Here is a 108,702-nt window from a genome sequence, read left to right as displayed (position 1 = left end):
AAAGATAAATACTGTAAAATCTCTAACCTCAAAGTTCCTCATTTTCTTTTCACAGTCAGCGAGTGTGTGCTTCAACTAAGAGATGTAGGGACGCCAGCCTTCTGAGGGCAAATTCAACCCTGTGCTTTTTCTACAGAGTAGAATACAAGGACTCCATTTATGAATGCCCCTAAGACTCGATGGAAACGATCGGAGGAAGCTCCTCATTAAAATGGATATTAATTTGAGCTTGTTTTATTCTCCACCACCAAGGCTTTCATCTCATTTGGCGACAGAAACATCTTGCTGAAGTTGACAGTAAAGAAGTTTTCACTTAAAAGTCAGTGGCATGCTATCTTCTGTCAGTATGTATCACAAGGGGATGAGGAAACCAAGGTTAGGCTTTTTTCAAGTCAGTTTTGAATTAACTTTGGTACGCTTTGAAGGGCATTAGTACACATTTGATCAGATAAGGGGGTTATTGAAATGACTAATTTGGTCCAGTACCCTATGATTGCTTGTTCTTGGATGCAAAACGTTCCTTACAAGACTCCCTTAGTGCATTTAGTCAAGATAGCTTAAAATCATAATTAATCATGTTCCTCTTTGATAAGAATACTATTTATTATTTGTTTGAGAAGAAGAGGGACTCATCCTCAAATATCTTGTTTTGGTCTTGTACTTGAGTATGTGCAATAGATCCTCTCAGAATGGTTTTCCCTCTGAAAAATGAAAACATTTATTGACCAGATCATTGCTAAGCTCTGTAGAAGCTATACTCAGTGAAATAAAAATGGATGCCAGAACGATGGAAGAGCTTACAGACATATAAGCCAAAAAACTCTCTATCCACAGAACTAGTGTCCGTAACTCAAACTCCTCACTATTTCTGCAGTATTTGTTTTTACAGTAGGCCCAGTTTGGCCTCACTCCCAGAGAAGAGTTGGGAAGGTTTAGTAGGCCACAAACCACAGTGCATTTGGAGCCTTTTAAATGGCCCATTAACACTGGTGGAGAAACACAAGGCTTCAACAGCACAGAGACAAGCAGCCTCTAGTCTCTTTCCTACTAGGGTGAAAACCATTTAATTTTCCTGAAAATTGCAGTATGAAAAATATGAAATTTCTCTTTCATGCTCTCCTTCTTCCTTTATTGCCTTTTCATGAAAGACCCTTTCATGCTGAAAATAATGTGGGAGGAATGTGCTGTAATAGTATTTCATCTACACCACATAGATACTATAGGATCCATTCTCTGTTCAAAATTCATTATCACCAACACAAACGTGTCGTGCGAGGGTAATTGACAGGCATACCTATTATGAATTAAGGGTGAAATCCTATCAGCTAGGCTATAGGTCTCATGGGGTGAGGCTTTTTACACTAATACACTAATACTAACCAACTTGTACTTCCGCCGACAGAGATGGCCGCCTCGCTTCGCGTTCCTAGGAAACTATGCAGTTTTTTGTTTTTTTACGTGTTATTTCTTACACTAGTACCCCAGGTCATCTTAGGTTTCTTTACATACAGCCGAGAAGAACTACTGAATATAAGATCAGCGTCAACTCACCATCAGTACAACCAAGAATATGTTTTTCGCGATGCGGATCCTGTGTTCTGCCTTACAACCAGTGTAACCGAGTGGATCACATGCAGCGACCAAAAAAAAAAACGACTCAGAAAAAGAGGGAAACGAAGCGGTCTTCTGGTCAGACTCCGGAGACGGGCACATCGTGCACCACTCCCTAGCATTCTTCTTGCCAATGTCCAGTCTCTTGACAACAAGGTTGATGAAATCCGAGCAAGGGTAGCATTCCAGAGGGACATCAGAGACTGTAACGTTCTTTGCTTCACGGAAACATGGCTAACTGGAGAGACGCAATCCGAAGCGGTGCAACCAGCGGGTTTCTCCACGCATCGCGCCGACAGAAACAAACATCTTTCTGGTAAGAAGACGGGCGGGGGCGTATGTCTTATGGCCAACGTGACATGGTGTGATGAAAGAAACATACAGGAACTCAAATCCTTCTGTTCACCTGATTTAGAATTCCTCACAATCAAATGTAGACCGCATTATCTACCAAGAGAATTCTCTTCGATTATAATCACAGCCGTATATATCCCCCCAAGCAGACACATCGATGGCTCTGAACGAACTTTATTTAACTCTCTGCAAACTGGAAACGATTTATCCGGAGGCTGCATTCATTGTAGCTGGGGATTTTAACAAGGCTAATCTGAAAACAAGACTCCCTAAATTTTATCAGCATATCGATTGCGCAACCAGGGGTGGAAAGACCCTGGATCATTGTTACTCTAACTTCCGCGACGCATATAAGGCCCTGCCCCGCCCCCTTTCGGAAAAGCTGACCACGACTCCATTTTGTTGATCCCTGCCTACAGACAGAAACTAAAACAAGAAGCTCCCACGCTGAGGTCTGTCCAACGCTGGTCCGACCAAGCTGACTCCACACTCCAAGACTGCTTCCATCACGTGGACTGGGAGATGTTTCGTATTGCGTCAGACAACAACATTGACGAATACGCTGATACGGTGTGCGAGTTCATTAGAACGTGCTTTGAAGATGTCGTTCCCATAGCAACGATTAAAACATTCCCTAACCAGAAACCGTGGATTGATGGCAGCATTCGTGTGAAACTGAAGGCGCGAACCACTGCTTTTAATCAGGGCAAGGTGTCTGGTAACATGACTGAATACAAACAGTGCAGCTATTCCCTCCGCAAGGCTATCAAACAAGCTAAGCGCCAGTACAGAGACAAAGTAGAATCTCAATTCAACGGCTCAGACACAAGAGGTATGTGGCAGGGTCTACAGTCAATCACGGACTACAGGAAGAAACCCAGCCCAGTCACGGACCAGGATGTCTTGCTCCCAGGCAGACTAAATAACTTTTTTGCCCGCTTTGAGGACAATACAGTGCCACTGACACGGCCTGCAACGGAAACATGCGGTCTCTCCTTCACTGCAGCCGAAGTGAGTAAGACATTTAAACGTGTTAACCCTCGCAAGGCTGCAGGCCCAGACGGCATCCCCAGCCGCGCCCTCAGAGCATGCGCAGACCAGCTGGCCGGTGTGTTTACGGACATATTCAATCAATCCCTATACCAGTCTGCTGTTCCCACATGCTTCAAGAGGGCCACCATTGTTCCTGTTCCCAAGAAAGCTAAGGTAACTGAGCTAAACGACTACCGCCCCGTAGCACTCACATCCGTCATCATGAAGTGCTTTGAGAGACTAGTCAAGGACCATATCACCTCCACCCTACCTGACACCCTTTACCCACTCCAATTTGCTTACCGCCCAAATAGGTCCACAGACGATGCAATCTCAACCACACTGCACACTGCCCTAACCCATCTGGACAAGAGGAATACCTATGTGAGAATGCTGTTCATCGACTACAGCTCGGCATTCAACACCATAGTACCCTCCAAGCTCGTCATCAAGCTCGAGACCCTGGGTCTCGACCCCGCCCTGTGCAACTGGGTACTGGACTTCCTGACGGGCCGCCCCAGGTGGTGAGGGTAGGCAACAACATCTCCTCCCCGCTGATCCTCAACACTGGGGCCCCACAAGGGTGCGTTCTGAGCCCTCTCCTGTACTCCCTGTTCACCCACGACTGCGTGGCCATGCACGCCTCCAACTCAATCATCAAGTTTGCGGACGACACAACAGTGGTAGGCTTGATTACCAACAACGACGAGACGGCCTACAGGGAGGAGGTGAGGGCCCTCGGAGTGTGGTGTCAGGAAAATAACCTCACACTCAACGTCAACAAAACTAAGGAGATGATTGTGGACTTCAGGAAACAGCAGAGGGAACACCCCCATCCACATCGATGGAACAGTAGTGGAGAGGGTAGCAAGTTTTAAGTTCCTCGGCATACACATCACAGACAAACTGAATTGGTCCACTCACACAGACAGCATCGTGAGGAAGGCGCAGCAGCGCCTCTTCAACCTCAGGAGGCTGAAGAAATTCGGCTTGTCACCAAAAGCACTCACAAACTTCTACAGATGCACAATCGAGAGCATCCTGGCGGGCTGTATCACCGCCTGGTATGGCAACTGCACCGCCCTCAACCGTAAGGCTCTCCAGAGGGTAGTGAGGTCTGCACAACGCATCACCGGGGGCAAACTACCTGCCCTCCAGGACACCTACACCACCCGATGCTACAGGAAGGCCATAAAGATCATCAAGGACATCAACCACCCGAGCCACTGCCTGTTCACCCCGCTGCCATCCAGAAGGCGAGGTCAGTACAGGTGCATCAAAGCTGGGACCGAGAGACTGAAAAACAGCTTCTATCTCAAGGCCATCAGACTGTTAAACAGCCACCACTAACATTGAGTGGCTACTGCCAACACACTGTCAATGACACTGACTCTACTCCAGCCACTTTAATCATGGGAATCGATGGGAAATGATGTAAATATATCACTAGCCACTTTAAACAATGCTACCTTATATAATGTTACTTACCCTACATTGTTCATCTCATATGCATACGTTGATACTGTACTCTATATCATCGACTGCATCCTTATGTAATACATGTATCACTAGCCACTTTAACTATGCCACTTGGTTTACATACTTATCTCATATGTATATACTGTACTCGATATCATCTACTGTATCTTGCCTATGCTGCTCTGTACCATCACTCATTCATATATCCTTATGTACATATTCTTTATCCCCTTACACTGTGTATGACAGTAGTTTTTTTTTTGGAATTGTTAGTTAGATTACTTGCTCGTTATTACTGCATTGTCGGAACTAGAAGCACAAGCATTTCGCTACACTCGCATTAACATCTGCTAACCATGTGTATGTGACAAATAAAATTTGATTTGATTTGATTTATAGTGTCTTCTTATGGCCCCTGTTCAACATTGATCTGACTCTGGACCCATGCAGGTCTTACAGTAGCTTGCCCAACACGATCACACTGACCTTGTCCTCTCTTACCCTCTGGCCTCCTACCACTGCAAAGCAGTCAACCACGTACCATCAAGTCTCCCTCTGAAATGTATTGGTTAACCAGACAGATTCTCTGTTTCTCTTCTGCATGTTTTGTGATTGATTGGATAATTCTCTTCAGGGCTTTCTAAATTGCTTTCCTTTTTTTCTGCCCACAAATCTGACCTCAAGGGTTATTTCAACGTTTTCAACTATTGCCTAAAACAAGATCCTATTTCCTGGACCTAGAACATACAATATATACAGTACATTTAAAATGGGCTTGGATAAAATGAGCTTACAGGAAAGTTATTATGTTTAACTAAATTCACTGGCTTATTCATTAATCCTTTGTGAGCTAGGCATTGTGAAAGCCCCAGACTGTGTGTATGTTGTTCAATGGGGAATGTGAAACATATGCCCATATCCACAGTGCTACACTCTCTGTTCCAGCTACGTGGCCTTTACACTGTGGGGTGAGGAGGCTTGTCGCGCTGGGCTCAGCCACAATAAGGGCTTAGGTCAGTAGAGAGCTATGCTGTATGGTTGGCACGCCCGGCACGTCCGGCACCCGCGGACCGTAGCACACCCCCAGTTGGCAGAGGGCGGAGGGGAAGGGTGCTGGTTCAATCCGGCCCGTTCCGACACAGTAGAGGTCTCGACTCAGCACTTCTGACACTTTCACCCGGAGACAAGAAGCCACCTGTGCTTGTCCGTTTCTGACGAGCCCCTTTGCCCCTCCCCTCCTTCACCACCCACTCCTCGCCCTTCGTGCCCCCTCCCATTTCTTCCCATGTTCCCTGCCTGTCTCAACCTGTTCACCCTGCACCTGTCCAGACCAGGACATCCCGTCACAGTTACAACCCCCAACACACAACACTTGCTGGCCTCAGACCTGCCAGACAACTGGAAGTCCCCTAGCACAACCAGTCTAAACAGCCTTCAGCCAGTCCAGTCCACACTGATACCTATCATAACACTTAACCCCAACCACAGCTGCCCTGGAAGCTACACCTATATTTAGACTGTGTCCTCAGACAAACCCAAGGCTTTCTGTTGCAGTTGAGAGCGGACCAAAATCGATTATCCCGACAGCAACACCACGACATCAACTATCGATGTCTTTAGGGAAGGTAAGTTGAGTGTCTTGCCTTGTGATGTGGTGAACACCTCCGGGTTTTAACACCTGACAGGGTGATTATTGTTTGTTTGGTTGGTTCTGTGTTGCCCCATTAAAGCCTCTGTGATGGAACAGCCAGGGAGCATAAACAGAGAGGTGATCAGAGCCAGAGGAAACAGGAAGTGACAGGTTGAGTGTTCTCATCATGGGCCATTAGTGGTGGTCACAGCGCGTCCCGTTATCCTAGTGTTAAACAGAGGCCGTTCTCAACTTGGCTCTGAAGAGGATAGGCGCAATAAAATAGGCCCCCCCTCTGCACTGAAATCCTGAAAGCAGAGATATATGTCCTGCCCAGTTGTGGATGATGAAGTGGAATGGAATATGAAACTGGTTTCCAATTCCAGCTCAGTGGGTAGCTCATCTAGCAGCTATGTGGTTATAGCTCTTGAGGAATACCATCATTTCTAAATTCTTGACGTAAAAAAAGAGTGGGTATATAAACTTCATGTGAAGTTCACTGAGTCATGTAAATGGCTTATGTGACTTGCAGGATGTGAAGCAAGGGAATGATATCATTATTATCCTAAAAGTTAAGATCTACAAGTGATGAAGCTGAAGGCTCCTCCACCCATGTGTGGTGATTCTGCAAGACTAGGCTGCAAGGAGTGAAGAACGATAAGATCCTGCTAAAGCATTCAACCACTGTTCACTTTGTTCCAGTGTCTGAGGAAGGCGGTGTGACCTGGATTCTAAAGTCATTGTTGAAATGAGCAAGATCAAACAGAACGGGGAGTGTACTGTGACAATAGACCATTTTTCCACTTCCTTACACATCTTCGGGTGTTTGTACATTCTAATTAAATTGCTTAACTCAGCAGTACGTGTACCTAACCTCACTTAACACGCCATACACTCCCTCGCTCTGCCTTTCATGACCTTTCATGCCGCCCACCGCTCGAATCGGCTCAAAGTCGCCCCTATTAAAATGCACTCCTGCCTGGAAGTGGGGCTTCATTTTCCTAGCTTTACAGCCGCCCACCTGGTTATGCTGACGCCGGCGCTTTGAGGCCGACCCAACGATGGCTCACCCGGACACTCAATTAGTCCTGTAACAGCGGCACTTCCACAGAGCTAATGATTCGGAACCTCTTCCCATCCTTCCCCGAGACATCATTCCTTCTTTCTTTTTTTCCCCCTCCCAAACTAATTTTTCCCTTAAATTGCACAGCCTAAGGATCATTACTGTCTTTGGGAGATTGAGGAGATGACAGTTTGGAGAAATGCTGATTTTCTTTTCAGGGAGTAACATTTTAGTCTTTGTCATTTTAAACGAGTTGGGCTATTTCCGGATTCTCTACAGTTCCATCAGGTAAAAAGCCAGAGAATGAGAGAGAGGAACGTGAAGACCAGAAGCACTGCCTAAGAATTGATCATGAAGCCTTAGCTCATAGATTTTTCAACTTGTTTTTGTGAAGAATGAATGTATATTGTCCATTGTGCATAGTGCGAGGCTGCTGATAACACAGAGGTGTGTATTATGTAATTACACATTTCTCACTTTCACAAAGAAATCTGTCATTCATCTGCTAATGGATATTACATACAGTAGATTGCCCCCAAAGTACAAGAACACAAAATAAAGATGGGCCACAGAACAGAGGAATCTTTGAGTGATGAAGAATACTCGCCAATAGGGATTCTGCAGTCTGAGAAGTACAGTGCCTTGCGAAAGTATTCGGCCCCTTTGAACTTTGCGACCTTTTGCCACATTTCAGGCTTCAAACATAAAGATATAAAACTGTATTTTTTTGTGAAGAATCAACAACAAATGGGACACAATCATGAAGTGGAACGACATTTATTGGATATTTCAAACTTTTTTAACAAATCAAAAACTGAAAAATTGGGCGTGCAAAATTATTCAGCCCCCTTAAGTTAATACTTTGTAGCGCCACCTTTTGCTGCGATTACAGCTGTAAGTCGCTTGGGGTATGTCTCTATCAGTTTTGCACATCGAGAGACTGAAATCTTTTTCCCATTCCTCCTTGCAAAACAGCTCGAGCTCAGTGAGGTTGGATGGAGAGCATTTGTGAACAGCAGTTTTCAGTTCTTTCCACAGATTCTCAATTGGATTCAGGTCTGGACTTTGACTTGGCCATTCTAACACCTGGATATGTTTATTTTTGAACCATTCCATTGTAGATTTTGCTTTATGTTTTGGATCATTGTCTTGTTGGAAGACAAATCTCCGTCCCAGTCTCAGGTCTTTTGCAGACTCCATCAGGTTTTCTTCCAGAATGGTCCTGTATTTGGCTCCATCCATCTTCCCATCAATTTTAACCATCTTCCCTTCCCTGCTGAAGGAAAGCAGGCCCAAACCATGATGCTGCCACCACCATGTTTGACAGTGGGGATGGTGTGTTCAGGGTGATGAGCTGTGTTGCTTTTACGCCAAACATAACGTTTTGCATTGTTGACAAAAAGTTCCATTTTGGTTTCATCTGACCAGAGCACCTTCTTCCACATGTTTGGTGTGTCTCCCAGGTGGCTTGTGGCAAACTTTAAACAACACTTTTTATGGATATCTTTAAGAAATGGCTTTCTTCTTGCCACTCTTCCATAAAGGCCAGATTTGTGCAATATACGACTGATTGTTGTCCTATGGACAGAGTCTCCCACCTCAGCTGTAGATCTCTGCAGTTCATCCAGAGTGATCATGGGCCTCTTGGCTGCATCTCTGATCAGTCTTCTCCTTGTATGAGCTGAAAGTTTAGAGGGACGGCCAGGTCTTGGTAGATTTGCAGTGGTCTGATACTCCTTCCTTTTCAATATTATCGCTTGCACAGTGCTCCTTGGGATGTTTAAAGCTTGGGAAATCTTTTTGTATCCAAATCCGGCTTTAAACTTCTTCACAACAGTATCTCGGACCTGCCTGGTGTGTTCCTTGTTCTTCATGATGCTCTCTGCGCTTTTAACGGACCTCTGAGACTATCACAGTGCAGGTGCATTTATACGGAGACTTGATTACACACAGGTGGATTGTATTTATCATCATTAGTCATTTAGGTCAACATTGGATCATTCAGAGATCCTCACTGAACTTCTGGAGAGAGTTTGCTGCACTGAAAGTAAATTTTGCACGCCCAATTTTTCAGTTTTTGATTTGTTAAAAAAGTTTGAAATATCCAATAAATGTCGTTCCACTTCATGATTGTGTCCCACTTGTTGTTGATTCTTCACAAAAAAATACAGTTTTATATCTTTATGTTTGAAGCCTGAAATGTGGCAAAAGGTCGCAAAGTTCAAGGGGGCCGAATACTTTCGCAAGGCTCTGTAGATAGTTCATGTTGTATTTCATTTCTGTTTTCACACCAAATGTATCTGCTCTCTGCCTCGTTAATTCAAATTATGTGATTGTGTGACATCATAGAATCCTGTTGTGGCAATCAAAAGGTTGATTACTCAGGGTAATTAACAGCAAAGTATACGTTTTAAAAACGCTTGTGATCCCCTTAATTTACATTGTAAACAGAGCAGAATCAAGTCAAAAGCATCCAGACATTACTAGCTCCACATCACCACTAAAGATGAGAATACAGTGATTTCTACATGGATTTTTATGGAAGAGAAGCAAACATGCTGTAATAACTTAGAGAGTGTGCGAGCGATTGGGACTCTGATATTTTTAGTGGTCTGCTCTACAGTTGTATACAGTGGGCCTGCTCTGCTGCAGAGTTCCCAAGAGCATAGAGGCCACAACTCTCCCAGACAGTCACTTCAGGAAATTAAACACTTGTCAAACTTCCTGTACAGTACATGGAGGATATTTTCCAGGCACAAAAGCCACTTTCAGGGCTGCTGTTGTGAATCAAATTTACAGAGCAGCAAAATCCATGTTCGACAGGATCTAGGCAATGGTCAATAAACATTTGAGATGTTTATTTACTGCTTTTTACATGAATGGCGTCTGGCTACAGGTCGTTTTTGGATATGTACATGAGATTTATAATATTATACTGCCCTCTTGTGGATAGAAACGTAGCAACTGTTAATCCATTTGCGACGTCCTCCACTGCCCTTATATGAGCTATCTGATGGACAAATGTCATGTTAACTGTTGCATGAACTGTCAATAATGAATTGTCTTTATTTAATTTTCTTTATTTTGTTCAAGATTCAAGGGTTTACTTACATTTTTTTCACTACACATTCAATAGACCACATGTTTTACTGACAGTTCAACACCATCCAACAACATAGCATATTACTACAATATACACATGAAATCAGTCAGACTACTGAGACGTGGAGTTAGGTATGTTTTCAAATAGAATATATGTTCGTCACACCGAGTTCATTCAGGCCCCAAAGCCACTAAACGTCATTCTAGTAAATAGACCTTTCATTAATACATTTAAATGTCATCAACACATTTCTCCTTGTCAAACTTGAAAATATGTCTCAAGAGTGTTGCTAAGTGGGAAACGTGCATTGTAGGTATTATTCTTGGTTCAAAGTCAAAGTAATACTTAATGATGTCTGAGCAGACTTTGACTATTACACTCCTTTCCAAATTAGATTATTGAGGTTATTCCTACTGGGATTTTTGTCTAAGAAACACAGGGAATAGATTTGTTGAAGTGAGCACAAAGCTATTAATTAATTGAGGCTGGGGAGAACACACAGACGAGTCTACATGGAATGGAGAGGAACTATTGGTGTCAGACAAAATATGTCAGCTGGAAATGCCTAAAGAAAAGCAGGGATTTGATTGATTGTATTACTATAGTGTCACATCTTCAGGATACCCAGCCCACATGGGCTTATAAAACACTGCATCTGCAGTAGCAAAGAAAATAATAATATACTGTATATGCACGCATACGTACACATTATATATTATACATACACATTATACACATTATATATATATATATATTACATATATACAAAATTATTGCGGACCCCTTCAAATTAGTGTATTTGGACCTTTCAGCAACAACCCGTTGATGTCAGGTGTATAAAACTGAACACAGCTGAACGGGACAGAACGGAACCGCCAAGTGCTGAAGCACATAGAGCATTAAAATGGACTGTCCTCGGTTGCAACACTCACTGCCGAGTTCCAAACTGCCTCTGGAAGCGACGTCAGCACAAGAACTGTTCATCGGGAGCTTCATGAAATGGGTTTCCATGGCCGAGCAGCGGACACAAGCCTAACACATGCTCAATGCCAAGCGTAGACATGAGGGGTGTAAAGCTCGCTGCCATTGGACTCTGGAGCAGTGGAAACACGTTCTCTGGAGTGATGAATCAAGCTTCACCATCTGGCAGTCTGACAGACGAATCTGGGTTTGGCAGATGCAGAGAGAATGCTACCCGCCCGAATGTATACTACCAAATGTAAAGTTTGGTGGAGGAGGAATAATGGTCTGGGCTGTTTTTTATGGTTCCAGGGAAGGGAAATCTTAATGCTACAGCATACAATGACATTCTAGATGATTCTGTGCTTCCAAGTTTGTGGAAACAGTTTGGAGAAGGCCCTTTGCTGTTTCAGCATGACAATTCCCCTGTGCACAAAGTGAGGTCCATACAGAAATGGTTTGTCAAGATCGGTGTGGAAAAATTTGACTGGCCTGCACAGAGCCGTGACCTCAACCCCACCAAACAACTTTGGTATGAATTGGACCGCCAACTGCGAGCCAGGCCTAATTGCCCAACATCAGTGCACGACCTCACTAATGCTCTTGCTGAATGGAAGTAAGTCCCTGCAGCAGTGTTCCAACATCTAGTGGGCAAGCCTTCCCAGAAGAGTGGAGACTGTTATAGCTGCAAAGAGGGGATCAACTCCATATTAATGCCCATGATTTTGGAATGAGATGTATAAATGCATTCATACAAAAATAATGAAAGGAAATCAATTTCAGCCCACTAGTCAAAAAATATATATACACTGCTCAAAAAATGAAAGGGAACACTAAAATAACACATCCTAGATCCGAATGAATGAAATATTCTCATTAAATACTTTTTTCTTTACATAGTTGAATGCGCTGACAACAAAATCACACAAATATTATCAATGGAAATCAAATTTATCAACCCATGGAGGTCTGGATTTGGAGTCACACTCAAAATTAAAGTGGAAAACCACACTACAGGCTGATCCAACTTTGATGTAATGTCCTTAAAACAAGTCAAAATGAGGCTCAGTAGTGCGTGTGGCCTCCACGTGCCTGTATGACCTCCCTACAATGCCTGGGCATGCTCTTGATGAGGTGGCGGATGGTCTCCTGAGGGATCTCCTCCCAGACCTGGACTAAAGCATCCGCCAACTCCTGGACAGTCTGTTTGTGCAATGTGGCGTTGGTGGATGGAGCGTGTGACGTAGAAGTCCGTCACTGGCCGCGGGCAGCATTTGGTTCTTTAACGCACACACATATTCATCACTCCTCCCTGCGCCATTTTACCATTAGTTAACAATGTGGGTCGACACACAATTTAACTTCTGTCTTGGTGCATGCATTTCACACTTGTCAATGTTCATATTTGAGAGATACAATAATTATTATACTTATCAATGTTGTGGATGAGCGCATTGTTTGTTTGTTCTGTTCCTCTCTCTCCATCTCTGTAGCTTCTGGGTATGCTGGAAAAGGACCCGAGCTAAGGGAATTGGGTTGACTTTATAGTGCCTGTCCCAAATGGCTCATTAATGCATATGGGCATATTGAAAGATATTGTCAGTAATGATGTAATGTTGTAAATGTTATGTTGTGATATTGTTTAAAACCGTGTTGCAATGTATATCCTTTAGTATGTTTAGTTCATGGAAAATGTAGGTTTGTATTGTTAATTGATTAATTAATTAGGGTTAATTGTTCTGAGGGGAGGGGCTAGCCCTACAAAAGGAGCCTCTCTCCAGTCTCTAAGGGGGATTTTTTGGATTGAGCTGTGGATGGGGCAGCATTGTTGTTAAGCTGTCCCATAAGGTAGACGTTGATGGCAGTACTGTTATTTTCTGTTCCGGAATCACTTGTAAATAAACACCTTTGCACAGAAGAACTTTTGCAGTTCCGCCATCTTTTTATTTTTATAGAGGTTAGGTTATCCAGTTTAGCCATCTGGCCTACTCTACGTGACAGAGCGAGACATGATGTGCTCAATTGGATTCAGGTCTGGGGAACGGGCGGGACAGTCCATAGCATCAATGCCTTCCTCTTGCAGGAACTGCTGACACACTCCAGCCACATGAGGTCTAGCATTGACTTGCATTAGGAGGAACCCAGGGCCAACCGCACCAGCATATGGTCTCACAAGGGGTCTGAGGATCTCATCTCGGTACCTAATGGCAGTCAGGCTACCTCTGGCGAGCACATGGAGGGCTGTCCGGCCCCCCAAAGAAATGCCACCCCACACCATGACTGACCCATCACCAAACCGGTCATGCTGGAGGATGTTGCAGGCAGCAGAACGTTCTCCACGGCATCTCCAGACACTGTCACGTCTGTCACATGTGCTCAGTGTGTACCTGCTTTCATCTGTGAAGAGCACAGGGCGCCAGCGGCAAATTTGCCAATCTTGGTGTTCTCTGGCAAATGCCAAACATCCTGCACGGTGTTGGGCTGTAAGCAGAACCCACACCTGTGGACATCGGGCCCTCATACCACCCTCATGGAGTCTGTGTCTGAACGTTTGAGCAGACACATGCACATTTGTGGCCTGCTGGAGGTCATTTTGCAGGGCTCTGTCAGTGCTCCTCCTGCTCCTCCTTGCACAAAGGCGGAGGTAGTGGTCCTGCTGCTGGGTTGTTGCCCTCCTACGGCCTCCTCCACGTCTTCTGATGTACTGGCCTGTCTCCTGGTAGCGCCTCCATGCTCTGGACACTACGCTGACAGACACAGCAAACCTTCTTGCCGCAGCTCGCATTGATGCGCCATCCTGGATGAGCTGCACTACCTGAGCCACTTGTGTGGGTCGTAGACTCCGTCTCATGCTACGGCTAGAGTGAAAGCACCGCCAGCATTCAAAAGTGACCAAAACATCAGCCAGGAAGCATAGGAACTAAGAAGTGATCTGTGGTTACCAACTGCAGAACCACTCCTTTATTGGGGGTGTCTTGCTAATTGCCTATAATTTCCACCTGTTGTCTATTCCATTTGCACAACAGCATGTGAAATGTATTGTCAATCAGTGTTGCTTCCTAAGTGGACAGTTTAATTTCACAGAAGAGTGATTGACTTGGAGTTACATTGTGTTGTTTGTGTTCCCTTTATTTTTTTGAGCAGTGTATAATAATTTTAATGTTATTCTGAGGCTGTGCCTGGTGAATAGTTTAGGAAAATCGGGATTTGACATGAGAGGATATGTGTGTTTTTGTCGAGTGGGCATTTATGTGTGTGGACGTGTTTTACTATACAAAAATAGTAAATAAGCAAACATTTGACCAACTGGGGGACATTTTGTTAGTCCCCACAACGTCAAAGGCTACTTCTAGGGGGTTTTGGGTTAAGGTTAGAATTAGGGTTAGGGCTAGGAACTAGGGTTAGTTTTAGGGTTAAGTTTAGGAGCTAGGGTTAGGTTTAGGGTTAAGGTTAGGTTTTTGGGTTAAGGTTACAGTTACAGTTAAGGTTAGGGTACGGGTTAGGTTTGGGGTTAGGGAAAGTAGGATTTTGATTGGGACTGAATTGTGTGTCCCAACAAGATTAGTTGTACAAGAGTGTGTGTGTGTGTGTGTGTGGTGTGTGTGTGTGTGTGTGTGTGTGTGGATGTGTTTAATTATATAAAAATAGTTTAAAAAACTAAAATTTGACCAACTGGGGACATTTTGTTAGTCCCTACAAGGTCAAATGTTGGAATTAGGGTTAAGGTTAGGTTTTTGGGTTAAGGTTACGGTTAGGGTTAGGGGTTAGGGAAAATAGGATTTAGAATGGGACTAAATTGTGTGTCCCCACAAGGTTAATTGTGTGTCTCACAGGAGGTTGGTGTCACTTTTTTTGTTGTTGCTTTGGTACTGTTTTCACATGTACAGTGCCTTGCAAAAGTATTCACCCCCCTCTGCGTTTTCCCTATTTTGTTGCATTACAACCTGTAATTTTAAATGTATTTTTATTTGGATTTCATGTAATGGACATACACAAAATTGTCCAAATTGGTGAAGTGAAATGAAAAAAAAACTTGTTTCAAAAGAATTGAAATAATTTAAAACGGAACAGTGGTGCGTGCATATGTATTCACCCCTTTCCTATGAAGCCCCTAAATAAGATCTGGTGCAACCAATTACCTTCAGAAGTCACATAATTAGTTAAATAAAGTCCACATGTGTGCAATCTAAGTGTCACATGATCTGTCACATGATCTCAGTATATATACAACTGTTCTGAAAGGCCCCCGATTCTGCAACACCACTAAGCAAGGGACACCACCAAGCAAGCGGCGCTATGAAGACCAAGGAGCTCTCCAAACAGGTCAGGGACAAAGTTGTGGAGAAGTACAGATCAGGGTTGGGTTATAAAAAAATATCAGAAACTTTGAACATCCCACAGAGCACCATTATATCCATTATAAAAAAATGGAAAGAATATGGCGCCACAGAAAACTTGCCAAGAGAGGGCTGTCCACCAAAACTCACGGACCAGGCAAGGAGGGCATTAATCAGAGAGGCAACAAAGAGACCAAAGATAACCCTGAAGGAGCTGCAAAGCTCCACAGACGAGATTGGAGTATCAAATCAAATCAAATCAAATTTATTTATATAGCCCTTCGTACATCAGCTGATATCTCAAAGTGCTGTACAGAAACCCAGCCTAAAACCCCAAACAGCAAGCAATGCAGGTGTAGAAGCACGGTGACTAGGAAAAACTCCCTAGAAAGGCCAAAACCTAGGAAGAAACCTAGAGAGGAACCAGGCTATGTGGGGTGGCCAGTCCTCTTCTGGCTGTGCCGGGTGGAGATTATAACAGAACATGGCCAAGACGTTCAAATGTTCATAAATGACCAGCATGGTCCAATAATAATAAGGCAGAACAGTTGAAACTGGAGCAGCAGCACGGCCAGGTGGACTGGGGACAGCAAGGAGTCATCATGTTAGGTAGTCCTGAGGCATGGTCCTAGGGCTCAGGTCCTCCGAGAGAGAGAAAGAAAGAGAGAAAGAGAGAATTGGAGAGAGCACACTTAAATTCACACAGGACACCGAATAGGCCAGGAGAAGTACTCCAGATATAACAAACTGACCCTAGCCCCCCGACACATAAACTACTGCAGCATAAATACTGGAGGCTGAGACAGGAGGGGTCAGGAGACACTGTGGCCCCATCCGAGGACACCCCCGGACAGGGCCAAACAGGAAGGATATAACCCCACCCACTTTGCCAAAGCACAGCCCCACACCACTAGAGGGATATCTTCAACCACCAACTTACCATCCTGAGACAAGGCTGAGTATAGCCCACAAAGATCTCCGCCATAGCACAACCCAAGGGGGGGGCGCCAACCCAGACAGGATGATCACATCAGTGACTCAACCCACTCAGGTGACGCACCCCTCCCAGGGACGGTATGAGTATCTGTCCATAGGACCACTTTAAGCCATGCACTCCACAGAGCTGGGCTTTACGGAAGAGTGGCCAGAAAAAAAGCAATTTCTTCGAGAAATAAATAAGCAAACATGTTTGGTGTTTTCCAAAAGGCATGTGGGAGACTCCCCAAACATAAGGAAGAAGGTACTCTGGTCAGATGAGACTAACATTTAGCTTTTTGGCCATCAAGAAAAACGCTGTGTCTGATGCAAACCCAACACCTCTCATCACCCCGAGAACACAATCCCCACAGTGAAGCATGGTGGTGGCAGCATCATGCTGTGGGGATGTTTTTCATCGACAGGGACTGGGAAACTGGTCAGAATTGAAGGATTGATGGATGGTGCTAAATACAGGGAAATTCTTGAGGGAAACCTGTTTCAGTCTTCAAGAGATTTGAGACTGGGATGGAGGTTCACCTTCCAGCAGGACAATAACCATAAGCATACTGCTAAAGCAACACTCAAGTGGTTTAATGGGAAACATTTATGTCTTGGAATGGCCTAGTCAAAGCCCAGACCTCAATCCAATTGAGAATCTGTGGTATGACTTAAAGATTGCTGTACACCAGCGAACCCATCCAACTTGAAGGAGCTGGAGCAGTTTGCCTTGAAGAATGGGCAAAAATCCCAGTGATTTGTGCCAAGCTTATAGAGACATACCCCAAGATACTTGCAGCTATAATTGCTGCAAAAGGTGGCTCTACAAAGTATTGACTTTGGGGGCGGGGTGAATAGTTAGGCAATATTTTGCATCTTCAAGGTAGGCATGTTGTGTAAATCAAATGATACAAACCCCCCAAAAATCCATTTCAATTCCATGTTGTAAGGCAACAAAATAGATAAAGGGGGGTGAATACTTTCGCAAGCCACTGTACGTGGTGAATTTTCTAAACTCCACACCTGTAACACTTGTTACGCAGCCAGTCTTACATTCAAAACCTTTCATTGTGCATCCATTTAGTTTGTATACATCTTTCACCACACAACCATTGAACCAGAATATAAGATTATTGTGAAATATAATGAGGTCATTGGTTTAATCACCAAAACATATTGATATCTTCGCTTTTTTGTTGATTAAAGTACATGACTATCACGTTTCAGGTAAGACCCAGATGCAGACAACGTCAAAGTAACAACAGTTAATTAACAGAACAGGGGCAGGCAAAAGATGGGTCAAAGGCAGGCAGAGGTCAGTAATACAGATAGGTGGGGCAAAGGTACAGGACGGCCGGCAGGCTGATTGGTCAACACCCGGAAACCTAGGAATCAGGAACAATCGAGAGACAGGAGCAGAGGGAAAAACGCTGGTAGGCTTGACGAAACAAAAGAAACTGGCAACAGACAAACGGAGAACACAGGTGTAAATACACAGGATAATGGGGAAGATGGTTGACACCTGGAGGGGTGTGGAGACAATCACAAAGACAGGTAAAACAGATTAGGGTGTGACAATGACCGTTTTTCAATACACTTGCACTACCCATTAAACTGGACTGAACATCAAATTTACAAAATGTCTATCCCATGTGTGATCAAAGGTGTCATCACTCAAGACATCTTTCACAATGTTATCAAATTAAAGAAGCAATGTTTGGCAGGCACCATTGCATCAAGCATGTCTTGAGCATTTGGCCATAGGTTCTCATCAACATCACAGTAAAAGTAGTTGGGGAAAAGCCTTTTGGCATGGCTAATCCAAGCCTGACTGGTCTGGATTGAAATCATTGTGTCCTCCTCATCCATGGCCTGAAGGAGAGTGGTACGCTCATGGGGATGGAAGTCCTACATCTTCCACCTGAATTGTAATCGTGTGTTGTATTTTACAGCATTGTACGTATGTATTGTTGTGGTCCTGTACGTGTCTCAGTTCATAACAGCATGGCATTAGCAACACCTGAGCTGTGGGTTCGATTCCCACTGGGGTCAAATACCAAAATGTGTGGACTGTTGTCACTTTGGATGAAAGTTACTGCTACTTAAATGGCTTACATTACGGTATACCGTACTGTATTGCGTATTGACATTCTATTAATGCACTGTAGGAACACAAACATTTTGCTGCACCTGCTGTAACATCTGCTAATCTGTGTAACCAAAACACTTTTAATTTGATTGGATTTGTTATGTACATCTCTGATCTTTTCAATATACTTTTTTGAAAACTTACTCTGAAGTAAAATCATAACAGTCACCCTTTAGCCTATTATAGTTAATTGGAGTATATATCACACTTTTTATGTTGCTACTTTATAGACATACATTTTCATTGTTGTTCTCAAAATCTGTAGTAGACAAACCAGTTTACATGTCAAATCTATAGGTTCACCAAACATTTAAGTGATCATCATTAAAGAACATTCAGATTGAGTAATATCATATCAAAAGTAATGTGAGCATTGCATTGTAAAAGGCAATGACTTTATATGAACATGTATTGCAATGTGAAACATGTATTTCTGAAACACTGATTAAGTTTGGTGAAAAAGTGACTGTATGATTTTGTGTGTTGTTCAATCAGATGTCAGCCGGGAGGGGTAGGCCTATGGCTTTGTGACGATGATCAACAGCAGCTGCTTACAGATTTTGACAGGTCCAATGCAGTTACACCTCCGACACAGCCAAAATATCAGCTATGCGGGTGTCGGCTATCGCCGGTTAATGCTTGATCTGATGAAATCTAGGCCTTAGTCAATTGAAAATGTGCTTAGAGTTTTGAACAACTGCTTTATAGATTTTGTACTAAGAGTTGTAAAAATGTACCACATACTTGTGAAAATTGCACCAAAGGGATTTTTAAAAATCTGTAATTGGGGAGGATGGGCTCATAGTAACGGCTGGAATGGAATACATGGAATGGTATTGAACTCATCAAAAATATGGTTTCCATGTGCATGATACAATTCCATTCACTCAATTCCAGCCATTATGAACCGTCCTCCCCTCAGCAGCCTCTTGTTTGTGTGTGTGTGTGTGTGTGTGTGTGTGTGTGTGTGTGTGTGTGTGTGTGTGTGTGTGTGTGTGTGTGTGTGTGTGTGTGTGTGTGTGTGTGTGTGTGTGTGTGTGTGTGTGTGTGTGTGTGTGTGTGTGCTCCTCTTTCAAATGTAAATTCATATGGGTTTGTTTTTGGCGTGTGAACTAAAGTGTTTACGGTCAAATGTAGCCAGCTTCTTGAGTATATAGCTTCTTGAATTAACTATGCAAATGGTGTTTGATATGAGCGGTGTTCATTTCAATTCATTTCCAGAAAAGAACATGAAGTGAGAATGTCTACTAATTGGAGGGTAGGTAATCCAAGACTGTTTTCAGTTCTCTTTTGGAAAGAAAGCAAGACACAGTCAGCGGCTACAAATCCCCAAAGTGTTAACAGTGGAACTTCCATAGGGATCAACGAATGAGTACATCTTTGATTCTTACTTAAACATAAAAAAATATTGTTTACCTATACATGTATTGTTTTTGCATAATAATAGCCTGCATGCAGTGAGGGTGTAGATTTATTGAGATTCATCTTCCCTTTGAGCCAATGGCAGCACTGGTATCGGCCCATCGCTGTCCGGTAACTAAACACCTGAGGCTCAATACCAGGTTATACAGTATATTCTTATACACTGAGTGTACAAAAACATGAGGAACACCTTAGTAATATTGAGTTGCACCCCCTTTTGCAGTCAGAACAGCCTCAATTCATCGGCGCATGAATTGAGGCTGTTTCCCACAGTTGTGTCAAGTTGGCTGGATGTCCTTTAGGTGGTAGACCATTCTTGATACACAAGGGAAACTGTTGCAGTGTTGCAGTTCTTGACACAATCAAATCAGTTCGCCTGGAACCTACTACCACACCCCGTTCAAAGGCACTTAAATCTTTTGTCTTGCCCATTCACCCTCTGAATTGCACACATCTCAATCCATGTCTCAATTGTCTCAAGGCTTAAAAATCCTTCTTTGTCCTGTCTCCTTCCCTTCCTCTACACTGATTGAAATATATTTAATAGCTGACATCAATAGGGGATCATAGCTTTCACCTGGATTCACCTGGTCAGTATATGTCATGTAAAGAGCAAAGGTTCCTGTTTTGTACATTGAGTGTCTCCATTGTGTGCTTTGAACTGCAATGCATAAAATAACCACCAGAGAGCTCTGTGGTGCTTTGTATGCCAGGCCCATCAGTGAGTTTTAGATTAGTGAACAACAATGGTGATTTGGTTTTTGCAAGCAGTCTGACCCGTCATTCTTAAATGTGGAAGACTAACTGCTTGATGTCTGGCTCAGAGCAAATCATGTTCATCGAACACTGAGGTCAAATAACCCACTCTCTGTGACCCAAAACAGTATTGGTCGGCTTATTTTATGAATCAAGTAATTCAGTCACATTTTACCACTGAGGTATGTCTATTGTAGCCTATTACTCACAGACCATTAGGAAACTGACTTGCATGGTCATCATTGTTTTTTATGAAAAATAATTCGGATATTAGGCAATAGTTTGGTAGCCTGGACTATCTGTGGGACTCAGGGAATGGGATATGAGTCAAAACCAAGATACTAGTCTGTGCAAGGTTTCTCTACATGTTTCTTCCAGCGAAGTAAAAAAAATGTTTTAAATCAAAGGCCAGAATTGAGTCTTTTCGATGTGTTATCTCTATCTATTGCGATATTCTGCACATTTTGCAATAATTATCTAACAATGAGGTTGTGGAAGAACCAGTTATTTGTATATGTCTCAAACAGAAGCTTATCAATTTGCTATGTCATGAAACACACAGACAGAACCACACCTTGCTTTCTCTCGTGCACTTACACCTGTACGGATGGATTACTATGGCAACAGGTTGCCACTGGCGACGAGATAGCCTACTACATCGCTTTGGTGGGAGTGAGTGAGGGGGACGACAAAAGCTCTGGGTGGATGAGCAGGCAGAAATATTAACAGCTTGAAAGAAAGATAATGAAAATGGGTATGTTTAGATAAAATGCTTGTTATTGTTTTTCTCGCAAAATACTGAAAAATATTACGCTATTCATAAATGTATTGCCTTTGGTGCGCGCGCTGACGGAATTTCCCGCGCTCTTCTGATACAACAGGTAAGCGTCACTCCATCTTCTCACTAGTCTAAAGTAGGCCTAATACATAAATTATTTTGAGTGATGCTTTGGTAATTTATTTTAGCATGTTAATGCCATGCTGCTCATTGAGTGACATTAAAGAGACAAACTTGCCTATTTTTGTGTATTATCATTTTGGCACCTGCGCGCAGGCGAGAGAATGCCTTGAATTTTCCTTTTAATTTCCCAATGTCGCACTGATAGAATATGTTCTGATATCGATTGTTATTGTAATAGTCTATAAACTCTTACAAAACATCTGAAAATAAACATGTATTTAAGGGTGTGTCCTGTTTTCTAAATATAGCTGTTTTCTATTATCAAAATGGTGTGGCTTGTCAATGCGCAACACGTGCCATTCTGTTACATTATTTCAGAAGTCAGTAGATCCCAGGCAAGTATGTGTTTGTTATGAGATATATTCTCGACACTGTAGAATCAGTAACAAAACGTATGGAACCCCTCATATAAAAGCATTATTCTCTCCAGTTTGACTAATAAAAACATATTTAATTAATGCTGTTCACAGCCCACCCTACAAAATGACACTAGAAGTCAGCTGTAGAATAAAATCATAAATCAAAACAAAACTCATTCTCTTGGCACTTTGATAGTCAACTCTGTCCATGTCTACACAGGCATGAACAATCATATTCTTTAATGTGTCAACTGCCTCCTTGATTCTTTGTGTAACTGAGGCTTCCATAATGCAATGACAATGCAAAAGGGTCAAGTAAATGCGAGGAGACTTGATTTTATATTGCCTAACAACAATCAGCAGAGTCAAATGTGGTTGCTAGACTTAATTGCTCAACAATAGTACCTTGAAGGGACATAATTAAAGAACTGGAGGAGGTAGCCTATATCAAAAGCACTGCTTAAACATGTTCTCTTTTTTTGTAGTCTAAATTATTAATTTCATCGTGGTAAGACATTGATATTAGCTTACATTCATCAACAAGTATATTGTATTAACTAATATCGATTTACATCAGACAGATTTTTTTTTTTTTACCGTAAACCAGACAAAAAATCATTTTGGTTCCTTTTCCTTCAGCTGTGCTTACTGCCACATCACCTGTCACTTTCCTCTGGCAACACTATAAGTCAGCAGGGTGAAATATCATTCTTGAGCCCTAAGTGTGATGGATTACAGGATGTTCATCCTCTGCCCATCACAGAGAAGCAGGGTTGAAGGCTTCTCTCCCGAGAGTCACTGGCAGAGATATGTCTAGAACAAAGGGCTCTTTCGTCTTCCTCCTCACCATAAGCCATCACATAACACTACCGGCTTTGCCTGTCATCCCCTCCCAGGTGACGTTCTCAATCTCTGTGACAACGCATACCGCTTACAGAACCAAGAGGCCTAAATCCAGCCCAAAAGAGCCTCTTAAAGCTCACAGTCGAGAGAGCAAAACACTCTTACACAATGCTGCTGCTCGGAGCCTGAACCATTCAAAGCAACAGGGAGCCACCCTGCTCCAGTTTAAGAGTGTTACCACACACTCTGCTGGCATTGTGTTTGCTGCCCCCGCTTGGCTTGTCCTATTACATGGCCATGTTGCAGTGTTCTGATGTAGGCAAGCCAGTAGTTAGAATACTTTTTACCCTTGCAAGTATTTACTATTCTTCCCTAGCCTCTACATTAGTAGACCAAGAAAGAATCTAAAATACATTTTTATTTCCACTGTAAAGCATTGTGGTGATTTTAGCATGTAAATCTTGGTGGGGCAAAAAAAAGAAAGTGGGATGCATGCCAGCAAAGCCACTACACAACACTAAAATATACATTAATTGCACTATACCACTGCTACACCTGGCTATCAGCGGAGCCTTGTCTGGCAGCGAAACAGTTCATTCAGCATTATTTGCTGCCTTTTAAAAAAACATAGCTGATATGGCTGATTTTCTTAAACAAATGTGGTTTCTACTGACAATTGAGATGTACAATCTATGGCATAAGGGGGTCGACAAGCGGATCAGAGGCAATCCGTAATTTCGATTAAGACTAATGAGCGAGCTAGGACGGACGTAGTCGATATAACTATTTGTTCAGCACTTTTGAAATGTACAGAGACCGAATTCAGAACATGGGCCGTTCTTACAGTGTTCTCCCTGTACACCAAGTCAGAACCGTAGGATAAATGAAGGGGGCATATAAACAGACAATGAAAGCTCTTACAATATTCAAGGATTACATTTCTCAAAAACAAGTTATAGGCTACCACCAAGTCAGAACAGTAGGCAAAATTATTAGGGTGAGGCACATGGGCTACTAACAGCTTACTACACAACATACACTTAGTTTATTACTTTATTACTTTCTTAGCTACAGTAAAAATATCTTCCTGGCATATTAAATCATTTATGCAGCAGCATACAAGACATTTTAGGACTCACCTTGTTGTGCTGTGCTCACTTGAACAGGAACATGGCGATCCTTCATGGGAAAATTTTGTCATCAAACTTTGTCATAAAAGTCAGGCAAGTCAGGATTTAGGATGCTTTCAAGACAACTGGAAACTGGAAGAAAAAAAAGTTTGAATCATGATGACGTCAGTGATCTTCAGGTCGTAGCTCTAGAAAGAGGCCCGAGTTCCGGATTTACAATTCCGAGTTGGGTGAAAGTTCCAAACGTATTTTCCCTGTCGTAACTAATTTTTCCCGAGTTCCCAGTTGTCTTGAACTCACTAAAGTCAGATTTTGCAGTTACGAGTTAACAGTTGTTTTGAGCGCGGCACAAATCTTGCTTCATTGACAGCATGGCCAATGTGTATAATTTTAAACTAATCTTAGACTTGGAACCACACAGCCTCTCCACTGAATAGCAGGCGAATGATTGCTTTGCAATGCTTGCAGTTAGCTAGTGATTCCTTCCAAACCACTCATTGTTGAATTTGCGATTTCCAGCTTGTTGTGTAATGTTTATGTCCAATGGCCGATGAGCACCGATGCGTTTTATCTATAATTTATCTTCATTATTTAGGATTAGCCAGTAGATTGTCAACTTGATTCATTTATTTATTTAATTAGGCAAGTCAGTTATGAACAAATTCTTATTTTCAATGACGGCCTAGGAACAGTTCAGGGGCAGAACGACAGATTTTTACCTTGTCAGCTCGGGGATTTGATCTTGCATCCTTTAATTTACTAGTTCAACGCTCTAACCACTAGACTACCTGCTGTCCCGTTCATCATGATGACTGCTAGTGAAGATTTGTAAAGTATGATGTTGACATGATCAGTCCAATCAAAGCTACTGTATAACATGATTTGACATCATTTATCTGTGGCCAATGACCTTGAGCCTTCTTGGATGGGCACTTCAACTCTATGGCAGCACCCAAGGGGCTAGAATATCCGATATCTACCCTTAGACTTGGCAGTAACGTTGTGTCCCCATGAGTGACCGAACACTGAGCCAATCATGGCGCAACACTCCGTATTTTCAGCTGGCTTGCCCCACCACCACAGAAAGCACTAAGCTAGGCTGAAACACCTGCATTTTGGAGCTGCCTTACTCAAGAAAACAAACTCAAATATATATATTTTACATTGTTTGCAAACTGATATGTGACACGTATTAATACCAAAATAACATGCAAAACAGGCAAACCCCACCTGCCCTGAATGACGGCTCGCCACTGATTATATACAATGCATTTACTCATATTTGATTGGTTTGGCTTTCACTACAGGAGCCACCAGTGCTCCAGTATCTTCCCACATCTGTAAGTGATTGTCTGAGGAAGGCAGGAGGAGCAGTGACGAGATGGATGAGGGGTCCAGGATGGCTGAGGGGAAGGCTGCCTTTGTCTTCGTCCTCCTCCTCTTCATCGCCCTGGCCTTGCTCATCGTGCGCTGCTTCCGCATCCTGCTGGACCCATACCGCAGCATGCCCTCCTCCAACTGGACAGACCACACAGAGAAGGACACGTTTGACTACCGCATTGTCTAAGGAGGACCTAAGGAGCTCCCTCGACACTGTTTTTCAGTTGAAGCACTGTCAACTATTGCAATGCTCGAGGAGCAACTTTGTTAATCCATTTTGCCCAAGGACCACATGCTGTATGACTGCCGGTGCCAAACCACCAGGGACCCCTTTGTATTAGATGCAGCCTTCGAGCATGCTTCACCTAAGGCCTTTGTCTGCTCTATTGTAACATGTTATATCAATTCCTTCACCAATTACTGCAGTCATGAGCAGTAATAGCCAGCCCTTATTACCCTAATGACAACACATACGAGTGATTCCAAAAGAAACCAGGGGGGAAAAAGGCCATAACTTTGCTGATTTAAAAAAAATAAGATTTAATCCATAGAATGGTCCTTTGGAAGAATGATTGTTGACATATATTTGACATTTGTATCTAAACGCATAATTGAGAAATAATTTATCAAAGTTGTCATATTTATGACATTTTGGCCTTACTCAGGCCTCCTAAAATACGCCATAATGTTTAATCTGTATGGGCTGCAAAGATGAAAATTGGTGTAATATTAAGCTTTACCGCTTGCTCTGTAATATGAGTAGCATTTTTATTTTTTATTTTTTATGAATGTTGAAAAATAAAAACCTGAATATTGAAAAAACAACATTTTTGATTTGGCACATTTCTTTTGATATTGTTGAACATAATACTCTACGGCCCTCCCACATAAGGAACTCCCTTAATTGAAAGGAAAAACCAAAAACCTGCAGACACTCGGCCCTCGGTGGTATGAGTTTGGCACAACTGCTCTACGGGCATATCAAAGTTCCAGAGTGGGATCTATGCTACTTTTATAGTTATGATCCAGTTTGTTAACAATACAAAAATGGATTCAAAATGGTCGGCCTCTGCTGGTGATTTGCATGAGGTGCAATGATGCAAGTAAAAGGAGGGCTGGGATTGGTTACATTGTCTGCTGTGCCAATTTCTCTATATAAAATGGGCCATAAAGTTAAACTAGCAGAGATCCCACTTTGGAACTTTGATATGCCCCTAGAGTATATTATGTTCAACAATATATTGAAACATTTGCCAAATACATATTTGTTTCTATATTCATGTTTATATTTGTCAATATTCATGTTTATATTTTTCAATATTCATAAATGAATGTACAAAAATGTTATTGAAATCATAATACTACTCATATTACAGAGCAAGCGTTACATATGACACCAATTTTTGCTTTTTAGCATCTACAGATGAAACATTATGGAGTCTTAAAGGAGGCCTGGGTATGGCAAAAATGCCATAATATGGCAACTTTGATTCAGTATTTCTCAATTATGCTTTTAGATACAACTGTCAAATATATGTCAACAACCCTTCCTCCAAAGGATCATTCTATGGATGAAATGTTTCAAAAATCCACAAATCATCGTATTTTGTTTGTTCTGGTTTCGTATGGAATCACTTATAAGGAACATCTTCTACCAAATGGTCTAACACTATAGGCATCACCTAAGGTACCTGCTGTAACACCTATCAAATCTATCTCCTGAAGACACTCTCCAGGCTACCTTGTTGCCACTACTATTGCATCATTTCACTACCCCATCCCCTTAACCTTTCTTGGTAGTCTTAAACAAATCGACTTAGAAAAAAAAGTGAACACACATACATGGTAATGGGTTTTAAAAAATAAGACACTTTTACCATGTCAGATATAGAGTTGAAATGTATTCAATTTTGAGTTTTCATCTCAATATTACATTTTATAGACATCACAAAGTACTGAAATATAACACAACCGTTTGACATAGCAACGCTGAATTTTTATTAATTATGAGAAATATGAATAACATTCCACCCATGAGACCACTTTTGGTCATTCGACTGCAGGAAAGGGCTACAGGTGCTCTATACAACAGTTCCTCCTGCAAATAGGCCTACATTTAAATTGTGTACTTATAGTAGTAAAGGAATTAAACTCCATGTAAGAACAAGAAAAACATTTGAATGCCGTTTGAAGCTATAAAGTTGCTTGTTTGCTGCAAGGTCCTAAGTATATACACAGTGTATCCTGTGGATTTTTTAAAACTTCAATTGTCTACTTTGGCCAAGGTACAAAATGCACAAACAATCAATCAAGCATCGCTCAAACAAAAATACACTTACACAGAAAAAACAAATGTAGTTACATTTATGCCAACCAGCGCCTTGTGCACTCACAAAGACCCTCACCCTCATTGAGCTGGTTGATACTTTTTGAAATTGGAAGACAGATATTTCCTTTAACATCAGCCAGCCTATAACATACCATTGATATCTAGATCCATTTCTTTGTCACCCAAGTTCTTTGTTTTCTTGCCATCATGGAAAGAAAGGTAGACAATGTTTCAAAGTATCCTTTAAAGAGACTTCATTGTTTTTTGGGTGGCTTCAATGGGCCTTAGATGTTTGATGTCAGCAATGGGATAAATGTTAACTATTCAATGTCTGCAATCAAAATAAATTACAAATAGACAACTTTGTCACTTTTTATGGAAAGGATGCAGAGTCATAAATCTGAATGACCAAATAAGGTTTATTGAAATGTTTACTGTGCCGTAACTTGTGCCTAATTATGAACATCTAGATGAGCATTTTAGGGAAATGAGTCAAAAAGATTCATACCAGTAGTTCTGTTGTAGATAGCATCTTGCTATAGTTCTATGTAATATCATTTTCATATCTGAAATAAAATAAAGCATATCACTGCCTACAGATGGCATGTTAGCAGTGTGCTACATCTGAACAGATTATCACACCTTGGACTATCCCTTTATGGACAATGTCTGTGTCTCTTTATTTTTGGCAAATCCTTAACTGTACGCCTTATAGAGTAGCATGTTTACAGGTAGTCAATAGCTGACAGAAAAATATGTTATGCACTTCAAGCAGATGTCATACACCTACCAAATGAGTGTGCTTTCACACTTTGACATGTGATGTTCTTGTGATAAACTGTGGTCTTTTGCTATCACAATGTATCAGTTTAGTGGTACTTTTCTGTGCACAAGTGTCTTTGCATGTTTTTGCAAAATTTCCCCTCCAAGCATGTTGAGTGCTTTACACATGTTGATGCTGCTGTTATTTATCTGGTACAGTACAGTATTCCCTGTCAACGATTGAGTCTTCTTTTGAATGTGTATTACGCTTGCCTTGAGCCTCTTTCCTTTCATAATAAAAGTAATTACGATGCATCACCTTTTTTGTTTTTTGTTTTAATACGTCAAACATCAGACAAAAAGTTAAGGGAAAAAAAACATTATTATTATTTTTTAATTATGCCCTTTCCAAGCTCATGATATGGGTAAAAACGTGAACACTTTCTCTTTAACACATTTTCAGCTTGTGGCAGGGGTGGCTCGCAGCCGTCTGTGTCATTTGTGTGAACCCAGGCACTTTGTCTGGCTCTCATCAGGCCAATAGACACACCTGCTATTGCTCCAGCCGCAGGCAAGGGCTGCTCTTTCGACCGAGACGGATCCAATACCATGCAGAATAACAATTCACTGTGACACACAAATGGTGTGCCTTGATATATATAATTATCGCATAGACAGACAGGGATGGGGAACCTATTTAATATTACATCTAAAAACATTTATGTACAATCATTTTGTGAAATATTAAAATGCTTGTGTAAAGCAATAAGCAATTGTTATTATGCCATTTAGTACAATGCTCTTACATATCTTTAAAATAAGCTGTAGAGGTCTTCAGTAATTCATATTATCTACCTTAAATGTTTTCCAAAGATATTTATTGATATTTTCAACACTTCTCTTTGTCTGTTTTTTAAAGATACACATACACTAACATTGGAACATGGAATACAAAGCCTTTGTGTGTCTTCCTGCTAGAAGCAGGAATTCCATTTCCATATCCACACACTCTACTACAGTAATTTGGAGTTCTCTGCTAATGGTAAGGCCATAAACCTGCGGGATCAATAACTATCAATTATCAATAACTGATAATGACTCTTGTAAATGAAATGCACCCATTAATTACATGAGTATTTTAAAGGCACAGTGCAGTCAAAAACTTCACTTTCCTGTGTTTTATATAGAGGGGGATCTGAAATTATTGACACACTTGATAAAGATTAGCAAAAATGAATGTATAAAATAAACCATTCAAATAGTTATAGTTATATTGTATGCTACATTTTTGGGGGGAAGGATTTTATTGTATACTAATACAATTGCTCAGAGAAAAGATTTTGTTTAACAAGTAGTGCTTAACTTGGGTAGGAGCTCACTGGAGCTTAGTACCTGCACCTCAAATGTTCCTGTTCCTCTTATAGAATATTAGCTCAAAAGTATTGTGGCGCTCCTGCACCTAAATACAAACTGTACCGTCACCCAAAATGACTACCGGAACCAATTTCAATCCAAGTCAAGCACTGTTAAGAAGTCATATATTTTCTTCTCAAAAGGGTAGGGGTCAAAATTATTCACACCCCTATTTTCAATACCTTTCGATACCTCACCTTGCGAGGATAACGAGACTGAGCCTTTTTCTAAAATGTTTTATGAGTTAGAGAACACATTGGGAGGGATCTTAGACCATTCCTCCATACAGAATCCTTTGACGGTGCTGCAGTGGATCAGGTCGAGAGCTTCAAGTTCCTCAGTGTCCAAATCAGTAAAGACTTAAAATGGTCCAAACACAGTCGTGGAGAAGGTGTGACACCGCCTCTTACCTCCTCAAGAGGTTGAAAAAGTTTGGCATGGGCCCTCAAATCCTCCAAAAAGTTCTACAGCTGTACCATTGAGAGCATTTTGACTGGCTGCTTCACAGCCTGGTATATAGCAATAGCACCGCCCTCGATCTCATGGCGCTACAGAGGGTGGTGCGGACAGCCCAGTACATCACTGGGGCCGAGCTCCCTGCCATCCAGGACATCTACAAAATTGTTAAAGACTCCAAGCCATAGACTATTCTCTCTACTTCCGCATAGCAAGCAGTACCGGTGCATCAAGTTTGGCACCAACAGGCTCTTGAAAAGCTTCTATCCCCAAGCAATAAGACTGATAAATAGCTAACAAAATAGCAACACTGAGTATCTGTGTTAACCTTGTATGTTAATTGTATTTTTATTTTTGCATTGTTTCTTTGTACACTCACAGGTCCTACACACACTTACACACCCACTCACATACAAGCTGATGCTACTCTGTTTATCTTATATCCTGTTGCCTAGTCACCTTACCCCTGTACATATCTACCTCCATCACTCCTGTATCCCTTCACATTGTAAATATGGTATTGGAACTGACTGTGTACAGTGAATTTGGAAAGTATTCAGACCCCTTGACTTTTTCCATATTTTGTTACGTTACAGCCTTATTCAAAAATTTATTAAATCGTTCCCCCCCCTCATCAATCTACACACATAACGTAACAAAATGTGGAAAAAGTCAAGGGGTCTGAATATTTTCTGAAAGCAAGTATGCTTAATTACTTACTTATTGTGTTCTTCATAATTCTTCTTATTTCTCATGTGTTTTTTCCCCCTCCTGGTATTACATTGTTATTGATTATTGCATTGTTGGGTTTAGAGTTGAAACTTCCAGATCCTTGATATCCTTAGTCTGCACTTATGGACTGCCGTCTACATTTCAAACCACAAGTCCGGAGACTGAAATGACCATTGCAAATTGTTGATTTTGGGGCCAATTATCAATTTCTTTGTGGATTTTGATGTGTGCTTGGGGTTATTGTCTTGCTGGAAGATCCGCTTGCTGCAAGGTTTCAGCCTCCAGGCTGAGGCAACCAGGTTTTTGGCTAAAATATCCTGGTACTGGGTAAAGTTCATGATGACATTGGCCTTAACAAGGACCCCAGAACCAGTGGAAGCATAATAGCCTCATAACATCAAAGATCCACCACCATATTTTACAGTAGTATGGAATTGTTTTCTGCTCATGCATTCTCATTTTGACGCCAAACCCACCACTGGTGTGCGTGACCAAATTTCGCAATGGCCATCTGTCTCCGGACTTGAAACCCAATGATAACCTGTGAATCGAATTGAAGAGGGCAGTCCATAAGTCCACAAAGGATATCAATGATCTGGAAGGATTCTGTATGGAGGAATGGTCTAAGATCCCTCCCAATGTGTTCTCAAATTTTTTTTTAAAGGCTCAGTGCCGTTATCCTTGCAAGGTGAGGTATTGAAAACGGGTGTCAATAATTTTGACCCCTACCTTTTTGAGAAAAAAAAAGATTACTTGTTCAACACAATCTCTTTCTTTGAGCAATTGTATTAGTATAAAATAATATAATTCCCCTCCCTTTTTTTGGCATTCAATACCTCAGTATTTGAATTATTTATTTTATACATTCATTTTTGCTCATCTTTATCAAGGGTGTCAATAATTTCAGACCCCACTGTATATTTCCACACTATAAGATTGGAATAATATTATGAAATTGTGAAAATTGTTACATTTTCAGCTTCCCCCTCCCGACACATACCAATCTGTGTGTTTAGTGGCTCTTTAAGGTCTACTACACACACTCAGCCACCTTACATATACTGTATGTACTGACTATATTTCATTCCCAAAGGGGCTGTTTTAGTTTTTATGCTGTAATCTATGCAAGTTTATTTAATGGTCCGTAAACAGTTTTCTTGGGAATGTTCCCCTGTGAGTGGGAATGGCCATGAGTAGGACTTAAAGAGGATATTGGAATTGCACAATCAATTTTGCAGTGCAGGGGAATGATTCCTCCATTGGGGTACAACATTTATCTTACCTCCATTTACTGACAAGAGGAAGAAATGGGCGTAGAGAAAACTAGCTACAGGATACATGTCCAGTAGGTAAAAAGGGAAAATGAATCTAATCAATATCATTTGAAAGGGCTCCTGGGCCTTTAAGGTACATGCACTTTATACTACTTCTTTCTTCTAAGCTTCTTGGGTTGAAACATGGCGCACAGCTCATACCATGACCACATAGAGAGACTGATGTACTATGGTACATTGCTGAAACCATCACAGCTGTATAAAAGAACAGAATAGACAACGTACATGTACAGCTAAGCACTTGAAAAAATTGCTTGTAATTTTCCTGATTGGTCACCAGGGACATTGTGAAATGAATGCTATAAATAGAGGTGAGGTTGGACGAGCTTATTAAGCAGTCCTCCAGAGAAAATATGAGATAAAAAAAACCTCTCAGGCTCAACGAGACAAAAAATAAATGCCCCATTGTGCCAATTACTTACAGAAGCTGTATGATGAACATTATGCAACCAAAAAAAAATAATTTAAACTAGTCAGCCAGGACTAATTCAAAACACAAGATTGTATATGCCTGCAGGTATACACAGTGTACAAAACATTAGGAACACCTTCCTAATATTGAGTTGCACCCCCCCATCGGGGAATGGACTCCACAAGCTGTCAAAAGCATTCCACAGGGATGCTGGCCCATGTTGACCCCAATGTTTCCTACAGTTGTGTCAAGTTGGCTGGATGTTCTTTGGGTGGTGGACTATTCTTGATACACACAGGAAACCTATTACCATACCCGGTTCAAAGGCACTTAAATATTTTATCTTGCCCAGTCACCCTCTGAATTGGACACATACACAATCCATGTCTCAAGGCATTAAAAAAAATCATTATTTAACCTGTTTCCTCCCCTTCACCTACACTGATTGAAGTGGATTTAACAAGTGGCATCAAATCTTTCACCTGGGTTCACCTGGTCAGTCTGTCATGGAAAGAGCAAGTGTTCCTAATGTTAGGTACACTGTATGTAGATGCAGTTTGTCGATGAGCAATAGTCATATAATAAATAAATCAAGTAGCATGCATGGATAGAATAACAATAAATACTTATTTATTGAATTCTAAAAATACATTTAAGAAAGGGGTATTCAACATAGAAAACAATTTCCCATATTTTCTCACTAACATTATTTTGTAGCAAAATGTTTATTTTTTTTCTACTAACCAACTGGAAGATAAACCCCGATTGTGCTTTTAGAATGTTCATAAAGAAACACTTAGTGTCAAATTAACCAGCCATATAAAGAGAGCATATGTAAACAATATTTTTCTGAGAGTATTAGTTTAAACTGAGTTGCGATGACAGATCAATGTCTATTGACAGATGCTGGTCTATACAGAGTGTAATGCTTTAAAATGACAAAAGGAAAAAAATAAGAGAATAAGAATAACAGTGACTTACACATTAACTCTAAAATCTAACACTACTTGGAACAAAAAAGGAAAACCTACAGTATCTTAGTGTCTGAGTGGTCTGCAGCTAAAATAGCACTAGAATAGGATATTCAAGACAGATTTAAGAAAGCTGGCCATCTAGCAAAGAAAAACCGATATCCCACACCTCGACCTCACCCACAGATGCCCAAACACTCACACATACAGGTACGCAAATAACTAGAACTTAACCAGCCTTAGAGAACATTTTCTGAAGAATCAGATGCATTCTCAGTTAGCACTATACACTTGAGCTAACTTGATTCTATTTTAAACATGACGCTGAAGACATGAACCAGAAATGCTGGGGATTGAATATCCTATATTAGAATGTGTTGCAAACCTTATTCTTAGGAGAATGAATGCACAGTGCAATCAAACCCACATTGCAGTATTTACACTCCTATGCAAACATAGCTTTTCTTACTTTCTCTTACTTTCTCTAAATTCACAGAAATGTTTGTACACTGTGGAGCCATCTGCATCCTTAACTCCTCCTACAGGGCTCAGCGTTAGCTTACAAGTGCTCGCCAATGGCTTCTTCATCAAAAGTATTGCAAGTAAATAAAATAATCTCAAAACCTAGTTAAATACAATGTTATCGTTCTAAAATAAACAAGTAATAACCGTTAATATTAATATAAAATCATAAAACAAGACATATCATGAGAGAACACCAAGAGAACAGAGGGATGCTTGACTACCGCCTCCTTCCACGTCCTCGTCCCCTCCCTCTCCCCCGTTTGGGGGTCGTTGTGACCTTAGTTGAAGCCTTCTCCGTTTCCTCTGTATCATCCACTGTTATCTGTTCTCCCTCCCCTGAATCCAGCTCCTCCTCCACTTTAACCAGAATGGTGTCTTCCGGAAATGGGACGTCCTCCTCCCCTTCCACTTTGTCCTCCTCCACAACTCTCTCCTCGGTCTCGTGTTGTTTTTCCATTTGGACCACCTCCTCTTCTGCCTCCTGGACAACTGTGCAGGTAGAACCAGTAGCATTGCTGGTATTGTTGTTCTGTTGTTGCTCTATGGCCTCCTCTAGTCGGAGGCGGTACTGCTCAGCCTCCTGCTCCTTCTGTAGGAGCTGTGTGCGGTACTCCTGGGCCTTCCGGTTGGCCTCCTGCAACTGCTTCTGGAGCTGCTCCCGACTGCTGTCCCCCGACTTCGCTTTCTGAGAACAATGGACACACACAGTAAGAGGAGAGAAACTATTTCAGAATATTATGCAAAGCCACAAAAATGGGGACCTTTGCTGACCTTGTCTTTGGGTCTGGTTAGGATGGCTGCAGGCTCTATTCTCCTCTTGCGTGCAGGAGAGGGATAAGGCTCCTGTTCCACCACCTCCTCTGTGATCTGACCAGCCGGGACTGCCACCACTACAGAAACAAAACACAAACTCATGAATGCATTCATTTTAATGTCTTGAAAAAGGCTGACATGAGCACAAGTAAAATCTATATAAACATACACTCATTGGCAGTTTATTAGGTACACATATCTAGTACCGGGTTGACACCCCTCTGCCTCCAGAACAGTCTGAATTCTTCAGGGCATGGATTCTACTAAGTTGTGGCGTTCAAATGTTGCTCAATTGGTATCAAGGGACCTATCAATAAGCTTTTTCTTGTTTTTAAGCTGATAGGAGTGGAACCCGGTGTGGTCGTCTTCTGCAATAGTCCATCCGTGACAAGGATCGACAAGTTGGGCATTCCGAGAAGCTGTTCTGCACTGTTATTTGCCTGTTTGAGGCCTGCCTGTTAGCTTGCACGATTCTTGCCATTCTCCTTCAACCTCTCTCATCAACAAGTTTTTTTCCACAGGACTGCAGCTAACTGGATGTTTTGTTTGTTGCACTTATTCTCTGTAAACCCTAGATACTGTCATGCGTGAAAAGCCCAGGAAAAGCCATTTCTGAAATACTGGAACTGGTGAGCCTGGCACCGACAATCATACCATGCTCAAAGTAGCATAGGTCACTCATTTTACCCATTCTAACAGTCAAACAGTAACTGAATGCCCCGATGCCTGTCGACCTGCTTTTCATAGCAAGTTACAGCGACCTGACTTACTGTTTGTAGGAGCGAACCATTTTCGTGAACGGGTGATATGCCTAATAAACTGGCCACTGAGTGTATATATAGATGTGGTTTCCTACTTACTTTGCTGCCCCTGCATAGTGACAAAAAACTGCTGCCCAAGTCCCGCTGGCTGCAAGTTGCCGTGTTGGTCCGTCACTATGGTGATGACCCTCTGACCTCCATCACCCACTACATGCTGAATGGCCGAATCCACAGAATCTGCAGCGATTGCATCCTCAGATTTGCCTGTGGGAAAGATAGAGTTACTTACCATTGCAGTCTAAGAACTATAATACAGATCTGAGTTAACCCTAACGCACAGAGTTATCATTTTATAGAATATGATATAGATCAAAGTACTATTAATTGTAACATGAGTAGCTCAGAATAATTTGTAATGTTATCCTCATGGTTATGCATAGACATCACTTACCTGCATTTTTACCCATGGGACCTGAGGCTTCTGCCAGGGCTGCCAGTGTTGCCAGGACTGAGGTGGTAGAGACAGATTCTCCTGGAATAATAAGACAATGAAAAACCTCAATCAAGTCATCCCATTTAAAAGTGTCTTGGGTGACGTCAGGTGGTAACTAAGGTTCCCCATTTATATAAATGATAAATGTCAGCGTGTTATATTTGATATACCTCTAGTTAATTTGTACCCAACTTACTGTAACCTGTGCTCCAGTTGCCCATACCTGACTTGGCGGTGGTGTTGACGAGGTCAGAGAGGTTCACAACCCCAGCAGAGGAGATGATGAACTGGGGCTCGGGGTTCATGTTCACTTGGTTCTGCATACCATCCTGTGTACATACACAAAACACACCTTGAAGGTGTTATCTAACACAAAAACACAGATACAGTTCCTCCCACATACTGGGCAACAGTTTAACCTTCAGGGCCTCAACACGTGTTACATAAACCAGTGATAAGAACACATACTTGCACGTGTTTAGATAAAAAAATAATAATAATCTGTGTTCACTTCCCTTCTTATACAGACATAAGGGCATTTTTGTGAAAACAAATGATCAGAGCCATATAAAAACACCACACACAGTCCCTTCACCTGTAACAGTATCATGAGCTCAGTGTTGCTGGTATCCATGGCGATGTCAAAGGGCGTCTTGTCAAACTTGCTGAGGGAGTGGACGTCTGCTCCATATTTGAGCAGCAGCTCTGCCACCTCTCTGTGACCGTGCTGGGCCGCCCAATGCAGGGCTGTCATCTTCAGCATGTCCTTAGCGTTGATGTCCGCTCCGCTCTGCTAGGGAGCACAGCACGCCCCCCCCAGTGGTGGGAAAGAGATAGGAAGGTGAGACGGGTAGCCTAGATTCCAAAATGTGGGTGGTGAACAGTCAACATGAAAAAAATAACATTTGTTTGTCAGTCACTTTAATAAAAATATAACGACTATGTTTTTCATATAAACAGCTGAATACTGTCAGCTTTACATTTGGTTGCCCTTACACTGACTAGCAGCTCCACTATATTAGAGTGGCCCTCTGTGGCCGCCATGTGGAGGGGGGTCCTGTCCACTTTGGTCCGGGCATCCCTGCTAACGCCTGCTCGGAGAAGCACCTCAGCCGTGGAGTGGTGTCCATACTGAGCAGCTAGATGGAGCGGGGAAGTCCCCAGCTAGAACACACGGTTTGGTTTATGAGGACGCAGTCCCTACAACACTGTGTCTGGATTGTGTGAAAGAAGCCAGCACTGCAACATAGGTAGATTTGTGATGTACCGCAAGAGATCTGAGGAACAATATCTCTGTGTTAGGCTACATGCAGTGTGAAATCATAAATTGTGTAGATGGGAGTATCCCTACAGTGAGACCCTTACCCAATCAGTGGTGAAGGGAGCTCCATTGACCATGAGGGTCCTGACATCATCATCCAGCCCTGCCCGTGCAGCCTCCAGCAGCCGCTTTCCCAGGTCCACCAGTGACATCTACTGGGAGAGAGAAAGAGTGCTTTTGCATAAGAATGTCAAAACAATAAGACAAACCCCTTGAGTGAATAGAAGCCAGGCACTGCTAAAAGAAAGTCGCTAGAGAAAGGTTTTTGCTGCCAAAATAGAATTGTTTATGCTCTGCGAAACATGTCGCATCAATGTGTGTTATTGGTGTAATGTTGATGGTTGTATTGAAGGAAAAATTGCAGTACTAGGAAATATTCCGTTTGTGTAAATTTGAAGCAATCGTAGTCAGAACCCATGTGAAATGATTTATTTAGCTAAAATACAGTGTCAAATCACAGGCTAGCTGAAGAAACACTGACTGAATTATCGCACAGTTCAATTAGCTGGGCTTGAACTTTTCTCGTTAGCTAGTAATACGTATAATAATGTAACAATCAACAATATAAGCTTTGATACTTGGTTGGTGGTATGTTCCGGTGGAAGTCGAATATGAAACTACGGATGGCAAAGTGGGCACTAAATCTGTCTACTTCCACATCCGCACTATTATTGCTAGCTAGTTACTAGCATTCAGAACTGAAGATGGCTTTGATTTTCACAAAACTTCAAAGAGCATATCCCCGACACATAATCAATAACATCTTAATAGTATTTCGCGTTGGCGTTTTGGGTATTTAGCTACAGTGTAAGATAGCTAATAATGTTAATGGCTTAGTTTTAAAAGTAGCTAGCTCGTTAGCTAGCTATCTAACGTTAAGCTATGTTTGCAGAGTTAAATTTTTTTTTTTTTACACGGTTTGTTGATATTTAGCTACAGCTAACAATGGATTAGGTTTTCAAGTGTTGCTTACCTTAGCTAGTCGTTCGCTAAAAGTGCAACTCTTCTAATTTCTGCCGCCGAATGTGTGTTTATTACACTTTCGTAACTTCTACACAGCTAAACAAACATAATATTTATATTTTTTGCAGAATCAAATATGGCGGCCAGGCACACCGGACGTGGTAATAGTATGTAGTGTGCAGCAAAAAATGTTCCACAAATGTTCCCACGCTCAAACATGATAAGAGACACGAGTATATCTTATGTCAAGTGATACTAATATGTAATGTAGTTATTGCCCAACCAAAGACACTATATATAGCTAGATGTTTCAAATTCAAACCTCTGGTGAAACAACCAGTCTGATCTAATATAGTGAACTACATTTCCCATAAACATTTGCGCACTGGAACATTCCTTCTGGCGTCACGTCCCTTAGCATCCATCGTTTCCTGTTGAAGTGTAAATGGAGACATGACACAGTTGTTTGGGAATTATAAGAAACAATATAGTACAAATCCACTGAATTCAAAACTGCTGAAGTGATATTTAAATAGTCACTTGAACTCAGGCTCGGTGCAGTCGCTGGCAGCGATGGAGGCGGTCCCCCGTATGCCAATGATCTGGCTGGATCTGAAAGAGGCAGGGGAGTTTGAGTTCAGCCCGTCCGTGAGGCAGGTGAGATGGGTGAGGGAGTGGGATAACCGGGCACTGTCGGGTGGTTGAGATCGGAAGTCAAGCAGGCGAGGATTAAGATAATCATACGTATCGAGCACATCTAGACTGTTATTAGCCTGACGCATCAAGTAAAGGTAGTTAGCTAGCTATAGTATCGGGTTAGCTGTGTCAGCCATGACAATCGCCTTTGTTTACAGTTAGCTAGCTAAGTTGATAATTAGTTAGCTATTTATGTCAACATGTAGTTTATGTGCAGATACCCCAGTCACAACAAATAAATAGTCTTTAAAATAATGATGTCATTGTCACATGCACCCTGAACCAGTTTGCTTTGATATAGAGACAAGTCTGGCAGGTTGGAATCCTGTATGTTCACACCCCTGTCAGTTGTCATTAAGGGGAGGGGGTGAAAAATAGCCAAGACATTCAGAAATTAGTGCTGGAATGAGTTCAAATTAGAGAACAGCAGAGTAACGTTAGGTGAAGGGTCATAGTAGAGCCAGGGAAAACTGCCCTAGTCATCATAACATATGTCTGAGGAAATTCTCCCTCACAATATGTATTGAGAAATATTGCAAAGTAACACACCCACCACAATTACGTTTTATGCCTTACTATCCAGTCTCCTTTCTTCCATCTCTGCCTCGTGCGCCAGAGGACTTTTGCCCTCTTTGGTCCTTGTTTTTTTGATGCCTTTGTACCATATACATTTTCTAGCAACGTTTGTCAATGACATTCAATGACGGTTACGATTTTTATTATAGCAGCGACAGATTTTATCTGGAAATTAAATTAAGCATACCAGTCTATGGAAAAGTAATGGAAAGAAGGAGAAAGACAGCCCAGAGAATAATGGAGAGAGAATAAGAGTTCCATTGTTTAGGCTAGTGTAACAGATGTGAAATGGCTAGCTAGTTAGCGGGGTGTGCGCTAATAGTGTTTCAATTCGATTTTGTGGAGCGATGGGTAATGATGCTTCGTGGGAGGAAGTTGTTGATGTGTGCAGAGGGTCCCTGGCACAAGCCCAGGTAGGGGCGAGGAGAGGGACGGGAGCTATACTGTTACACTAGCAGTGCAGCTCGAGTACAATACATATAGACAACCATGTGTGATTTATTTGGCTACGGCTGACAAATATATTTTGTTGAAGACGGATATTATGTTGGAGGCATTTGTGTGCGTGGCTTGTAATAAGGACAAATAATGGTCTTGTTTACCTCCAGACTGTGGCTCCAGTGAGTCTGACTATAAGTAGCTCCTTATTAGAGAGGCTCATCACTGACTGGAGAATACTTACCACAGCAGGGCATGATGGGATTGCTCCAGAGCCATTTGGAGGCCAACTCCTCCCAGTCCAGCCAACAGGGTCATAGACAACCGTGACAAGGGAATGTTGATAAGATTCGGTTCAATGTTAAAACAGATTGACCATGTATTTGTCATCCAGGTTAAAATTTAGCAGATTACATGTGATGCATGTACATTGCATTCGGAAAGTTTTCAGACCCCTTGACTTTTTCCACGTTTTGTTAAGTTACAGCCTTATTCTAAAATGGATGATAGTTTTGTCACTCATTTGACACACAATACCCCAAAATTACAAAGCAAAAACAGGTTTAGATATTTTTGCAAATGTATGAAAACCCTTAAATATCACATTTCCATAAGTATTCAGACCCTTCACTCACTACTTTGTTGAAGCACCTTTGGCAGTGATTACAGCCTCGGGTTTTCTTAGGTATGATGCTACAAGCTTGGCACACCTGTATTTGGGGAGTTTCCCTTATTCTTCTCTGCAGATTCAGGTCTCTCCAGAGATCTTCGATCGTGTTCAAGTCCAGGCTCTGGCTGGGCCAGTCAAGGAAATTGCACAGCCACTCCTGTGTTGTCTTGGCTGTGTGCTTAGGGTCGTTGTTCTGTTGGAAGGTGAACCTTTGCCCCCAGTCTGAGATCCTGAGCGCTCTGGAGCAGGTTTTCATCAAGGATCTGTGTACTTTGCTCCGTTCATCTTTCCCTCGATCCTGGCTAGTTTCCCTGTCCCTGCCGCTGAAAAACATCCCCAAAGCATGATGCTGCCACCACCATGCTTCACTGTAGGGATGGTGCCAGGATTCCTCCAGACATGACTCTTGGCAATCAGGCCAGTGTTCATGCTTGGTTTCATCAGACCAGAGAATCTTGTTTCTCATGGTCGGAGAGTCCTTTAGGTGGCTTTTGGCAAACTTCAAGCGGGCTGTCATGTGCCTCTTACTGAGGAGTGGCTTCCGTCTGGCTGCAGAGATGGTTGTCCTCTGGAAGGTTCTCCCATCTACACAGAGGAACTCTGGAGCTCTGTTAGAGTAACCACCGGGTTCTTGGTTACCTCCCTGACCAAGGTCCTTCTCCCCCGATTGCTCAGTTTGGCTAGGTGGACAGCTTTAGGAAGAGTCTTGGTGGTTCCAAACTTCTTCCATTTAAGAATTAAGGAAACAACTGTGTTCTTGGGGGACCTTCAATGCTGCAGAAATGTTTTGGTACCCTTCCCCAGATCTCCGACTCGACACAATCTTGTCTCCGGGCTCTACGGACAATTCCTTTGACCTCATTGCTTGGTTTTTGCTCTAACATGCACTGTCAACTTTGGCACCTTTATATAGACAGATGTGTGACTTTCCAAATCATGTCCAATCACTTGAAATTAACACAGGGGGATTCCAATCAAGTTGTAGAAACATCTCAAGGATGATCAATGGAAACAGGATGCACCTGAGCTCAATTTCAAGTCTCATAGCAAAGAGTTTGAATACTTATGTAAATAAAGTGTTTGTTTTTATTTGGATAAATTAGCAAAAAATTCTAAACCTGTTTTTGCTTTGTCATTATGGGGTATTGTGTGTCGATTGAAAAAGTGTTTTATTTGATCAATTTTAGAATAAGGTTGTAATGTAACAAAATGTGGAAAAAGTTAAGGGGTTTGAATACGTTCCGAATGCACGCGCACACACACGTGTGTGTGTGTGTGTGTGTGCATTCAGAATTAATGAATGGATTTGACTATTTCAGCCACACCTGTTGCTGACAGGTGTATAAAATCAAGCACACAGCCATGCAATCTCCATAGCCTAACATTGGCAATAGAATGGCCTTACTGAAGAGCTCAGTGACTTTCAACGTCATAGGATGCCACCTTTCCAACAAGTAATTTCATCAAATGTCTGCCCTGCTAGAGCTGCCCTGGTCAACTGTAATTGCTGTTATGAAGGGAAAATGTCTAGGAGCAACAATGGCTCAGCCGCGAAGTGGTAGGCCACACAAGCTCACAGAATGGGACCGCCGAGTGCTGAAGCGTGTAAAAATCGTCTGTCCTCGGTTGCATCACTCACTACCGAGTTCGAAACTGCCTCTGTAAGCAACGTCAGCACACGAATGCTCTTGTGGCTGAATGTAAGCAAGTCCCCGCAGCAATGTTACAACATCTAGTGGAAAGCCTTCCCATATGTGGAAGATGTTATAGCAACAAAGGGGGGACCAACTCCATATTAATGCCCTTGATTTTGAAATTAGATGTTCGACGAGCAGGTTTCCACATACATTTGGTCATGTAGTCATGTCAATACTATTCAAATTTTGTCCACCACTTACCAGATTTGAATAACTGTACAATAATCCGTCTGACAAAATCAAAAAATGAATCAACTAAGACATCTTTCCAAAACTACACATCATTGATTATTAAACATGTATTTCTTAACAAAAATAGTTACCTACAGTACTGTGTGTATCATGGCGTTGGTCACCTTTGACATCAATGCAAATAGAAACCATTGTAGGGTAAATCCATTTAAGTTCAATCACCTTTTGGTTTAAACAAAACACTTTCCATACATGTTTGTCCATGAAAGAAGTGGTCAGAAATGCCAAAACATTCAGAAGATAAAACTGCTCAAAGTTGACCCATTTGTCATACCCCACCATACCATGAGACAGCCATGTCTTCATCACTGGGAAATATAAACTGTTGAGTTTGATCAAATTTAAAAGCTTACAAACGGGGTTGTCAAATTATTTCATAATTTCTAGATATGAAAACTGATTTGAACCTTTAACATCAATTATCTAAATGCTTAAACTCATTTTTTTCCCTCATATTCACATATGTTGTAGCTTAGACCCTACTTTACATCTGAGGTTTTTGTGTTTCCTGTTATAGCTCCTCCCACCATCCTCCTCTGGCCTATAGGAGGACGGGCTCATTGTAATAGCTGGAATGGAATTTTTGGAACAGAGTCAAACATAAGGTTTCATATGTCTGATACTGTTCCAGTCATACCATTCCGGACATTACAATGAGCTCGTCCTCCTATACCTCCTCCCACCAGCCTCCACTGATATGCCTACCTGGTCCTTGTCTGTTGGCTTTTTTGCATATAGCTACATTTTTTTTAATACAGTTCCTATTTCGACGCACAAAACCATTCAAACGAAGTATTCGCATACCGTCACCATAATTTGAATGGATAAATAAAATAAATAAAGGTCTTTGTTGACTTACTGTGTGAGGTGAAGAAAATACTTTCCTACGTTTGACATTAGCGAGAAGCAGGCCAGGTACTTCTATCGTAGGGTTTTCACCACTTCCAAAAGTTACGCCCCCATTCATTTTCAACTGGAACACACAGAGAAATGCGCAGGGGATTGTGAAAAGGTGAGCGGCGCGAACCCTGCTAGCGGAGCGATATAAAAAGTTCAGCTCTTCTCTACTTTATGCAAATTGCACGCTGCCACTGACCAATTAAGCGAGGAGCAGATATTTGCTTGATAATCTTTCATTCATGAAACGTAGTTCCGCCTGTCATTAGTTCCGAGCAAGCGCAACCAAAAAAGTTGTAGTGAAGCCAATCCTCGCTGCGTCTGGTTTTCCAATTATATTAATGATTTTGCTATGCTAGAATACAGAGACAAAATCATAAGGTAAATGGCATGGAGGAGGATTGCAGAGATTGTTGATGTTATTCATGGAGGGTGAAGAGAGATTTACACAACAATGAACGTGTGCTCTTAAACCTTGAAACTGTGATCAAAGCCACCATTTGTGAATGTGTTGAGTAAATTAAATTGTGAAATGTGCCCACTAAAGGATAGAAAACACCAGTAACACGCATTATAAGATTCTAAATGATCCACTAAGCATGACCTTTCCATGTAAAATGCTTCCAATTTGGATTATGGTATCTTAACACGATTCTCATATATTATAGTTTATGGCACTTTCATTATACTTGTGTCATGAAATTGATGATTATAGCTCACTTCCTGTAAAATACATAGGCGTACATGTACATGAATGGGTACTTTGGGTAAAGGAATTGGGGCATTGACTTGTAAATGTTGTTGTGCAAATTTCTCTTTACCCACCATCAACACCAACATTTCTGCAATTGACCATCTGATTTAGTCTCTATTCTAAAATGATTCTCAGCAAATAAACAAGATAGAAGTACAACACTCCCCACGCCACATTATTTTCCTTTTTTACATTTTTATTAGCCTACAAATTGCTAGCTCCTTATTTTCATGTACAGTACTGGACCTAGAATACAAGGGTTGGATTTGCACTAAACAATTTCAGGTCAGAAAAATCATGTAAATAATCTGGCTCATGGTTAGCCTCATATACATTATCTGCTGGTATCACATTCAATTGGAGAACTCACAACTGGACAAAAAGTTCATGTTCATTTAAGAAAGCAACACAGAAACACAGATAAATTAGAGACAGATCCTGTTCACACCTTTATTGCAGAATTGTGATCTGTGATGAATGAACATGGGCACTACTGTGGTTCATCTTGAATAATGTTTTTAAGTTAACAATTAAAACACGTTTAAACACTTCACTTCAATGAATCAACATGGAATGAATCAGAAAATAATTTCAAAAGTACAAACAATCTAACTTGTTTGTAAATGTTACACATCTTAGTAATTAGCCTATTATTACTAAAGCATAATTTCAGGTGTACAAAAAAGTCCATACCAGAGGTGGCCAACCTTGCTCCACTCTCTGATCTACAGGGTGAGCATGCTTCTATTCCAGCCCAGCAATAATACATGTTATTATCAACTCATTAGGTTTGGTAAGTTAAATCAGGTGTGTTTGTGCTGGGCTTGAACAGAAGCCTGCACACCCAGTAAGGATTGGATTACTACAGTTGTAATCAGGCCTTTATGGTAGAGTGGCAAGACGGAAGCCACTCCTCATTTAAAGGCACATGACAGCCCGCTTGGAGTTTGCCAAAAGGCACCTAAAGGACTCTCAGACCATGAGAAACAAGATTCTCTGGTCTGATGAAACCAAGATTGAACACTTTGGCCTGAATGCCAAGTGTCACTTCTGGAGGAAACCTGTCACCATCCCTACGTTGAAGCATGGTGGTGGCAGCATTGTGCTGTGGGGATGTTTTTCAGCGGCAGGGACAGGGAGACTAGTCAGGATCGAGGGAAAGATGAGCGGAGTACAGAGAGATCCTTGATGAAAACCTGCTCCAGAGCGCTCAGGACCTCAGACTGGGGCGAAGGTTAACCTTCCAACAGGACAACGACCCTAAGCATACAGCCAAGACAACACAGGAGTGGCTTCGGGACAAGTTTCTGAATATCCTTGAGGGGCCCAGCCAGAGCCTGGACTTGAACCCTATCGAACATATCTGGAGAGACCTGAAAATAGCTGTGCAGGGACGCTCCCCATCCAACCTGACAGAGCTTGAGAGGATCTACAGAGAAGAATGGGAAAACTCCCCAAATACAGGTGTGCCAAGCTTGTAGCTTCATACCCAAGAAGACTCGAGTCTGTAATCACTGCCAAAGGTGCTTCAACAAAGTACTGTAAAGGGTCTGAATACTTATGTAAACATGATATTTCCGTTTTTTTATACATTTGCTACAATTTCAAAAAACCTGTTTTAGTTTTGTCATAATGCTGCATTGTGTGTAGGGTCTGAATACTTTCCAAATGCACTGTATGTATGGAAGGTTTCAAATCAAATGGGGTGGTGTCAAATAGTATTCAAATGGATTTACCCTGTAGTCCCAGAAATCTTGCAGACACCATTAGATGCGTTGAACCCTTGACTGGTGTTATAGTGTATTTAGCAGAGTGAACAGGGCAGCTAGAGTGGAAAGTTGGAGGAATGGAGCAAGCGTGAATAGAGTTGGTCCTGAAAGTCACCAATGGCCTGAGTGTGACACTTAGACACAGGATGATCAAACAGACTTTCCCTAACTGACTCCTGGTTTGGTGCAGGTCAGCCACCGGATCTGTATGAGCATGTGTCCCAATCAACAATCATGATGATAATACAACATTGATAACAACAACCGTCATTATGATTCTTACAAAGATCCTCATCATCCCTGTCACAATCAAAACATTGACAGGAATTTTATCAGTGATGCGATGAACAATTAGGCAGGGAAAATCAAGACACATGGGCATTCAATCGGCTTAATCCATGTGGTCCACTGTCCCCTAAACAACCATCTCCAGATATCTCCATCATTACGTGTCGGCTGTGGGAACCTCCACATCCTGATCAGTTTGTGGTGCTGAACGGGAGTCTCTCTCATCTCTCCGCTGTCAGAAGATCCAGGCTCGGATCCAGACGTCACTGCTGCTCTTCTTCTCAACATCTACAGGAGAATACTGCAGTGTCTCTTGATGACCAAGTAAAACAAGAGACTAGATTTAGGCCGGGATTCTATTCATAGAGCAGTGCGCTGGGAAGCTGACAATGTGGCTTTTAAAGGCATTTGGCCAGACGTTCGCCAGATCTCATTCACTGTAAAAGCTGTGCATGTTGGCTCAATCGGGAATAACCTTTATGTCAAGCGTGCTATAACCAGAGGAGGCTGGTGGGAGGAGCTATAGGAGGACAGGCTCATTGTAATGGCTGTAATGGAATAAATGGAACGGTATCAAACACATAAAATATATGGAAACCACATATTGGACTCTGTTCCACTATTCCATTTCAGCCAATACAATGAGCCCTTCCTCCTATATCTCCTCCCACCAGCCTCCTCTGGCTATAACGTAGATCTAACGTGGATTGGAATGAATTCTGGCTTTAGGCCAACGAAGACCAACAAAAAATAAAACACTGATTGTCTGGGAGATTTAGATTCATTTCCTTTGTCCACACAAATAGGCGCAGACCTAGTCTTTTTTTTATTGCTTGGATTATGGATTCATTATGAATGTTAGTGCTAAACTTGTGCTGGATCCCGCTGGAACAATGAGATGGTAGCGATGCAGGGCAGCATATTGAAGTTACTTAGGAACTGTGCACACTTTGGAGAGTTGTGTGGCCACTTGGAGACACCAGTTTGCCCTCTCATTCAAACCCTTGTAATGATTTTGTTTTATATTGCATCAATCTCAAATATGCATTATTATTATGTTACTGAATGTATCCAGAGTATTTCCAGATTTCGTTAACAAATGCTGTGAAAAGTACAGCAAATGTAAAATGCACTTAAAATCAACAGTGTAATGTTTGAATTCAGTCTTGTCAGGTGAAGTGGTGTGTCGTCACCTTCTGATAATGGCCTCATCTCCACCCTGAAACCTTTGATCCAAATGACAAATATGAACTTACTATAGTCTTTCTATCTGTTGCGATGTTGTGTCTTGTGTGAATTCCAGTGACGATCTGTTGTAGCCTATGCACACATAGTATGTTCCACCTTTTATTATTGTAAAACCAATATGATTGGCAGCAACTGTGGGACAGCCTTTTATCTCAGACGTTGATGCAAAAAACAGTTTAACATGGTCTGACTGATTTGATAGTCAATTGGTTGCCAAAAAGGTACCAGAAAAAAAAAAAGTTTTTTAGAATTTCCCCGACCCTTGCAGTAGAACAAACATGCTTTAAACTCTGGAATCGTTCAACAATTATGCCTAATAAAACCATCAACCATCTATGCAGGTGCTATGTACTATAGGTTTTCTATATGAATGGTGTCTGGGTAAACATAGAATCACCATTGCTTAAATGCACTATAGTCAGACTCTCTCAGGCCATGAGCGATGTGGACAACTAAATATTTATGTACAAGCCTGCAGGGTTCTCCCCAGGATTATTTTGACAATGTGAGGGCCATTCAGTTTGCTGTGCTTCTTATAGGCCTACATTTTCCTCTAATCAACTCTCTAGGCCTAATTGAATGTTCTAGTGTTGGGACAACAAAGTTCCTCCAAATCTACAATACCAGTCAAAAGTTTGGACACCTACTCATTCCAGGATTTTTCTTTATGTTTATTATTTTCTACATTGTAGAATAATACTGAAGACATCACAACTATAAAATAACACATGTGGAATCATGTAGTAACCAAAAAAGTGTTAAACAAATCTAAATATATTTCAGATTCTTCAAATTAGCCACCCTTTGCCTTGATGACAGCTTTGCACACTTGGCATTCTCTCGACCAGTTTCATGAGGTAGTCACCTGGAACGCTTGTCTAACAGTCTTAAAGGAGTTCCCACATATGCTGAGCACTTGTTGACTGCTTGTCCTTCACTCTGCGGTCAAACTCATCCCAAACCATCTCAATTGGGTTGAGGTCTGGTGATTGTGGAGGCCAGGTCATCTGATGCAGCACTTCATCCCTTTCCTTGGTCAAATAGCCCTAACATAGCCTGGAGGTGTGTTTTGGTTCATGGGAGCCACACATGCGGAGATCATCTGTTCAAGAAGAAGTTTGTTGTGCTTCTTGTAGGCATACATTTTCCTCTAATCAACTCTCTAGGCCTACTCTGCGTCTCACAAAGACCATGGTTGGAACCAAAAATCTCAAATTTGGACTCATCAGACTAAAGGACAGATTTCCACCGGTATAATGTCTATTGCTCATGTTTCTTGGCCCAAGCAAGTCTCTTCTTCTTATTGGTGTCCTTTTAATAGTGGTTTCTTTGTGGCAATTTGACCACAAAGGCCTGATTTCATACAGTCTCCTCTGAACAGTTGATGTTGAGATGTGTCTGTTACTTGAACTCTGTGAAGCATTTATTTGGGCTGCAATTTCTGAGGCTGGTAACTCTAATGAACTTATCCTCTGCAGCAGAGGTAACTCTGGGTCTTCCTTTCCTGTGGCGGTCCTCATGAGAGCCAGTTTCATCATAGCCCTTGATGGTTTTTGCGACTGCACTTGAAGAAACTTTCAAAGTTCTTGAAAGTTCCGTATTGACTGGCCTTCATGTCTTAAAGTAATGATGGACTGTTGTTTCTCTTTGCTTACTTTAGTTGTTCTTGCCATAATATGGACTTGGTCTTTTATCAAATAGGGCTATCTTCTGTATGCCACCCCTACCTTGTCACAACACAACTGATTGGCTCAAACGTATTAAGAAGGAAAGAAATTTCACAAATGAACTTTTAACAAGAAACACCTGTTATTTGAAATGCATTCCAGGTGACTACCTCATGAAGCTGGTTGAGAGAATGCCAAGAGTGTACAACGCAGTCATCAAGGCAAAGGGTGGCTACTTTGAAGAATCTCAAATATAAAATATATTTTGATTTGTTTAACACTTCTTTTGGTTACTACATGATTCCATATGTGTTATTTCATACTTTTGATGTCTTCATTATTATTCTACAATGTAGAAAATAGTAAAAATAAAGAAAAACCTTTGAATGAGTAGTTGTGTCCAAACCTTTGACTGGTGCTGTAAATAAAGGTTATTTGCTGTGCTCCCAATGGCCTCTCTTATCTGCTTTCCCTCTGTCCTTTCAGTTCATCCTGAAGAACTATGGGGAGAATCCAGACAGCTATAATGAACAGCTGAAGAAGCTGGAGACACTGAGACAGGTATGAACTGGGACTGAGCGTGCTATGCAAATGTCATATGTTGTGATTTATTTGTTATGTCGGTCATATACTATACTTTCTTTCTATCCTATAATAAGTAAGTGTTTGTGGCAGGGTGCGGTGAATGTGACGCGGGACTTTGAGGGCTGCAGCATTTTGAGGAAGTACTTTGGGCAGCTGCACTACCTCCAGAGCCGTGTGCCTCTGGGGCCTGGGCAGGAAGCAGCAGTACCCATCTCATGGTATGAGGCAATGAAGTACACATAGGAGCCCTATCTTTACACACTTACCCATGAGATCCTTATCATACACACACTGGCTTTCATAAACTCTACAACAGACAGCTATGAAAAGACCGGAAGAACACAAGGTAACACTTTATTTGGATAGTCTGTCGAGCATCTACAGATGGACTATCTACTAACCCTAACATTAACCCTTATCCTAACCCTAAACTTAACCCTAGCCCTAACTTTAACTCTTATCCTTCTGAACCATCTCTAACTGTAACCGTAGCAAGCATTTGCTTATGAACAGAGCATCTACAGATGGACAATCTGGACTATCCAAATAAAGTGTGAGCGAACACACACACACACACACACACTTTCATAAGCTCTTCCTACCATTCGCGTAGAAATACACCACACCCTCAGGTATGTAATACAGTGTGTCGCCAATTTCATTATCTCTTACCAGGACAGAAATATTTTCTGGAAAAACAGTTACTATGAAACAAAGATGAATGATAGTAAAAAGGTTTGGATCACTTTACATTACATTTTGGGCGAACTCGGCTCCATCCTTCATTGAATCAGATGGCTCAATCATCACAAAACCCACCGATATTGCCAACTACTTAAATTGTTTTTTCATTGGCAAGATTAGCAAACTTTGGCATGATATGCCAACAAAAAATTCTGAACCTACACATCCATGCATAACTGACCAAATAATGAAAGACAAACATTGTAATTCTGTAAAGTGAGTGTGGAAGAGGTGAAACAAATATTGTTGTCTATCAACAATGACAAGCCACCTGGTTCTGACAACTTGGATGGAAAATTACTGGGGATAATAGGGGACGATATTGCCACTCCTATTTGCCATCTTTTCAATCTAAGCCTACAGGAAAGTGTGTTCCCTCAGACCTGGAGGGAAGAAAAAGTCATTCTGCTCCCCAAGAATAGCAAAGCACCCTTTACTGGCTAAAACAGCCAACCAATCAGCCTGTTACCAACCCTTAGTAAACTTTTGGATCAAAATAGTGTTTGACCAGATACAATGCTATTTCACGATAAACAAATTAACAGCAGATTTTCAAAGCACTTATAGGGACGGGCATTCAACATGTACACTACTTACACAAATCACTGATGATTGGCTAATAAAATAATAAGCAATACACAGATTGTTTTGTTAGTCTTCAACTTTTGACATTATCTGTAATAATCTGCTGCTGGAAAAGCGTATGCGTTATGTAATGTTCCCTCAATGTTTTTCCGGCACTGAGCAAATTTCAGGTCTGCTTAACGTTAACCTGAATGTTGTGAGAATTCTGTGCAACTTTCAGCACACTGTTTACTGTGAACACTGAGGTTGTACCCACTTTAAGTTACAGTTTTAACAGTGGCCAAGTAGGCTACTGTGGCTATTTGATCATAATGTAGACCTACCAGAGTAGCCTAACATCAAAACAATGGAGAAAATGCATTCCATAACATTTTAACATGGAAACGGCTGTTCTGTCATTCAGCCTAATGTAGCAGCTAATGTGTGGTGCTCAATGTAGGCCTACATTCCATGAGACTTTTGAAAAAAAGTGCAGGGCTTGACATTAACCTGTTTATCTACTTGTCCTTCAGACAAGGAGGTGACTGAAAATGTTGTTGTTGTTTGATGCAAGAAACCACTTTACAAAATACATTATTATTCCCATACCATTATTACAGAGAATCAGACAAATTATTCTACCCTCTGTCTATTGGCTACTTAGGTTATTCAAGCCTGTCTCAAAATACAACACTGCCCCTTTAAGATATAAAAAAAAGCTCTTTACCTGACTCGCTTTTCAAAGACGTCTAGAAATGTATATGTTTTGTGCTCTTGTAGGAAGCAATCACTCCCCTATTGCTGACTACAAATGATCTATAACTGGGCTAATAACTCACTAACTAGCAAAGGATATGAACAAAATGTGCACACGTGGCTACAGCAGCTCTTACTTTGACCTCAAATGAAGAGCATCTACTCACAACTGCTCATGCTGCTAACACAGTCCAATTCAAAGTAAATGGCACATACCATATATGGCAATGATTATTTGCATATAGGTCTACTGCAGCTCTGATTGGTTATACCGCACCGGTCTGTGTAGAGTACGGGCTGAGTAGTGCGTGGGAATGCAATAGAATCATACTCTGATGCTTTCTGCCTACAACAAAATCTCTTGCATAGTTTGTTTTGTTTCGGTAATATTGCATTGATTCGATCACAATTTCCACGGTCCACGGTAAATGGAAACGTTGATAGTGTTAACAGGGAAAACTCTAGAACAGTGGTCACCAACCTTGTCTGAGTCAAGATCACTGAGTCAAAATGCAAGCCGAGATCTACTACTCAGATTTTTCTTTAAACATGACTTTAAAAAAATGTAAGCCTATGCAACAATCAATAACAGTTCTGTAGTAATGAGGTTTGTGCAGTAAGTTATAGGCCCAATACATTATCACTGCATATTGACTTTGCTTGAATTGCCCTGCCAATGCATTGTTGTTCAGGCAATAAAAAATACATGTAAAAATTTTTTGGGGGGGCTGATGGTGCCTGCATCTGATGGTGAGTCTCAGCGGAGGGAGAGAGCAGCAGACTGAGGGTCCGCCTCTCAACATCCCTCCACTCTCCCTTTCCTCCACTGACACTGACCAAAAAGGGACACCATCTTCCAGCTGGCGAAACTCGACTCGCACCGCATTATTTCTGCCTCATGCACAAAGTCATGTCGAACAGAGAAAGTTAAATATTCCTCGAAATTAAAAAAAGACCAAAGCCGTTAATAATAACAACACAAGCCTATAGATACACTTTCCTACTCATTCATTACTGCTGCAGTGCTTGTTGTAGCGCTGAGTGGAAATAGGAACAACGTGCATTTTATGGCTTATAAAAGTGTTGAATACAAAGTGTTGACAGTGCTGAGTAAGAACTTGAACTCAGTCATAAAAACAGCATCTCTTTGCTGTATTTGCTGACAGTCTCTCTCTACTCATAGTTTTAAATGTTTAGAAATGTCACGGTATCAACTTTCTGTGGCTTTCTTTTATGCCGTGCTACGTTACTGCAGACACGGTCATCTGAGCCATCTGATTGGCCAGCGGTAGGTCTATAGTGCACTTCATTTGCTATCTGGGTCCGTAGGGAAGGCAGATTTTGTACTTTCAGACACATGCAATGGTTCAGAATGGCAACAGCTCACCTACCCGGGGCGCAGGGCAGCTGAATCGAGTGCACCTACCGCCAACAGCGCAAGACTAAAATGAAAAAATAGGAACACAAGGCTTTATCGTTGGGTTTTTTACAGAAATGTTTGGCAATCGACTAGCAATGTCTTGGAGATTGACCGGTTGGTGGCCGCTGCTCTCGTGCTTCTCTCTGTGGGCTGATATTTCTGCGTGGCAGATCCGGGGCTACACGCGTGCAGCTTAGATGGAGCATTGGTGTTATGGCTTTACATCCCCTGCTATATTGTGGATCGAGAGTTACCTGTATAACAGAACACAGGGCCCTTACTATTCAATCTTTACTAATGACCTGCCGCTGCTGGCTCTGAGTCAAACCTGTTTGTCTATGTATGCTAATTGCTATATGCTAACTAATTAATCATGTGGAAATTGAGCAAGTTGAGGAGACTAAGCTTCTTGGAGTATCCTTGGATTGTAGACTGTCATGGTCAAAACATTTTGACGCAACAGTAACTAAGATGGGGAGAGGTCTGTCCATAATAAAGCGCTGCTCAGCTTTCTCAACAATGCTATCATCAAGGCAGGTCCTACAGGCCCTAGACTACTGTTCAGTCGTCTGGTTAGGTGCTACAAAGAGGGACTTAGGAAAATTAAATTTGGCCAGCACAAGGCAGCACGGCTGGCTCGTAAATGTACACGGAGAGTTAACATTAATAATATGCATGTCAGTCTCACCTGGCTCAAAATAGAGTACAAATTGACTTCATCACTACTTGTGTTTGCGAGAGGCATTGACATGTTGAATGCACCAAGCTGTCTGTTTAAACTATTAGCACACAGCTTGGACACCCATGCATACCCCACAAGATGCTACCTGAGGTCTCTTCACAGTCCCCAAGTCCAGAACAGACTATGGGAGGTGCACAGTACTACATAGAGCCATGGCTACATTGAACTCTATTCCACATCAAGTAACTCATGCAAGCAGTAAAATCTGATTTAAATACACCTTATGGAACAGCTGGGAATGTGAAGAGACACACATAGGCACAGACAGACACACACCCGATACTATACACATGTATTTTGTGTTGTAGATATGTGGTAGTAGAGTAGTGGCCTGAGGGAACACACTTAGTGTATAGTAAAAATCTGTTGTGAAATGTATTGTAATGTTTTTAAAATGGTATACAACTGCCTTAATGTTGCTGTACCCCAGGAAGAAAAGCTGCTGCCTTGGCAGGAACTAATGGGGATCCATAATACATACAAAAACAGACAGGCCCATACATGTACAGTTGAAGTCGGAAGTTTACTTACACTTAGGTTGGAGTCATTAAAACTTGTGTTGTGGGGGTGCTGTGCTGCAAGAGGGACTGGTGCACTTCACAAAATAGATGGCATCATGAGACAGGAAAATTATGTGGATATACTGAAGCAACATCTCAAGACATCAGTCAGAAAGTTAAAGCTTGGTTGCAAATGGGTCTTCCAAATGGACAATGACCCCAAGCATACTTCCAAAGTTGTGGCAAAATGGCTTAAGGACAACAAAGTCAAGATATTGGAGTGGCCATCACAAAGCCTTGACCTCAAACATATAGAAAATTTGTGGGCAGAACTGAAAAGGCGTGTGCGAGCAAGGAGGCCTACAAACCTGACTCAAATACACCAGCTCTGCCAGGAGGAATGGGTCAAAATTCACCTAACTTATTGTGGGAAGCTTGTGGAAGGCTACCTGAAACGTTTGACCCAAGTTAAACAATTTAAAGGCAATGCTACCTAATACTAATTGAGTCTGTAAACTTCTGACCCACTGGGAATGTGATGAAAGAAATAAAAGATTAAATAAATAATTCTCTACTCTTATTCTGACATTTCACATTCTTAAAATAAAGTGGTGATACTAACTGACCAAAGACAGGGAATTTTTACTAAGATTAAATGTCAGGAATTGTAAAAAAAAAAAAAATTTAAAAAAAAGTTGAAATGTATTTGGCAAAGGTGTATATAAACTTGCGACTTCAACTTTAGACACACACCACACCCTCATTTATGCAAAACAGTGTGTCAACAATTTCATTCTCTCTTACCAGGACAGAAATATTTTCTGGAAAAACAGTCACTCATGATGACATCAGCTATGAGCAAGCCTGCATCCTCTACAACCTGGGTGAGTTGAACCATTTGAATGGTGTAGTGTAAAACTGACCTTAGATCAGCACTGAGGGCAAAACCATGCGTTAAACAGCTATGTCCTGATTGCCATAATGTTGTCTTCTCTGTAGGTGCTCTCCACTCCATGTTGGGAGCCATGGATAACAGGGTGTCCGAAGAGGTGGGCAGAAGCAATGGCCGTCTATCTATACCACGTTAACCTCTCTCTCCATGACATCTCACACTGACATCCATTGTGTTGCCCCCCTCTTTCTGAAACTCAATATGTCCCTTTGTCTATTTCTCTCGCTTCCATCCTCACTCCCTTCTGTCTCCCTTCCCCTTTCTCTCTCCCCCTAGGGGATGAAGGTGTCATGTACACACTTCCAGTGCTCCGCAGGGGCCTTCTCCTACCTGAGGGACCACTTCAGCCACAACTTCAGCGTGGACATGAGTCACCAGATCCTTAACCTCAACATCAACCTCATGCTGGTAACTATTGCACACCGCACGTGTTCTCTCACTCACACACACACACTCACACACACACACACACTTCGTGGTTATTTGTCTCCATTCAGGGTCAGGCTCAAGAGTGTCTCCTGGAGAAGTCCATGCTGGACAACAGGAAGAGTTTCCTTGTAGCCCGCATCAGTGCTCAGGTAAATCTCTCTACTCTCAACACGACGTAGTAGCAGGGCACGATAACACCCACTAGACCTCAGTTGCCGTAGAGCAGGGTCGTTCTCAATAGGAATCAAACGGGGAGGGACTAACTGAACTTGTCCAATAAGAAAATGCTCATTGTTTTCTGTTGCAAAACGTTTTGCTACGGTGTGCCCTAATGAATACAACCCAGGTGTGCGACTGTTCTGTTGTTGGCCTGGTGCAGGTGGTGGACTACTATAAGGAGGCATGCAGGGCTCTGGAGAACTCTGACACGGCTTCCATGCTGGGTAAAATCCAGAAGGACTGGAAGAAACTGGTGCAAATGAAGATCTCCTACTTTGCTTCCATCGCCCATGTGAGTTTGAGACAGGACAGTGAGTTGTGAGGGAGTGTATTGCGAATGTGTTCTCAATTTGGTGAACGGATACTCTGTTATTGAATAACATATTTATTTCCAGCTGCATATGGGGAAGCAGGCTGAGGAGCAACAGAAATATGGAGAGCGGGTATGTCACCTTCTTGACTATCCCTACTCCCCCTGTGTATATTCCTCTGCATACCTCCATTCCTCTACATACCAATGTCTCTCCGTGTTTTTAACAGCTGGCTTACCTGCAGAGCTCATTAGACAAACTCAGTGAAGCCATCAAGTTGGCCAAGGTACAGTCACCTTCCAATTGACTCTGTGTGTAACCTTTTCGATTTGGCCTTCTGAAATGGTTTCTTTTGAATCTCTTATCAAGCTTACAATAACAAAGTAACTGTCTTTATGCTCCTTCCCCTCAATCTCTCTGTTTGAACAGGGTCAGCCGGACAGTGTGCAGGAGGCCTTGAAGTTCACCATGGACGTGATAGGGGGAAAGTAAGCAGCTATATTCCCTACTGTATATTCACTTATGATAGTGGGTAGGTTGGTACAATCTTTACCCTTTGAGATCGGTAGACAGTCACACACACTCTGTCACTCAAACAGTGGCACTCTTGCTGAAGTGTTTCTCTCTGATCCTTCCTCTCCTGTTTTATTTTGCTATTCCTTATCCCCTGTCCCTTGTAGGTTCAACTCTGCCAAGAAAGACAATGACTTCATTTACCATGAGACTGTCCCCTCGTTGGAGACTCTTGCTTCCGTCAAAGGTAACATTGAACCCTGACCTATGACCTATCCTCACACACAACCTCTCCTGCATTTCATATACTATATTTTCATCATGTCCTCTCTAGGTGCCCCCTTGGTGAAGGCCTTGCCCGTGAACCCAACTGATCCCAGTGTCACAGGACCAGACCTGTTTGCCAAGCTGGTGCCCATGGCTGCCCACGAGGCCTCCTCTCTCTACAGTGAAGAGAAGGCCAAGTTGCTTCGGGACATCATGGCCAAGATAGACAGCAGGAATGAGACTCTAGAGTGAGTAGGAGAGTCGGAGGGGCTGTGTGTGTATTTGTGTCATCTAGGTACGCCTTTTACGATTTAATATAGTGACTTTGTGTGGTTACTGATCTAGCTCTGGCTTTACAGGCAGTTTATGGACTCTCTGGGTCTGGAGCCAGACTCCGTAGATAACCTGGACATGTACAGTCACATCCCCCCTGTACTTATGGAGAAGTGTGCTGCACTCAGTGTCAGACCAGACACCGTCAAGAGCCTCATTCAGTCCATGCAGGGTGAGTGGTTGGCCTGGGACACACACATACACACACATGTCACACCCACATATGGTCACAGCCTTTCGATACTATCCCTATGTCTCTCTCCGTCAGTCCTGTCTGGTGTGTTCACGGACGTGGAGGCGTCTCTGAGGGAGATCCGGGACGTGCTGGAGGAGGACGAGGCCGGGGTGCGGGCGCTGCAAGAGGCGGCAGGAGGAGGCCACGCGGCGGAGCTGCATCCCCAGGCACATGCCCAGACCCTGGCTGAGATCCGCAGGGACCTGGAGAAGTACATGGAGGCCCATGAGAAGGCCAGCTTCACCAACACAGAGCTGCACAGAGCCATGAACCTGCACATCAGTAACCTGAGGCTGCTGGGGGGACCACTGGATGCCCTGAGAGACGCCCTGCCGAGGCCACAACTCAACCATGGTGGGTATAGGAAAGTGGAAAAGAGTTATGGTGTTTGTGGTGTCATCAGGAGTGTGTTTCTAAATATATATGTGTGTGTGTTCCTACAGAGGAGGTGGCGGGGCTGCAGTGCATGAAGAGGATCCTGGGTAAGGTGCAGGAGATGAGGGACCAGAGGAGCACCCTAGAGAAACAGCTGCGTGACCTCATCCAGCAGGACGACATCACTTCCTCCCTGGTCACTACCGAGCGCACTGAGATGAAGGTACAGGACATTGTGTGTGGGTTTGATCTTCATGACATTCTAGACTAACGCATGCCTCTTAACACACTATATGTAACATTTGCCTCCCTCTCTCCCCACCTACCTCTCTCCCCACCTCCCTCTCTCTCCGTCTCTCTCTCCCCACCTCCCTCTCTCTCCATCCCTCTCTCCCCACCTCCCTCTCTCTCCATCTCTCTCTCCCCACCTCCCTCTCTCCGTCTCTCTCCCCACCTCCCTCTCTCTCCCCCTCCCTCCCTCCCCCTCTCTCCCCCTCCCTCCCCCCTCTCTCCCCACCCTCCCTCCCTCTCTCCCCACCCTCCCTCCCTCTCTCTCTCCCCCCTCTCTCTCTCTCCCCCACCCTCCCTCCCTCTCTCTCTCCCCCTCTCTCTCTCCCCACCCTCCCTCCCTCTCTCTCTCCCCACCTCCCTCTCTCGCTCCCACCCTCCCTCCCTCTCTCTCTCCCACCCTCCCTCCCTCCCTCTCTCTCTCGCTCCCACCCTCCCTCTCTCGCTCCCACCCTCCCTCCCTCTCTCTCTCCCACCCTCCCTCCCTCTCTCTCTCCCACCCTCCCTCTCCCACCCTCCCTCCCTCTCTCTCCCACCCTCCCTCCCTCTCTCTCTCCCACCCTCCCTCCCTCTCTCTCCCCACCTCCCTCCCTCTCTCCCTCTCTCCCCACCTCCCTCCCTCTCTCCCTCCCTCTCTCCCCACCTCCCTCCCTCTCTCCCTCTCTCCCCACCTCCCTCTCTCCCTCTCCCCCACCTCCCTCTCCCTCTCCCCCCACCTCCCTCTCCCTCTCCCCCACCTCCCTCTCTCTCTCCCTCCCCCACCTCACTCTCTCCCACCTCCCTCTCTCCCTCCCCACCTCACTCTCTCGCTCCCTCTCTCTCTCCCTCTCTCTCCCCACCTCCCTCTCTCCCCTCTCCCTCCCTCTCTCCCTATAGAGGTTGTTTGAGGAGCAGTTGAAGAAGTATGAGCAGGTGAAGGTGTACATCGACCAGAACCTGTCTGCCCAGGAGAACATCCTCAAGGCTCTGACGGAAGCCAATGTGCAATACGCCTTGGTCCGCAAGGGTCTCGCCGAGACGGAACACAAGTGAGCAAGGGCTTGGGAAGGGTTTTAGTAGGACACCAGCACTATTGGTCAAAGGACGTTGACGCTGTTCCAGTCCAAGGTCATAGGGAAGGGGCCAATATAGGGAATCAGAACACACAAACAAATCAGAGCAGGTCCACTGGAAACACTAGATACATAAAGCACTAGCCTCATGTCATTGTTACTGAAGAAGTTCTCACCTCTTCCTCTTCTCCTTCCTTTCTCTCGCTCCAACTCTCAGGTGGAACGGCACGGTGCACACCCTGGTGGCGTCCTACGAGGCTTACGAGGACCTGATGAAGAAGTCCCAGGAGGGGAAGGAGTTCTACGAGGACCTGGAGACCAAGTCCTCCCGCCTGCTGGAGAGAGCTAAGACTATGTGTCAGGCCAGGGAGGAGGAGAGGAAGGCCGTGCTGGACAGGGAGACCCAGAAGAATCCCCCTTCTCGGCCCACTGCAGCCAAACCGTCCCTGGGGTCCAAGGGGGGCTCTGACGTGGACTCTGCCTGTTCTAGTTTGGAGGATGCCGAGCTAGCCCAGATCAACGCTGCTATACTGAGCCTGGGAGGAGACCTGCCTGACGAGCTCCGTAGTCTACCCCCCGACCACCCCTCCCTGCACTCTGCCATTCGCCCGGGACCTGAGGCTTTCCTTCCTGGTGCCAACCTGGGTGGCAATGCTTCATTACCCTGGCCAGGGGCGCCTGGGCCACCGCTCTATACCCCTCAGTTCCCACCAAACCATCGCCCGCCCCAGTTCCCCGGCCCACTCCCCGCCCAGCGTTTCCCTCGCGGACCCTTCACTCAGCTACCCCCCCAGCAGACCCCTGTTTCTGGCTACACCCCTCCCCAGCTGCAAGCCCCCCAAACTGGGGGAGTCGGGCCTGCCCGTGCCCCTTTCCTTCCCTCCACTACTACAGTAGATAGTATCCAGACCCCCATCCCCAGTTATAACTCAGCCCCACGCCACCCTGTACCACCTACTGTCTCTGCAGGCTACACTGTTCCCCCACAGATGGGTGTGTACCCACAGTACATGACCCAGCCTGGGGTGCCCATGCAAGCACCCAGCCAGGTGCCACACCAACATCCACAGCATCAGTACCAACACCCTCCTGGGCAGCTGCCCCCTGGCTACCAGTCTGCCCCCAGGGCTATGCCCGGGCCCCGACCCCCTCCCCAGGCACAGCAGGGTTACCCACAGTACATCCCCCCCCAGCACCAGCCCCGGCCACCCATGCCCCCAGTATCAGCAGCCATATCCTGGTCAGCCCCAGCCACAACCCCAGCATGGCTACCAGCCACAGTTACCACAGGGCTATCAGCCTCAACACCCTCAGCAGGGCTACCTGCCCCAACAGCCCCCACACATGATCCCAAGGGGCCCTCACCCACAGATGCCCACCACTTCCCAGCCCATGCCCCCTGTCTCCCAACCATACATGCAACCTGCCAACCAACAGATGCCCCTGCACCCTCATCAGCAGATGCTACCTCCGCAACAACAACAAATGCATCCCAACGCCCAGCAAATGCACCCGCATCCACAAATGCACCCTGGCCCTCATCAGCAGATACCCCTAACAGCCAGCCAATGCCCCCAGTTTCACAGGCTTACCTGCCCCCACCAGCCAGCCCATGCCCCCTGGCCTGCACCAGCCCATGCCCCTGCTTCCCAGCCCCAACATGTCCACCTCCCTCAGGCTTACCTGCCCAGGGGCCCCTCCCACCTCAGGGGCCCCAGATGCCCCACCCTGGTCAACCCCCCAACATGTCTACCAGCCCCAGTTACCACAGGGCTACCAGCCTCCTATAATGCCTCAATCAGCCCCCCAACAGTCCCAGGCTCCCCAGCCTGTAGCCCCCATGACCCCCACCATGTACCCTACTCCTCCAGGTGTGAACGGCTCTCCTGGAGTCCCACCACAGCCCACCTCTATGGGCCAACCTCGGCCCCCTCCCCAGCACATGATTCCACCAACTGCTGGAGCTCCTCCAGTGGCCCTCCCACCTAACGCCATCCTTCCCTCGCCCTCCCCTTCCCCTTCTCCCTCCCCGGGCCCCTCTTCCCTAGGCCTGGCTCCTCAGAGGCCCTCCCCGGCCCCTACCCCTGGCGGTCCACCCTCTCTCCCTTCCTCCTTATCCCCCTCCACCTCCCTCTTCCCGCACCAGAACTCCATCACAGACGACCTGCTCTCCTCCAGCCCAGAGAGCCTGCCCGGTGGCCCCAAAGCCCCCGCCAACGTCCTCCAACCCACCAAGGCTGACCCTCAGGACGGGGAGCGCCGCAAGAAGAGCTCCCAGGGTGTCCGGCTGATCCAGGGTGACCCGTACCAAGCCCCCGAACGCGTAGCCCGCCTCTGCGGCGAACTCGAACGCTTCCGGTCGGCCGTGGAGTCTCTTGAGCGCCCGTCGTTGGACGAAGGTGGCCTGTCGCCGCTGGATGCCCGCTGGAAGGAGCTCCAGGAGGGGCAGGAGAGGGATGCCAGGCAGCTGTCCATCGCCATCGCCCGCTGCTACACCATGAAGAACCGTCACCAGGACGTGATGCCCTACGACTGTAACCGCGTGCTGCTGCGCTCTGGCAAGGACGACTACATCAACGGCAGCTTTGTGGAGGAGCTGTCACCCTACTGCCCGCGCCTCATCGCCACGCAGGCGCCGCTGTTGGGCACGGCCGCCGACTTCTGGCTCATGGTGTGGGAGCAGAAGGTTTCACTGGTGGTCATGCTGGTCTCAGAGCAGGAGTTAGATAAGGTATGAACACACACTCAGGGAAGAAGGAATGGGCCATTCTAGGGGTCGCTCATAAAGGCTTACTACTGTGGTAGTTGTACCACCTGTTTGGTTTTAACCCAAGAAGGAATAAAAGGTACAGTGTGGCAAAAAAAAGTATTTAGTCAGCCACCAATTGTGCAAGTTTTCCCACTGAAAAAGATGAGAGAGGATTTTTTAATGAATTTATTTGCAAATTATGCTGGAAAATAAGTATTTGGTCACCGACAAACAAGCAAGATTTCTGGCTCTCACAGACCTGTAACTTCTTCTTTAAGAGGCTCCTCTGTCCTCCACTCGTTACCTGTATTAATGGAACCTGTTTGAACTTGTTATCAGTATAAAAGACACCTATCCACAACCTCAAACAGTCACACTCCAAACTCCACTATGGCCAAGACCAAGGAGCTGTCAAAGGACACCAGAAACAAAATTGTAGACCTGCACCAGGCTGGGATGACTGAATCTGCAATAGGTAAGCAGCTTGGTTTGAAGAAATCAACTGTGGGAGCAATTATTAGGAAATGGAAGACATACAAGACCAATGATAATCTCCCTCGATCTGGGGCTCCACGCAAGATCTCACCCCGTGGGGTCAAAATGATCAGAAGAACGGTGAGCAAAAATCCCAGAACCACACGGGGGGACCTAGTGAATGACCTGCAGAGAGCTGGGACCAAAGTAACAAAGCCTACCATCAGTAACACACTACGCCGCCAGGGACTCAAATCCTGCAGTGCCAGACGTGTCCCCCTGCTTAAGCCAGTACAGCCAGTACATGTCCAAGCCCGTCTGAAGTTTGCTAGAGAGCATTTGGATGATCCAGAAGAAGATTGGGAGAATGTCATATGGTCAGATGAAACCAAAATATAACTTTTTGGTAAAAACTCAACTTGACGTGTATGGAGGACAAAGAATGCTGAGTTGCATCCAAAGAACACCATACCGACTGTGAAGAATGGGGGTGGAAACATCATGCTTTGGGGCTGTTTTTCTGCAAAGGGACCAGGACGACTGATCCGTGTAAAGGAAAGAATGAATGGGGCCATGTATCGTGAGATTTTGAGTGAACCTCCTTCCATCAGCAAGGGCATTGAAGATGAAACATGGCTGGGTCTTTCAGCATGACAATGATCCCAAACACACCGCCCGGGCAACGAAGGAGTGGCTTCGTAAGAAGCATTTCAAGGTCCTGGAGTGGCCTAGCCAGTCTCCAGATCTCAACCCCATCGAAAATCTTTTTAGGGAGTTGAAAGTCTGTGTTGCCTAGCAACATCCCCAAAACATCACTTCTCTAGAGGAGATCTGCATGGAGGAATGGGCCAAAATACCAGCAACAGTGTGTGAAAACCTTGTGAAGACTTCTGTCATTGCCAACAAAGGGTATATAACAAAGTATTGAGAAACTTTTGTTAATACTTATTTTCCACCATCATTTGCAAATAAATTCATTAAAAATCCTACAATGTGATTTTCTGGATTTTTTTCTCTCATTTTGTCTCATAGTTGAAGTGTACCTATGATGAAAATTACAGGCCTCTCTCATCTTTTTAAGTGGGAGAACTTGCACAATTGGTGGCTGACTAAATACTTTTTTGCCCCACTATAGGTAAGGAATTGGATAAGGCAGAACTTTGATTAGATGGTTTATTTACTTTCAGACTATTGACAGAAACGTCTGTGAAAACACATTTCTTATTTAATTTGAAGTTATCAGTCCATATTTTGATTGACACATTGTAATTTATTGAGAGAACCCCATCTCCTAGTCGTTTCTTTACTGTGTTTCCGTAGGGAAAGGTTTTGTGCTATTTCCCGACAGAACGCGGCCAGCAGCTTGCTCAGGGACCAATCACAGTCACCCTGACTACGCAGAAGACCACGCCCACCCACGTGGAGCGAATGATCGGCCTGCAATACCGTGACCAGAGCCTCAAACGCACCGTCATACACCTACAGTTCACCTCCTGGCCTGAGCTGTGAGTCCACACGGTAACAACTGAATAACCATTCACTGTATGCATGGAAATTCATATCTGGCTAACGAATACCATTTCTCTTTCTCTCGCTCTCTTTCTCCCCACAGGGGTCTTCCTGAGAGCAAGAGCAATCTAATCTGCTTCATCCAGGAGGTTCATGGATACTACCTGCACCAGAGGCCCTTACACACACCTATTGTTGTGCACTGCAGGTAACACACACATTCTATTTTATTACTGTCACCAAACATCATGATGATTAATCAAAACCAAGTGTGTGTGTGTGTACATGTGTGTGTTGTGTGTATTGACACTAACCCGGTCTCTCTCCGTGACCTCAGCTCTGGCGTGGGGCGTACCGGCGCCCTCTGTTTGCTGTATGCAGCGGTACAGGAGCTGGAGGCAGGGAACAGCATCCCTGACCTACCTCTACTGGTCCAGAAGATGAGGCAGCAGAGGAAGAACATGCTGCAGGAGAAGGTAAGAACACACATCTAACAAGCTCCTGCTTTACAAGGAGTTAACTGTGAAGTTTCATAAGAGTGACATCACATAGGCAAGTTCTCTAGTAAAAGCTCATGTCACTTTCCCAGTGCATTGAGTCAATGTTGTTTGTTGGTGTGATGGCTCTTCAAGGTGTCTCCTCTCTCTGGTGTCTGTCCGCAGCTGCACCTGAAGTTCTGTTACGAGGCGGTGCTGAAACACGCTGAGCAGGTCCTCCAGAGACACGGCTACCTCCCTACCGCCCCCTGCAGCAAGACACCCAGCACTGCTGCCACCAAGGTGAGCCCAGTCTCACTGAGACAGTTTTTCATCCTTTTGGCATTCGGGCTTTAGGGTCTCAGACACTTGAATAGTTAAGTGAGTAGTGGTGATTGAGGTCGTAAATATGGTTGAAAAGTGAGTCGAAAAACTATTTTTTATTTTCTTAGATTTTGGTGGTACTCGATGTAAGCTAAAATTGAGAGGCCCAATAGATGGGTTAGCTGACAACGTCACGAAAACTAGGCTCACAAGAATTCCATGGGTTGTTGTGATTCTGGATGGCAAGATAGCTACCAACAATGACAAGAAACTGCCATGTGGAGAATCATGACTCGTGTCAGCTAGTTTTATCATGGTATATTTATCATGGACATGGTATATTGATACCATGTCGTGTTTTGACTGATTTCATGTTAATATGGCAAAACATTTGCTAGCTAGCTAATCAACAACTGTAATGATGTATGAGACAAGTGTTCATTGTGCACATTTGTTTTCAATAAACATTGGAGACTAAATATAGTTTACATGTTGTCAACAATCTAAGCCAACCACGTCTGTTTTGCACGTGTTGGTTTTGTTGCTTAACAACCAACCCTTCTGTGCTACACTACTGCTTTACTGCTCCCTCCTGTTTAAATATTGTCTGGTTGTCTTCTTCCTGTAGCCTTACTCTCGCCAGGAGTCCCAACAGGACATCGTTCTGGGAGGTGACATGACCATCAGCTCCATTCAGGCCACCATCGCCAAACTCAGCATCCGGCCCCCCAGTGCCACTGACCCAGCCATGGACCCTGTCCCTGACATTGGTGCCCCCTCTGGCCTAGAGGACCAACCCTTCACCCCCCCCACCGGCCTGCCCTTGGATAGAGAGCTAGAGCCAGCCGCCACCCTCGCCCGGGACCCCTTTCCCAGCGGAACCCAACCCTCCTCCCTCAGTCCCCCACTCTCCTCCCCAGAGGAGGTTCAGTCCCCACCACCCAATGGTGTGGATACCACCGCCCCTTCCTCGCCCCCCACAGCCAATAACCAGGTGACCCCTGATCCAGCCCCTTCCTCTGGCCCGGCCCTGACCTCTCTGGAGCTGCTGGCCTCAATGACGGCCGAGGCCTTCTCCATGGAGGGTGGTGGGTGCAAGGGGAAGCACCGTGTCACTAAACAGAGCTTCCTGCAGCCTGCCGAGGGCCAGGGCCTCCATCAGGGGCCCCGCGAGGAGGAGGGAGATGACCCCCTGAGCAACCTCGACCCCCTCTGGAGCCTCAACAAGAACTGAAACACAGCCTCGCTCTCACTTCATAGCTGTGTCAAACTGACCTGTAGCCTTTAGTACTAGTTCTTCTTGATTCTCTGCTAATGAACCAAAATGACTAGAATGGTGGAAACTCCAAGATTCACAACTAGAAGTTATTAGTGGTAGGGGCTGGTTTGAACCTGGTTTTGAATGCTTTAGGGACACTTCAGGGGTCCTACATTCCGTCACTAGTGGCCTGGCTGTGCTTCTGGGACCGAATCACTGCACTTGTCTTTTCTTTCCCTGTCTTTCTACCTGTACCAGATGGGTCTGTTCTTCACCCGCTGCTTCAGAGCTGGCCACTCAGCATCTCAGCATGCACTCCTAGCAGCAGTGTCTATGGTTCCCTCTTACAGCTGGTCGCTCTGGGCAAGGGGTTGGCGTGGACTCAGATGATAGTGACTGATAGGATTGCCAAAGGTTGGGGGAGGAGCTTGCAGACGCAGGCTCTCGTTATGTTAACCGCATACATAGAGCAGAATCAGCACGCCTTAACAATATTTTTTTTCTTGTCTTTCATTAACACTGTAAATATATCTTGAATAAATTTAGGTTGGCATGGTTTTGACTACTGTATTTAAAACACACCAACCGTGGATACGCAAACATTCCATAAGATAACTTCTCCCCCCTACAGAAAATCACACACTACAGACCACATGACAAGGTATCAAAGACTCTTTATTTGGAAATTTAGTACAAAGTTTTGCTCCTGTGTTAAAAATAGTAAAATAGCCCAGAACATTTGCTACCGCCACTACAGTCTGTGGCACCCTAGCCAACCGAAGGGAGGGGGTTCAGGAGGAGGGGGGCAGAACAGGCCTATGATTCCACAAAAACAATATTTACACCGGTTTCTTTCTGCCCCTCCCTCCGTCAACTATTTTGTAGGACCAAAAGGGTCAGATCAAGGGGACATGGGCTGTGCTCCAATTATCATAAATGCTTCCCTTCTCATCTCCTTTCATCACTACAGTGGCAGAACGCTGTAAAACAAATGTAGGAACTCCTGTTCCATAAACATTCCAATGTTGTTGGGAGCATAGTGCTCGTAGCACCAGAGTGATGAGGTTTCATTCCTGCATAGGCCACATATTGTGACAGTGTGTGTGGGTGTCAAATAACTATCGTATCATTATTTGCAAGCAAGGAGATAAGGAAAGGCAGCTTAAAAGGACTTGGAACACATTTAACTCAGGCAACAGTCTATGTCCTTACAATGATAAGTGAATCGACGCGCTCTAAAGCATTTACCTATTTACATTAAAAAAGGAAATAAATTAGAACCATTATACGGGTGCACAACTCCAGTCCTTCTGGGATGGCGTGTGTCTGGGTTTTCGTTTCTCTTCAATTCATCATAAACCAGACGACAACGCAACACTTGAAGACTAAAGCTGTCCACCCGTGCATTCACAAGTCTGATGTGTGCGTTTCTATGTTTTCTGAATGTCTTTCTATACATTGTTACAAAGTGCCTAGTGTGTGTGAGCATGTGCATTTGAGAGGGTTAAGAGTTAGTGCACAAGTTAGTGTTATATTTCTGTTGGTTGAAGTTGAGTGGATTTGCTTTTCAATATCAAGCATCTACGGGTGTAAGTAACCAAGTAGGCTAACGTCTACGGTCAAGTCCACTACACTCTCTCTGCATTGCGTGTGTCTGCAGGCTAGCGCTACAGTCACTCAGAGGTAACGGGCTGGGAGAAAGGTTGAGTTATTAGTAGAGAGGCTCCAACCTAGAGAGTACCATCATATTCCTAGTCTGAGGCCCTCGCTGACTCCTTTGCTCACATGAAAAGACAAGGTGGCATTAACCACATTACTGGTACACTACCCATCCTCTCCTTTTATGCCTGATAGGCTTCTCAAACTCACAAGTAGAGAATTACAGAGATAAGACCGAAAGAAAAGATACCTTTTCAGTGAATTGGGAAAAACATAGCGGACAGAGAAACGCAGTTGTAAGATGTTTTTTCAAGAGGAAGCCATTTTAGGTATTTAAAAAAGTAACGTGATTTCCTCAATGGAACCTTTAGTCAGAGAACAAGATGTACAAAGGTAGAATGACAATGTTACTAACATAAAACCGTGCAATTGAATATAGTCACAATCTCAAAAGATCTGACATTTATCCTGGGCACAGTCAACATGGGAAGAGAGCAGCCAATGTAGACACCTTCAGATGCAAATCTCAAATTCAAGCAGAAAGTATAGAGCCTATTACAGTTTAAGGGGCTCTTAGGGGCCAGATGGGTCCTCTTGCAGCAACAGTAGCCCTAAAATCAGAGCTTGAGGCTGGGGTAAGGCAAGGAACCTCTCCCCCTCAATCCCCAACGCCAAGAAAACACAAGCGTTTTCAGTTCCAAAATATTATTACAAATCTTAATCTCATCATAACCAATGTTAAAAAAAAAAAAATCTAACCCTACATTTATGACATCTCCACATTATATTATGCACACCTCAAATTGTTACTTAAAAATGTATCACTAATAAATAGATTTAAACATAAAAAACAAGGTGCATAAAACCCCCTCTCAAGGTGCATTTCATTACAGTAATCGTATCCAGTTCTCTCTCGCGCACACACACACAATAATGAAGGATTTTTGTCAGCAATGTTTTCACCATAAAACGGGACTGTTTCTTCCCCAGGACACAAAACACACACATGCTAGTAACTGCTTTGCTTAGCCCAGCGGCCCTCAGACTTCATGAGCCTGCTACAGCTGCGCTACATTGATTGGCTGGCGTGGTATCAAACACTCTGCCAATGACAGCAGCATAGTGTGCAGTGACAGTCTGATTGTTGGATTTGAACCCCCTTGGGGTGTGTGTACCCCAAACCATCCAATGCTTGGATACAAGGTCAAAGGTTATCTTTCTGGTCAGACAGACCTCACCCTGTGGCAGGTTGACCACTTGTAAGTCTGTCTGTACATCTGTCTCTCCAACCAGACATTAGCTTTATAAAAAAGGCTATGTATTGCTATAGAAATGCCCTGCCAGCTAAACCAGGTGAAGCGCTAACGATGAATGAATGAGCCACAACTCTTTCCAAGGAGAACTGCAGCATAGTGTAGGGCCAAAATGAGTTGAGTTTGCATATATCCCCATTGTCATAACTGACCATTTTGTCTACTCCTCCAGGCCACTGTGTGGCGCCTGTCCTAGTTCTGCTTCTGCTCAGTCCAGCTTCTCCAGCACCGCGGGTACGTAGACCAGGCTGAGCTCGGAGCCAAAGTCGCAGACGATGGCGGCGTTGTTCAGCACCACGAGCTGGCGGACCCCCTGGCCGTCGCTGCTCTGGCCCAGGTAGACCGTCTGGAGGAGGTCCCCGAAGTTCAGGTCCCAGAAGGACACACAGCCCTGGCCCCCTGTCACCAGGAGAGACTCAGAGATCACCCCCAGACTGGCCCCGCAGCCCACCTCCTGGGGGAGGGGGGAAAGAAAGACAGGTTAGGTTTAAAGAAGGAAGGAAAAATTGGGTTAGAAGCAGGCGAAGAGGCAAACTATCGTTGAATAACAGGAGACTAGTTTACCTGAGTTCTCACACACACACACACAGAGACGCACCTGCTGTATGGAGTAGAGCTTGATGCCCGTGCTGCGGTCCCAGATGCAGATGAGGTCGTCGAGGCCGCTGCTGATCACGCACGATGTGGTGCACACCAGTGAGGTCACGTCGCCACGGTGACCGTACACGTGGCTCACCCGGCTGCCCGTCAGCACATCCCACAGACAGATTGCTCCGTCCTGCCCCCCACTGGCCAGAACCATGGTCTGCAACACGACAATGACATACTTCACATGGGTCATATTCATTAAGTACAAACAGAAAAAAGTGGACTGCTATGGGGAGGGACTACCTGGAGTTGTTCATGAGAAATCCTAATTTTCCATTGCAAGACGTTTTGCTACGATGTGGCCTAGTAAGGGGGGCTTACAGTTGAATGGATTTTGATCGGAAAGGAGTACCTTAGGCCGCGTTTACACAGGCAGACTTTTAACCAATGAGACCAGCTCTGAAAAAGATCTGATTTGAAAAGATTTGATGTGATTGGTCAAAAGACCAATTAGTGTAAAAAATATCAGAATTGGCCTGCCTGTGCCTTAGTGACTCTCCTGCACAGCCAGCAAGACTGGTACAGAAGGTATGGAGAAGGTGGAATTTTAGGAGCAAGGTGAGACCATTGCATAACTATCCTTCTGGGGGAAATTCTTAAAAGGGAGCAGATTTTGGGTTGGAATGCAGCCAGACAACAGTTTAGCCATTGGAACTCAGCTTTGGGGGACATGGCTGAACCATCGGACTGCCCCGGTGGGGGGGGATACAGACTACCATCGGACTGCCCCGATGGGGGGAGGGGGCATGGCTGTCCCATCGGACTGCCCCGATGGGGGATACAGACTGTACCATTGACTAACCTGGTCTATGTAGATGGCAGTGATTCCCCCAGAGTGGCCCTGGAGCGTGAAGAGACAGCATGAGTCCTCCAGACGATATACCTGACACACAGGGACAAACAGCAGGCTTTTAGTGTGTGAGTGTTGATTTTATACTGTATTATCATGCAAAAGGTTGGTGAACGATATACACGTGTGTGTGTGTGTGTGTGTGTTTCTGTACATCTGTCAGCGTGTTTCTGTGAGCGTGTCCTCCCTCACCCTGACGGTGTGGTCCTGGCTGCCCGTGACCACTCTGCCGGCAGCGGCTCGCAGCACCGTGATGGGTTTCTGGTGGGCACACTGCACTGAGCGCGTCAGCTGGCATGAGATCACATCCTCACTGCTGTAGCAGGGCGAGGGCGGCATGTTACTACGCCCAGGGGGACCTGGCACCACACACACACACACACCCAACATAGATAACACACTCATCACAGACGTTTAGAGTTAAAACGCTCCGAAAGTCAGGACGTCACAAAGGTCAAAAGTAAACATGTCTGGAGACACTTTACTTGATAATTAGTTAACTACACTATTTATAGCTATATTAGACATACACTGAGTGTAAAAAACATTATTCTGTACAAAACATTATTCTTGATACACACGGGAAACTGTTGAGCGTGAAAAACCCAGCAGCGTTGCAGTTCTTGACCGCTTGGCACCTACTACCATACCCCGTTCAAAGGCACTTAAATCTTTTGTCTTGCCCATTCACCCTCAATGATACACAATCCATGTCTCAATTGTCTCAAGGGTTAAAAATCATTTATTTAACCTGTTTCCTCTCCTTCATCTACACCAATTGAAGTGGATTTAACAAGTGACATCAATAAGGGATCATAGCTTTCACCTGGTCAGTATATATCAAGGAAAAAGCAGGTTCCTAATGTTTTGTACACTCTGTGTATATTGACATCATTGGGTCGTTTGACAGTGTGTGTGAAGCTCACCTCTGTATTGCAGTAAGCCCAGAGGCTTGTTGATGTCGACAGTGAAGAAGTCTAGAGAGCCGTCGAGTCTGGCCGCCACAATCCTGTTGTTGAGGAAGGCCAGGGCCGTGATCCCCGAGACGCCGTCTTCATTACTGCAGCGTAACGAGCCCTCCACTGCGTCCCACAGCTAACCACATAACACATTAGTGCACTTACCCTGGCTTTTTCTCACTTTCCCTTTGCCAATTTCTCCTACTGACACTCTCCTCTTGCAAATATTGTTTCCTGCTTGCTCATTATGACTACCTCCTCTCTTTCCATCTCACCCACTCCCAGTGCACCCATCCAGTCGTTTCTGTTCTACAATGGAGCATCATAAAGTGTCTAGTGACGGTGTAGGGGGGTTGATTTGGGATTGGGTCTCACCTCTAGTTTGCCGTTGCTCCTCCCAGCAGCGATGAGGTTCCCCCGGAGCTCCATGGCCCACACGGCGCTTTCCCAGTCCGGGGTTTCCTGGCCCTGTGGAGCAGGGGGCTGGATGTACCCCAGGCTGCGTCTCCTCTGGGGAGGGGGTCCCGACAGGGGTGAGGGGTAGGAGGCAGTGAGGCCCGGCGAGGGAGGCTCGTGCTCCAGGTAGGCCTTCTCCACCAGCCCCCCGAAGTCAAAGCCATTCCTGGGCGGGGTGAGGAGGAGGTGGGAGGGGGGCTGGGAGTCGAAGTTGGTGTCGATGAGGGGGGTGAGGTCGGGTTGGTTCTCAAAGAGGGCAGGACGTGGGGTGGTCCGCCGCCTGAGGGGGTAGCCCTTGTCCTCGTCGAAAACCCCGCCCCCTGGTTCTGTCCCGCCCCCCAGATTTTCAGGTTCGGCCACACCCACGGCGTCCCAACCATCCCGCTGCTCCCAGCAGCCACTGCTGCTACTCCGCCGCAGCCTGACAGAGAGACAGTTTAATGTTCAGACCAGGAGGCTGGATATGCATATAGGGGAACAGGTTGGAAGACTATGTAGAAAGAAATAAAAGGACATGGGAATGGGACGAAGGGAGAACACATAAAATCTATGCTGAAAAAAAACAACATCTAATGACTTGTACTTACATATGTAAAATTAATATTGTACATTTATTATTAAAATAATACAAGTTGTACTCCAAAGAGGTGGGTGGTGCCAGGCCAAAAAATATAACACATTATGCATGAACACAAGCATGAACTGTCCATAGGTGTGTGTATGTACGTGTGTGTATGTAATCCTGTATCGGCCAAGGTGACCTTGTGGATATGGTATGTGGACACGCTGTGTGCGTGTCTTACCCATGTTTAGGAATGACGGTGAGGCAGTCTCCAGTCTGAGTGTCCCACACACGGATCTGTCCTGCCAGACAACAACTGGCCAACAGCATGCCGTCACTCGCCAGACACTCTATATCCTGGTGTGTGTGTGAGTGAGTGTGAGAGAGTGTGTGTGTGAGTGAGTGTGAGAGAGAGAGAGAACGCAGAGGAGAGATACTTGTAAATATTCATGCAAATGAACAATGGTATTTGTGTCAGCGTGTGTGTGCGTGTGTGTGCGCCCAGTCTCTCACCATGCTGTGTCCACACAGCAGCAGGGGGGAGATCTCGCTGATGGGTGGCGAGTAGCCGTAGTCGTCGCAGGGCAGGTCACCGCGACGACGGCGTCCGTGGGCCACGCCGTTCTGGCCGTAGTTGCGGGAACAGAGGACCCGGTAGAGACAGAAGAGCAGCAGCACCAGCAGAACCCCTGCCGCCAGGCCCAGAGCTGCTACCCTAAAGAGAGAGAGAGACAGACAGGGTTAATAACCTGTTTGCTGCCTTCTCCATACGTGCCAATAAAGCTGGTTTGGATTGCACTGACAGAGAGAGAGCAGGTTAAGCGTGAAGAGAGAGCACGTTAGAGACAGAGAGTACCAATAACGGGAGACCAAGCCATCACGTAGCACAGAGTATCTTACAATAGAAAGACTTGAACATTGAGAACGGTGTGAACTTGACGCAATGACGTACCGACATAAATCATCAGCTCGTCAGAATGACATTCCATAACATGACCGGACTGTTCATTGTCCCCCCGTGAGGAAAGCCTGGAAAGCAGATGTAATGGGTCCAGTGTGTCCCTCTAGTGGAGACGGGGGTAAAGGCAGAAGCCTAAACAGCACCTGTAGTGTAGAATGAGTCACTGTCATGACAACAGGGCCTGATGCACTGGTGTGACCAGCTCGACGTGCAATACCAGTTCTGAAACCACGGCAGAGTCTGATTGGTCCAGCACACGTACTCTCCCACACATGTTCATGCATGGAGTCAGCGTGTACACACTGACTTTATTGTCCTCTTAGGGAAACGTTGTGCCCATGTGGTGTACACACTGACTTTATTGTCCTCTTAGGGAAACGTTGTGCCCATGTGGTGTACACACTGACTTTATTGTCCTCTTAGGGAAACGTTGTGCCCATGTGGTGTACACACTGACTTTATTGTCCTCTTAGGGAAACGTTGTGCCCATGTGGTGTACACACTGACTTTATTGTCCTCTTAGGGAAACGTTGTGCCCATGTGGTGTACACACTGACTTTATTGTCCCCTTGGGGAAACGTTGTACCCATGTGGTGTACACACTGACTTTATTGTCCTCTTAAGGAAACGTTGTGCCCATGTGGTGTACACACTGACTTTATTGTCCTCTTAGGGGAACGTTGTACCCATGTGATGTGCACACGGACTTTATTGTCCTCTTAGAGGAACGTTGTACCCATGTGGTGTGCACACGGACTTTATTGTCCTCTTAGGGGAACGTTGTACCCATGTGGTGTGCACACGGACTTTATTGTCCTCTTAGGGGAACGTTGTACCCATGTGGTGTGCACACTGGCTGCACATGTTCAAGCCAATTAGACCACTTCAGTGGAAGTATGCAAATGTGGACCGTTGAGAGCCAGGGACAAAATGGCTGTTTTTCCTCACCTTAAGGTTGCACTTCCATTCACACGACAACAGAAAGCAGCCTTTCCAGTCACACGACAACAGAAAGCAGCCTTTCCAGTCACACGACAACAGAAAGCAGCCTTTCCATTCACACGACAACAGAAAGCAGCCTTTCCAGTCACACGACAACAGAAAGCAGCCTTTCCAATCACACGACAACAGAAAGCAGCCTTTCCATTCACACGACAACAGAAAGCAGCCTTTCCAGTCACACGACAACAGAAAGCAGCCTTTCCAGTCACACGACAACAGAAAGCAGCCTTTCCATTCACACGACAACAGAAAGCAGCCTTTCCAGTCACACGACAACAGAAAGCAGCCTTTCCAGTCACACGACAACAGAAAGCAGCCTTTCCATTCACAACGACAACAGAAAGCAGCCTTTCCAGTCACACGACAACAGAAAGCAGCCTTTCCATTCACACGACAACAGAAAGCAGCCTTTCCATTCACACGACAACAGAAAGCAGCCTTTCCAGTCACACGACAACAGAAAGCAGCCTTTCCATTCACACGACAACAGAAAGCAGCCTTTCCAGTCACACGACAACAGAAAGCAGCCTTTCCAGTCACACGACAACAGAAAGCAGCCTTTCCATTCACACGACAACAGAAAGCAGCCTTTCCAGTCACACGACAACAGAAAGCAGCCTTTCCATTCACACGACAACAGAAAGCAGCCTTTCCAGTCACACGACAACAGAAAGCAGCCTTTCCAGTCACACGACAACAGAAAGCAGCCTTTCCAGTCACACGACAACAGAAAGCAGCCTTTCCAGTCACACGACAACAGAAAGCAGCCTTTCCATTCACACGACAACAGAAAGCAGCCTTTCCATTCACACGACAACAGAAAGCAGCCTTTCCATTCACACGACAACAGAAAGCAGCCTTTCCATTCACACAACAGACAACAGAAACAGCAGCCTTTCCAGTCACACGACAACAGAAAGCAGCCTTTCCATTCACACGACAACAGAAAGCAGCCTTTCCAGTCACACGACAACAGAAAGCAGCCTTTCCAGTCACACGACAACAGAAAGCAGCCTTTCCATTCACACGACAACAGAAAGCAGCCTTTCCATTCACACGACAACAGAAAGCAGCCTTTCCAGTCACACGACAACAGAAAGCAGCCTTTCCATTCACACGACAACAGAAAGCAGCCTTTCCAGTCACACGACAACAGAAAGCAGCCTTTCCAGTCACACGACAACAGAAAGCAGCCTTTCCATTCACACGACAACAGAAAGCAGCCTTTCCATTCACACGACAACAGAAAGCAGCCTTTCCAGTCACACGACAACAGAAAGCAGCCTTTCCATTCACACGACAACAGAAAGCAGCCTTTCCATTCACACGACAACAGAAAGCAGCCTTTCCATTCACACTACAACAGAAAGCAGCCTTTCCATTCACACGACAACAGAAAGCAGCCTTTCCATTCACACTACAACAGAAAGCAGCCTTTCCATTTGAGGCTTGAAATGTTAGAAAATTATCATATTAATGTAATTCCATCACCGCCACAGGCCTAACATAATAAAAGTGTCTAACATTGATTGGCAACCAGTTTATTTTTTTTAATGACCATTGTAAACAGGCTGAGGGAGATTCTCTGAAAATAACACTGAGTCCACCTGAGCAAGAGTTTCAGGAAGCCGTCTTTGATTGGACAACCATAGATACGACAGATCCTACTTTATTCTGGAAGAACCATCCAGGCCCCTCCTCCTTGACCTGACCCAACGATTCTAATAGATCAATCTCCATCTGTGCCTGGCCTGTGTTCCAGAGATGACCTTCACCACTGTGACCTTTATCTCAGATATGAACCGTGAACAAGGATCTGGGTTTCACAGATGACCATGACCTGATGAATATGATTCAAACCGCCCACGTCCAATGAAAAACCTCCCTGGCGTTACACATCACAGTGGACACAGTTCCAAAGTTGGATCCATTTTAATATGCTATTGGTCAAGGATGTAGTATACTGCAGGAAAATCACTGGTGGTCTTTGAAAACAATATTCCCACCCTCACGTCTCAAGCAGCACAGCACCCCCCTGCATAATTCTGTTTGTTCTAATAGAAACATTGACGTTGGCTGTACTGTACTGCCTTACTTTGAGGAACCTTTGCCCCCTACTAGGGAGAACACAGTTGAGAGACCGTTTCACTCAGTACAAAAACCACACCAACCATCACCCACTCCACCATGACATCATCAACCCACGGACATCTTACGAGTAACCTGACAGCCAATCAGATGAGCCGGTAGACAGGACCAAAGTCTGAGTCAGTGAGGGAGTTAATTTTGCATGGCCCTGTGCCCCGGGTGGGTGGGGGCACCGATGCAAAACCAACCTCGCCCAATATCCAATCAACTCAACTATAGAGATAAGAAAAAAGAAAAAAAAATTCTTTCTTCCTACGTTTTTTGAGATAACCATCGACACGGTGACAGACTGTTTGGCCTTGTTTCGTTTGTAAGGTTAGAAAGAGAGGAAGAAGAGAGAGGTGTGGGACTAGCGTTGCAAATCCTGGTTGGATGCTTCCGGATTTCCTGCTTATTCCTTCCTGATTCTGGGAATCCTCCAACCAGGATTTGGGGAAAACCAGGGAATTTATTGAAAGTTTCCGGAATTTTGCAACCCTACTTGGGACAAATGTAGGCCTATACTGTATGAGATGTTGGTTTGGACTGTGTGGATTATCACTGTATCTCTTGGCCTTAAAGCCATAATCTTCTACTATAACATTGATCTTTCACCTGCCTGGACTTTGAAGTGGTGTGCACTGTGCATGGGTGTGTGTGTGTGTGTGTATTTGAAAAACATGAAGTGCATGGATGGTGGTAGGGGGAATATTGGTCAATCTGTAGTTTGAAGGAGTTGGATATAGAGGTTGGTGTGTGTGTGTGTGTGGGAGTATGTCGGTACTGACTTGTAGAGCGTGAGGTCTGCGGGCAGGTCGTTAGTTTTGAGGCTGGGCGGCGGGGGGTGGCGTGTGTCCTGGGGGTGACGTGTCTCGATGGCCTCCCGGGGGCTCAGGTGGAGCGTGATGGGGATGACAGGCAGGATGCTGATGTATCTGTGGGACAAAAAGGTAACAAAATGACATTTCCTAACATTAAACAATGAATTCGACCTAACCCAAAAGCATGGCAAGTAGGGTCAACAGTGACACACACACTATGCACATAAGCTCACACACATCCAATAAACCCCCACATGCGATAAACACACACACCCAGTAACTCATCCCAACTCCCCTGACCTACCTCTTGGCCAGAGTAATATTATAGTAGCTGAAGAGCGAGGGCCAGTGTCTGAAAGACAGCCTCCTCCAGCCCTCCTCATCCTCCGCCCCCCAGCTAATCTGGGGCACCAGGGGTACTCCTTCCCCGGGGGCCCCGTGGTGGCCCTGGGACTGGTTCTCTGGAAGCGGGGTGGGTTCAGCGGGGGCGGGGAGGACACTGAGGGTGTCGGCGGGGTCCCCTCCTGGTCCAGGGAAGACCGGGGCTACTCCCAGGTGCGGGGGCAGACCCCCGGCCCCGCCCTCCCCCAGGGGGCTCTGCTCAGACACCTGGGCTGCCAGGTAGGTACGGAGGCCAGCGGGGTCAGTGTAGGCCAGGATGCCAATCCAGATCACTGTACCCACCTACAACAATACAGGGATAGAGGGACATGTCAACGCATACAGAGGACTACTTCAAGGAAGTACTGGAAATGTTCAGACAGTCATACAGAGACAGAGAAATACTGACAGGCGAGACAGACCGTAACACACGCAGACACGACGGCCCAACAGACTGACTCTCTGTGAAAAGGCCTTGAGACAGTCACCCTCAAGGCTTTTTCACACTGCATGTTCTTATCCCAGTGCTAACTCACCCTCCTTTCACACAAGCATTTGTTAACACTGGACTAAGTGAAACTAGGTTCGCAAAATTCCAGAAAATCCAGTTGGAAAATTCCCGGAATCAGACGGGAATAAGCAGGAAATCAGGAGTCTTCCAATCCTAATTTCTGAAAAACCTGTGCATTTTCCAAAATAATCGCGCAACCCTAACTTAAACGATCTTTTCAGGAGGTGCCTCCAGCCAGTCTCACCATGATGAAGCGCTGGGCCAGACGCGTGCGGGCCAGGAAGTAGACCACACGGAGCCTCTTGGGCAGGCGCAGGTTCCTGAAGGCGGGCGTCTGCAGGGTGATGGTGTGGGGCGAGGGCCGTGGGGGAGGAGGCGCCTCCCGAGGGCGCAGGGGGCCCGGTTTGGGAAGGGGCATCCCCGCCTCGGCCGGAAGACGCCGGTTCAGATCGGCCAACTGTGTGTGAGAGGACAGTTTTAGGGAGAGTGGGCATGTGGGAGTGTGCAACACGTATGAGAGAACAAGTATGTGAGTACATGTGTATGAATTAGTGTTAGAGTATGCATGTGTATATGACTGTAACAGGGGAACAAGGTGGATAAAGACTATATTTTAAAGAGCACTGTAGACTGAGGAAATGACTCGTCTCAAGAGATCTCACCTTCACATGGCAAATGTGTGTGTGTGTCTATAACCTCACTTCCATGCTGTAAATTACTAAGGAAAGCACTGTTGACTGTGTGTGTGTGTGTGTGTGTGTGTGTGTGTGTGTGTGTGTGTGTGTGTGTGTGTTCACCTCCATGCGTCGGATGTCAATGGAAAGAACTGTGGTGAAGAAAAACATCTGAAGGAAGAAGTCAGACACCAGGCCCACCACAGCAAACAGACAGAACTCCTGGAAACACAGAAATAAACAGCAGGCCACTCATAACATGCACAGTAGAAGTGGGTGTGTGCATGTTGTGTGGCAGTATGCTCTACTCTGTCTATGTGAATGAAAGTGTGCGTCGACCTGTGTTCATACGCCAGTGTGTGATAGATGTGTGTGTGTTACCTGGATAGCAGGCACCAGGGTGAAATATCCTATGAGGATGATGCACAGCTCTGTGGCCATGTTCTTCATGATAGACCAGCTCTCATTACTAAGGCCTGGAGAGGGACAACACAATACCACATTAACAAATGCTTGGATTTCTCACACACACACACACACACACACACACACACACACACACACACACACACACACACACACGTTTTGTTCTTCTATCCTCTTGTGGACCTAAAATTAATTTCCATATATACCGATCTTGTCATATCCAACTGGTAGTTACAGTCTTGTCCGTCACTGCAACTCCATACGCTCTCGGGAGAGGCGAAGGTCGAGAGCCATGCGTCCTCCGAAACACAACCCTGTCAATCCGCACTGCTTCTTGACACACTGCTCGCTTAACCCAGAAGCCAGCCGCATCAATATATCGGAGGAAACCGAAGTCAGCGTGCATGCGCCCGGTCCGCAACAAGGAGTCGCTAGAGCGCAATGGGACAAGGACATCCCGGACGGCCAAACCCTCCCCTAACCCGGACGACGCTGGGCAAATTGTGTGCCGTCTCAGGGGTCTCCCGGTTGCAGCTGGCTGCAAAACAGCCCGGGATCGAACCCTGGTCTGTAGCGACGCCTCAATCACGATGTAGTGCCTTAAACCGCTGCACCACTCAGGAGGCACCCTTAAAACACCCTTTGTCCTCATGGGGCCATGGGAAAGAGAATTATCCTTGTTTTACTAATCCTTGTGGGGACTTATGGGGATAGAAGAACCAACCCACACACACACTCTTACCCTGAGCGATGCGTAGTTTGACCTCCAGGTCAACAGGGGTGGACACCACAGACTTGGTGAGAACCAGGACGTTCTCCAGCCCTATCACCACCACCAGATAGGGGAAGATCTCACTGACAGAGAGAGAGACAACATGATTACAAGGCTGTTGTGAATAATACTTCATCATCTCATTTGAGTAACCAGTGCTCTCAGAGTACTTATTTGTGGATCAGGTGATTGATGCAAATTTGGATGTTAGGGTGGGAGAGAGGTCAGGTTTTTCAATTTGATTGATTTGATTGTTGTCATTATGTTTGTTGTGCAAATAAAAAAAACAGGTTAAAAATAGGAAATGGGACATTTAGTAGACAAGAGTACAGATGAAGAAAGAGAGAAGGGACGATTGAAGACAAACAAGGTTTGACGGACAGTAAATCAGAGATATGCTATCATGACACGTGAAGATAAGGGTTGGAGGTCAGTACGGAACAAAACTTCACCACAGAAGATAACGACTAAACGCACGTTGTTATGTGGCCATTGTGTCAATATGCACAACAGTGGGTATGTAGGTCTATGTGCGTGTGGACCCTGGAATCTTGATCAATGAGATTTGGATGGTGTGAGATGGTCATGCCATCCTTTACATTCCAATAAGCTGGGTGTGATTGGCCAGGTACGCCACATCAATATCTATCCCCGCCCTCTTAAGAATCCCTCCTCCCCTTTAAGTCCACATCTGTTGCCCTTGGTAAACACAGTCCCCTGTCACTCACTGTACATTAACATCTGCAGTCCCACAGTAATCCATACAGCTCAATGAGCAGGAGATGGTCAGGGGATTTTAGGGTGAGTGTGTGTGTGAGTTAGTAAGTGTGTGGGCATGCTTTTGTTGTGTGTGTGTGTTTCTTACCCTCCATTGAGTGTGGGCGTCAGGCCGAACAGGGTGCAGAGCCCCACAGACATAAGCAGAGAGCTGAGCACTGTTACCACGGCAGCCAGCGCCAAGCCCCATTTTGACTTCACCATGTCAATCTTACCTGGAGAGAGGAAGAAGTAGAGTTAACATAGACAGAGTTTACACACACTGAGAGGAAAGAGTTAACATAGACAGAGTCTACACACCGAGAGGAAAGAGTTAACATAGACAGAGTCTACACACACCGAGAGGAAAGAGTTAACATAGACAGAGTCTACACACACCGAGAGGAAAGAGTTAACATAGACAGAGTTTACACACACTGAGAGGAAAGAGTTAACATAGACAGAGTCTACACACCGAGAGGAAAGAGTTAACATAGACAGAGTCTACACACACCGAGAGGAAAGAGTTAACATAGACAGAGTCTACACACACCGAGAGGAAAGAGTTAACATAGACAGAGTCTAGACAGAGTCTACACACACGAGAGAGAAAGAGTTAACATAGTGTGTTAACATAGACTCTGTCTAAAGAGTTAACATAGACAGAGTTTCCTCTCGGTGTGTAGAGTTTACTTTGTCTATGTTAACTCTTTTAACCTCTCAGTGTGTAGACTTTGTCTGAGAGGAAAGAGTTAACATAGACAGAGTTTACACACACTACAAAGAAGAATGTCTCTGAGCATGAGAGTTTATGCAGCTCTTTGAAATGTTGAAATGTGGTTTGTGTACAGTAGACTGCACGTGTGTGTGTGTGTGTGTGTGTGTGTGTGTGTGTGTGTGTGTGTCAGCATATTGTTGGTGAGTCTTATCATGGTAGATTTGTATGGTGGACTACAGTGTTCCTGTATAGGGGATTATCCCTGCACTAGACAGGAACAGCCTTGGCTAGGACTCGGTCAAACACACACACTAATCTGGGTCTTGGCTCTGTGGGCTTAACCGGGCACAATATTCCAGAGAAAACGAGGGGCCCCCAAAGCAAGAAAGTCGACTTCAGCATTTTATTTGAAACAAATTTCCCCCCACCGGCCTTAGTAATGGGACACATTACTTCAAGGAAGGAGGGATGGAAAGAAGGATGCATCTTTAACTAATTGAAACTAAGCCAACTCTTTCAGATCAGTGCAGATGAAGTGAACCTCTAGACTATTGAGATGCCCCCGTAGCACCCAGACTCCAGTCGGAGACTTACGTGTGGAGAAGTAGATGTAGGCAAACAGTATGATGTAGGTGGTGACCAGAGGGATGAGCTCGGCCATGCCTATCTCCTCCTTGAAGTGCACGTGCACCATGTGGTCCTCGCGTAGGCTGCAGTTCACCGAGGGGTGTAGCTGGCGGAGACGCGCACGCAGGCTAGACAGGAACCTGGCGTCGTAGCTGCCCAGGACCATGGTGATGGTGTAGGTGACCACCCTCTTCCTGCTGTACAGACTCACCCCTGTGTGTTTCACCGGGACGCCAAACAGCAGGTCTAACACACACACACACACACACACACACACACACACACACACACACACACACACACAGCATTGAACAATATCAGCATTACCAGTCTGCCTGACACTAGTTGGGGCCAGTGTATGTGAGCAGTGAGGAGCGTGCCCAATTTGACTGGAGCACGGAGTGAGATTTCCAAAAGGCTGGAGCGTCTTGCCCGCTCTAATTTCGCTCCAATAAAGTAGAGCTCACTTCAGGAGCTCAGGGCATGTCCAGCCCAGCATGCAGTTGTAGTCTACTTGTGTGTTGCTATATGCCCATGCTTTAGCTATAGCTATGGAGTTCACTAAATATTTTTATAAAGAAACTGATAAAACACACAGGTGCAAAATCAAGGTGACTGACGAAGATGAGGACCGAAAGCAAGAGAGGGAGTGTGGTGATGTAGAGTCTACAACCACAGAATCATTGTGGAATCTGACACGTTAACTGAAAGCATGATAGTATACTTACTACATGCACATGCTAAAAGAAAGGAACAAGGTTTGTAGATAACTAAAGTGTGTCGTTGTAGCAAAGTATTTATAAACAAAAAAAATCTGATCTCTTAAAAGAGATCTATAAAATAGTCCATAAATATTTTGGCCCAATAGGCCTGGTAATGTTACATCCCCACTTTCAAGGAGCTTTCCGTTTTGCTTGGTTTATTTTGCCTAAAAACATTTAGGCCTACCTATAGAACATTTTTAAAACATCGCAGCTCAGGCTGGCAAGAGTGGCCAAAAGGGTGTTTAGCATCCCCAGTTGCTCTGCAAGCGTGGAGAGGGAATTCTCTGCTTTATGTCCCTACCAGCCTGGTGTCGCATTCACAAATGCTTCATAATGTATTTCTTTATAAGCTATAGCCTTGAAATAATTGAAATAATAGCCTAAATAATTCATTTTTGTTCATTCTTAGGCTCCCTGTCTGGCTCCTGACCTATTTAGAGTGTTTATATGCTGTTTAATATGACATGTAGCCTATTTTAAATGATGTTCGCTTCTTACATTCACCTTTACATGTTTATTCAAATACCTTTCATTCAAATCCATATGGTTTAGTTTCAATACTTAAAAAAACAATTGGTACACCATAGTGCCCTCAAAGCTCATCACTAAGCTAAGGACCCTGGGACTAAACACCTCCCTCTGCAACTGGATCCTGGACTGATTGTGGACTACAGGAAAAGGAGGGCCGAGAACGTCCCCATTCTCATCGATCGGGCTCTCGTGGAGCAGGTTGAGAGCTTCACGTTCCTTAGTGTCCACATCACCAATGACTATCATTATCCAAACACAACAACACAGTCGTGTTGGCATGGGTCCTCAGATCCTCAAAAAGGCACTACAGAGGGTAGTGCGTACGGCCCAGTACATCACTGGGGCCAAGCTTCCTGCCATCCAGGACCTCTATACCAGGTGGTGTCAGAGGAAGGCCCTAAAAATTGCCAAAGACTCCAGTCACCTTAGTCATAGACTGTTCTCTCAGCTACTGCACCGCTACCAGAGTGCCAAGTCTAGGTCCAAAAGGCTTCTTAACAGCTGCTACCCCCAAGTCAAAAGGCTATCCGGACTATTTGCATTGAACCCCCCACCCCCACACTGCTGTTACTCTCTGTTTATTATCTATGCATAGTTACTTTACCTCTACCTACATGTAGATATTACCCATATTACCTCGACTAACCTGTGCCCCTGCACATTGACTCTGTACCGGTACTCCTTGTATATAGGCCGTCAATGTAAATAAGAATATGTTCTTAATTAACTGACTTGCCTAGTTAAATAAAAGTTCAATATAGCCTCGCTACTGTCATTTTATTGTTGCTCTTCAATCATTTGTTATTTTTCACTAGCAAATACTTTTAACACTTATTTTTCTTAAAACTGCATTGTTGGTTAAGGGCTTGTAAGTAAGCATTTCACTGTAAGGTCTACTGTTGTATTCGGCGCATGTGACAAATACAATTTGATTTGTAGGTCCAGGTAGTCACAAAAATAGATGGGTGTTGGTTAAATTGTGATTTTAATAGATGGAGCGAATTTGGAGCGGGTTTTTAGAGGGAAGGACATCGAGCGCAAGCACCATTAGCGGCTCTGCTCACACGCTCTGGTTGGGGCTCAATGAGCATTAGCTCATTCTTGCTCTGCTCTGCTCTGCCCTCCATTTACCTCACCCCTTCCCTCTCTTCCTCCCCTCTCTACCTCTAAGAGTGGCGGAGGTGTGCAGTCCTTTGGGTTCGTGCTGGTGGACGGTCTTCAGCAGGTCGGGGTCAGAGTCAAACAGCTCCCGCTGGTTCTGCCAGTAGTTGCCGGGGGAGACCAGCAGACAACCGTGCTCCGGCAGCACTCTCTGCATACGCCGTAACCCCGGCAACAGGTCCGTCACCTGCAGGCAGAGCGCCTCCAAGCTCCTGACCCCAGAACTGCAAAGAGACGAGAGGTAAGTCCGGTCAAGTCAAGGTGCATTTTAAGATAGAGCAAGCTAAAGGTGGGGGAGAGACATCGGATGTGCGTGTGTAGTTTCCCACATACCCGTCGTCGTGTACATGGTTGCGGATCTCCTCCAGCAGGCTGAATACGCGGCCCAGTGGGGAGCGGAACACGTCCACAGGGACCAGCGTACTGTCCCAGGGAGACACAGCTGCCTTCACCAGGACCGGCTGGATGTAGGCCACCGGAGGACCCCGATACTGGAGGAACAGAGCCATAGAGGGTTTTGAAAAACATGGCAGAGAAGCGAATGAGTTAGTTATTTTACAGTCCCTTTTTCAGTTGGTAATTCAAATGGTACTTGGTGGTGTTAGTTTAATTTTGAAAGATTATGATGTTACAAATGTACCATGTCAACAGTCAAGCCATGTAGGTACTGTAAGTGGGGTGATCTTTTAACCATGAGTCTTACCCAGTCAGGCCGCTCGCCGAGGTCTCCCTGGGGCTCATGGGAAGGGACGGTGTAATCTCGGACCCGTGTGGTGAATTCCACCGGCCCGGTTCCCGGCAGAGGCAGCCGCAGCAGGGGGTAACTGAGAGAGGGGGGAGAGAGCGTCGACATGGGAGAACATGGGATTGGAGAACAAGTGACAGTTGGGTCTGAATATTAGTTACAGGCCTGAGTATTACGAAATCTTATCACAGCACTAAAATATACACCCTCTACCAAAATGATCATTGCCCTACAGTTAAATGTATGTACACTGAACAAAAACAATTTCAAAGATTTTACTGAGTTACAGTTCATATAAGGAAATCAGTCAATTGAAATAAATTCAGGCCCTAATCTATGGATTTCACATGACTGGGAATACATATATGCATCAGTTGGTCACAGATACCTTAAAAGAAATGGTAGTAATTTGCGGATGGTTAATAACAGAATCAGTCAAAAGATTTCATAAGTTAAAGCCCAACAGGGACCAGAAAACCAGTCAGTATCTGGTGTGACCATTATTTGCCTCATGTAGCACGACATTTTAGCATAGAGTTGATCAGGCTATTGCGAAGTTGCTGGATATTGGCGGGAACTGGTACAAGCTCCCGTACACATCGTTCCAGAGCATCCCAAACATGCTCAATGGGTGACATGTCTGCAGGCGAGTATGCAGGCCATGGAAGAACTGGGACATTTTCAGCTTCTAGGAATTGTGTACAGATCCTTGCGACATGGGGCTGTGCATTATCATACTGAAAAATGAGGTGATTGCAGCGGATGAATGGCACGACAATGGGCCTCAGGATCTCTGTGCATTGAAATCGCCATCGATAAAATGCGATTGTGTTCATTGTCCGCATTGGATATCTAATGTGAGCATCTGCCAACTGAAGTTGGTTGCGATGCTAAACTGCAGTCAGGTCAAGACACTGGTGAGGATGACGAGCACGCATATGAGCTTCCCTGAGGTGGTTTCTGACAGTTTGTGCAATAATTCTTCGGTTCTGCAAACCCACAGTTTCATCAGCTGTCCGGATGGCTGGTCTCAGACAATCCCACATGTGAAGAAGCAGAATGTGGGCCAATTGCACACTCCCTCGAAACTTAATACATCTGTGGTATTGTGTTGTGTGAAAAAACTGCACATTTTAGAGTGGCTTTTTATTGTCCCCAGCACAAGGTGCACCTGTGTAATGAGCATGCTCTCTAATTAGCTTCTTGATATGCCACACCTGTTGGGTGGATGGATTATCTTGGCAAAGGTGAAATGCTCACGAACAGGGATGTAAACAAATTTGTGCACAAAATTGGACAGAATTTCTGCAATCTTTTATTTTAGCCCATGAAACCAACACTTTACATGTTGCATTTATATTGTTGTTCAGTATAATAACACATGTATGTGTATATAAGCATCCCTGAGTGTGAGAATGTCTGTAAGAGAGAAAAAAGAAGAAGTCGGTGCCACTGCTGGTGTGTTTTTAAAATATGAGTCTAACTAATGCCCACTAATTCCACCCTAATGCATGAGTAGGTAACTACAACCTTTTATCCCAGTTTGTCATCATCTTCACTCAAGGCCCACTTTCTAGGGCCCGTTTGCCCTGCAAACAAACTCATTTTAAATGAGAAAACCCACACACACACAAAGAAAACCAACAAGCCCATTACGTTCAAGGGCGCCTCCAAAATTCAGCCAGAGTGACAGTGCTGCATTTGTCTGTCTCTGTCAGGCCATTGGGTACACTTTACCACGACCGGAAATTATGATGACAGCCTGGCAATACTGTAGCAAAGGGATGAAGGTAGGTACACATTTGGATGATGCCAACCATAGCCAGTTAAAATCTCTGTGCCACCTAGTTCTATAAATATCCAGACCTTGTGAGTGGAAATCTACAATTGTGTTATTTCATTACCCCACTGAGAAGGGTATAGGCCTAGCTCTATTGCTGAGAAGTTGTAGCCCACCCTCCAAAGACAAGCAAAAGCATTTCAAACCTCTTGAATAATTAACTAAAGATTCCAACAGGTCATTGGGAAATTGATTTTCATGTGAGGACTGAACACACTGAAACGTTTCTGGGTGTTCTACACACTAAACACTGACTCAGTATCCTGACCTGCACCACATCAATATGTGCAGCTTGCATAGTTCCAAAGTATAGTACAATAAATATAATCTTATTGGTCACAAACATATTTAGCAGATGTTTTTGCGGGTGTAGTGAAATGCTTGTGTTTTTTTAATAGTGACGTGACTGACAGTGTTGCTCAGTAAGTGCTTTAACACTCTTTCATCCTGGTTCTTTGGCAGCCTGTTAGGCCCGGGGCCACGGGATACAGATTTCTCTTTGAGGACACTACACCCTCTCTCCCACTCGCTCTCCCTCCCTCTCTAAGGTCACTGTACTGCCACAAAGGGCTTTTGTTTTGCAGCAGGAGCCCCCACCTCCTGGGAGGCAGATGGAGGGCCAGGCACACACAGATAGGCCTATTCTCCAGGGGTCACTTTCTCACAGCCCTCTGCTGTGTCTCTCTTTTTAACTCTGATCCCACCCCCTTAATTCCCTGCACTCAGTGCAGCCGTCAGCCAGCCGTGCTTTTGGCACTGCACTGCTGCCTCCACGGTTCCATGCTGTACCGTTTTCGTTCCATCCTGTCCTGACTTCTCATCTGTGACAGGGTTGACCTCTAATGTGGAACTCTGAGGTGGAAAAGTGTGTGTTCTGTTCCCGAGTGCTGATTTATGTGTATGGCTACGGCCGTTTCATTTAGTTGACTGGGTTTTGCAGGGTCTGCTCCTTTTTCTCCCAGCTCTGTTGTTTACCTCTTTTTATTTTCATCCATCCACTTCTCTTCTCCTGACCTACCATCTCACCTCTGCCCATGTTGATAAAAAAAATAGATACAATCCTTTCACAACTTGCCTTACACCAAAAATGAACGTGTTCAGAGAAAGCAGTACAAGAACTCACATCATCTCTTGAAGATGCCCATCCCCAGAAAGCCCATCCCCAGAACATCCCTCCCCATACACACATCCCTTCCTCAGACGTACCAGCAGGCGAGGATACTGGCGGAGGTGAAGAGGATGATGGGCACCGGATAGGATGCGCACAGCAGCCCGTGGCGGTAGAACGCCGCCGAGATCTTCTCCCGCAGCCGCTCTCTCACCGTCATCCTGGGGGGCGGGGTCAGCTGCCGGCCATCGGGGGGCGCGGTGCGCGGGTGGGCGAGGACCAAGCGCCGCGGGGCATCCAGGGACCTAGGGAACCACAGAGACGAGAGGTGTGGGTTAATACAAACTCAGGGGATACCTGGGTTGGGGTTCAAATTGAATGCAGTCAATTCAGGAAGTGATTTGAATTTAAAATGAATGAATGGAAAAGCTTTGGATTAAAGCAATGAACATAGGTATTTTTTTCTATTATTGAATTGGAATTCCATTTTACTTCCTCAATTTGAATTGGCCTCAACCCTGGAGGATACTCAGCACTCATCACATAATCAGCTGCTGCTGAACGTAGCCTGTGTTCATGTTGCTTTGGACGGGTCTGCCTTATTACCAATTTATTACACAAAACACCTCAAACCCCTGTATGGCCACACACTGCAGAAACCAAAGAGAAGCCCTCTAACTCCCTGTCCCATCAGAAACACCATAGATATCGGAAAAAGTGCATTTCTATCCCAGTACTTGTTCAGAGGGAAGCTTGGCTGCCTCTCATGCCTGTTTGGCCTTTGTCCCCCAAAAGCACCAGATTTTAAAAGGTTTCACAAAGATCCTTGGCTTAAAACAACAGAGTCCTATTCCAGGCACCACAGCCAAAGTGTGATTGACTGGCTCAGCTCTACCCCCTGAGAACTCTGGAAAACATTCCTCTGGGGAATTTAGCCTACCTCTGGAGCGGCTTGATCTTCCACTATAAATACTCTATATACAGTAAACACAGCAGGCAGCACAACACACATACCAACACAATGGGTAGAGGGTAAACCGAGGGTTGAATTTAATCAAAGAGACCTCGAATGCCTTGACTCACCCCATTTCTACTTTGCTCTACATATTGACCTGATATCTAGCTTGTAGGTCCCATTATGCCCTGTGCGTCCATCTCCTCGGTCCTTCCCTGGTGTTGTGGTGCAGGAAAGCGAGGCCTGAGTTGGCAGGTGCTCAACATCATCTCCGTCAGTGAGTTAATCCAGGATGGGAAACGCCACAACGACGCTCACAGGTCTACGCCCCCACCCTCTCTACCTCTTTTCCCCTAGTCTCTCCATCCTGCAGCTACACGGGTGAGGCAGACTTAACAGGTAACACTCTGTACACACATCAGGCAGGCAGTCAAGTCAGTCTGCACATGATAGTGAGTCAGTGCATACCTCAGACTATGAGGCATTTTAAGCAACAAAAAAAACAACTGGACCCAGCCAGCAACACCACAGAGACTTTATGATGCCAAGTCGAGACATGTGCCACTATGTATTCCAGTAGCCCAGCTCAGGGAGGGGGCAGCAGGTCACCTTCAGTAGGCCTACCTGCTTAACCACTCATACAGCAAACAATACAGCTTCTGACAAAACAGAGCATGTCGTTATGTTCCAAAAGCACATGTGCGAGAAAGTCAGGGACAAAAATGCCTCTCGAAACCATAAACCTCTTCTTTACATAGTAGCCTGTCTGGACTGTAGACATGTTTTTCTAGTTGCAAGTTCCCAGGAAATGAAAATAAGATGAATAGAAGTGAAATGGTGCGTACCGGTAGACTACATTTTCCAACAAATGTGCAGACTCGCTTCTCTCAGAAACATGTTTGCTAGCTCATGGAGGAATTGGTAACAGAGTTACACAAGACTAGGATTAAGATTTCATCATATGCTGCTCGGAAGAAGAGTGTGCCTGAAGTAAACCAAATAAATGCTTACCTCCTAACAATGCTTCCTAAAATCCCCAGTTTGAAGGCATCACTGGATCCTATACAGTCCATTGCCATGATCCACACCTGTGTAAGGGGTCTTAAAACCCAACGTACAAAAGCTAAGACTCCTGGCAAGTAGCACCATAAATGCAGAGATTTTAGGCTGCATTGAGAAGCAGCAAGATGGTATTTCAACTCACTTCTCCCATAGTGAACTGAGTACTTGCTCCTCAACTCTAATGCCCCATAACTGAACAGACCATTCTTGAGTCAATGTCAGTTGGGACTAATGCCTGCAGGCTTTATTGCGACATAACTCATTTACAGCCACCAATTTACAAACACACAGGGAGCAAACTGGCCCAGTCAATCAGTAACCACTATTATATCATTGAAAATGGCAAAAACCCGGTCCAAAAACTACAATGAAAACGTTGAGCGACCCGTCATAAAGGCTTTAGTGATGAGACACAATGAATATTTAAATGGAAAATCAGTGGGCCTATGTAGTGTATTGCGCAAAAAAACAAAACTCCTTAACATTCACATACTGAGTTGAATAAAATGTCAGCTTTAAAAAAAAAAAAACTGTATACAATGTGATTGTGTGGATCTGTGTGTTATAAACATGCATGAAACATACAGTAGGTGAATGAATGGGAGAAGTGTGTCTGAAAATGTGAAAGTGTACAAAATGTCAATAAGTCGATATTTAACTTTTTTGTCCAGCAGGTCATTTTATAAGCAACGTTTTTTTTTTTGCAAAAACTCCAGAATGATATGAAGAGTGATCAGATTAACTGCAAAGTCCCTCTTTGCCATGCAAATTAACTGAATCCCCAAAAAACATTTCCACTGCATTTCAGCCCTGCCACAAAAGGACCAGCTGACATCATGTCAGTGATTCTGTCGTTAACACAGGTGTGAGTGTTGACGAGGACAAGGCTGGAGATCACTCTGTCATGCTGATTGAGTTCGAATAACAGACTGGAAGCTTCAAAAGGTGGGTGGTGCTTGGAATCATTGTTCTTCCTCTATCAACCATGGTTACCTGCAAGGCAACACGTGCCATCATCATTGCTTTGCACAAAAAGGGCTTCACAGGCAAGGATTTTGCTGGCAGTAAGATTGCACCTAAATCAAACATGTTTCAGATCATCAAGAACTTAAAGGAGAGCGGTTCAATTGTTGTGAAGAAGGCTTCAGGGTGCCCAAGAAAGTCCAGCAAGTGCCAGGACCGTCTCCCAAAGTTTATTCAGCTGCGGGATCGGGGCACCACCAGTACAGAGCTTGCTCAGGAATGGCAGCAGGCAGGTGTGAGTGCATCTGCACGCACAGTGAGGCGAAGACTTTTGGAGGATGGCCTGGTGTCAAGAAGAGCAGCAAAGAAGCCACTTCTCTCCAGGAAAAACATCAGGGACAGACTGATATTCTGCAAAAGGTACAGGGATTGGACTGCTGAGGACTGGGGTAAAGTAATTTTCTCTGATGAATCCCCTTTCCGATTGTTTGGGGCATCCGGAAAAAAGCTTGTCCAGAGAAGAAGAGGTGAGCGCTACCATCAGTCCTGTGTCATGCCAACAGTGAAGCATCCTGAGACCATTCATGTGTGGGGTTGCTTCTCAGCCAAGGGAGTGGGCTCACTCACAATTTTGCCTAAGAACACAGCCATGAATAAAGAATGGTACCAACACATCCTCCGAGAGCAACTTCTCCCAACCATCCAGGAACAGTTTGGTGACGAACAACGCCTTTTCCAGCATGATGGACCACCTTGCCATAAGGCAAAAGTGATAACTAAGTGGCTTGGGGAACAAAACATCAATATTTTGGGTCCATGGCCAGGAAACTCCCCAGACCTTAATCCCATTGAGAACTTGTGGTCAATCCTCAAGAGGCGGGTGGACAAACAAAAACCCACAAATTCTGACAAACTCCACGCATTGATTATGCAAGAATGGGCTACCATCCGTCAGGATGTGGCCCAGAAGTTAATTGACAGTATGCCAGGGCAGATTGCAGAGGTCTTGAAAAAGAAGGGTCAACATTGCAAATATTGACTCTTTGCATCAACTTCATGTAATTGTCAATAAAAGCCTTGTGAAATGCTTGTAATTATACTTCAGTATTCCATAGTAATATCTGACAAAAATATCTAAAGACACCGAAGCAGCAAACTTTGTGAAAATTAATATTTGTGTCATTCTCAAAACTTTTGGCCACGACTGTAAATAAAAGCCCTAACAGCAAAGCACCCCTACACCATCACACCTCCATGCTTCACAGTTGGAACCAGACATTTTGAGCTCATCCATTCACCTACTCTGTATCTCACAAAGACACGGCGGTTGGAACCAAACATCTCAAATTTGTACTCATCAGACCAAAGGACAGATTTCCACCGGTATAATGTCCATTGCTCGTGCAAGTCTCTTATTATAATTAGTGTCCTTTAGTAGTGGTTTCTTTGCAGCAATTCGACCATGAAGGCCTGATTCACGAAGTCTCCTCTGAACAGTTGATGTTGAGATGTGTCTGTTGCTTGAACTTTGAAGCATTTATTTGGGCTGCGAATTCTGAGGCTGGTTACTCAACTGAACTTATCCTTTGCAGCAATGATAACTCTGGGTCTTCCTTTCCTGAAACAGAGCCAGTTTCATCATAGCGCTTGATTGTTTTTGTGACTGCACTTTTCCAGATTGACTGACCTTCATGTCTTAAAGTAATGATGGCCTGTCATTTCCCTTTGCTTATTTGAGTTGTTCTTGCCACAAGATGGACTTGGTATTTTACCATATAGGGCTATCTTCAGTATACCATACCTTGTCACAAGACAACAGATTGGCTCAAACGCATTAAGAAGTTCAGAAATTCCACAATTTAACAAGGCACACCTGTTAATTGAAATGCATTCCCGGTGATTACCTCATGAAGCTGGTTGATAGAATGCCAAGAGTATGCAAAACTGTCAAAGGCAAAGGGTGGCTACTTTGAAGAATCTCAAATATAAAATATATTTTGATTTGTTTAACACTTCTTTGGTTACTACATGATTCCATGTGTTTTTTCCTAGTTTGGATGTCTTCACTATTATTATACAATGTAGAAAATAGTAAGAATTAAGAAAAACCCTTGAATGAGTAGGTGTGTCCAAACTTTGCCTAGTACTGTGTATGTATGCATATATATATATATATATATATATATATATATATATATATATATATATATATATATATATATATATATATATATATATATATACACACACACACACAAAAAATATAAAATGGAACATACAACAAATTCAACAATTTTGCCAAGTTGTAGTTCATATAAAGAAAACAGTTCATTTAAATAAAATGATTAGACCCTAATCTATGAATTTCACAACTGGGAATACGGATATGCATCTGTTGGTCACAGAAACACTACATGACCAAAGTATGTGGGCACCTGGTTGTCAAACATCTCATTCCAAAATCAAGGGCATTAATATAGAGTTAGTCCCCCCTTTGCTGTTATAACAGCCTCCACTCTTCTGGGAAGGCTTTCCATTAGATGTTGGAACATTGCTGTGTGGACTTGCTTCCATTCAGCCACAAGATCATTAATGAGGTTGGGCACTGATGTTGGGCAATTAGGTCTGGCTCAGAGTCGGCGTTCCAATTCATCCAAAATGTGTTCGATGGGGTTGAGGTCAGGGCTCTGTGCAGGCCAGTCAAGTTCTTCCACACCGATCTCTACAAACTATTTCTGTATGGACCTCGCTTTGTGCACAGGGGCATTGTGATGCTGAAACAGGAAAGGGCCTTACCCAAGCTGTTGCCACAAAGTTGGAAGCACCGAATCATTTAGAACATCATTGTACGCTGTAGGGTTAATATTTCCCTTTACTGGAACTAAGGAGCCTAGCCCAAACCATGAAAAACAGCTCCAGACCATTATTCCTCCTTCACCAAACAGTTGTGGCTGAATTAGCGAAATCCACTAATTTAAAGGGGTGTCCACATACTTTTGTATATATAGTGTACCCTTAAAAAAAAGGTAGTGGGGTGTGGATCAGAAAACTGGTCAGTATCTGGTGTGACCACCATTTGCCTCATGCAGCACAACATCTCTGTCGCATAGAGTTGATCAGGCTGTTGATTGTGGAATGTTGTCCCACTCCTCTTCAATGGCTGTGTGAAGTTGCTGGATATTGGTAGGAACTGGAACAAGCCTTGATCTAGAGCATCCCAAACATGCTCAACAGGTGACATGTCTGGTAAGTATGCAGGTCATAGAAGAACTGGGACATTTTCAGCTTCCAGGAATTGATTACAGATCCTTGCCACAGGGGGCCGTTTATTATTATGCTGAAACATGAGGTGATGGCAGTGGATGAATGGCACGACAATTGGCCTCAGGATCGTCACAGGATCTCTGTGCATTCAAATCGCCATCGATAAAATGTCATTGTGTTTGTTGTCTGTAACTTATGCCTGCCCATACCATAGCCCCATCGCCACCATGGGGCACTCTGTTCACAACGTTGACGTCAGCAAACTGCTCGCCCACACGACGCTATCTGCGGTTGAGGCCGGTTGGACATACTGCCAAATTCTCTAAAACATAACCTATTGTGCTTACGGCAGAGAAATTCTAATTAAATTATCTGGCAACAGCTCTGATGGACATTCCTGCAGTCAGGATGCCAATTACACACTCCCGCAACTTAAGACATCTTTGGCATTGTATGGTGTGACAAAACTTGCACATTTTAGAGTGGCCTTTTGTCCCCAGCACAATGTGCACCTGTGTAATGATCATGCTGTTTAATCATCTTATTGATATGCCACACCAGTCAGGTGGGTGGATTATTTTAGCAAAGAAAAACATGCTCACTAACAGGAATGTAAACAAATGTGTGCACAAAGTTGGTGAGAAATAAGGTTCTTACACAATACTCCATAATGTCAAAGTGGAATTGTGTTTTTTGACATTTTTACAAATGTAATTTAAAAAGAAAGCTGAAATGTCTTGAGTCAATAAGTACTCAACCACTGTAATGGCAAGCCTAAATAAGTTCAGGAATACAAATGTGCTTAACAAGTTGGCACCTCAACAGTATGTTTTAGGCCATTTGCGATGCAGTCAGAGGTGACAGAGTACACAAGTTTGGGCCAGGCCTACAAAACAGACCGTTTTCAAATGTCAAAGCAATTTTAGTGACAAAGGCCCAAATACACAGTTACTTAATAGCTGTTGACCAATCAAATTGCATTTGGTCAACGTTAACCAACTGGTGTGGCGCAGCTCTGTAACAATATAAATTCCCCAGACAGAAAAAAATTAACTACATTTTAATTTCACAATTTGGTACCAATTACAGTTAGTACTACTGCCAAAACATAATTCAGAAACACTGCCACCCTCGTCTGTGAACACAGTAGGTGAGGGTGGCGATGGTGATGCAACACAATAAATATCCCTGCACATGATCTCATTCAAATCAATTGTGTGAAAGTTTTCCCAATGCTTAGATTAATGGTAATTAATTAAATGGGTGAATAATTGGTGTTAGTTTTCTGCCATGAGAACAAACTTTACAGGCCTCCCGAGGGCGCGCTGTCAAACGAGTCACCAGTAGCGTTAGCTTTAACAGGTGCTACTTAGCTTGCTAACGTTAGCGAATGCAGGGCAACTTAATTTGAATGCCACTACCTAGCCAATATTTACTTCCTTCGTATTACCATATACAACTGAAATGTCAAAAACAATGTTAATCCATAATTCTGCAATATGGAACGTTGTAAAATCAGCTTCAACGCTTGAATCAAGCGTAACGTCGTTAGCTTCTGTTAGCAGATATGGTAAATGCTTGTTAACACTTTGCTGAATGATGCCAACCAACACCAGCAACGTATCCATGACAGCAAGGCAGGGTTGTTGACCTTACGCTGATAGTATGGCAGGCAGCTAGCAATTAGATAATCACATTAGCTAGCGATTTGCCGAGTAATGCCACTGACAGTCTGTTTATAGCTATTAGTTAAGCGAACTTCGCTGGCTATAACGTTAGCTACCAAAAAACACCTAATCGCGGGAGTCCCGCGTTCATCCCCCCGCCAAACACAGATAAGTTCTACCCTAGGTCGAAAAAATATATCGTCAATCTAGGTTCTACCCGTCTAACTTCGTTAGCTAGTTTAAAGATTATTATTGGCCGCTTTGCTGGCTAATCGAGTCAATTAGCTACCGAAGTTAACACACACCAAAGTTAACTAGCTACTAACTACTACGTTACACTTGACTTGCCTGGCTGAATAACTTTCTCGTGTCTTCGTCGAGTGCTGGTCCTGCTATCCAGGAGCTATTCGTGTACGGTCTTAACCTCCTTATTATAGTAACTTAACTGGAAAAAACTGACTGCATCAACAGAACCATGTCACCACTGTGTATTTTCATCAGCAGCGTGAATTGTCGACCTCTCACCCTTTACTTCACCCAAGACAGGAAAGCATGAGGATATAGCGACACGCGCTGGATATTATTGAAAACGTGTTTTACTACTGTAAACCACACAGTATTTTACTTTCATGACCAACAACGCCCCAAAAAAACTCTTACACTGGTCTTAAAAGTGCCGTTTATTGTTTTGTATAACACAAGTGCAACCTAGTCAGGTCAGTTCACATGTCGCTTGAGAAATTACCTATTCACCCAGGCTTCCTATGTCAGCTTTGCAATGCATCTGCTGGGTTGGTTTTAAAGCGGAAATCCAATGTTCAATTCAATACCACATCTCCAGTTCAAAACTGATCCCGACCTGTTTCATGATCATGACCATCTTTGTAGCTGTGCCATTACATATATGACAGCATAGGCAGCTCCATTAAGGCATCTCCATTTTGAAGTAGTCCATTTTCTTCTTCACAATTGACTGATCCCTTCTGATGACCCAATTGGACATGATTCCAACAGTCACCATGAGGGATCAGCCAATGGAGTTGGAAGTTCCATGAGGTTGACTACTTTAAAATGGCGGAGGTCCAATAGCCGCCCATGATAATATAGCCTTTTGGCCACTAGAGGTCTCTATCATTCTCTATGGCTGAGCCCAGAGAGCCATGTAACTGAGAGGTGAGGGAAGGGAGGCATTGAGGGCTCAAAGGACTGCACTGGACATCCCCCTGGCGAAAAAGGAAGCCCCCTTGTCATGGACCTTGTACTGGAAGAGTTTCTTCTGGGCCTGCTGCTTGTCACATTGTCCTCGCCAGCACACTTCCACCTGAAACACACAAACACAGTACGGTTCAGCTTAATGCGTTTAACAGTTTTCTACTACATATAACATGCAATCTCTTTCTCTCTTTTTTTCCACTCTCTCACACACACACACACAAATAATGTAATCCATCTGACTTGTCCGTGGATGTCCCTGCAGTAGCCGGTGGGAAGACCCTGTACTTGGAGTGTGAGGCTGCACTGGTGTATAAGGCCCCTCAGGAGCCGCTCTGAGCCTTCATCATCACTCTCCTCTTCTTCTTCTGCCTCACATCGCACCAACATCACCATGCTGCCCTGCAGATCAAAAGGGAAAGGGATAGTAGATAGAGCAATGTGTGTGATTATTTGAACAGAGTCAGACAATGGAGAGACAGCGAGCTTGTGATAGCGTGCGCCTCCCATGTCACACCGCTCATCCGAACACTCCACTAGCTTCCAGCCGAAGCTCGCATCCACTACAAAATTATTGTACTTGCCTATGGAGCAGCAAGAGGAACTGCCCATCTCTACTTTCAGGCTATGCTCAAACCCTACACCCCAACCCGAGCACTCCGTTCTGCCTCATCTGGTCTCTTGGCCCTCTCACCCCTATGGGAGAGCAACTCCCACTCAGCCCAGTCCAAGCTCTTCTCTGTCCTGGTACCCCAATGGTGGAACCAGCTTCCCCCTAGAGATAGGACAGCAGAGACCCTTCCCATCTTCCGAAAACATCTAAAACCCTACCTCTTCAAAGAGTATCTTAAATCATCCCACAGCCCCCCACCCTTTCTACTTTGAGGAAAATGTACTTACTATGACTGTGTAATGTGGTTGTCCCACCTAGCAATCTTAAGATAAATGCACTAGCTAAATTGCTCTGGATTAGAGCGTCCGCTAAATGACTCAAATGTAAATGTGATATACTGTATTATCTGACCTGCAGCTCAGAGCAGACAGTGGCTCTGCAGTAATGACTGAAGTCCAGCGCCGCCCCAACACTGACCCCCAGACTCAGGACCACACTGAGGTCATCCACCAGGAGCACAGGGGGACCCCACTCCTCAGCTCCACCCACTGCCCCCCTTACATTGTCCCGCACAAAGTCATATAGACCCCGCAGGCCGGAACTGGGATCTCTGTGGAGAGGTGGAAGGGAACAGAGAGACAGGGAGAAAGATTGAGGGGGTGAGGGATGAGAGACAAAGAAAGAAAGGGGACATAGAGGGGGAGATAAATGAAGCAGGAAGAGATTTTCAGATTCATACTATCATTAACTGCTTCGATTACATCAGAAAAAAAGGTGTATGAGTGTGTCAAACAATACATATTGGATTCCCAGAAGCAGATAAAGTCTATGATATTGTAGGACCAAAAAGCACTTTCAATGGAGCTTCTGCACTGAATGAACATGCTTTTTAGTCCAGGAGTAGGCTTAATCGAAGTCAACACTACAGACAGGTGGTACCTGAGGAAGTCCATTGTCCGGGTTCCTTTGCTGGCCTGAAGCAGTACCCCCAAGGATTCCTTTAGTCCCTCTAGGAACACCAGCTGCCCTTTCTCCCTTGCCTGGGTCAAACTCACACCCTGATTAACATGGAACACAATGAAATACAAAATGTAGTTAATACATCTCCACCAAGCAACAGCAAATCATACACAACTGTAAAGACACATTTACTTGCACAGTATGTATAAGAGGGGCTGGGCAGAAGTTTAACCCAGCGTTTTGGAGGATAAGTATACTCACCAACCGTTGACTGATTGCACTGTAGTGACTGAAGGACTGCACAAGACCCAGGAAACACACCTTACAGCCCGCTGTAAATCACACAAAAAAATTCTGAGCACATATGGCCTCAAAAGATTTTTATTGTTGACCACTTATGAGAGTGCATCATAGTACACAACTTGGCCCCATTGGTTCCCTCTATTATTGTCTTTTCACCTAACACTACAGTCAACATCAATAGAGGGCATGGTGTTACAGACAAGTATCAGTCAACTAGACATCAGTCCACTCACATAAATCCTCACCTCGTAAATAAAAGGAGAGGAAATGGTGAATGAGGAAGGACGCGTCTGTATGTTTGTCAGACACTAAAATAAACTCTCCCTGTAAAAAAACACACATAAATCCAAAGGTTAGGATTAGGCATAAGGGTTTAAATTGGTTACGGTTAGAGGTGAGGTTAGGGTTACCGGCTTGAAGCTGTCAGGACTAGTATTGAGAATACTGTTGAGCTCTGCAAACATCTTGAGAAGGGATGAAGATTTATCTCATACGAATCTTTTGATGTCTTCTGGTGAGTTGCTAGTTAGCTATTAATAAAGTATTATCTAGCTAGCTAGATATCTTAACCAATGTCTTTACATATGAAAGCTTAACACTACCAGGAAAGTACATTTAGCTAGCTACAGTAGTAGTGCAGACTGTCGAGGGAGGCTATGAAGTTGGCTAGATTGTTGACACGATTTTTTTTTTGCGTTATCCAGGACAAATCACAACAACTCAAAGTACCTTTTCATCAATAATAACTACATTAATTGAATATGTTCAAAACAATTCCCTATTCATAGCTATTTCTTTTTCCGAATGTTTGTTGTGAAAAAGTAGCATGATACACGACCGTAGTTTCTACTGCACGAAGAGAGGGACAATCTGAGTATGTGAAACGCGTTTCGACTTCTTCTTTGATGAAGTTTAACGGCGGTTGGCATCCAATAATTGTTGCATTACCGCCACCTACTAGACTGGAGTACAACTCCCTTATACTTTGCTTGAAACAAATAAACAAATACCCTACCTTCTAAAAGAACACTCCTCCCCAAAATCTCCCTACTCCACTATTTAAATATATTTAGTTCTACCTCAGGCCAACAACCTGAAAGGATGGGACACCACCACTTAACACAACCTGTAACTCTTCTGATGTCAAGTCTCGCACACCCAAATACCTCACTGCAGCTGCCACCACAACTTACATTTTCTGTGATTTACTTTCCATACATGCAATACAGTTGATAACCATTGCTGTAAATGCAAAACATCCAATCTTACTGAAACATATATCAGTTGTTGGCCTATCCCTCTGTACTGGTACAGATCTACTACTCACACCACTCCTCTCAGGATCCATCCCTCTGTACTGGTAAAGATCAACAACTCACACCACTCCTCTCAGGATCCCTCCCCCTTGACCCATATTCCTCTACTTTCTTCACTGCCTCAGCATATGACAACTTCTGCACTACTGGAATCCTCAACCCGCCTCTCTCGCACGGGACATCCCTGATCCCCAGCCCCATGGGCACCCATACAATTAACACATACTACTACTATCCCCAATGCCACACATTCCTTTGTCTCATGCCCCTCTGCACACTTCTCACACCTAGGAACCACCCTCCTACACACTGCTGCCACATGCCCATAAGCTTGACACCTGTAACAACGTAATGTATTCGGCACAAAAACTCATACAGGATAACTTATATATACTAACATCACTTTGTCGGGCAAAGACTCAACATAAAAACTCAAAAGAACAGACAACGACTTTTCTCTTTCACCACTCACGTCACCCTGTCTGCGTTGTACCAAATGACGAGCATCACAAACACCGGGAATCTTCCCCTTCAGTTGGTCAACTTTTATATTTACTGCTACCCCAGTAATCACTATTTTCAATGGCGCTCTTTTCTTGAGAGCAAAACAATTCACATTTCTTGCCTCCATTCGTTTAAAGCAGAGCACCTTCTCCCTCTGACCAGCAGTAACACAAACAATTATCACAAGACCACTTCTGGTTATCCTCGCCGATTCCACAGCACCCAACTCTGTTTTCACCCACCCTGAAACCACAAATGGATCAGCCAAAAGGCAAGGGTCCACTTTTTCCAAAAACTTCACTCCATCTTTATCCTGACCCTCGGTGCAAGGCTCATTCTCTGAGAACTTCACCACACCTACCACCTACCACCTCCGATACTTTGACCTCATTCACTTCCATTTCTCCTCCTGTCTTCAGGTCACTCTACCTACACTTTCTACCATTCCACTTTAACAAACCATTTCCCTTTTCCCCACTATTTTTGACAGACTCAAGCTCACCCTCTTCCTCCCTCTCTCTTAGACCTCCTCTGCCTCTCTTTTCCCTCCATTGCTCCTCCTTATTCCAAGTATACAACTCCTTATGATAATCATACACTTCCCTGACATGCATCTTGTTCTTGCCTTCTCAAGGGATGCCATTTAGCCAGCTGTCACAATCTCCATATGGACCCCTTCTTCTTCTTCGTTGGAGTTTAACGGCGGGTGGCATCCAATATGTTGCATTACCGCCCCCAACTCAACTATAATATAAATCCATTATACTTTGTGATACAACATTTTTTTTTAATTAAAAAACTTCCAACTAATCATACACATTAAAAATCTACGACCCTGTTCTTGCACCATACCAACGGCCAGGGAGGACGGGACACCACCACTCAACACCTCCTGTAACTCTTCAGAAATCAGATCTTGTATGCCAAAATACTTCTCTGCAGCTGTCACTACAACATCTAGTGACATCTGTCACTACAACATCTATATTCTGTGATTTATGTTCTATTTCTGCAGTACAATTGATAACCATTGCTATGAATGCTAAGAAGCCAACCTTACTGAAGCATACAGTACAAGTCAAAAGTTTGGACACACCTACTCATTCAAGGGTTTTTCTTTATTTTTACTATTTTCTACATTGTAGTATAATAGTGAAGACATCAAAACCACTGACTGGTACTGAATAATACTAGTTGGCCCATCCCTCTGTGGTGGCACAGATCTACAACTCACAGGGATCCTCTCGGGATCCTTCAACCATGACCCACCTTCCTATACTTTCTTCACTGTCTCAGCATACGACACCTTCTGCACTACTCTGACTCTAGCCACCTCAACCTGCCTCTCTCGCACTAAACACTTCTGATACCCAGCAACATGGGCAGCCCTACAGTTGACACACACAACTTCATCCACCGAAACGATACACAATCCTCTATCCCATGCCCTCCTGCACACTTAACACATCATGGAATCTCCGTCCTACAAATTGCTGCGACATGACCATAAACGGTGCACCTGAAACAGCGCAGGGGATTGTGTACCAAAGCTCTAACAGGATAAATCCTAAGATGACTCAAAACTCAGAAGGACTGACAGTGACTCCTCTGTTTCACCACACTCACCACTGGGTCTGCGTCACAGCAAACGGAGGGCATCACAAACACCAGGAATCTTCAGCTTCAATTGATCCACCTCCACACTTAACACAAAGAAACATCACAAGTCCACTACAGGTTACCTGATTCAACTGCACCCACCTCCTTTCCCTCCCACCCTGAAACCATAAATGGATCCGCCAAAAGGTAAGGACCCACTTTCTCCAAAAAATGTCACTCCTACTAGACCAGATTCTTCTTTATCATTTCCATTGATGCCAGGCTCGGGTCCGAGCTGTTCACTACACCTTCCACCTCACTTAACTCACCCTCATTCACTTCCATTTCCCCTCCAGAACTCGGTCTGGCACACGGCTCACTCTGTTCGTACTTGACATCAAACCTCTTCAACACCCCATCTCTATTTTTATCACCATCTTCCTCAGTTTCAAATTCAACCTTTCCTTTCCTCATTTATCTTCAACCTCTTCTTCCTCTTTTTCCCCTCTATTCTTCGTCAGAATACACCTCTCTGTGTCCCTATCCCAATATTCCTCTTCCCCTGACTTTGCTTGCGGCCCGGTGGCATCCCGACGTAACTCCCTCTCATAATCCTGCTCACCTCGGAAACGTGTCTTCTCCGGGCGCCAACATTCTGAGAGCAGATCAGAGGCCCCAAACTTAACTCTGTTCTACTCTCGTCACGGTGGAAAACCTTCAGCTTTCCGCTTCTTTAGTCTCTCTGAACGTTGGGCCTCGTTCAACGCATTACCGCCATGTCGACATTTCACAAAAAATTTTACACAACATGTTTTAAAATATATGTTGCTCTCAGGGAATGTAATTCATTGAGCACTGCTCAATTACAGGTTATAGATATGAAGCGTTCTTTGCATTTGAACATAACAAGGGAGGAATCATGGATGCATTTAATTGATGCATTTGACCCATACACACGCTTGTTATTCTTCATCTTCTATAAATTTCTCTTGGCGGATGGCAACCGAGAGGTGCGTACACCGCCATTGTACTGGAGTGTGACGCGGGTCACGGCCTCTCTATTAATCAATTCCTCCTCTCTAGCCCTGTGTTTCTTCCTACTGTTCTGGAGTGTTGAATTCATTACACTTTGTGACACAAATAATAAGTGACATTTACGGGGGGAAAGGGAAGAAAAAATGCCCGACCAACTAACCAACTAAACACCCATTAAAACATCAGCACTTTTCCACTGCTTGGGTCTATCTTATCCTACACCAGGCCGGCAGCTTCGGAGGACGGGCCACTATCATTCAACACACCTTGTAACTCTTCTGCAGTAAAATGTCATACACCTCAAGTACTTCTCTGCAGCTGCCACCACAACATCTATTCTCTGTGATTTACATTCCCTTTCTAAGGTACAGTTGATAGCCATGGCTACGAATGCTGAGAATCCAACCTTACTGAAGCACATGTGATTCCTATCACTCTCTATTGGCTTCAGCCTACTTAAAGGGAGCCTCTTAGGATCCTTCTCCCTGGACTCATCTTCCTTTACTACACTCTTCACTGCCTCGGCATACGACACCTTCTGTACTACTCTGATCCTGGCACCTGCTTTCAATTTTCTTTGCATCCCTCATTTCCTCAAGTATTTATTTTATTTAGCCAGTTACCTGTACCATCCAGCTCTTTACATATAACCTTTCCTTCTACCCCTAACCTCCATTGCAGCCGTACGTTGATCTACACACGTTGATCTTTGGGGAAAGTGGGAGTAGGATTTGACCTCAGTGTGGTAACGTATGGGCACATTTCCATCAGAAAGGCTTCTCTGATGATCGTCTGCATTCCAGACATCCTCATTAATAAACCAGAGTAATGCCAAAATGGTTCAATCAGACATAACCCACCCACCCACACCCTGCCTTTTAGTTTTAACACTTGCGTCCCAGCTGCTCTATGAGCTTCTCTGCCAGTCTGTGTGTTTGTGTATACTTTGACTCTGTGCAATTTTGTGTGCTTCGTGTGTGTATGTGTGTGCTCGTGACTGTGCGTGTGAGCATGTATGTTTGTCTGTGTGTGTATGTGTTTGCGTTGGCCAATCCTGAGGCTCCCTGTGGAATTCACACACCATCGTTCCACCACATCCTCAGCCAATGGCAGTGTGCGGATGAATCCAACATCCCAGCAGGCTTAGGGAGGCAGAGAAAAATATTGACACGCCCTCTTTGTGCCCTCTCTTCCCCCCTTACCCCTCTCTCCCTCCCTGAAGTGTGCCCTTCCTCTCTCCTCTCCAGATAAATTATTTGGTAAAGGTGAGCAGGAGTGCATTCATCGTCAGAACGGTGTAAAAATGCTATAAGAACACAAAGTGGTGTTAATGTGAGAGAGAGAGAGAGAGAGAGAGAGAGAGAGAGAGAGAGAGAGAGAGAGAGAGAGAGAGAGAGAGAGAGAGAGAGAGAGAGAGAGAGAGAGAGAGAGAGAGAGAGAGAGAGAGAGAGAGAGAGAGAGAGAGAGAGAGAGAGAGAGAGAGAGAGAGAGAGAGAGAGAGCATTAAACATTAAATCTGCATAATGCATTCTTGATTTTATATATCTATTATACATCATTTTCTGAGTCTCAGCACAATGCGACACAGTCTGACTGTTCTAATCGTGTGTGTGTGTGTGCGTGTGTGTAGTCGTGTGTGTGGGTGTGGGTGTGTGTGTGAGAGAGAGAAAGAAAGAGAGAAAGAAAGGAATGGTGAGGTCATTGAGTTGGTCCTCTCAAGCTTGGACCAAAGTGACAGAATTGGTTTCCATGGCAACAGTGACCCCTCTGTCTGAGGCTGCATTTGTAAAGACCCTCCAGCAACAGGGAGGAGAGGAGCGATAGGAGAGAGGCGAGAGAGAAGAGGAGAGAGAGGACTGGGGGAACGATGTGAAACATTTTCTGGAGAGAGAGGGGGAATAAGCCAGACAGAGAGGGGGAGAGGTTGATGCCAGAAAAAGAGATATAAAGGGAACAAAAGGGAAAGAGGGTGGGGTGGGGGGCTGTATAAAAATATATTTAGAAAGAGCGAACGGGTTTTAGAGGAATAGAGATAGACCTCTATCTCAGTGCCCAGCTCTCTCAACCACACCATCACCTCTTGTCCTGTGGTGTGATGGACACTGTGCTCTCTCTTCCCAGAGACAAGCCTGAACACACACACACACACACGCACGCACGCACGCACGCATGCATACACACACACCCCTCCACACATGCACACAGAAACACACACAAACAGTCAAACCCAGAGTGGCCCCCAGGGAAGGGAGTCCTCAAGTTTCATTGGTGTTGATTGGAGATAAAGTGGAAATGAAAGAGATGAGGGTAGAAACATAACAGATTCATTGGAGAGTTCTTCGGTCTGCTAAAATGCCAAATAACAATCCCTAATGTAACGGACGTCAAGCTGTTACATAACAAGTACCACTTTCTCCTGATTGGTCTCACACCAAGGCTCGAACCCAGGCACAATTGAGGAGCAAGTTGCTGAGCTATAGCTCATGCAGGTGGATTGATTTTATATTCTCTGTCCATCCCAAGGACACACAAACGTTTCAGCTTTACACCTTCTTCAGTGTGTGTATGTGTGTGTTTGTGCAAAGTGTTAAAATTTTGTCTGAGAAAGGTGCAAAGCCAATAGGTCTTCTCGTTTGAACCATGGGTGCTGTGTTGTTCTCTGACATTACAGAGACTGAGGGAGAGATAGAGAGAATGTGTTAAGTGCTGTTGTAGCTGCTTGTCTGCTGTTCATTCCCATAGCCAAACTTTTCCTCTGTAGTGGTTTGAATATTTCTCTGTCCCTATTGATGGGAAAGGGTTCCTCCATCCCCCATCCACCCAACCAAAGGTCCCACAGCCTGAGAAGGGCCCTACAATACCAGACTCTGTCCAATCAGTCTAGAACTCTCTCAATGATCACTCTGACAAAGGCATGGCATCGGAGAGGCCTCCTTTGAGACTCATTGAGAATGCTGTCCGGTATGAAAAATGATGTGTGAACGGGGAATGTAACAGAGGGTGTGTGTGTGTGTGTGCGTGTGTGTGTGTGTAAGGAAGAAAGATAGTTATTTGTGTGTTTGGCATGAGTGGTGAGAGAAGAGTTTTCGTTTTGTGTGTTTCAGCTGCAGTTCTGTGAGAACGCAAACTACAGGATCCATGCAAGCTGCAGGTGTGTGTGTGTGTGTGTGTGTGTGTATGTGTGTGAGCGCAACCTAAGGAGCTACCAAGATGTAATAAGCCATGCAAGAGTTTGAGAGGGAAAGGGACAGTGTTGTTCAGGAAAACACAGGGACAAAGGTGTCATGTTAAAAAGGTTTATTTCAACAACTCAGATTTTGTTCTCTGTTTTGAAGTCTTTTTTTCCCAAAAAAGTACAAAATAAAACAAGTACATCAAAGGATTAGAAATCACATCAATGAAAACGAAGACACATTGTGTTGTTTCTTTTATATCAATCCAAGCATTTTTTTTCATATATTTATACATACTCACTTAATTAGTCAGACAAACATTGAAACCTCTCAGTAACTTTTATATTTTTTACAATGTTTAACTTCTTTTTTTAAAACTCCATATGATTTTTTTCTTTTTACAAAATACACCAATGCAGGCAGGGGAATATGAGTGTATATGTGAGTGTGTGTATGTACATATATGTGTGTGTTTGTGTGTTCTGGTGTGTCGGTTTGTGTGTTCTAGTGTGTGTATGTGCGTGCAGGCGGGGGGTAAGGGGGAGCAGAGTGACAGCAACGAAGGGGCAGGGCAGCGAGGCAGGGGGGCGTGATTGGGCGTAAGGGGTCGCTATAGGCGGTGGCAGGTCAGGGGGGAGTTTCAGCTGGGGTGGTGTGTTTTTTTTTTTCAGCGGCGTGGGCCGCTTGGTGGCAGTGTTGCCGTGTTGTAGACGGTGGTTGGCTGGTGGTAGCAGTTGTAGGCGTGGTGGCTGGGATAGAGAGCAGGACTGGAGCTCTCATCCCGACCCAGGCTTCTACATCATGTTGTTCTGCAGTGAGTTTACCTCCGAGGAGTTCTCCTCGCCCAG

At 44.4% G+C, this 108,702-nt stretch overlaps 5 protein-coding genes and 1 long non-coding RNA gene across 18 annotated transcripts in view; 2 read left to right on the top strand and 4 right to left on the bottom strand.

Annotated features, from left to right (window-relative positions):
• Nucleotides 1–21,543: 21,543 nt before the first annotated feature.
• Nucleotides 21,544–26,369, top strand: LOC121841649. Its single transcript, XR_006080682.1, has 2 exons — nucleotides 21,544–21,752; nucleotides 25,472–26,369. It is a non-coding gene; the product is annotated as an uncharacterized LOC121841649 (long non-coding RNA).
• Nucleotides 26,370–33,590: 7,221 nt separating this feature from the next.
• Nucleotides 33,591–44,035, bottom strand: LOC112229098 (GA-binding protein subunit beta-1). Of its 5 annotated transcripts, none has more exons than XM_024395004.2 (9): nucleotides 44,018–44,035; nucleotides 37,911–38,021; nucleotides 37,542–37,709; nucleotides 37,141–37,335; nucleotides 36,742–36,874; nucleotides 36,504–36,584; nucleotides 36,152–36,316; nucleotides 35,250–35,368; nucleotides 33,591–35,163 (listed from the first exon to the last, which is right to left on the bottom strand). In XM_024395004.2, exons 2-9 carry the CDS (start codon nucleotides 38,016–38,018, stop codon nucleotides 34,696–34,698), a joined length of 1,437 nt encoding a protein of 478 aa, XP_024250772.2. In that variant the 5' UTR covers nucleotides 38,019–38,021; nucleotides 44,018–44,035; the 3' UTR covers nucleotides 33,591–34,695. The 5 variants fall into 5 exon arrangements, with proteins under 5 accessions (XP_024250772.2, XP_024250757.2, XP_024250777.2 ...); XM_024394989.2 differs by lacking the exon at nucleotides 44,018–44,035 and adding an exon at nucleotides 38,840–38,979 and having other exon boundaries at nucleotides 37,911–38,018; XM_024395009.2 differs by lacking the exon at nucleotides 44,018–44,035 and adding an exon at nucleotides 38,840–38,978 and having other exon boundaries at nucleotides 36,769–36,874; nucleotides 37,911–38,018.
• LOC112244711 (tyrosine-protein phosphatase non-receptor type 23-like) lies at nucleotides 39,268–67,412 on the top strand. The gene is given in 24 exon segments (XM_042311362.1): nucleotides 39,268–39,486; nucleotides 50,268–50,342; nucleotides 50,457–50,584; nucleotides 55,900–55,976; nucleotides 56,092–56,141; nucleotides 56,321–56,452; nucleotides 56,542–56,622; nucleotides 56,853–56,984; nucleotides 57,088–57,135; nucleotides 57,233–57,289; nucleotides 57,433–57,491; nucleotides 57,684–57,763; nucleotides 57,851–58,031; nucleotides 58,143–58,288; nucleotides 58,385–58,705; nucleotides 58,795–58,949; nucleotides 59,891–60,042; nucleotides 60,284–61,748; nucleotides 61,751–62,797; nucleotides 64,610–64,794; nucleotides 64,902–65,006; nucleotides 65,136–65,274; nucleotides 65,461–65,577; nucleotides 66,227–67,412. Coding segments are annotated over 24 exon segments (5,622 nt in total). The 5' UTR covers nucleotides 39,268–39,402; the 3' UTR covers nucleotides 66,833–67,412.
• Nucleotides 67,413–67,513: 101 nt separating this feature from the next.
• On the bottom strand, nucleotides 67,514–97,673 carry LOC112229134 (sterol regulatory element-binding protein cleavage-activating protein-like). Of its 4 annotated transcripts, none has more exons than XM_042311339.1 (21): nucleotides 97,488–97,673; nucleotides 89,327–89,533; nucleotides 86,239–86,359; nucleotides 85,869–86,026; nucleotides 85,539–85,759; nucleotides 83,047–83,325; nucleotides 81,844–81,970; nucleotides 80,949–81,061; nucleotides 80,162–80,256; nucleotides 79,904–80,002; nucleotides 79,351–79,563; nucleotides 78,519–78,898; nucleotides 78,182–78,328; nucleotides 73,817–74,018; nucleotides 73,545–73,660; nucleotides 72,661–73,162; nucleotides 72,253–72,421; nucleotides 71,519–71,685; nucleotides 71,279–71,359; nucleotides 70,427–70,633; nucleotides 67,514–70,282 (listed from the first exon to the last, which is right to left on the bottom strand). In XM_042311339.1, exons 2-21 carry the CDS (start codon nucleotides 89,446–89,448, stop codon nucleotides 70,037–70,039), a joined length of 3,765 nt encoding a protein of 1,254 aa, XP_042167273.1. In that variant the 5' UTR covers nucleotides 89,449–89,533; nucleotides 97,488–97,673; the 3' UTR covers nucleotides 67,514–70,036. The 4 variants fall into 4 exon arrangements, with proteins under 4 accessions (XP_042167273.1, XP_042167275.1, XP_042167262.1 ...); XM_042311341.1 differs by having other exon boundaries at nucleotides 97,586–97,644; XM_042311328.1 differs by lacking the exon at nucleotides 97,488–97,673 and adding an exon at nucleotides 91,195–91,446.
• Nucleotides 97,674–97,801: 128 nt separating this feature from the next.
• elp6 (elongator acetyltransferase complex subunit 6) lies at nucleotides 97,802–101,100 on the bottom strand. Its single transcript, XM_024394983.2, has 7 exons — nucleotides 100,638–101,100; nucleotides 100,473–100,551; nucleotides 100,186–100,256; nucleotides 99,904–100,022; nucleotides 99,376–99,574; nucleotides 98,595–98,753; nucleotides 97,802–98,460 (listed from the first exon to the last, which is right to left on the bottom strand). Exons 1-7 carry the CDS (start codon nucleotides 100,689–100,691, stop codon nucleotides 98,338–98,340), a joined length of 804 nt encoding a protein of 267 aa, XP_024250751.1. The 5' UTR covers nucleotides 100,692–101,100; the 3' UTR covers nucleotides 97,802–98,337.
• Nucleotides 101,101–107,963: 6,863 nt separating this feature from the next.
• LOC112229077 (chondroitin sulfate proteoglycan 5) overlaps nucleotides 107,964–108,702 on the bottom strand; it is a 43,877-nt gene continuing 43,138 nt past the window's right edge. For all 6 annotated transcript variants that reach the window (XM_042311311.1, XM_042311307.1, XM_042311305.1 and 3 more), the window contains one exon: nucleotides 107,964–108,702. This exon is cut by the window's right edge and continues 117 nt beyond it. In XM_042311311.1, the coding sequence (XP_042167245.1) occupies nucleotides 108,649–108,702 (54 nt within the window). In that variant the 3' untranslated portion in view covers nucleotides 107,964–108,648.

Source organism: Oncorhynchus tshawytscha, linkage group LG03, assembly GCF_018296145.1.
Source record: "Oncorhynchus tshawytscha isolate Ot180627B linkage group LG03, Otsh_v2.0, whole genome shotgun sequence".
NCBI classification, from domain to species: domain Eukaryota; kingdom Metazoa; phylum Chordata; class Actinopteri; order Salmoniformes; family Salmonidae; genus Oncorhynchus; species Oncorhynchus tshawytscha.
Note: the sequence above shows the minus strand (reverse complement) of the source record. Positions and strands in the feature narration are given on the sequence as shown.

What these genes read in the sequence shown, in the direction of transcription:
- LOC112229098 (XM_024395004.2), bottom strand. Translation starts at nt 38,018, where the DNA reads ATGTCACTGGTGGACCTGGGAAAGCGGCTGCTGGAGGCTGCACGGGCA. An exon ending in TAGTGGAGCTGCTAGTCAGT is followed by an intron (nt 37,336 to 37,541) that starts GTAAGGGCAACC and finishes GCTCCCTAGCAG; the next exon opens with AGCGGAGCGGACATCAACGC. An exon ending in TAACCAGACCCAAAGACAAG is followed by an intron (nt 35,164 to 35,249) that starts GTCAGCAAAGGT and finishes CATTGTTCTCAG; the next exon opens with AAAGCGAAGTCGGGGGACAG.
- LOC112229134 (XM_042311328.1), bottom strand. Translation starts at nt 91,262, where the DNA reads ATGGCAATGGACTGTATAGGATCCAGTGATGCCTTCAAACTGGGGATT. An exon ending in CTACATCTACTTCTCCACAC is followed by an intron (nt 81,971 to 83,046) that starts GTAAGTCTCCGA and finishes TCCTCTCTCCAG; the next exon opens with GTAAGATTGACATGGTGAAG. An exon ending in TTGACATCCGACGCATGGAG is followed by an intron (nt 79,564 to 79,903) that starts GTGAACACACAC and finishes TCTCACACACAG; the next exon opens with TTGGCCGATCTGAACCGGCG.
- elp6 (XM_024394983.2), bottom strand. Translation starts at nt 100,691, where the DNA reads ATGTTTGCAGAGCTCAACAGTATTCTCAATACTAGTCCTGACAGCTTC. An exon ending in CCTCTCCTTTTATTTACGAG is followed by an intron (nt 100,257 to 100,472) that starts GTGAGGATTTAT and finishes TGTGATTTACAG; the next exon opens with CGGGCTGTAAGGTGTGTTTC. An exon ending in GCAGGGACATCCACGGACAA is followed by an intron (nt 98,461 to 98,594) that starts GTCAGATGGATT and finishes TGTGTGTTTCAG; the next exon opens with GTGGAAGTGTGCTGGCGAGG.